The sequence below is a fragment of the Condylostylus longicornis genome, unplaced genomic scaffold, assembly GCF_029603195.1.
Source record: "Condylostylus longicornis isolate FDR11 unplaced genomic scaffold, ASM2960319v2 ptg000030l, whole genome shotgun sequence".
In the NCBI taxonomy this organism is placed as follows: domain Eukaryota; kingdom Metazoa; phylum Arthropoda; class Insecta; order Diptera; family Dolichopodidae; genus Condylostylus; species Condylostylus longicornis.
Genome location: NW_026577999.1, coordinates 904114 through 1048292, shown reverse-complemented (window position 1 = coordinate 1048292; position 144179 = coordinate 904114). Strand labels below are relative to the sequence as shown.

The 144179-nt window shown below is 26.8% G+C and overlaps 1 protein-coding gene across 1 annotated transcript; it reads right to left on the bottom strand.

Moving 5' to 3' along the window:
* Positions 1-33926: 33926 nt before the first annotated feature.
* On the bottom strand, positions 33927-139449 carry LOC129607886 (protein amalgam-like). The gene is made up of 6 exons (XM_055519123.1): positions 139052-139449; positions 99005-99374; positions 69503-69684; positions 60292-60502; positions 37841-38098; positions 33927-36047 (listed from the first exon to the last, which is right to left on the bottom strand). The coding sequence occupies exons 2-6, from the start codon at positions 99054-99056 to the stop codon at positions 35761-35763; spliced, it is 990 nt and encodes a 329-aa protein (XP_055375098.1). The 5' UTR covers positions 99057-99374; positions 139052-139449; the 3' UTR covers positions 33927-35760.
* Positions 139450-144179: the final 4730 nt, after the last annotated feature.

Sequence of the window (144179 nt, the reverse complement as noted above, 5' to 3'; positions counted from 1 at the left end):
ATTTCAATCAAATGTTTTAAAAAAACATGTACTATGTCAGGGAGCTGGTTAGAACAGGATTGATTATAATTTGTTCTAAGAATTTCTATTTAATTAAATAAAAATTAACTCGGAAAATTTAAAGTTTCGTGTTACTTGAAAAAAGAAATCTTGAAAAAAATTTATGATACTAAAAATGTTTTCATATTTTTATTTCTGAAGCTTTTGCATAACAAATAATTAAGAAACCATATAAAAATTCAATGAACATTGAAATCGAGGGGATGAAAAAAATTTTCCACTAAAATTTTTCAGAATAATTTTATGAAAATTTTTCCCTTTTTAAAAATTCGAAAGCAAAATAATTTTTTTGATATTCAGGTCGCACCTGAATGTCAATATTAATGAGTACAGATTTTGACAAGGACAATTTTTAAATTATTAAAAGGCAAGAATTTGTAAAAGATACTCTATAGAATCAACATAAATTGAAAACAGTGTCCTTCTAGTTATGTTAGTTAACTATAACAGCTCTTTCTTAAATAACACTTATGCAATTTTATTAACTCAATTTCAATTATTAATTACTCTCGGATAACTATTTCTAACAAAATGTTTCGTTGAAAATATGGAACGGAATAAATTACTTAATTAGTTTTATTTAAATATAAGGAAACCAAATCTGATATCATGAACGTAACAATATTCCACGAATACTTAATTATTCATTTAAAAAAAATATTCAAATAAATTTATCGCATATTTTCAGGAAGAAAACGAAAAGATAACAAAAACGAAAAGGAAAAAAAAAAGTGTCGCGCCGGATATTATGCAACTTAATTTTTTTCCCCATACTTTTTTTTTTTTTTAAATGAATGCATTCATTATCAATGTGGAAATGTTATACAAGCGAAAAATGTAAAAAAGTGCTTATATACGTAGTCTGGTTAAAATTTAATGAATGATAATGAAAGTCGGGAAGTAATTTTTAAAACATTAAAAAGTTTAATAATCGTACTTATTTTGATTAAAGTCTGGTCCTTGTGTAATTTAATAAGGTATTAAATATGTTGAAAAATAAATTAAAAGTTTTATTTTTATTTAAAAAGTTGGTACAATATTTTTTTTTTTAATAAAGATAATAAATAATTTCCAGGAAATTATATACGAAATGTTGTTGTAATTTACGGCTAATTTAAAAATGAATAACGAAAAGTTCGAGAATTTAGCAATTTAAAAAATTTGTTTTTTATTGTACAATTGATTAATTAATTGAGATAATTGAGGATTAACTTGCCTTTAATTAAAATTCATAAAAATTTTGTTTTTTGGGCTTTAAATTGTCGATTTCTGTTTTTCAACAATTGAATTCTTTTCAACGTATGGAAATCATAGTCAACTGTTATAATAATTTAATTCTCAATATACTAGAAAAATTTGCACTGCCATATGAAATGCAAGACCTAATTTTCTGATTAATTTATTGGGCTGTTTTAATACCCCAAAATCTCTCTTCCTTTTTGAATAGTAAGTCTTTCCTATAGTAAACTGTGCTAAGATCTCTTCAACTATCTAACTTGTGAGCAGTAATTTGATATGAAGCAAAAATTTGAAAAAACAGCTTTACCTTCGAATTTTTGAAACATCTATCCGGTATTCTGAACTTTCTCTTTCCACTTATTTGTTTCAACCACTAGCAACTATATCGTTAAATTTCATAAAAGTTCCTCGGTTCCATTAATGTGATATTAGTCTAGTGTCTACCTCATTGTCTAAAGCGTCAACCTCTTCCTCGTTTTTTCTTCTTCTGCATGAGAGTAAGAAATAATAATTAAATAATAGAAACTGGTTTAGTTTTAATTTCACTCTTCTTATATACGAAACAGTTATTGTTTGGTTTTATAATCAATGCAACATTCATTTTTTACAACTATGCATTACTCAGCAACACATTGTATCGTTAGTTTAATAAGAGGTTGCATGTTTTATAAAAAAAAATTCCAATTTTTTTTTTTTCTACAGAAACAAATTGCAATTATTTTTAAATGTTGTTCATATTTTTTACATGAAAAATCGCTTTAACAAATTAAAATTAATTACAACACCGCGAAATATGAAGAAATTGAAAATAAGTTTTAACGCGGCATTTTTACGCCCACTACAATCCTGTTTTTTTTTTTAATTTTCATTTTCTAATTTACAAAATAATTTATGTGTTACCTGTAATAGTGTTTGTTACTCTTGTTTAATTTTAGTAAAACAAATTTTGTAATAAATTATAGAAAAGCACAGGAAGGTTTTGGAAGTTATAATTTATTGGTGTAAAATATGAAAAACAGTAATAATAATAATAACATGCAGGCACAAAGGGTTTTTTTGAATATTTTCATTGAGTCGCCTTCGCCTATGCAATTGTATAAGAAAGTAGTGGTTTTTTCAGAGAATTTTAAATGTTAATTACTAAACAAATTTGATGTTCTCGGTACTTTCGGTTTTCGCAGTTTTCTGTTATTCGGATTTCTTGTAGGTTGACTATAAAAAAAAAATACAAACCTTTATATTGTATTTTTCAGTGCTAGATTTGAATTTCACTTTTTACCTTTTTTTGCATACAATAAGGGGTTGATTATTTTTTGGGATATATCAAGCTTTGCGAGCTCGACCTTTTTCCTGGGCAATTTTACATTTTTGAGCATATAAAGAGAAATAATCAACCAATTTCATTCGTTAAAACAATGAACCTATAAATTTTTTTCCAAAATCAAGACCCAGAAACTACACTAGTGTCCGATTTTGCATATATTGAGCAATATCTACGGCACTGATTGGTGGAATTACTTGAAATTTAAAGTCTGAGCTCTGGTTGTTACCGAAACTCACGAACCTTTCAAGGAATTTCGATAATGTTTAATAGGCATTTTCATAGTCTTCTGCAACCTAATTTATTTGGTCTTTTTCTGGCTTCAAAAAATGCTTATCACTCTCAAAAAAAAATTTCTTTCCATCAGTTCAAACAAAAAATAAAAGATCAAATAATCTTTAATGATTATAATGATAACATAAAAAACGCAACGTGAATAAATTAGATAAATGGTTAATACACGAAATTAAGCGTTTGTTATATTAACCGGTAAATCTTAGTTAGACACTCAGCACAAGTGTCGTCCGGACCTACGACGGGTGCGAGGGGTTGGCCCATGGAGGGGCTAAGTCGCCATTGGGATTGTGCTTCAAGGTGGAAACAGGCCTTGAGGAACGTAATGCTACTGAATGGAATACCGATGAAGAGATGCGGGCGTTGTGGCATCGATTCATCATCCACGATGATCCTGTGTGAGGAGGATTTTGAGATTAGCTCAGAATTCAACTCAAAAGAGGTCAAACAGGAGGAGGTCTTACTTGAGTTATGGGACGGTGGATGGTGGTGACATAACCATCATAAAACCGACTCCGTTTCGCTGTCGGGGGACGGTGGCACTAGCACCAAGACCGTTAGTGAAGTTGGCTTCAGAGGATTAATCCGTTTACGGGGGAGGAGTCAAGGAAACAGGACCAGAACGCGCGTAACAAGCTCCGCAGTGCTAGAAGGAGACTGCAGCGGCTATGGAAGCAGAAAGCGAAAGCGACTCTGAGCTTAAAGGAGATCAGAGAGGTTGCGAAACGCATGATTCCGGAGAGGAGGCCTGGGGTGACTGTTCCGGTTTTATCGGGTTCCGGTGCGCCCGACAGGGCTAGGGAACCGGTTGGATCATGAAAAATGGCAAAGAGTGGAAGAAAGGATCCAAGATGAGCTACTGGAGGTATTTTCTTCTGGCCCAGCACATGAAATCATCTTCAACGGCGGTGGATGGGATGGAGGCTACAAGGTGGTGGCGTGCTCCAACAAGGCTTCCAAGAAGTTCTTGGAGGACACGCTGCCGAAGCTTGATGGCAACTGGGAGGGGGCCAAACTACGGGCTATCGCTAGGGCCGATGTTGTTGAGTCTCGATGAATCGAGAGCTTGGGCTGAGGATTGGACTGTGGTTAGGGTGGAGCCTCGGAAGGAGACTGGGCAACACTTCCTCTGAGCATAAATAGAAAATCGGTGCCTTATATCGAAAACATGGCGGATTGGTAAGGTTCAGCTTGTCCAAGGTGATGCCTAGAATTAATGAGGCGGCCGGTTCGGGAGATGTTGGTAATCCAAGTCAACCTCCATCACACTATGGCCGCCACTGGCAATCTTGTGAGGTACATAAGCGCTAATGGCATCTACATTGTGCTCATTCAGGAAAGGTATTACAAAGTCGGAGTAAGTAGATAGAGATCTTGTATTTTAGCTAGGAAGGAATTAAAACTTTTCGTTTTAGGTAACTTTTGTGACAGCGATACGACTGTGATGAGGTGGGAGAGGAAGAAGAAGGATTTGCCTCTTCTTCTGATCTCATGCTATATGCCCTACGACAGTGAGGCAGATCCGTCGTCGGAAAAATTCAGGGAGGCTATCGAGATATGGAGACACGATGTGCTGGTTGGGTGTGATGCGAATGTGCACCATTCTCTGTGGTGAAGCTCGGATGTTAATAAGCGAGGTGAGTCCTTAGTAGATTTTCTTAGTGGTACTAACCTTTGTGTATGTAATAGGGCTGCGACCCTATTTTCGTCATTCGGAATAAGAGGTGCTAGACCTTACTTTGGCTACTAACTTGGGGACCTTAATAATCAGTAACTGGATGGTATTGGAGAAGTCTTCCCTCTCGGACCATTGCTGAATTCCTTTTAGGATAACTTTGCAACTGAGGTGGGGGCGTCATTTAGGAACCCCCGAACGGAAAATTGGGATAAGTACTCGACGACCCTGGAATGTGCCACAGCCGGGCCGGTACAAGAATTGATAAGAAGGGATAAGTCGATTGACAGTGCTATTGAGTGTCTGAGCGCGGGAGCCTTTGAGGCCAATTGTCCCATTAGCCGTCCTGCAAAGTGTAGGAGACCACCATGGTGGTGTAACGAAATTAGTGAATCCAGGAGGAAGGTAAGGAGGCTACATAATTTCGCAAAGCGGGGTAGCAGCCTATCCATGTGGGATGAATAAAAGAAGGAAGGAGCTGATGAAATTCATTTTCCGGAATTAATTCTTGAGGGAATAGTTAAAGCCAGAGGGTCCCGAGGAAAGGAACGGTGGCCGTACGAGTTTTAACGGGTGGAGAATACGGTGGGCTATTAAGTTTTTGGCCCCTACAAGTCTCTGGGAAGGGGTGGGGTATGGCCTATTATGCTGCCAGGGAAACCGAGAGTTATCATTGATTGGTTGGTGGTAATTTTTCGTAGCTGCTGAGTATATGGAGTATGTTCCTAGAGAATGGAGAGCAGTGGGGACGGTTTTTGTGCCTAAGCCTGGTAGGAATGGTCATGTCAGCGCGAGGGATTTCCGACCAATCAGCTTGTCTTTTGTCAGTCTTTTGTGCTGAGGACCATGGAGAGGTTAGTGGAAAAATATATAAGGAATGAGGAAAGGGAGTCGGGTCTGTCAAATGACCAACATGCCTTCAGAAGAGGGTCATATGTGAAGACGGCGCTGCACGCGGTGGTCAGACAGATGGAGGTGTCTCTGCAGTACAAGGAGTATACTTTGGTCGCTTTCTTAAATGTTGAGGGTGCTTTCAATAATGTGAAGGTTTAGGCTAATGTAGGGGCAATTGACAATGTAGGGGAAGAGGAAGGTATAATCCGATGGATAGAGCAAATGCTTACTGCTAGGCTGATAGTGGCTGAGTGGTGCTTAAGTAAGGTGAGGATGTTTTGGGTGAGAGGCACACCTCAGGAGGCGTTGTGGAAGATTATCTTAGGCTCCCGGGGGATAGTAGGTGCAGTGTTACTGCCTATGCGGATGATGTGGCAATCCTGGTCTCAGGTAAATATCCGGAAGTACTGAGTGCAATAATGCAGGGGGTCTTGATAGACTGGATGGCTCGGAACGGGGATGCGGTCTTTCTGTGAACGCTGGCGGGGACGAATTGAGTTTGGCGGGTACCTGGTCGATACCTGGTCGTGATTGTGGATAGTAAGCAGCTGTGGAGGGAAGACATAGAGAATAGGGTAAGAAGGGCCACGAATGCGTTGTTTGTCTGCAAAGGGGCGGCTGGTAGACGTTGGGGAGTGAATCCTCGGCTGGTCTTCTGGTTGTATGAGTGTGTGGTTAGGCCTATTCTGACGTATGAAGCATTGGTCTGGTGGCCAGCTTTGTTTCGGAATAGGGAGAGGAGGAAGTTGGAAAAGGTGCAGCGTATGGCGTGTGTTGGGGTGACTGGTGCATTGCGCACCACAACCACTTTGGGTTTGGAGGGTATTCTCGACTTGCATCAGGTGAGTGAGCAGGTGAAAGCGTTGGCTGTGAGGAGTGCCTTGAGGCTACAAGCGATAGGCACACTTAAAAACAGGAAATACACACACAGTAGGATTCTGGGAGAATATGGAATGCGGCCTATGGACATCAGGCTTGACTTTGTGGTCCCCTATACTGGAAGGTTAATTTCGGGGTTGGGGTTCTTCAAAAGGAGGATTGCAGAGCGGAGGGGCTATGCATGCATGAGGGATTGTCCATCTATACGGACGGTTCTAAGACCATGGATGGTACGGGGGCGGCGGTTCGGGAGGCACTATGCAATATGTGCAGGGTGACTGTGTACTGGGTTCCCGGTCACAGCGGGATACGGGGTAATGAGATGGCAAATCGTCTTGCGAGGGCAGGGGTGAGTGGGAATGCTGATATTGTGGATAGATCGGTGCGTCTGCCGCTGTGAACGTATCTTGACGTCATTGATGGTGAGCGTGGGAGGAGGACTGGGGTCTTGTGGGCGAAGACTCACACGTGTAGGGTGACCAAAACAATGTGGCCTATCCGGAACAAAAGGAGGACGAGGATGCTGTTGCGGTATGGTAGTGCTAATCTCAGCACACTGGTGGGGGTCCTGACGGGGCATTGCCTTTTGAGGAAAATGGCCAGGAAGCTTGGGGTCGCTACGACGGATGTATGTCGGGATGTGGCGGAGGTGGAGGATGTAGAGCATGTCCTCTGTGCCTGTCCCTTTTTAAATTGGAAGAGAAAACGTGTCTTGGGGGCTTATTTTTATGATGGCTTGGGAACCTATCCGATGTGTTTTTCGCGCGGCTTTAAGGCTTCGCCAGGGAAGTTTGTTGATTTTGATATGGGATCTGGTGGGTGGGATTGCATGGGGGTGTCGATTTTGGGGCTGCCGATGGGCCGTTTTCTGTTGACCTATTGCATGGGCTTCGCGCGGGTGCACGGGTGAAGTCCCCTCTCTTACTACTACTACTACTAAGTGTCATAGCGTAAATGTCATGATAGTAAGTGCCATGACAGTAAGTATCATGACAGTAATTGTCCTGACAGTAAGTGTAATAACAGCAAGTTTCATGACAGTAAATGTCATGATATTAAGTGTCATAACAGTAAGTCTCATGGCAATAAAAAACGCGACAGTGATTTTTTAAAAAGTAAACGTTTTATTATCTGAATGTCTCGACAGTCCATTTATGTCTAGTTAAAATAAGAATAAAGTTGTGCGACTATTATTACCTTATAAATTATCAAATGCAAATAAAAACACTTTTCAATCTTTTTACATACGTACACCTTTTTTGCATTCATAAGGCACTTGCACAAAAAGTTTAATTAATTTGGATACATGCACACATTAGTTTTATTCTACTTGATTTATAAGAATAGAAATGGAAAAAGAACATTTATTCATAATTACCGACATGTTATAAAAGAGGCTATGTGATGGCATCAAATTTTGAATGTCGAGTTTTGATGGGAGTATTACGCCTAGTATTATTAAGTTATTTTCTTAGTTTTCATGAGCTGACCTATATTGACTCCAAAGGAAGTCAGTTATTTCTAACAGGAGATAAAAAATGCCAAGCATAACTACGCGTAATAAAGTGAAATCTGCCTATGTTTTAACAGGCATTATGAAAGCTTAAGGGAAAGCAACTATTTCACTTTATTTTTACAAAAACGCTTTTGGAATAAGGTGCCGCCTGAGACTAAGCATTGCTTATTTATTGGCAATACACCGCAGTACTGAGACCGCTCCTGACTTGTGATGTATGATGCTCAAGTTTGATTTTGTAATCCGTACAGTTCGTGGCAGTTCGCGGTAAACTTTGTGTGCGATCTCGTGATAAACTGACAAGGTATCTAAATAAGGACTAAGGACGGCGTAATAGAGATTCTTCGGGAACTTCTCTGATTGACGAACACGCCAGTAGGATGAGCCGTCAAATGATCTCAGAAGAGGCTATCTTAACGATAAGGATATTGTATGTGCTTTAATTATTATAGTTTATAAATATAATAATCCTTAATTTTAGTGACATAATAGTTTAGGAAATATTTATCAGCCGCCCTTTGTGAATAATTCATTCTTCATTCATTGAATGAAAGTATAGAAAATTTTACCTTTTATGTCTCACAATGTTGTATAGATTATTCTTCATACTCACATTGTTCACAGTTCACATAGGAATTTTTAAGATACAGGCCAATGATAATATTTTTGTATATATTCTATAATTATTATTTTTTAGACTTCATTGATTCTTAAAGGTTATAAGTACCTACATAATATTATTGATAATGCACTTTTCAGTACTTAATGGAATTCATGTGAAAATTTTTTTTTGAAACAAACATACTAAAAAAGCATTCATTTGTGATTAATCACCTTTTCCAAAACAAATAAATCAAAAAACTTTGCAATTATACAGGTTAAATGTACTCTATACGAAATACAAAATTCTAAAATATAAAAAGGATTTGGGTATCATTTGGGGAAAATGCACTTCTATTAAGAATATTATGGCAAAAAACAGAACAAAATACTGAAATAAGATTTTCCATTGTTTCTGTATAATTGACAGTAGAACGAAAATAATTAGGGGACGTCTATTAAAAATATTTTATGTGATATTTCAAAAGAATTGTTGGTATTCAATACAGCCATAATATAATATGAGCAGCTCACTTTATGTACTCATTGAAAGAAACTTTTTGGAACATTAATCTCTAGAATTTGAGGTCTTTAAGAGAATAAAGAAGCAGAATTTTGTATTTGTTTGCATCTATAGTATTTAACTACACTCCATTTAATAATATTAATGAAATTCAATTTAGAAAATAGTCTCTTAGAAAGGTTTTTATGTTAGGTTTAATATTTTTTAGAGGAATTGAAAATTTTTTAATATTTGAGTATAAAGCACACCTGTTTCTACAAAAATTATTTTGAGAAATTTAATAAAATGCATCATATGAAATTATCATATGAAAGGAGAGGGACTATGCAATACAATGAGTTGAAACTCAATGAATTTCTCAATAAAAACTGCAAATACATTGGATTAATGCTGTTGGTGTCAAGCTGATTTGAATAATATTAATGAGAAATTTTATTATTGCAATTGAATTAATTTATTGAAGGTTTGTCTGTGCGTTTTTTTTATAAGAAGGTAAAGTATTAAGGTACTTTAACGGCTTAGTTTTGTTTACTCGTATGTCATACATTTATTTTAGTAAGCAAAGTACTAGAAAGTATTCCGAATTGAGAACAGTTTTTAAACTTTTTCAATAAACTAAATAAATTATTTGAAAAATGTTGTAGTTTTTATATCAAATTACAGGGTTAATTTCTTCACTATATAACACTCTCATTTCTTCTTTTTTTCTTGAATCTCTATTTATTCGTACCCGAATACATAGCAGAGAACTTTAAAAAAATTTTGACGTGACTGAAGTAAAACAAGAGTAACGTGTTTTGCAAATTCTTTGATACACTGCATGCAATTTGCCATGTTCCGGAATTTAATTGAAAAGCTATCAAATATCAATAAAAAAATGGTTATGATTCCTTGTAATTTTGTAAAATGAATTTTTATCGTTTCCTTAAATTTAAATATTCCAAATATTATCTTATGTGTGTTTGAAACTATAAAAAATGTTAAAAATATTGGATATTCGAAAAACATGATGACTACATAATAACAAAGAACTGTCGATTGGATCTTTATTATTTGCTGATTGCAAAACAGCACATTTCCCTTTCAATTCAAATTAATAAATGATTTTCAATTCGAATTAATAAACTTGGACCAATTCGGTTTTGTTTGAGGCAACGGTTAACTTAAATAAAATCAAAATGATACTTATTTTAGATTTTCTTCATAATAGCAGACATAAGATTTAATACGGTTTCGATAAAAAAATTTCTCAAAAATTTGATCTAATGAAAGACACAGTTTCAATATGAATAAAATTTGAATAAGGGCCGAGCATTCTGGAGAAGTTTAATAAACGGAAAAATGGAGAAAATAAAGCATATGTTTTTTGTTGAAATTTTCCAAGGAATATATAATAAAAATCAACATTCAATTGCATGTTTTAGGTTGACATATTATATAGTATATTTGTCGCCAATATATTATAGAGCAATTATTATAGTGGGAATAAGAATACATTCATGATAGATTTCTTATGTTACAACTGTTTTTTTTATGATTTTTTCATGTTACAAATCCATGTTATTGATAAGAATAAATAAATAAAGTTGGGTCAAACCAATGGTTTGTATTGTAGCACTTTTCCCTTCAACAAGTGAAAATTCTGCTTTTAAATACAGTCTATGTATACCTATCACACTATAAAAATTATTTTCATGCTTTCACTATTACTAGGATTGCATATATTTAGGATGACGCATATATGCAGTCTTTGAAATAAAGCAAAAATTAACATAAAAAGGGGTTAACATAATGCTCGATTTTAAGGGTTAATTGTGTGAGTTAAGAAAAATAATTATATTTTTTAGTGTCACGAAATTTACCGTTAGCTTTTTGCGTTTAAAAAAATTTGGAAAAGCTTGCGGTTTCGGAAATATAGGGTGTCAAAAATTCAAATTTTACGATTTTCAAGAGGTGATAACTTGAGAGGGGGTGGAGATGGAAAAAAAATTTCTTCTAACGAAATGAACTATTTGTTAATGTCTAAAAGCCCCTACAATTTCAAAGTTCTAGAATATAGGATCTAGAAGAAAAACGACATCAAAAATTTGGAAAAAAAGGACTTTAGATAACGGTAAATTTCAACGGCCATTTTGTTTTTCTAAAGTTTAACTATAGTATACCGCGCTAGGGGAAGCAAGCCGCTGCCTTTCTGCGTTTGCAAAATTTCAAAAATACTTATGGTTTCATTGCAACAAATATTTAAAAAAGGCCATTTTTAGGGTTTTGGGGGGGTATAACTTTTAGAGGGGGGGAGATAGGTAAAAATTTTGTTCTACGAAAATAAGTTTCTAGTAAAGATCTATGTATATATAAAATTTCAGCTTTCTATCTTCAAGGGTGTAGAAGTTTTGTAAACAGACACACGGACGGACGGACGGACGGACGGACGGACGGACGGACGGACGGACGGACGGACGGACGGACGGACGGACGGACAGAGTGAAACTAATAAGCACTTTTTTCAAAAAATTTTTTGGAAAAGTGCTAAAAAAGAGAAAACATAGTATGAAAGACGAAAAAAATATTATTCTTACTAACAGTTGTCCTGGCTCATTTGAGATATGTCACTAAGTTCAGTAATGCAATAGTAGCGAATAAATTTGTTTAACTTTAATCATTCTTTTTTGAATTATAATATTTTAGCTTAGCACAATATTCCAATGAATTTTTGACTTTAAGGAACCACATTGGAGTGTATAAGATCCATCATCGTGTTTAATTAAAGTGCCCACAACAAGCATGTCTGAGCATATTCATAACTGTTATAAACGAAATTAAATCTTGTTAGAACACACAACTTTGTACAGTCATAAATTTTTAAAAAATTTGAAAAATGACACTTTAGGAATTTAATGTGCATTTACTCTTCTTATGCAATGTTTTTTCTTCTTTAAATTTAGTGCATGTTTTAAGCAAATAATTTATTTATAAGAAAAGAAACTCAAATATTTTACAACAGAAAAAAAGTAAGAAAAAAAAATCTTTTGTTTCAATTATTTTTATCCTTGCAATATAAAAATACAAAAAAAAGGAATGAATCAATATAAAAAATTAAGCAAAAAAAAAAAGAATAAAAAACTGGCACGAAAATGAACAAATGTATTACAAGAATCAAGATTGTTCTACGACACAACGACAACAGCACTGTGCAATAAAAATGCAATGAAAATGAACAAAAATTTTAAAATTTCGAAACAACAACAGAAATAAGTTGAATACAAAAATAAGAAATAAAACAAAAAAATAATAATAAAATTTTAAAAAATGGCAATTCTTTTACTTCCTAAATACTGAAATTGCCACAACACAAATGAAAAACATAAAAAATAAAAAGGAGAAAAAACACAAAGCGCTTAAGCTTGTTGACAATAACAGTTTTGAAGAAAAATATCCTTGTTATTCATTTTCCTTGAAAAATTGACAAAGCTATGTCGAACGCTATGATGAGCAAATATGGCACGAATAATAATCACGAAAAAAAAATTCTTTAATTCACTACTCTTTTTGATTTTATAGTTGCTTAAGAGTTACCGGATGTTAAAAATCAATATTTATACAAAATATAATTTTTACTGAATTCTATATTGGCGACAAGGATTGCCAATCTTCATTACTACAGAGTTCAACATCATTTGTTAGTTATAAGTAGGGATAAATAGGATAATTTAAGCCTTGACTTACTTACGTCAGTTAACGAAACAAAACTTTTTCTCTCACTCTCTCTAATTTGAAAAACTTATTGAAAAATTAAAAAAAAATTGCAATTTTTCTAAATAATAATTTTTTTTATCTTAATTAATTATAATCAACTTTTCCAGGATTCGTTTAGCTAATTGGGTAACTCTACAAGTGTATGCAAAGTGAAAAAATTGTTTGTATTCCAGAGCCAAGAGGAGTTCTAAAATTGTTATTTCAAATAAAGTCCAATATTAAATTATTATTATAGAGGATTATATTCCTAGTAACATGTTATTAAAGTAATTGAAAATAATTTTACTGCCATTCTTGTTACTAATAATTTTACTGCCATAGACTTTGCAGACTGCCATTCTTGCTTTTTTTCAATTAGACTTTGCAGAAGAACCTTTTATTTTCTATTGAAATTCTATTTAAATTTAAAAGCTCTCAATTTCCTTCACAATTTTCGCAAATTTTAATGTTTATTTATTTTTTTTTTAATTTTTCAGAATTACTTGCAAACTGTGCGGAAGGGCTCATCTGGTGCTTATCGTTCAATTTACGGGCGTTCTACTGAAAAATTTGGAATTATTATACAAGAATATTTTCTTTTAAGTGCTTTGGATAAAATATTTAAAATCGAACATCCCCTATACTATTTAAAGCTGCACATACTTTATTGGCCAAATTTTTACTATAGCTGGTGGAAAGTAAAAAAAATCAAACCAATAAAACTAGAATAAAAATATAGGAAAGAAAAAATAAAAAACGTTAAGAAAAAAACATGAATGTTATAGAGAAAAAATTTTCCGTTATTTGTAACCGGCATTATCCTTCCGTATTGAAAGTGTTTTCTTGTTTTTTTTTTTTAATACGAGTATTCTTGGTTTTTCCTTTTATTTTCATTTTTTTTTAAATTTTCTTTAAAGCATGTCAAAAACTGAAAAATTTTTAAACGTAGATTTAATTCTTTTTTTTTTGAGCATAGTAGGAAAATGTTATTTCTTATACAAGCAAGGAGTACAAGGACAAAATTTTATTTATTTAAAATCTCAAATCAATTTTTTTTCTTGATTTTATATGAAAAAAAATTTTTTCTTAAAAAAATTTAAAAATAGCAAAATTTTTTACGTCTGCATTAGATGGGAAGTTTTTGATTTTTTGCTCTCATTTTGTATAAATCAAACAATCTCAATAAAATTGATTTTAAAGTGTTCCATCGGATGGAAATATTTTTGAATATAAATTGAATATTGTGATTGATTGAGAGAATACATTAAATTTAAATGTGATATACGGAAAAGAAAATTTTAAAGGAAGAATCCAAATTTGATATGAACAAATTAAAAGTTTTTTAACTTATTTTACACAATGAATTACACACATACAATATAAATAAGAAATGGGATTTAATGTAGAGAGTTTAATAATATTGGGAAATCTGGAAATAAAGAATGAAGTATAGGCTTTCTAAGTAAAGTGTTATAATAAACTGCAATGTAGGAATGTGAATTGCAATATAGGCAGCCTTATATGAAGGGAGTCACTCCTCTAGTTTTTTGATTTAATTCAATTATTTTAAAGAAAACTTATTGAGGTTTAAGGTTCTGGTTACAGATAAAAAATTTTGGTTCTTAGCCTTAATGTATGAGTTAATGTCCAGACATTTAAATTAAATGAAAAGTATTTATTAAATAAAATTATGCTCATCTACATTTGACTCTTGAATAGCTTCCTTATATTCAAAATCCATAATTTCAATTGAATTAATGCGCACCAATCGGATTGTGTATGATTAATAATGTAATAATGATGTTAGTCAGAATTTTCCCTATAGACTATATACTGCATTTATTAGTATAACCAACGGGAATTATAAACTTAAATGTGAGGACTATTTGTTTTTTTTTAAGGGGGTACCGGAGCCTTCGTGATCCTTCTCATCTCGACCAATAGAATCTTTTGGAATTGGCGATACAATTACATGAGCACTATTTCTAAGCCCCTGGAGAATTTCGGCATTATCTCTATCTGGAGCAATGTACTTGATGTAATGTACTTGAGCCTTACCCGGGCCCCAGCCTCACATTCGCAAAGCAGATACTCTGCAGTCTCATTCTCTTCCAAGTACGCAGCACATCTTTCACCTTGCTCATCCTTTTTCATGATGTGACAATATCCTCAACCACTAGACTCAAGTCTGGACGACTCAGCAACGTAAGCTCTCTCTGCTCCCTGCTCTTGAAATACGCCATTCCTGTGCAACGACTTCACCAGTCATTCATATCCCCTTAAAAAGTAAAATAGGTTTATGAATATTAAGTTTCTGCAACAATAGCATGAAGCAACGCTTTGATTTGCCGTTTCTTTGGTTCCATCTCACAACAATATATTAACTTACATTGGTTTACTGTTGCCAATATGTTTCTATTACAAAATAATTGATTTTATCAAAATCTTGAAATATTTTTATGGCCCAAATAGTAAAACTATAAAATGAAGTAAACTGTTTTTTAATAGCCAAAGGTAATATTGAATTTACTGTAAAATATAATTTTTATATAAAATTTAAAAATTAAAAAAAAAATTACTTGCTTCTTACTAACACACCCAAAAATAAATTTTAGCTTCGAGCCAAATAATTTTCTATAACAATATGAAAAATTTCCTGTAACGTAAAAGAATTTATTTTTAAACAATATGAAAGGGTTGAGTAAAAAAAAAAAATTTTTTCTATCAACACAATTTTCTGATTGCATCGAAATTTTTAAAACAGGAAACAAATAGCATATTTTGTTTTAGTTTCATTATTCCTGGCAATAACCCAAGCACATGCAATATTGTTTCAGTAAAGGAATTGTTTTTCCTTTATAAATTTTCACTTATTCGTATAAGAAATTAACTGATAATTTTGGTAGTTTACAAAGGATACAAGTACAAAATGTTTATATAAAATTATAAGGACATTCAGTGTGTTTCTAATAGGTTATAACTTTTAATTTACTTGCCAAATTTATTGTTTTATTTACTCAACGTGTTTTCTGTACATAATGTAATAGCGGAGTGCCCCCAATAAAAAATTGGGGAGTAAACCAGAAATTTTGTTCTCTAACGAATTGTGGCTATTTAGTAAATTTATCATCGGAGGTTATTAATATTAAGTTTGGAATGCATGATGCAATTTAATTACTTGTGTTTACATTAATCAAAGATAAGACCGAACGGCATTTCAATAAAGTAATGTGTGATGTACTGACCTAATTAACAATAATACAATTGAAAAATTATTAAATTTATTTGTAAAACATGCCAACGAATACACTCAAGTTAAGAACAAAATTTTTATGTTTTAGTTCTTGAGTCATTAATATTATATTTTTTGGAGGTTGCAGAAACTGAAATTAGCATAATGCAGCAATTGATGGGTTTGAGGTACGATCGAATATAATAATTTGCCAAATAATGCTACGTATATTCCCTTTTAGACAATTTTCAATAATAAATGCTCTAATGAAATATAAGACTTTTAGAAAATTTTAATACAATCTCGAGTAATATAAAGTTTTAAATGAAAATTAAAATTTTAAACGACACATATTGGAATGCATTCAAACCGAATTGAAAATTCTGTCACAACACTTCGAAAAATATATTTCAAAAAAGTCTTATTTTTTATTTATGCATACAATGATCGCATTATTGTTAGGTATGTGTCTCCTCTTCTGATGTTTAATATTGTTATCATCATTGCATCATGACGATAAAAATGTATTAACTCAAAAAAATTAGTTTTGAGAAAAATTATGAAAAATTGTTTAAATTAAACAAAAAAAATATACTAGAATACAAAAATAACATTTTGTAAGATTAACAATTTAGCACTCTTTACACAAATAATACTTTCTTAGACAATAATTTTTTTGTCGTTTTAACTTATAATTAATGATTTTGTAAGCTACTTGATGGGCCAAACACTAGCTTTTACAGAAAGTGTCCGTATGTCGAAAAACATGCTTAAAGAGTGATTGATCATGAATATTCTCCTCAAGTTACTTTTTCTATGATCTCATAAATTATGAATAAAGTATTCTCAAAACCTGATCATCCAACTATTGCTAAATATTTTGTGTACGAGCTGAAGAATACATTTTCCGATTATAGTGCATTGTTATATAGAGGGCATTTTCCTGACTACGCTATTCATTTGAAACAGATTACATTGAAAATATCTAAAATCAATAAAAACTATAAAAATTTTTATTCGCTTCAGATTCTTAAAGTGAATCTGGAAATATAAATGGCTAAAATATTTCCAGATTCGCTCTAAAAATTTTGAACTTATCTACTGTTAAAATAGAGTGATTTTTATTATTTGTTTTATATTTAATAAAATAAAATTCTTAAATCTTAATAAACTTAAACTAGAAAATTTTGACATAGTTAAACTACTTTTTATTTTTTTTAAAAAATATTTATAAAATTTAATATTTGATATGTGGTTTACCATATTATTTGTATGACAACAATTTTATTAGATTAAAATTATTCATGTGTGGCTGCATATCTAAATTATGTATAAAATAATTTAATGTATGCGTTTGATATTACAAATTATTGTTGTACAATGGTATTGATGCAATCTATGATGTAGACCATTTACACACAATACTACATACACAAAAATATTGTACACTATTAGAATATTGATATACATACATATATGTAAGTATAGGAATGCTCTTGAAAAAAAGCTATAAATAATAAAAAAAGGAAGAATCTTTTGTATTGCTAATATCTAAAATTCTGTCATAATTTTATCTATAAAGTTGAATGAATTTATAAATTTCCATTCGAAAAAATAAAAAAATATTTGTATGGTTTTTTTTTTTTTTTGAATTTCAATAAAATTCATTGAAGTGTACATCAATATGTTCTAGAATTTGAATAACATCAATAATAATTTTCTTATTAGGTAAAAATCTATTCGGTTTCCATTCTATAAATTTAACTTTTTCTATTAAATTCACAATAAATATTAGAATATTATATTTGATTACTTTATACAAGTTACTGCCATTATTATTTTGTATTGTTATCAAAAAAAAAAAAATATCATTTTATTTATTATTCGAATTTATATTATATTTGATAGTGTCTATTGTTATAAATAAAAAATTATTCAGGAAAATGTCGAATTTGAATAATGCTTCAGAGTACATTTGTATAGAAAAGTGTGTACTTATCTGTATATAAGATATCAAATTAACAAATTGTATAATAATAGTAAAGAAATTTTTATTTGTGTTTGAATAACAAATATTTTTTTTTGTGTGGATATTTAAGTGATTTGACCATTAGAATTAAAATAATAATAAGAGTCCTTGTTATACAATATACTATAATTGGGGAATGAAAAATAATATTAGGATTTTTTTTTTATTACATTGAATATTTTAAGAACTTATCGCTTTATTATTGTGACAATAATAATTTTAAATATTTAAATAAAATAATGCAAATAAAAAAAATTCAGTTTAAACGGAAAATGGAAGGGTTATTTTTAAAATCCTTCCCATTCCCATAAAATTTTTGTTTAAAATTTAATTTTTAATTTAAGAATTTGGACTGCAATTTTAGTAATGGGGAAACCACTTTATCACTAGTAAATTGTATTTTTTTTTTGCATGATTTCTCATGCACTAGTTTCATAGCGTCATAGAGCTTAACTAGGTAGGTGACTAGCCTGCCGTAAGTAAATTGTATAACGCATAGTTTTTAACAAGATAATTCGTATATTGATCAGCTTTGTTGCTATACGATTCAGTGTGTTGTATCATGAGCTCCCTATTTACCATATCTAATGCTTTAATTTTCTTTTGGTCAGTTTTGGTAAAGCATATTGAAAATCTGGTAATAGTGAAGGAATAAGGCTCTTCAAGAGTTTTTTTTCAATTTGTTACTTTTTATTTCGGTCCTTTCATTTCGTTGTGTTGTTCGGCTATTAATAGCAGTTCTGTAGATGTATAAAAATAATGTAGATGTATTAATAAGTAGAATCTTATTTATAATTATTATCAATAGAACGTGTAGTTGCTTATCTTTATTATTAATTTCTAATGAGAATGACTAATGCAAATTCCTTCATACTACCGCAGGACAGATGGATAACGTAATCAAAGAAACGAGTCAAAGTAGAAAAATTAAAAAAAATTTTTTTCTCGAATTCGACTCGAACCAGTAGCGCTTTCTAGGCGGATGCTCTGCCAATTGCTATTGATTTGCTTTTGTGGTTATGTGTTTATGAATAGAAAATTGTATGTATAGCCATCTCACGTAAACAAATACTTGGTAAAATTGTGTATAGATTATTGTAAATACGCATTGCTTTAAAATTACAATTTGGCAGTAATTTCTTCATACCTCTCTAGTTTAGTTTTGGAACATCCACCTACAAAGCGGTATGTCACTGATTCTCCTTTAATTTGTTTAATAGCTCCTTTAATTTGATTACGTTATTCATCTATCAAAATTCAAATTCTTTTTTCTATATTCGAAATGGACTATATACGGTGCATCAAACATTTGACTACACTTTTATTAAAAAAACAAGACATTATTTTTAATTTTAACTTCTAGGTTATTTTAGAAAAAGAAAAAATTGAATTGATCATTTAGCTTACTTAAAATTTTGTGATTTTTTAACATTTCAACTTGAAATCACGAAATAACATTTAAGTAGAATTTTTTTTCAAAAGTCACTACTCTCCATAATATGTAGAAAATTAAAAGATATTTTAATGTTTATCGTGCACAACATCATTACATAATGTTCACAGCTATATTAGTATATAATTGTATATAATGTATATTATTTACCATATACGAAATGTTAGTACATAACATAGTAAATATAGTATATAGAACATCTTAAGTAATTTAAAATTATTACCACTAGAAAATAAAAGTTTTCAAATAGTACTTGAATTTTCGGATGGAAATTTCATCGTTTTGAAAATATTTAAACGTTTCAGGAAATTTTTTCTTTAAAGTATCCTTTAAATAAAAATATATTTTATATCTGTAAAAATTTTATATTACTTACGTTCACATTTTTCGTATTACATCTATTTAGTACATATACCCAATGGATACTTAATGTTCACATCTATAAAATGCATTTTACAAGAATTTCAAAAAAAAAAAAGAAAAATAGAAAATAGTGGATTTTTTTTTCTTTTTTACGTTCAAATATACTGCAGTCAAAATGTTAGAGTCATTAGGTAAAAAGTTAATTTTTTTGAAGCAATTTTTAGTAGAGATTTAAGGGCACTTGTATAAACGAAAATTTTCTAAGATATTTTTTTATGTGGGTAGATATTAAAATTTCCTGATTTTTAATGATAAAAAACTAGGAATTTAAAAATATTATAGGAGAATTTATAGAGAGTGGGACAAGATTTCAACATAGTTCTTTGAAGAGTACTGTATACTGAGGTTCTTAGTACGAGAATAATTTTTTATTTTTAAATAAACTTATATTTCAATTGGGTTTTTGGTATTTCGATATTCCTTTTAAAATTTGGTTAATGCTTCTATGCTAAAATTGCTTGAATTTTGATTTTATCTTTAGCCTGTGATCTATATTTACCATATTTATGAGTAAGTTATGGTACATATGTATGGATGCACGTATAAATGATATTTAAAACAAGGAAAGATTTCAGTTCAAAATTTTTTTTACTTGGAATTCCTGTATTTAAAATATCTTTGAATTCAACCTTTTCCATCTCAATTTTTTTGAAAATTGTTAATAAAAAATGTGTTAAGGGCTCATTACAGTCCTATACAAAGCAATTATATTGTAATTATTTCGTTATAAACGTCTAGTCTTACATTTTTTAAAGAATTTTTCAAGTTTCATAATATTTCACTAATATTGAAAATTTTGTAATTACAGGGACAAATTTTCTAGCATGTTTCCTGCAAGATTTGAAAAAATATTTTTATTGATTTCACCCCACTCACTTGCTGTTGAAGCGCCTGTTAGCAGACTTTTATACCCTATTAACTAAGAAGCTACAATCATATGCGAAGAAAAATAATGATTTACTCAACATTTCTCACCTCTCTCCATAAAGACAAATAAATAACGGTAATTGCTTATCAGTAACCGTTGTTATCTTAAAATTACTTATTTACAGACCCCGAAAAGTATGCAATGAGAATACGTGTTATTATATTAAGAGTACGGTGTGGAAATGTGCTATTGCTAAAACACATTTGTTTGATGCAAACTTATTAACCATGATTGTGTTTTTGTAACTACGATTTTGGTAATTAAAAAATCGCAGTTGAAAACTTTTAAATTATAAAATTTTTAACTTTGTAGATTTTTTAATCACTAAGTAGCTTATTACATTTTGTACCTACAACTACATATATTTTTTTTCTATCTACTTAATATGGTCAATTAATATTAGAAAAACTCTGCTTAATTCAAATTTGAAACTACAAAATACGTTCAACAACTGATGTTAACGACATTAAAACTTTTTCAGATTTAATTATGTAGCATTAAATTTATGAATTTTATGAATTTTAAAAACTTTATATTTTTTAGTAGTTTGTAAAACTTTTTTCTTCAAAATAATGTAGAAACTGTAACAGGAGGACCCGATAATTTTAATTGATTGTTTACAGAAGAAGAGACATTATGTCGCACACTTCTCTAATATCGTCAGATTCAAGAAGAAAAATTTATAGTCTACAATCGATTTAATATAAATAAATTCAACGTTGCCATATTTTGTTGTACGAAAGATTTTCTTAGTGTAATATCCATTAGACACTTAATTTTACATACCCTGATATCGGAAATATAATAAAACTGTATTAATTCAAAATTCAGTTTATAAATAGTAATTGCTGATTTGTGAATCGATACGGTACTCGTATTATTACAATTCCGATATCTGAGATACAAACTATAATAATGTTTCCAAAATTTCATAACAATTATTGATCTCTAATTGATTATAAATTGGAAAGATCATACAAACCCATGATATTGAAAGTAGTATTAAGCAATCAATAAAACAAACAAGTCTTCTAATACTAAATATATTAAATTTTCAGGATATGTGAAGAGCTGTTAAGCATGGGATCCCATATATAATGTGAATTTGTGAGAAATCATCTCATTTTTGAATCTAAAAATTCATTGCATGATAATATATCCTACAAGAGCATTCAACAATAAGTTATATTAAGCAATTTTATAGCTGACATGATTAATGCAATCCGAAATCAGATTAATAAAATCGTAATGCAATGCCGACCTCCAACACACGGAAAATAATTTCAAAAGATAAAAGATTAAGACTGACGTTATTGTTATAATGGTTGGCGATTATTTACTGTATAAAAGTTAGATTTTGTTTTATTTCCAACTCCTGGAATTATAATGAAATTTATTTTTAACCAAATTTGCGAGAAAGAATGACATTTTCGTTATTATACGTATTCGTATAACACACAGGACCACATTATATAAGTATTCTTTAAACACACTTATTCTTACATACCAAAACAAATATTTTAATATTGGTATTGGTACCTATAATAATATCTACATATAATTATAACGAATTGATTTTGATGGATGAATGGCCAAATTTTTTGATGTAAGAAGCTCAATATTTGAAAATAAATACTTGTATCCAGAAAATAAATGAATAAAAAAGGACAACTATTACACTAAATTCTGTTATATTACAAACAACATGAATAAATAAAATTAAATTGATTTTGTATACAAATATACATACATGCATACAATATTGTTTTACTTAAAGGAAGTTGTAATATTAAATGAAATTTCGGAGAAAATGTTAATAATACGTATAACATTATATTAAGTATTAACATAATACATGAGTAGATTCATTTTTGGATTTATAACCATTATAATATTATAATCTTTATATATTAGTATGCAGAAAATGTTATTAAGGATAATCTTATTTTACTTAGATGGGTAGTACATGAATGTATATATACTCGTATGTTCACATTATTATAATATTGGATAATGTATATGAGGAAAGATATATTACTTTTAATCCATCATTTAGATCATATGTTTCAATGAATAATATTGTAAGGTAATTTATTTTAATTTTGCCTACAATTCAATATTTTCTAGATTTATAAGCTTTTCAATTTTTTTTTTTCTTGTTTATTTCAGATGCTGATAATAGTCATTTTATTGGTAGTTTAATAATACGACGAAATTTATGTATATAAAAATAAAATTATAAGTTAATATTTGCCACCATCAGCGTTTATTAAAATTTTTCAATTTCAGAAGTATGTTATAGATAAACATAAGGATTAAGGATCCAAACAAACGGAAAGGCAATAATTGGAGTAGTTGCCTCCATTTTTGACAAGGATATTCAGAAACAGCCTCAATTTTGGATACATTCTTGAGAGCTGGCGGATGTCCGAGAAAAAATTTTCGCCCAAAGTTTGGGAGGAGGGATATGATACCTAAGTCATTCAAACCCATTGCCAGCGGGAAAATCAACACAGACCGCCTTATATCAACTGACGAGTACCGTTAACACAACACTAGAACCAAAAAAAGAGCGGCTCTGCGCGCTTATGGACATGGATCGAGACTTCGACAGCACATCGCATGGTACGAGTACATTGACGGGGGCAGGTATGTAGGAAAAACGATCTCACACTGGGCGTCCAATATGCTGACTACAAGGATATTAGATATTGTGGTGGGGCGAAATATCTTCACGATTCACACGACCAGAGGCTGTCGCAGTGGGTTTTATCCCCATTGCTATAGTATCTTTGTGTGGACAGGTTCTTTGTATTGCATTGTGCAGAGGACTGGCATACACACCCACACTGGCGGTCTTTTCAATTTCGCTAGAGTTAAATGTGAGGGAAGCCTTTGTGAAATAGTGCAGAGGATACGAATATGTTGGTGGTGTTCCTCTGTTGGGTTCAGGCTTATCGAAGTAAATTAAAAAATTTGCATACAATCAGTGATTGCGAAGAAATTGTCGCAATCCAGCGCGAGATAAAAAGAAATTAGTCATTTTTGAATATACAGTATAAAAAGTCTTTGCGTAGTTGGCATACATAGGATGATTTATTAAATTGCTATCACATAGATCTTTCATATTTATGACACTCTTATTAGTTTTAATTCTAACAGTTTTTTCTAACCCAATTTTTCAAATAGTTTCTCAGAAATCCAGCTTTTATACTGACAATAATATTAATGAAAAAAAAATTATAATCTAATGTCGACATACTTAATAAATCGTCAAAATTGAGTCCAATGAATTTAATGTTCCTCTTTTTATAATGGTAATTATTTTCAGGTTCACAGATAAAATTCAAATCAATCTATTTATAGCAAGTATCTTTTTCTCGTTGCGATAATAGTTTCCAAGAATTTCTGCTTCTATAAAATAACTTCTTTTTTTTTATTTATTTCGAAAAAAAAAAAAAGAGAATAGCAATGATGTCCTTATGTTTATGGTTCGTATTTACAAATCCATATTACACATATAACTGATATACATATAACAAAAATTATTATGTTTGTACGATTGCATTTGTTCTTTCCGTTTTATTTTTTTCAGAAATGAATTAGGACAAAAGGATATACAAAAATGACCTGGCATAGTATTGTATAGTATTAAGAGAGGAATGCGACAGTATGAAATACAAATTGTAACTTAGCAACTTGATGACTTGTGATACACAATTTATACGACAAAAATATCTAATGCTCGATATTATAGACTTTTTGAATTTCTTATTATTCTAAGGATTCTTAAAAAAGTTTATCGGATTATTTTTTGTAGTTCATTTACTTTTTATTGTTTCAAATTTTATTATGTGAATACCAATTTTATAAATCAACAAAAAACTAACAGAAAATGGTCAATATGAAAACTAAAAATATGAAACAGTTCTTAGGCATGCCTGTTTATTTTTATTTTCGGATTTAACTTGGATTTTCTGACTGATATGTCAGTGTTCTTTAAAAATGTGCATATACATATATGGAAAAAAAGCCAAGATGAAAAAAACAAACATTATAAATTTCGTTTTTGTTTTATGAGCCATTTTCATTTACAAAACATGTGAAATTTGGTTCTATTATTTGACAGAATCACTGGAAACATACTTAAAATTTAGATCTCTAATTCTTGTTTCGTATAACACCATAAAAGCAGCCATGCTTTCGTGAGAGTATTATAACATTTCGGATGAATTGTTCCCTGTGATTTTATGAATTAAGTTGTACTCTAAGGTTTTGGAAAATCTCTTTTCTCTATTACGTTTTATTGTACCGAAAGACATATGCTTCTCAAAACAATGATAGTTAGAGCTTAGTGCATGTATCTATTTTAAGGAATAAAATGAAAAAAAAATCACAAAATTAAATGGAATTAAAAAATGTATGTATGTATGTACATATTATGTACAATATACTTGTGAGTCAATGGAAAATGTTTTTAGGCATTCAACAGAAAAAAAAACGTCCTTTTTATAATTTCTTGGCAAAATATTTAGGCTTTTTTTTTTGTATCATATACATGATATAACAAAAATTCTTAGAATCCCTAATTCATTCCACAATGTCCTTGCAAAAAAAAAAAAAAATTTTCTTTTATTTTGGAGTTTTTCATTACTATGGCTTTCATTACTATTTCAAGAGAACATTAACCACGAAAAAAAAAAATTAGAGGCAAAAAAAAAAATTGAATTTCATGATTTTCCTATGTTTAAAAAATATTGTGTTTTTTGATTCGGGATGTTTTTCTAAAGGACCAAAATGAAAAATAATATACTTAATAGCACAAAAGAAATGAAACCAAAATAATTGCTTATTCATTTTATTTTATTCTTTAAATTATCGGAATTTACTTGAAATATTTTTTTTTTTTGTTAAAAATTAAAAATTATTGACCTCAAAATTAGGTCAACATTAATAATATTAAGGGTTTCATTTAAATTTATTTTTTATTAAAGAGTTAAAGAATAAGCACATGACAGGGCGCTCTGACTACTCTTACATCTAAATTTCAATTTTTTATGCAATTCTAATTCTAATGAATAGAAAATGTACATTTGTATAAAATATCGAAAATCTTTAAATTGAATTGTCATTTAAGTGATGAATGCGGTGTTGTGAATATAAATGAATTTTGGAACTGAGGATTGGATTTAATAGATCAATAACGATAATTGAGGTAAATTAATATTATTGATTGCCATAATATTGTTATTCACATGATAGTTCCGGAATTGGAATTGTAATTTATAAAGTTTTTGCAACTTAAAGATTTTATTGAGCTTCGTTCTTGGTATGTTTTCAAGGTTATATCAAAAGAAAAATTAAATATTAATTTGAAACATTAATATTGAATAACATATGAGCCTTATATTTGATTGAGAGGGAAATTAATTTTTAATAATATTGTAAAAGTTTTGTAATCAAGAAAAACTTTACCATTAAAATTTTATAAAACACTTGCTATATTTTTGTTCATTTATTAAAAGTAGTGTGAAAATATCCTGTATAAGGATTATTCTTAAGTTATTCTTTAGCTTTATTTAAAGACATTCAATATTTTTTTTTGGAAAATCAATTAATGAACCAATTGAGTTGTGGGAATTGAATATTGCAATGCATGTTTATACGCTTGTCTTCTATTCTCGAGCGAATGCCAATTCAAATTTAACTAATTTATTAAGGACGAACATTTTTCTTAATAATGTTATAGTGTTGTTATACTACAATTACTTGGTTCTACATATTATATTAGTAATTTATTATTTAAATTTAAAATTTTTATCCTAATCAATATCATTGACTACATTTGAATAATTTTATTAACAGGATATTAAAAAAAAAAAATTCAACTTTTTTCTTTCTCATTTATAATTCCAATAAGTTTGAAACAAAATTACCAAGAAATATTTATAAGAAATCGAAAACGTTTCGAACATTTGTCATTAAATTTATTAGACCTACCTACATTGAATTTAATTACAATTTTTGTTTTGACTTAATTTACAACTAAGATAAATGTGTTTTATCATTATTAAGTGTAATAATAATTGAAAATTTCTTAGAGTTAAAATAATTTCTTAAGAAAACCAAAACAATTTTATTAAGGTACTTATTTATTGTATAGGTTCCTATACCCATAAAGTATTTTATTTATTAATATTCCTTAATTGAAAAAGTTTTCCAAGAAGAAATATTTTTAACAACTTATTTGAATATAATAAACGAGGCATAGTTTTCCTACGAAAATGTCCGGATATCCGGATTTTTAATAAAGAAAATTGATGTTATGAATTTCTAATAAAATATTAAGTTTCTCATCATGTTGCAGAAAATATTCAACCTTTTTATGCTCATTTTCTGAACAGGTTCAGTAAAGACAGCATTCTGTAAGATGTGAAAAGCGCTTTCTGCAATAATAAAATTTCTTCGGGCTAATAAGCTCTGGTAGAGTACCATCTGAATTTTAGATGGTAAATCTGTTTTCGGGGACCGGGACACGCCTGTTAATGTATTTGGTGAATAGTTTGAAATAGTCCCGATTCAGAAGTCAAATTTTTTTTCAGATTTAATGTTGGTGAAAAATTTTTAAAAAAATTCTTAAAAACTTTCAATTTGTTTGCAGATCATTTGGCGATCAGCTACTGTACAGCACAAAATTAAGAAACTGATTGTAGTTTCTTTTAGAATCAGCAAATATCCAAAAATAGTTGGGATCTTTCTCCAATTCTAGCTTTAAATGTAGTTTTTATAAAAAATCATAAACATGAGCTTTTAAATGAATCAAACAGATCCACGGAAACAGCAGATCATTCAAGATTTTTGGTTCATACACTATGTTGAAAACGTGTTCACAAATTCGTGAATCGTGAAAAATGAAAAAAACCATTAAAATGCGTCTGAATACATTGCACCATCGAGTGTATTAACAAGTAATATGTTTTAATATTTACGGAAAGGAATAATCATTGTTTTAGATTATATATTATGACTTTGACACTGTTGTCTAAATCCAGTTAATAGTCTTAATTGTAAATTGAAATATCGTTGAACTACACATTCCTCTAACACTTATCGATATCATTCTGTTCTCAGCAGATTTTTCCAAATTCATTTTCAAAATTATTAATCATCTTAATATTTATTCAAACGGTGATGTTCCTTTAAAATTTTATTTTTCTTTTAATTTTTATTTGTACGGATCCACCCTCCTACTTTTCCAAGCAATTATTTTTATTATAAAATATTATTGTAAATGAAAACAAAAAAAAACAGAGAAACGCGTTGGTTATAAATCATCCAAAAATGAAATTTCCTTGTTAATAGAATGTTATTTTGAAACCACCTCTCTGAAAAGAAACTCAAAATTAATTTTAAAAAAATAAAAATATTTACAACCTGTGTAAATCTTTGGCTCTAAGTAGCTCCACTCTTATACTTTACTCAATTAATTGTATTACTCAAGTATTTAAGTAGGTGCGACGACGACGTGTAATTCAATTGTTGAAAAGAAATTCTTGTATTGTTTGTTGTTTCCATTTGTTTTCTTTGTATATAATTTCTTCCGAAGATTCCTTATTTTATGTAGTATAAAAAAAGAGAAAAAAATAACCCGGAAGGAGAAGGAGATTTCTTAAAGTTGAAGTACCTATCTAACTTAAAAAAATCGAAGAAATTACAATATATTTATTGTACTCTCAGTTTTATGGTAGAAAGAGGCAATACCAGAAAAGAATATTAAATAACCGGGCGGGCGTACAGAGATTATTAAGGGTATAATACTTGTGTAAAAAGAAAGTCATTCACGAGCATTTACGCTAATTGAATTTGAAGGTGGTTAGGTTATTTTTTATAGTTAACCTTTAAAATCATTTAGAATGAAAACTCATACTTTAAAAAATATAAAATTAATGTGATTATTTTTCATTTTTTGTTTTGTGTTTTCAAAGGTATTGCCAAACAGTGTTGTTTTTTCGTTCAGTAAAAAAGAATTGCTGTTAACGCTTGGGGTAATATTGGAAACAAGTGTGTGGTGAGTCATAATATTATTCCAATACCAAATTTCTAAACATAATGCTGTAGTTTTTAAGAAAATGACATTATTAGAAAAAAATGCTAACAAAACCAGGATCATTACTTTTCCACTATCTTTCACTTTCTCTGGATTGAACTGCTCAAACAAGAATTACTCTGTCATTTACTCAACATAAAAATTTTCAATATTCTTCTAAAATTTTATCCAGAAATTGTGGCAACTTTCTTATTATTTCAAATATTGGAAAGCTATACAGAAAATATTACGGAACAAGTGTTACAATATTTTGATTATTAAGTGGAAGAATATTCGATGTTTAGCATTATAATTTTGAATCATAATTCTTTAGTACGATAGTTGAGGTAGGGAAAAGAGAAAGCATTAAAAAAAAAACAAACGATGAAGAAGAAGTGAAAATTTCCACTAAATTAATTTGATTTATAATAGGACGAAGAAAGAAAATTTTTTCTTTGATTTTTTTTTTATTTTTCATTTTAGTTGAGTTGCTTCTTTTTGAGTTTGCCTTTTTTGTTATTTTCCACCCTAAATTATTGGTATTTTATATTATACAAAAAGAAAGCATTTTATTTACAAAACCAAAGAATTTCAAAAGGCGATTCAAGGCTGATCATTGCTTCTTCTCGTTTACACCAAAAACTTGAACGTAGAAAGAAGTGAGGCAGTTGACATAAGACAATCAACACAATTGCTTATTCAAGGTTCCTAATATCATTTCTTTAACATAATGTTCTCTGATATAATGGTGCACAACACCCAAACCATGTGAGCTGCATTTTTTCAAACAAAGTCCACACTTTGGATATTTCACAATGCTTTGTCATTGGCGTTTATTCTATCGACAGACAATGGGACTTTCGAAAGGCAACTAGGAAAGAAAATTTCCGCAACTTTCTACCTCCAGTAAACTCTGAAAACTTTGCCTGCCAAATAAAAAAGAGTGTTTTCCAGCCATTTAGAGTTCTTCACAATTTTTTAATTTACATACGTATATAATTGCATTTGCAATCTTATGGGCTATCAGTTTCAAATATCAAATTCTAATTCAATTTTGGTTCCACGTTAATAGACGGCTATTATTTTCCTAGAACAATATTTCAAGGTCTTGTGTCCACTTCATTTATTAAACTAATGTGGAAAGCGTGTTCATTATTTTCCAACAAATTCTTTATAATTTCTTTTATATTTTATTAAATTTTTTATCTTAAGAGAAAAATATTTAATTTTGTTTTTCTTTTAATATTTTCTTTGTTATATTTACTGTTACTTTGTTATATTTACTAAAACGTTTTTCCATGTTAGAGAGAACAAAAAGAAAATTTCTTTAGTTTTTCTTTAAAATTCAATTTCAAGTAATGCAGTAATTTGAAAAGCAGAAAAAATGTGAACTACATATTAATGTAAAAATATCCTTGCACCATATTTCTTTGAAAGGCTGTTTGTTGTGGTTTTATGTTATTTTCGTCATTTCTTTTCTTAATTAACTGGATGTGGGTCTTTGTGTACTTCTACATGTTCTTTAAGAGAGAATATATTTAAAGTTTCTCTCACAAAGCGTAAAAATTTTTGAGTGCACAATGTAATATATGTAAGTATGTATATGATTTTTAATATAACAGAAATAATTGGGACCTAGTTAACTACTATGGGACAAAATTCATGTTGGTCATAAATCACAATTCTATGTTGTTTTTCATTGTATAATTTTGGATATATTTACCAAGTGTTTATACAATTTTGTATATACAAATTAATTAGTTTCGCTCACAAACCTACATAATAACAATGGTTAAGACTTTATCATTTTTTTTTCAATATTGCCAAAACAAATGACCGTAGACTATAATAATATTATGCAATAGTGTCGGAGACGGATCCAATTAAGCTATTCTGGAGTTGCCTAACTGCACAGTCACGCTCGCTTGGGTATCTGTCGTGTTAAGGATCTGGAACTGACTTTGTGCGGCTGCTCTCAGTTATATGCTGTCTACTTCCGCGGTGTGTGCTAAACTTGCATGTCTGTTTGGGAGGGAACGCAAACAGGTGAAACACTGGGTACCGTTTTGCGAACATTTTTCTTCCATACCGTTTAGGGAAGTTCACCTCAGAGTTGCTGTGAGGTGGATAAAAACCGACTTCGTGCCATTGTCAATTTCCTTACTGAGTAAAGTAATTGGCAATATCATCTGCATAAGCTGCTTTTGTGGGGACTGTATTGCAATTCTCTTGGAAATATCTCTAGTTTTGTACTTAAAATGGGTATGCTATTTATAGGGGCTACAATAATTTGCGAATAGTAGAGTTTGCCAACTTACCACCATTGGGTTCCCTTGAAATTTACAATCTGCAATCTCTTACCTTATGCATAAATATTTTAATTTATAGTTATTGTTGCATTAAAAACAAACGGTTGTCCTTCCTTTTCCTATAATTTCCTCCAAATAAGACATATATATGTATGTATTCAGCTACATTTTTTTTTCTCTGTGTAATAAAAATTATTGATTCAGAGATACAGGTTTCTAATTTCTATATACTTATGGTTATAAAAATTATTTCAAAATGATAAGGATTCCATATTTGTTTTTCAATATTAATGGGATCTAATTATTTATGCCTTAATGTGGTCGATGATGGTAGAAATGAAGTGATAATAGTTTTTTGATAAATTTAGCTGTTTACCATATTATATAACAATATAATAGTAGTTAACCGTTATATGTGTGTATATTTAATGTGATTTCTTATGAATGTTTCGCATGAAATTCAACAATTAATTATTGCTTTTTTGTTTAGGGGATTATTTATTCCTGCAATGTTTTAGATAAATTGGCATCTATGTATCTAATTTTTTTTTGAAATTTCAATAAATTCATAGCGGTTCAATGTTGAACGGAATGTGTTATATAATTTTTATTGTTTTGCAAAATTGTGAGTTTATTTAATAAGCCTTAGAATACTGCCACGTACTGTGGTTCTTTAAGTTCTAAATGTTATTGCTTACTGCTTTGTCCATTGATTTGACGATGTACTGAAAATATTCAGTTTAAAAGGCTACCACTGACTTAAAAATTTGTGAATATTTTTTTTTAGATTAATTTTTAATTTTAGACAGAGTACTTCACGTTTAAGCTACATATTTTGTAGTGTAGACCATAATTTATAAATTCTACATTAACCTCCAGTTTAATTCTATATTAACCTCCAAAAGAAATCCTGATAAATTCTCTTTAATTTGCAACAATGTTTTAATCTAAAATACATCTGTAATTATAACAAAAGTTATAATTTCTTAAGTAATAAACCTAGATACATAAAAGTATTCTATAACAACACTGCAGAGAAAAGAAAAAAAAAAATAATACAGGAAAAAAGGAAAGATTCAATTTAATATTTGATTTCAAGCATATAATTTTAATAATCCTTTGATTCCATTTCATTCATTGCCTTTATCCTCTGTTCACTTTCGGAAAATAATTTTCTGTTTCTAGCTAGCTACATTTTTATTTTTCGGTTTTTATTTTTGTAAAATCTTTTTGTTATACAATTCATATATTATTATACAACGGAGTTTATATGAGAGTCATTAAGAGGTTAAAAGCAATTGTTAACAGCAATTGCGAACGAGTGAGCTTTGTATATTAATAGAATGTTATGAAAAACCAATTAAATCCATTTTCATCTTTTGTGTATCCTTTTTAAAAATAGTAAATTTTTTTTTGTATTCTTTTTCATTTTAGAATTGTTTTTTTTTTATTTTTAGATTTTCTTATTGTATAGCTATACACTTTTATTTTTTTAATAACAAAAAAATATACAAAATACTTTAAAGATTTAAAAATACATAAAGAAACAGAATGCTTTTAGCTATTTTAGAATTTTTGAAAATTTTTATTTTTTTCGTTGTTGCTTTGGTTAACTTGTAAGTATTCATAAAACTTCGAATACGTGTATGGGATTGCAATGAGTGAATACGAGTATTATTATTATGGTGGTTAAAAAATTAAAGCAACCACAATTTTAAAAATGGATGAATAAATAAAAAAAATATTGTATCTCAATAATTTTATCATAGAAGGAAGAGAGAATGATGATGATTGTTTTTTCGGAGTTTTAAAAGTGTTTATGACAAATATATATAAAAGATATTGTAGTACATTACTTCATGAACTTGTTAATTTTGAAATTATGAAAAAATTTCAAATTAAAATTTTGATTTAAATTGTTTCCACAATTTTGAATATTATTAGTAGATTGATTGTAGATTCTTAAGGGAACTGAGTGGAGAAGGAGTATCCTTCGGGCCATCGCAGCCATTTGCGACTTATTGTCGACTCCCCACGCCTCCAGCTACAATATCCCCGCTCGAAGTATGAAGCTGGAGACATCACCATGGGAGTTGGACAGCAGTTCTCGAACGCTTAGAAAATCATGTCTAAAAGATTCAGTACCGGACAGTCATAAAGGATGTGCACGACAGTTTCATCTAACGAACCCCTGAAAGCTTGACGTTCTTTTTATTATATTTTTATTATATTTTATTATTATTAATAATTTTTCCAAGCTGATATATTCTGTAAAACATTCGGACATACTTACACTGCCAACTAAAATAATTTTTTTGCACCTTACGTCTAAGTGGTTAAAATTATTGAAAACAGTTCCAAAATTTCATTAAAATTAATTCAGAACGTTGCAGCTGAAGAAACCTTTAAATTTATTAATTGCTTCAATCTTGTACAGCTCAAACTTAAATTTTTACAAATAATAATCCTTTTGTTTTCAATTTATTTTCAATAATTCCGTAATTTTGAAATCCTTTTCACCTGTAAAAAGGAAAAATATCCACTTATATATTTCAAATTGTTTTGTTTTTCTTTCATATCGTAAAAAAAAATGCCTTGTTTTCAATTTTTATTAAATTTATTTTATTTTTTTTAATTACTATTGTATTATCATTATTAATATTATTATATATATTTAAACATATTATACTTCAGAAAATATTTACAAACTTATATTTATACAAATTTTTTTTATTATATAACTACTTATATATTTTCTCCTCTTGTTTTTTCATTTTTAATTACAAAGAACGTAAAATAAACTTAAAAAAATCTTGTATTTTATTTATTTAATTTTATATGATTTTTTTTTTATTTTATTTTAATTTTAATTTATTTTATTAACATTTTTAATTTCATTGTATTTTGAATTTTTTTTTTAATAAAATTTTTTACATTTTCTTTGAAATTATTCATTAAAGTTTTACTCAGTTCACGTTTACTTTTTCTTCTGTCTTATTTTTATTTTTTTTTTTTCAATTGTTTGATTTAAAATTTTTTTAATTATATTTTTAACATTTCTTTTTTCACATGCCGATTGCAGTTTTACTGAAATGCAATTTATTTATAAATTATTTATTATTTTACTGTTGTGTATTACACGCCTGTATATTAAGTGAACGATCTGTTAGCTGCCAACTCTCGATAAGTAGTAAACAATATTGTATCATGTGATGAAAAATTACAATATTTTTTGAGAGTAAATTCTGAGAAAATTAATAATAATGATGCTTAATTTAAATTCAATTCATGTGTATGTGTATGTAGGTAAAATTGATTTAATTTGCTTTTCGCTTTAATATTATTTTTGCTGTAAAAGTTTTTTTAAAAGAGAGGCGACAGTTTACAATTATATAGTACTGTAACATGACTCTTCTCTATTCTCTTTTACAAATTTTAATAAAATTGTTCAAATAAAGCGCAAACAAACTGATTAATTTCAAATTTTCTATGAAAATCTAAAATCTGAAAAAATTAAATTGTATATATAAGTTTCCCGTATAAAAATAGATATGTAATAAACATCTTTAAGGTCTATTGTTCTGATCAAAATATTTTTGTTTTTACTCTGTATAAGTAATTAATCAATACTCACACATTAAAAATTTTTTATTTATGACATAACCTTAAACAAAATATCAAATTTGAAATTTTTTCGGCAAAATACAAAAATATGCATGAAATTCAAACCATTTAATTGAATTTATTACGCCTATTGCATCGAACTGAAATTTGGACAATAAATTATTTTCATAACACAATATCGATTCTCGTCAAATAATTAGGCCTTTGATTTTTATAAATGAGATTTTATAATTTTTTATTGTTGTGGCGCACTCACAACTCAATTTCCCTTAGAACATTTTGAAATTTTTTTAAAAATTTATGAAGGAAAAAAAGTATAGCTACTTTAATATTTTCGCACTTTTTTATCCTATTAAAAAATTATCAAGAAAGTCAAGTATTTTCTATTGAGAGTGACAGATAAAGAGAGAAGAGAAAATGATGAAAAAAGAAATGTTATTCTTCTCTATCATTCGTTCGGTTTCATTTTATTTCTCTGTTTCTGTTTTTTTTTCTCATTTTTATTTACATTTTACAGTTAGTGTAATAAAAGTTTACCTAATTTTATGCACCTATATAAATATTATTTTTTGTTTTTTCTTATTACTGTTATTTAAACAAAAAAAAAAAAAAAACTTTTTTTTTATTTCATTTCTTTTGTTTTGGTATGTAAGTGTATGTACTCTTTTACTTATTACTAGTGTTCTTCATTATTTTTAACTTTAGTTTTTTTTATTTTTAAAATTTTTTTTTTTTATTTATTTTTATTCTTTATGTTTTTTTTAAACCTATTTAAAACCTATGTTTTTTTTTCTTTTCATTTATTTATATTTACCCTTATTTTTCTTTGTCTAAAATTTTTTTATTATTTAAATATTTTTTTTTTTTTTAATTTTATTTCATTTTTTTTCATTTGAAAACAAAAAAATCCCTTTTAATACTGTTAAAATGAAAGTGTACTTTACTATCTGCAAATGATGTCGTTCCTGATATTTTTTGTTGTTTGCTGATTCAATTTTTTTTTCGTATTGTAAAAGTATTTTAATTTTATTGTTGTCAATAGATATACCAGTCGTTGTAATAAATATTGTATAATAGCTAAAATTTTGATTTGTATTAACATGCAGTTTATATAATAGAATCCAAATATCCTTATAATGGTCACAGGAACATGTAATGTTGATGCGTGCTCATGTTGCATTGCTGCTCTATGTTCATTTTTTATGACATGAACAAAAACACTATCTGAATCTGGAAAAAAAACATAATAGAAAACATAAAAATAAGACTTGAAAATTAAAGCTTATATAGAGATGAATGATAACAAAAAATACTAAATTTGAAAATTTAAAATGTTATGATTGTGTTTGTGTGTATAGTAAGGTATTAAGTGTGAAAATAAAAAGATTAAGGGAATCAAGAGTACTGAATGGTAATAGAGATTATTGCCTCAAGGTGAAAGATGTATAAAAATTATTTTACTGAACATACATAGTTCTGATATTTATATGAAGGCACTATGTTACCGGATTTATTTGAGAACGTTTTATTTAAGCACGAATATTAGAAAATTGAAATAGTATTTGTAGATTTTCAAAATTTAAATACTATAAAGGCAATCGTATTATGACGAAAATTATTAGAAAAAAATTTAAATTATTTTTTAGGTTGTGCTAAGATTTAAAAAAAAAATTTCTTATTTATCAATATTAAAAGGTATTGAAAATTGTAGATTTATAAAACCTGGGAAACAATGCAGCGCGACCATATATTAAAATTTATTGCCCCCCCCCCTCGCCTAAGACATAACCTGCAAAACATGCTCGAGACCCACCGTCCTGATGAACTAAAGCAACTTGAAAGGCCCGGAAGACTGCAACTTCATCGCAATGAGAGCCCAGTATTTCCTTTCTTCTACGGTGGAGAGCATCACATTTCCCGAGAAGGCGTACTGACAGGCATACCGATAATTATGACGTAATTCAATAATATTCTTTTTTGGAACTAATAATTATATTTAAGTGAATGTGCTTGCAAACAAACAAAGAAAATTTTGCATAAATTTTTCGGCGGACTTATATGATTTCTTTGTATTTGGTATTGTATTTTATTGCCTAGGAGGGAAATAAAGGTTATATTGCAACATTTATTATGAGGTTTTGAATTAGTAAATCCAAAAACAGAATGTATTATATTATCAGACTACCATGAAATACTTTTACATTGTCTTCCTACTATATATAAAGAACATGAAGACAATATTGTATAAGAGTAATATACGAACCAAATGAAATTTTTTAAACAGAATATAGAATGTTATTTTCGAAATAATGAAAATTCACAGCATATTGAAAAATTTTCATTGTTTATTATAAAATTCGAATTAAAAAATATTTTGGAAATTTTATAATATTTTTCAATTTAATTATTTTTCCGAATGGTAATCTTATAATTCATACAGAATTAAAACTGTTCTAAAAATTTATTTTAAAAAATTTTTTGTTTTTGGTTAAAAAATTCCAATTATGAATGTAAATATTTATTTGTATAAAAATTAAGGTACCGAAATTTAGACGATTATAGACATCTAATAGAAATTATAGGGTGTGGGCATATAATATACATATCCATATTGCTATGTCAATTAAATGTATTTCGCGTGAATGCAACACAAGAAATCAATTTTAAATAACTTTGTAAGGCATTTTGAATATTCTTTAATCAAAAACGATTTCTAGAAAAGCTCTTACAGATTTTAAATGAATAATTTTCTTTAATCCTAAATTTTTAGTGAACTCAAAACAATCTCGCAAAACAGTAGCAACTATTATAGTAAAACTTTCTTAGAAAAAAAATTTAATTTGCACAGTATTTAAATTTCCTATTTTCTTTTTTTTTAGTATCTAGTCCATAATGATATTTTTTGTTAAAATTTCAGCTAGTCATGTAAAAATATTAAATGGGAAAACCAAAATCCTTATACACAATAAATTTTTTCTTCAAAATATTAATTTTAATAGAAATAAATATTTTTTTTAACTTACTTGAATTACTCGGTATACATGTGTAATTTCCTGAATCGGACGGTAGGACATTTGCTATTTCTAATTTACTTTGTTTTGTTAGATATTCTGTTAAAATGCTTATACCACCACGATCTGAATTATTAATTAGTTCACTATCCTTGTACCAATAAATGTATGTGGGTTCATTTGGTGCATGTTGTGCAATACATGTTAAATTAATGTTACTTCCACTTTTAAAATACAATTCGGAATTAGCTAAAATTTTAGCTTTTGAAACTGAAAAATATATATGTAAAAATAATAAAAAATATATATATATATAATATAATATGTATGTAGATTTATAATATTATTTTTTTAATTTATTTTAATCTAGTGTAAAATTTTTTGTATTATTCGTTATTGAGGAAATAGAGATTCAAAATATTTATTATAAACAACATTCAAAAAAATTTTTGTTGAATTTTAACAGATGAAAATAATTATTTTTTTTTGATATTTGATTTTATTTCAACTTATCCTTTATTTAATATTTGTTTTGAATAATTTTCCAGAAAGGAACAATACCTAGAATTTGAATTTCATGTATAACAATAACACTGTAGTTAAATATAATAACAACACTGCAAAAAACTATAATTAAAAATTATGGTATGTTTTCAAAACAATTTCAAAAAATTTTGAAATGTGCTAGTTTATATCTTATTGTCAATTTACTTTCCCCAAATCAAAAAGAATTTCTAAGTCTAGCAAAGGTCTTGTATTCAAATCAGGTTTGAGTTAAAACGTTTGGAGCCGTTTAGAGCCGGAGATGAGGAAGGGTTTACTTTCCATGTAGCAACTCGTGAAGACTTAAATAGCTAGTTATTGATATTTTACTTTATTAAAGCAAAACTGCTCCTACTTCTTACTCCAGAGTTATTACCTATGGAATTTTGATAATGAAATTAACCTTATTCAAAATTTAATTTAGATGAGCATAGCAATAGACATACCTCAATAAAACATCGCTTCTATAATTAAGATCTAAATCTAAATTATGGAAAGAGTGCAATTGATTGCTTACACTATTTGCCTTCACTGCTTATGAATTATAAGCAGTTTAAATTAGGAGAAATTGAAAATTATAGGAACAAAAAGTCGATTTTAAAATAAATTTATGTTGGAAATTTCCCATAAGCACGTAAATATGTTCAAAATGCATAATATGATCATGGCGATTAATTTTTAGAGTAAAAATATTGAAATTAAATCTTGTTGAAAATAAAATGTTTTAAAAATGTAGAGATACAATGGAATTAGAAAAAAAAATTTTTGTTTCGTTTTAATAATATACTTTTATGGTATAATGTGGTTGGTTTTACAAATAAATTTTTAGTTTAACTAACATGCAACCATAAGTTTATAGTTATACAAAATATAAAATTTTCCACAATAATATTGTAAAAAGTAGAAGGTCTTTGATTTAGTAAAACCATAACATCCGAAAATCCTAAAATCTTGTTTAATACTGTTACATGGTATTTTTAGTTTTTTGAAGTTTTATTAGGTATAATGCGAGTTTAAGAATTTGTACAGTTGTAATAAAAATTATAAAATAATATTGTGTTTTACTCGTATTAACAATGAACAGAAAATTTTATGGGTAAACAAGCTTTTTAATTTATAAATATCTTTTTTTAACATTTTTTGAAAAACTATGTAATCCCAATTTCATATTTTTACCGACCGTATTGCGTATACAATAGGTAGGTTACGTGATGGCAACAAATTCTGCATATCAAGTTTTCGGTGGGAACGTACTTCTCCATAGTAAGGAAGTGTAAGTAAACTATTTTTAGCAACCTGTCGGTCTGTCGCTCTGTGTGTGCACGCGTGTATCTCCAGTTCGGCTGAACCGATTTTGATGAAATTTTATATGTAAGTTTGTTTCCACCATGGCACGGATCGATCAATTTTGGTATATATCAGGCCTCGGGAACTGCACTTTTTAGCGGGCCTGTTTTACATTTTTGAACATTTTGAAGAAAATATTCAACCGATTTACTTGAAATTTTATATATAAGCTCAGCTCGACCGTCCGCGAAACCTCTTAATTTTTGGAAGAAATCAGGAGTCAGCAACTAGCCATTTACTACAGGCCAAATATACATTTTTGCGTATATAAAGAGAAATAATCAACCGATTTCATTGAAATTTAATATTTGAATTCCTCATATTAAAATAATGAACATATAAATTTTTTGGAAAGATGCGGCCCGATTTTACATTTTTCACCATATCTACGGAACGAATTATTAGAATTTCTTGAAATTTAATATTTGAGTTCTCGTTGTTACCGAAACTAACTGGCGAGCATTTCAGGGAATTTGGGGAGCACAATTTGAAATTCTAGTAAGAGCCAAATTTACATTTTTCTAGGTATGTTAACTATGAGCTTACTAATGTCCTAAAAATTGGAAAAAAGTATTTAAAAGGCAATTTTATAATATTCTGTAACATTTTCACTTACGTAGAGAACACACATTGCGGTCGGTTATCTACATCAGATTTTTTTTGTTTTAACCCCTAAAGATTTTTTCCGATTATCAAATCTTGGCAGAATTTGTGAATTCCCGATGATCAGGAAAAACTATTAAAATCGCTCTACCACTTCTACTTTAGCCAGAAAACGCGTTTAGAAAATTTGAAAAGATTTTTGCTACAGTCTATTCTTATATACGGGCAAAATCAATGATTACAAAAAACACTTAAAATCGCTCTATCTCTTCTAGTTTAGCCAGAAAGCGCGTTTAAAGTTTTGCAAAAGATTTTTTTAAATATCTCCAAAAATATTTTTGCCACAGCCTATTGTCATATATTGGCAGAATCTGTGGATTCCTAGTGATCACAAAAAACACTTAAAATTGCTCTATCTCCTCTAGTTTAGCCAGAAAATGCGTTTAAAGTTTGGCAAAAGATTTTTTTAAATAACTCCAAAAATATTTTTGCCACAGCCTATTGTCATATATTGGCAGAATCTGTGGATTCCTAGTGATCACAAAAAACCCTTAAAATCGCTCTATCTCTTCTAGTTTAGCAAGAAAACGCGTTAAAAGTTTGGCAAAAGATTTTTTTAAATATCTCCAAAAATATTTTTGCCCAGCCTATTGTCATATATTGGCAGAATCTGTGGATTCCCAGTGATCCCAAAACACACTTGACATCGCTCTATCTCTTCTAGTTTAGCCAGAAAACGCGTTTAAAGTTTTGCAAAAGATTTTTTTAAATATCTCCAAAAATGTTTTTGCTACAGCCTATTATCATATATTGGCAGAATCTGTGGATTCCTAGTGATCACAAAAAACACTTAAAATCGCTCTATCTCTTGTAGTTTAGCCAGAAAACACGTTTAAAATTTTGCAAAAGATTTTTGTAAATATCTTTAAAAATATTTTTGCCACAGCCTATTGTCATATATTGGCAGAATCTGTGAATTCCTAGTGATCACAAAAAACACTTAAAATCGCTCTATCTCTTCTAGTTTAGCCAGAAAATGCGTTTAAAGTTTTGCAAAAGATTTTTTTAAATATCTCCAAAAATATTTTTGCAACAGCGTATTGTCATATATTGGCAGAATCTGTGGATTCCTAGTGATCACAAAAAACACTTAAAATCGCTCTATCTCTTCTAGTTTAGCCAGAAAACGCGTTTAAAGTTTTGCAAAAGTTTTTTTTAAATATCTCCAAAAATATTTTTGCCACAGCCTATTATCATATATTGGCAGAATTTGTGGATTCCCAGTGATCACAAAAAACACTTAAAATCGCTCTATCTCTTCTAATTTAGCCAGAAAATGCGTTTAAAGTTTTGCAAAAATTTTTTTTAAATATCTCCAAAAATATTTTTGCCACAGCCTATTATCATATATTGGCAGAATTTGTGGATTCCCAGTGATCACAAAAAACACTTAAAATCGCTCTATCTCTTCTAATTTAGCCAGAAAATGCGTTTAAAGTTTTGCAAAAGATTTTTTTAAATATCTCCAAAAATATTTTTGCCACAGCCTATTATCATATATTGGCAGAATTTGTGGATTCCCAGTGATCACAAAAAACACTTAAAATCGCTCTATCTCTTCTAGTTTAGCCAGAAAATGCGTTTAAAGTTTTGCAAAAAATTTTTTTAAATATCTCCAAAAATATTTTTGCCACAGTCTATTATTATATATTGGCAGAATCTGTGGATTGCCAGTGATCACAAAAAAACACTTAACATCGCTCTATCTCTTCTAGTTTAGCCAGAAAACGCGTTTAAAGTTTGGCAAAAGATTTTTTAAATAATATCTCCAAAAATATTTTGCCACAGCCTATTATTATATATTGGCAGAATCTGTTGATTCCCAGTGATAACAAAAAACACTTAAAATCGCTCTATCTCTTCTAGTTTAGCCAGAAAACGCGTTTAAAGTTTGGCAAAAGATTTTTTAAATAATATCTCCAAAAATATTTTGCCACAGCCTATTGTTATATATTGGCAGAATCTGTGGATTCCCAGTGATAACAAAAAACACTTAAAATCGCTCTATCTCTTCTAGTTTAGCCAGAAAACGCGTTTCAAGTTTTGAAAAAAATTTTTTTAAGTATCTCCAAAAATATTTTTGCCGCAGCCTATTGTCATATATTGGCAGAATCTGTGGATTCCCAGTGATCACAAAAAACCCTTAAAATCGCTCTATCTCTTGTAGTTTAGCCAGAAAACACGTTTAAAGTTTTGCAAAAGATTTTTTTAAATATCTTCAAAAATATTTTTGCCACAGCCTATTGTCATATATTGGCAGAATCTGTGAATTCCTAGTGATCACAAAAAACACTTAAAATCGCTCTATCTCTTCTAGTTTAGCCAGAAAATGCGTTTAAAGTTTTGCAAAAGATTTTTTTAAATATCTCCAAAAATATTTTTGCCACAGTCTATTATCATATATTGGCAGAATCTGTGGATTCCCAGTGATCACAAAAAACACTTAAAATCGCTCTATCTCTTCTAGTTTAGCCAGAAAATACGTTTAAAGCTTTGCAAAAGATTTTTTCAAATATCTCCAAAAATATTTTTGCAACAGCGTATTATCATATATTGGCAGAATCTGTGGATTCCCAGTGATCACAAAAAACACTTAAAATCGCTCTATCTCTTCTAGTTTAGCCAGAAAACGCGTTTAAAGTTTTGCAAAAGTTTTTTTTAAATATCTCCAAAAATATTTTTGCCACAGCCTATTATCATATATTGGCAGAATTTGTGGATTCCCAGTGATCACAAAAAACACTTAAAATCGCTCTAGTTTAATCTCTTCTAGTTTAGCCAGAAAATGCGTTTAAAATTTTGCAAAAAATTTTTTTAAATATCTCCAAAAATATTTTTGCCACAGTCTATTATTATATATTGGCAGAATCTGTGGATTGCTAGTGATCACAAAAAAACACTTAACATCGCTCTATCTCTTCTAGTTTAGCCAGAAAACGCGTTTAAAGTTTGGCAAAAGATTTTTTAAATAATATCTCCAAAAATATTTTGCCACAGCCTATTATTATATATTGGCAGAATCTGTGGATTCCCAGTGATCACAAAAAACACTTAAAATCGCTCTATCTCTTCTAGTTTAGTCAGAAAACACGTTTAAAGTTTGGCAAAAGATTTTTTAAATAATATCTCCAAAAATATTTTTGCCACAGCCTATTATCATATATTGGCAGAATCTGTGGATTCCCAGTGATCACAAAACACACTTAAAATCGCTCTATCTCTTCTAGTTTAGCCAGAAAACGCGTTTCAAGTTTTGAAAAAGATTTTTTTAAGTATCTCCAAAAATATTTTTGCCACAGCCTATTGTCATATATTGGCAGAGTCTGTGGATTCCCAGTGATCACAAAAAACACTTAAAATCGCTCTATCTCTTGTAGTTTAGCCAGAAAACGTGTTTAAAGTTTTGCAAAAGATTTTTTTAAATATCTCCAAAAATATTTTTGCAACAGCCTATTATCATATATTGGCAGAATCTGTGGATTCCCAGTGATCACAAAAAACACTTAAAATTGCTCTATCTCTTCTAGTTTAGCCAGAAAACGCATTTAAAGTTTGGCAAAATATTTTTTAAATAATATCTCCAAAAATATTTTGCCACAGCCTATTATTATATATTGGCAGAATCTGTAGATTCCCAGCGATCACAAAAAACACTTAAAATCGCTCTATCTCTTCTAGTTTAGCTAGAAAACTAGTTTAAAGTTTGGCAAAAGATTTTTTAAATAATATCTCCAAAAATATTTTGCCACAGCCTATTATTATATATTGGCAGAATCTGTGGATTCCCAGTGATCACAAAAAACACTTAAAATCGCTCTATCTCTTCTAGTTTAGCCAGAAAACGCGTTTAAAGTTTGGCAAAAGATTTTTTAAATAATATCTCCAAAAATATTTTGCCACAGTCTATTATCATATATTGGCAGAATCTGTGGGTTCCCAGTGATCACAAAAAACACTTAAAATCGCTCTATCTCTTCTAGTTTAGCCAGAAAACGCGTTTAAAGTTTGGCAAAAGATTTTTTAAATAATATCTCCAAAAATATTTTTGCCACAGCCTATTATCATATATTGGCAGAAACTGTTGATTCCCAGTGATAACAAAAAACACTTAAAATCGCTCTATCTCTTCCAGTTTAGCCAGAAAACGCGTTTAAAGTTTGGCAAAAGATTTTTTAAATAATATCTCCAAAAATATTTTGCCACAGCCTATTATCATATATTGGCAGAATCTGTGGATTCCCAGTGATCACAAAAAACACTTAAAATCGCTCTATCTCTTCTAGTTCAGCCAGAAAACGCGTTTAAAGTTTGGCAAAAGATTTTTTAACTAATATCTCCAAAAATATTTTTGCCACAGCCTATTACATTTATTGGCAGAATCTGTTGATTCCCAGTGATAACAAAATCACTTAAAATCGCTCTATCTCTTCTAGTTTAGCCAGAAAACGCGTTTAAAGTTTGCCAAAAGATTTTTTAAATAATATCTCCAAAAATATTTTGCCACAGCCTATTGTTATATATTGGCAGAATCTGTGGATTCCCAGTGATAACAAAAAACACTTAAAATCGCTCTATCTCTTCTAGTTTAGCCAGAAAACGCGTTTCAAGTTTTGAAAAAAAATTTTTTAAGTATCTCCAAAAATATTTTTGCCACAGCCTATTGTCATATATTGGCAGAATCTGTGGATTCCCAGTGATAACAAAAAACACTTAAAATCGCTCTATCTCTTCTAGTTTAGCCAGAAAACGCGTTTAAAGTTTGGCAAAAGATTTTTTAAATAATATCTCCAAAAATATTTTTGCCACAGCCTATTATCATATATTGGCAGAAACTGTTGATTCCCAGTGATAACAAAAAACACTTAAAATCGCTCTATCTCTTCCAGTTTAGCCAGAAAACGCGTTTAAAGTTTGGCAAAAGATTTTTTAAATAATATCTCCAAAAATATTTTGCCACAGTCTATTATCATATATTGGCAGAATCTGTGGGTTCCCAGTGATCACAAAAAACACTTAAAATCGCTCTATCTCTTCTAGTTTAGCCAGAAAACGCGTTTAAAGTTTGGCAAAAGATTTTTTAAATAATATCTCCAAAAATATTTTTGCCACAGCCTATTATCATATATTGGCAGAAACTGTTGATTCCCAGTGATAACAAAAAACACTTAAAATCGCTCTATCTCTTCCAGTTTAGCCAGAAAACGCGTTTAAAGTTTGGCAAAAGATTTTTTAAATAATATCTCCAAAAATATTTTGCCACAGCCTATTACATTTATTGGCAGAATCTGTTGATTCCCAGTGATAACAAAATCACTTAAAATCGCTCTATCTCTTCTAGTTTAGCCAGAAAACGCGTTTAAAGTTTGCCAAAAGATTTTTTAAATAATATCTCCAAAAATATTTTGCCACAGCCTATTATTATATATTGGCAGAATCTGTAGATTCCCAGCGATCACAAAAAACACTTAAAATCGCTCTATCTCTTCTAGTTTAGCCAGAAAACGCGTTTAAAGTTTGGCAAAAGATTTTTTAAATAATATCTCCAAAAATATTTTTGCCACAGCCTATTATCATATATTGGCAGAAACTGTTGATTCCCAGTGATAACAAAAAACACTTAAAATCGCTCTATCTCTTCCAGTTTAGCCAGAAAACGCGTTTAAAGTTTGGCAAAAGATTTTTTAAATAATATCTCCAAAAATATTTTGCCACAGTCTATTATCATATATTGGCAGAATCTGTGGGTTCCCAGTGATCACAAAAAACACTTAAAATCGCTCTATCTCTTCTAGTTTAGCCAGAAAACGCGTTTAAAGTTTGGCAAAAGATTTTTTAAATAATATCTCCAAAAATATTTTTGCCACAGCCTATTATCATATATTGGCAGAAACTGTTGATTCCCAGTGATAACAAAAAACACTTAAAATCGCTCTATCTCTTCCAGTTTAGCCAGAAAACGCGTTTAAAGTTTGGCAAAAGATTTTTTAAATAATATCTCCAAAAATATTTTGCCACAGTCTATTATCATATATTGGCAGAATCTGTGGGTTCCCAGTGATCACAAAAAACACTTAAAATCGCTCTATCTCTTCTAGTTTAGCCAGAAAACGCGTTTAAAGTTTGGCAAAAGATTTTTTAAATAATATCTCCAAAAATATTTTTGCCACAGCCTATTGTTATATATTGGCAGAATCTGTGGATTCCCAGTGATAACAAAAAACACTTAAAATCGCTCTATCTCTTCTAGTTTAGCCAGAAAACGCGTTTCAAGTTTTGAAAAAAAATTTTTTAAGTATCTCCAAAAATATTTTTGCCACAGCCTATTGTCATATATTGGCAGAATCTGTGGATTCCCAGTGATAACAAAAAACACTTAAAATCGCTCTATCTCTTCTAGTTTAGCCAGAAAACGCGTTTAAAGTTTGGCAAAAGATTTTTTAAATAATATCTCCAAAAATATTTTTGCCACAGCCTATTATCATATATTGGCAGAAACTGTTGATTCCCAGTGATAACAAAAAACACTTAAAATCGCTCTATCTCTTCTAGTTTAGCCAGAAAACGCGTTTAAAGTTTGGCAAAAGATTTTTTAAATAATATCTCCAAAAATATTTTTGCCACAGCCTATTATCATATATTGGCAGAAACTGTTGATTCCCAGTGATCACAAAAAACACTTAAAATCGCTCTATCTCTTCTAGTTTAGCCAGAAAACGCGTTTAAAGTTTGGCAAAAGATTTTTTAAATAATATCTCCAAAAATATTTTTGCCACAGCCTATTATCATATATTGGCAGAAACTGTTGATTCCCAGTGATAACAAAAAACACTTAAAATCGCTCTATCTCTTCTAGTTTAGCCAGAAAACGCGTTTAAAGTTTGGCAAAAGATTTTTTAAATAATATCTCCAAAAATATTTTTGCCACAGCCTATTATCATATATTGGCAGAAACTGTTGATTCCCAGTGATAACAAAAAACACTTAAAATCGCTCTATCTCTTCCAGTTTAGCCAGAAAACGCGTTTAAAGTTTGGCAAAAGATTTTTTAAATAATATCTCCAAAAATATTTTGCCACAGTCTATTATCATATATTGGCAGAATCTGTGGGTTCCCAGTGATCACAAAAAACACTTAAAATCGCTCTATCTCTTCTAGTTTAGCCAGAAAACGCGTTTAAAGTTTGCCAAAAGATTTTTTAAATAATATCTCCAAAAATATTTTGCCACAGCCTATTGTTATATATTGGCAGAATCTGTGGATTCCCAGTGATAACAAAAAACACTTAAAATCGCTCTATCTCTTCTAGTTTAGCCAGAAAACACGTTAAAAGTTTTGCAAAAGAATTTTTTAAGTATCTCCAAAAATATTTTTGCCACAGCCTATTGTCATATATTGGCAGAATCTGTGGATTCCCAGTGATAACAAAAAACACTTAAAATCGCTCTATCTCTTCTAGTTTAGCCAGAAAACGCGTTTAAAGTTTGGCAAAAGATTTTTTAAATAATATCTCCAAAAATATTTTTGCCACAGCCTATTATCATATATTGGCAGAAACTGTTGATTCCCAGTGATAACAAAAAACACTTAAAATCGCTCTATCTCTTCCAGTTTAGCCAGAAAACGCGTTTAAAGTTTGGCAAAAGATTTTTTAAATAATATCTCCAAAAATATTTTGCCACAGTCTATTATCATATATTGGCAGAATCTGTGGGTTCCCAGTGATCACAAAAAACACTTAAAATCGCTCTATCTCTTCTAGTTTAGCCAGAAAACGCGTTTAAAGTTTGGCAAAAGATTTTTTAAATAATATCTCCAAAAATATTTTTGCCACAGCCTATTATCATATATTGGCAGAAACTGTTGATTCCCAGTGATAACAAAAAACACTTAAAATCGCTCTATCTCTTCTAGTTTAGCCAGAAAACGCGTTTAAAGTTTGGCAAAAGATTTTTTAAATAATATCTCCAAAAATATTTTTGCCACAGCCTATTACATTTATTGGCAGAATCTGTTGATTCCCAGTGATAACAAAATCACTTAAAATCGCTCTATCTCTTCTAGTTTAGCCAGAAAACGCGTTTAAAGTTTGCCAAAAGATTTTTTAAATAATATCTCCAAAAATATTTTGCCACAGCCTATTATTATATATTGGCAGAATCTGTAGATTCCCAGCGATCACAAAAAACACTTAAAATCGCTCTATCTCTTCTAGTTTAGCTAGAAAACTAGTTTAAAGTTTGGCAAAAGATTTTTTAAATAATATCTCCAAAAATATTTTGCCACAGCCTATTATTATATATTGGCAGAATCTGTGGATTCCCAGTGATCACAAAAAACACTTAAAATCGCTCTATCTCTTCTAGTTTAGCCAGAAAACGCGTTTAAAGTTTGGCAAAAGATTTTTTAAATAATATCTCCAAAAATATTTTGCCACAGTCTATTATCATATATTGGCAGAATCTGTGGGTTCCCAGTGATCACAAAAAACACTTAAAATCGCTCTATCTCTTCTAGTTTAGCCAGAAAACGCGTTTAAAGTTTGGCAAAAGATTTTTTAAATAATATCTCCAAAAATATTTTTGCCACAGCCTATTATCATATATTGGCAGAAACTGTTGATTCCCAGTGATAACAAAAAACACTTAAAATCGCTCTATCTCTTCCAGTTTAGCCAGAAAACGCGTTTAAAGTTTGGCAAAAGATTTTTTAAATAATATCTCCAAAAATATTTTGCCACAGCCTATTATCATATATTGGCAGAATCTGTGGATTCCCAGTGATCACAAAAAACACTTAAAATCGCTCTATCTCTTCTAGTTCAGCCAGAAAACGCGTTTAAAGTTTGGCAAAAGATTTTTTAACTAATATCTCCAAAAATATTTTTGCCACAGCCTATTACATTTATTGGCAGAATCTGTTGATTCCCAGTGATAACAAAATCACTTAAAATCGCTCTATCTCTTCTAGTTTAGCCAGAAAACGCGTTTAAAGTTTGCCAAAAGATTTTTTAAATAATATCTCCAAAAATATTTTGCCACAGCCTATTGTTATATATTGGCAGAATCTGTGGATTCCCAGTGATAACAAAAAACACTTAAAATCGCTCTATCTCTTCTAGTTTAGCCAGAAAACGCGTTTCAAGTTTTGAAAAAAAATTTTTTAAGTATCTCCAAAAATATTTTTGCCAAAGCCTATTGTCATATATTGGCAGAATCTGTGGATTCCCAGTGATAACAAAAAACACTTAAAATCGCTCTATCTCTTCTAGTTTAGCCAGAAAACGCGTTTCAAGTTTTGAAAAAGATTTTTTTAAGTATCTCCAAAAATATTTTTGCCACAGCCTATTGTCATATATTGGCAGAATCTGTGGATTCCCAGTGATAACAAAAAATACTTAAAATCGCTCTATCTCTTCTAGTTTAGCCAGAAAACGCGTTTAAAGTTTGGCAAAAGTTTTTTTAAATAATATCTCCAAAAATATTTTGCCACAGCCTATTATCATATATTGACAGAATCTGTGGATTCCTATTGATCACAAAAAACACTTAAAATCGCTCTATCTCTTGTAGTTTATCCAGAAAACATGTTAAAAGTTTTGCAAAAGACTTTTTTAAATATCTCCAAAAATATTCTTGCCACAACCTATTATCATATATTGGCAGAATCTGTGGATTCCCAGTGATCACAAAAAACACTTAAAATCGCTCTATCTCTTCTAGTTTAGCCAGAAAACGCATTTAAAGTTTGGCAAAAGAGTTTTTTAAATATCTCCAAAAATATTTTTGCCACAGCCTATTGTCATATATTGGCAGAATCTGTGGATTCCCAGTGATCACAAAAAACACTTAACATCACTCTATCTCTTCTAGTTTAGCCAGAAAACGCGTTTAAAGTTTTGCAAAAGATTTTTTAAATAATATCTCCAAAAATATTTTTGCCACAGCCTATTATCGTATATTGGCAGAATCTGTGGATTCCCAGTGATCACAAAAAACACTTAAAATCGCTCTATCTCTTCTAGTTTAGCCAGAAAACGAGTTTAAAGTTTGGCAAAAGAATTTTTTAAATATCTCCAAAAATATTTTTGCCACAGCCTATTGTCATATATTGGCAGAATCTGTGGATTCCCAGTGATCCCAAAACACACTTAAAATCGCTCTATCTCTTGTAGTTTAGCCAGAAAACTTGTTTAAAGTTTTGTAAAAGATTTTTTTCTTCAAAAATATTTTTGCCACAGCCTATTGTCATATATTGGCAGAATCTGTGAATTCCTAGTGATCACAAAAAACACTTAAAATCGCTCTATCTCTTCTAGTTTAGCCAGAAAACGCGTTTAAAGTTTGGCAAAAGTTTTTTTAAATAATATCTCCAAAAATATTTTGCCACAGCCTATTATCATATATTGACAGAATCTGTGGATTCCTATTGATCACAAAAAACACTTAAAATCGCTCTATCTCTTGTAGTTTATCCAGAAAACACGTTAAAAGTTTTGCAAAAGACTTTTTTAAATATCTCCAAAAATATTCTTGCCACAACCTATTATCATATATTGGCAGAATCTGTGGATTCCCAGTGATCCCAAAACACACTTAAAATCGCTCTATCTCTTGTAGTTTAGCCAGAAAACTTGTTTAAAGTTTTGCAAAAGATTTTTTTCTTCAAAAATATTTTTGCCACAGCCTATTGTCATATATTGGCAGAATCTGTGAATTCCTAGTGATCACAAAAAACACTTAAAATCGCTCTATCTCTTTTAGTTTAGCCAGAAAATGCGTTTAAAGTTTTGCAAAAGTTTTTTTTAAATATCTCCAAAAATATTTTTGCAACAGCGTATTATCATATATTGGCAGAATCTGTGGATTCCCAGTGATCACAAAAAACACTTAAAATCGCTCTATCTCTTCTAGTTTAGCCAGAAAATGCGTTTAAAGTTTTGCAAAAGTTTTTTTTAAATATCTCCAAAAATATTTTTTGCCACAGCCTATTATCATATATTGGCAGAATCTGTGGATTCCCAGTGATCACAAAAAACACTTAAAATCGCTCTATCTCTTCTAGTTTGGCCAGAAAACGTGTTTAAAGTTTTGCAAAAGATTTTTTTAAATATCTCCAAAAATATTTTTGCCACAGTCTATTATCATATATTGGCAGAGTCTGTGGATTCCCAGTGATCACAAAAAACACTTAAAATCGCTCTATCTCTTCTAGTTTAGCCAGAAAACGCGTTTAAAGTTTGCCAAAAGATTTTTTAAATAATATCTCCAAAAATATTTTGCCACAGCCTATTGTTATATATTGGCAGAATCTGTGGATTCCCAGTGATAACAAAAAACACTTAAAATCGCTCTATCTCTTCTAGTTTAGCCAGAAAACTTGTTTAAAGTTTTGCAAAAGATTTTTTTCTTCAAAAATATTTTTGCCACAGCCTATTGTCATATATTGGCAGAATCTGTGAATTCCTAGTGATCCCAAAACACACTTAAAATCGCTCTATCTCTTGTAGTTTAGCCAGAAAACTTGTTTAAAGTTTTGCAAAAGATTTTTTTCTTCAAAAATATTTTTGCCACAGCCTATTGTCATATATTGGCAGAATCTGTGAATTCCTAGTGATCACAAAAAACACTTAAAATCGCTCTATCTCTTTTAGTTTAGCCAGAAAATGCGTTTAAAGTTTTGCAAAAGATTTTTTTAAATATCTCCAAAAATATTCTTGCCACAACCTATTATCATATATTGGCAGAATCTGTGGATTCCCAGTGATCACAAAAAACACTTAAAATCGCTCTATCTCTTTTAGTTTATCCAGAAAACACGTTAAAAGTTTTGCAAAAGACTTTTTTAAATATCTCCAAAAATATTCTTGCCACAACCTATTATCATATATTGGCAGAATCTGTGGATTCCCAGTGATCCCAAAACACACTTAAAATCGCTCTATCTCTTGTAGTTTAGCCAGAAAACTTGTTTAAAGTTTTGCAAAAGATTTTTTTCTTCAAAAATATTTTTGCCACAGCCTATTGTCATATATTGGCAGAATCTGTGAATTCCTAGTGATCACAAAAAACACTTAAAATCGCTCTATCTCTTTTAGTTTAGCCAGAAAATGCGTTTAAAGTTTTGCAAAAGATTTTTTTAAATATCTCCAAAAATATTCTTGCCACAACCTATTATCATATATTGGCAGAATCTGTGGATTCCCAGTGATCACAAAAAACACTTAAAATCGCTCTATCTCTTCTAGTTTAGCCAGAAAATGCGTTTAAAGTTTTGCAAAAGTTTTTTTTAAATATCTCCAAAAATATTTTTTGCCACAGCCTATTATCATATATTGGCAGAATCTGTGGATTCCCAGTGATCACAAAAAACACTTAAAATCGCTCTATCTCTTCTAGTTTGGCCAGAAAACGTGTTTAAAGTTTTGCAAAAGATTTTTTTAAATATCTCCAAAAATATTTTTGCCACAGTCTATTATCATATATTGGCAGAGTCTGTGGATTCCCAGTGATCACAAAAAACACTTAAAATCGCTCTATCTCTTCTAGTTTAGCCAGAAAACGCGTTTAAAGTTTGCCAAAAGATTTTTTAAATAATATCTCCAAAAATATTTTGCCACAGCCTATTGTTATATATTGGCAGAATCTGTGGATTCCCAGTGATAACAAAAAACACTTAAAATCGCTCTATCTCTTCTAGTTTAGCCAGAAAACGCGTTTCAAGTTTTGAAAAAAATTTTTTTCAGTATCTCCAAAAATATTTTTGCCACAGCCTATTGTCATATATTGGCAGAATCTGTGGATTCCCAGAAATAACAAAAAACACTTAAAATCGCTCTATCTCTTCTAGTTTAGCCAGAAAACGCGTTTCAAGTTTTGAAAAAGATTTTTTTAAGTATCTCCAAAAATATTTTTGCCACAGCCTATTGTCATATATTGGCAGAATCTGTGGATTCCCAGTGATAACAAAAAACACTTAAAATCGCTCTATCTCTTCTAGTTTAGCCAGAAAATGCGTTTAAAGTTTTGCAAAAGTTTTTTTTAACTATATATTTAATAACTATATATTAGTAACTATATAATAACTATATATAATAACTATATATTATTTAACAAAAATCAAAATAAATTATTTAAATAATATGTTTTTATATGCACCCAAATGAATTTCCATACATACATGTATATTAGAAATAAAGGCATGCTAAAACTCATCGATAGGTCATCAAAAATTTTTTGTGAGAATATTTTTACGTATGTAGATAACAATGGATAATGCATTATTCCTCTTATACGACCCACTCTTATAATATTGAATGAAATTTCCGTTCTTATAACATATTCTTACTCATAAAATTATTATTGACATAAAAAACAAATTATACCCTCACTGCACTACACGATATTATAATATAATTATTATGTAAAAACAGTATTATCCTTAAAATTCAAATAGAATATGCTTTACGGTATAAGGATTCGGTAGAAATGTAAACAAAGAATAATATTATATTCAATACCAATAATTACATTTATATATTTATAAAAGTAAAGTATATCGGAATTGAACTAGCTCTAACATTCGATAAACTTAAGAGATATTAAATATTGTTCGTATATGTGTATGTTATGTAAATAAGTATATATGAGTAATGTTACATATAGTATGAATATTCATACATGTTAGATAATATTATGACACTCAAGAATATTATAATAAAGGATGTCAATATTTATATACCTTTAACTTTGTAACCCAATTAAATATAGTGACTCTTATATACATAAGTATATTTTTAATCAATATTCAATACCAAGAAAGAAAAAGAGAAAGAAAAATTTCAAGAAAATTATTATAGAATAAATGAAATTTTAATATGCTTATTATAGAATATGCATATATACCGAACTTGGAATGGTACTAGAACTGTAATTATGTTAAAGGAATTATAATTTTAGCCTTAGCTTTCCTTTAATTCTTAGCAATTAATTAATTATCAAATAAAATATTTAATATGAATATTTAAAACCAATATCCCATTATAGTATTATGCCAAATTCTCGATATTTTTGCTGACAAAAGTAGATTCTTTAGATGATAATAAATTAATGATTAATTTAAGTATCTACTTTTATTTATAGCAAGAACTCAAAAGCTCAAAAAGCAACATATAACTGTAATTTCAGAATTTTTAATGCAATATTAAATTTAAATTTTATTTCATTGAAAAATGTGGGTATTCAATTTCCCTGTGTTAACACACTAATAATATGAAATTAAAGAATTCATTTTTATTTATTATGGACTTGCCTTTTGAATACAAAAACTCCGCTGGACAAAACTAGAAATCCTCATAATGGAAACTTGAACAAAACCAAAAGAAGTTATTTCAATAGATCTATAGACTTAATGGCAGCATAGCAAATTCTTTGGATGAAAAATTTTTGTTTTCTATTGAAATTTTTTTTAAGAAAACTAGTTGTAAAGAAATTTAAATTTTTGATGAGCAACGGTAAATTAAACTTCGAAACGGTATACCTTCAAATTTTGTTATACGAACTTTGCCCCTGTGGATATGCAATTAGAATATATATGTTATATAGGTTATTAAGAATAATTTTGTCTTTGTCAAAACACGTAATATATTTAAAACAACTTTAATCCGGCCCTGTTCAGAGCTTTGAAAAGAATAATACTGGAAAAACAATTTGGTTATAAGGAAGAGTGCTTCAAAATTTAGTGGTCTTTCTATTAAAAGTATAAAATTTATTGTACACAGAAAATAATGTAATTAATATATTAACATTGAAGGACCTGCTCTGTTCTGCATATACGCTGTTATAAAAATTATTTTAAAGAAAAATTATTTTCTTATATAAAAGTATAATTATAATTAAAATTATTTCATTCTATATCAGATGACCTAGTTGATTTGAAATCTTTTAACTCAGTATAAAGCAGATGGGAATTATTATTGAAAAGGAAAATATTTCAATGAATGTTATGAATGTAATAGATATATGTATATGTAAGTACTACCTATAGTTTCTTTTTTTTTTTATAAGTACATGGTCACTTTCATATTATACTCAAAGAAAATTGTTATACATATAAAAAGCTAATAAGTATTTTTTTGTTTATCTGAGATTTTTAACTCAAGAATGTTATAATAAATTATATTTGATGCAATTCTGATTCTTCATATAAGATTTTTATATTAAAGTAACCTTTATAGAATATTATAGAAAATGAGAGTAGCCTTGTAAATCCATAAAAATGTTTAAGTAATATTTTGTATTTATTTTAAAATTTTTATGTATAGCTTTGTAGAATTGTGCATTAATTTTTCCACTAAACATGTTCGTAGGTATAAGTAAAATTAAATTATATTTTTTTATCCAAGGATATTATACATATGTATGTAATGTTGTATATATGTATGAATTATTGAAAATTCTATTCTTGGTAAATTCAAGGAAAAATAATTCAAAAGATCTATACGATTTTTAAATTTTAATCAAATTAAAAATTTTTTTTGCATTTTGTTTTTTTTTTTTTACATTATTTTAAAATTGCATTTACCTTTGTCGCTACTGAGGTTTTTCAATTAAGCAATTACAATAATTGAATTAAAATTAAATAAATAATTTAAATTAAATTTAATTTATTAGATAATTATATTGAAACAGGGATAAATAATAGAGAAATTTCTTTCTTTTCAAGAAATAAGTGAAGCCCAATTTTGATTCTACAATCAAACCTAAATTTCTGAAGTTAATGGTGATATTTTAATTCACAAATTCAAAGAGTAATTAAGTTGTCTATATAGAATTTTATTTCTGTTAAATTGGTTCTTGAATTAAAACGAAGTTAAAGTTCTTAAGAGATCTTTACTTGGTATAATGCTATCGTACTTATTATTGCTATTATTGGTTTACTAATTGAACCTGAGTTTTACTGTGAGAAGCTATTCTTTTTTGTGTTTGAAAAATGCAACTGGTAGGAGTGATAGGTGTTAAATTTTCTCTACTTCACTATGTCAGCACTGTTGGTAATAAAATACTTTGTTTATTATTAAAAAAAGACATGCTAATAAAAATTCTTTTTATAAATGGAGTTTAATACGACTTTTTGTTTTATATTCATTGCGTGAAATTTATAAATAGAATAACATATTATTATAGTATATTTGAGCACCTATGGTGTCTTTAAATAAATATTTTGTATAGAAATTTCAAAGGTAAATCAAAAATATTGCGTGCTTCCAACATTTTATGTACATATACAGTAGTTGACCTCTTAATATGACTTATTTATGTATTATTATGGCAGCCTTGACAATGTTAATGAAATATTTTTGTACTGTCATAATAAATTTTTCGATTTCAAGAAAAAAATTTTGAATATATCTACAGATTTGACTGAAATTATGGAAACATTACTGAATCTCACAAAAAAATTTCTAAAAATTGAAGATTTGCAATAAAAAATTTTGTGCATTACTGATAATTGTTAAATAATTCAACAATTTTAGTTTCGATCTAATTAAAAAGAAAAAAATAGACTCTGATACTTTGTTTGCTTTAAAAGAATTTGAGTATCATAAACGAATATAGCTATTTGTCATTCTGAGCTTAAATTACACAAAATGTTCTTGCCTGAAACAATTGGCACCATATTATAATAATGAGCACTTTGTTCACAATAGTAAATATAACACAAGTACGTATAACATAATTTTCAAAATAATTTGTTCCAGGATTAAAATTTAATTATGGCTCGGTTGGTTAAATATGATTTTACTTGGATGTTGTTTTTAGTGACCACTTAGTTGGAATTTTAATTGTACATATGTGTGCACATATCTACACACAATGCGTGATTGTATTTTTCGAAAACTCCTATTTTTAGATTTTGAAGTAACCTAAACCACACATTGATAACTAAATTATCTGATTTTTGTTTTTAATCAAAAATCTATCTCGAATATTTTTTTAAAAATTAATCAGAAACAGAATAACAAAAAAATACATAATGCAACCACAGTCTATGTTTTGGGGAAACATAAAATTATGGTGATAAAATTTGATGCTATATACAGATACATATAAATATATATAGATTTTGATTTTATAAATTTCTAAATAAATCATAAAAATGAATGATTCCAATAGGCATTCGTAACACAATTTTCACGGTGCTGAGCAAAATCAAAATTTTAAATACTTTTTAATTAAGCATAAAAACAGTATAGGAATATAGATGCTATAGAATAAAATTAGAATTTTACCAAAAATTGATTTTTGTGATTTATTTATTGGGAAATAAAAATAAAATTTATTCGGAAATTAATTTTAATACTATGATTTTTTGAATTTTGAAATTTTTTATTTGAAAATATTTGTTTTGTATTATTGCAGATTGTCGCCTAGTATTATTGATATAGTTTATGAACCGTTGAATAATATTTGTGTGTGTGTATAGAAAAACGTGTTGAATTTTAAATTAACTTCTAGAACAAGATTTCCTTCAAATCTAAATCAATTGCATAACAAAATCTTAAATTTTTATTATTGATGAAGCTTACTGGGGGAGCGATAAGAATTTCATATTTTGATTTAAAAATACTTTTTGTATTATTGCAGATTGTACATGTATTTTAAAAGTAGTATTAAAAATAAGTGATAAAATTAATTTTTCTGTACTCAAAAGTTTCTCTTATTGCCATTGATATAACAAATATTGTATATCATGCCGCTGATAATGTCTCCAAAACACTATGATTAAAAGTAATATTTATCGATTTTGTAAATTTCATATCGGTAAAAATTATGCCATTACACAAATCCTAAATTCAGTTTTTTCCAAATTTTAAATTACAATCCTAACCATATGGGTACGTACAGATTTTATTTTTTTTTCAAATATTTTTATTACTCTATTTTACAATGAAAAATGATTACTTTTAAAAATATTTTATGATAAAAAAATTGTTTTCCTGAATTTTAAACATAATAAATAAATTTATTAAATTTCTATATTACAAAAATATTCAAGGACATTTTTGTACAAAAAAAAAAAATGTCACAACCATAACATCCATTGAATATGCCCATATGTTTTTTATATGAATATTCATTTTATTTCCACTTAATAAATTTGAAAAAAAAAATCATATTTCAATGAACTATTTTTTAAGTAAAAGAGGAATCCAGTCGTAAAAATCAAATAGAAAAGCTAAAATTCCAAAAAAAAACATGCTTGTATTTATATACGTTGGGTATGCATACTTTATACAAAATAATGTCTAATATCAATAAAAAAAAATGTAATGAAAATTGAATATTAGAAAACCACATATCATTTTATTTTATAAATAAATGAATGATTTATGTTTTTAGGTGAAATTTGAAACCTTTCAAAAGTATAAAAAAAAGGACCAAATTATATTTTTCAAATTTTGTGATTTTCAAAATGAAGAACGACACATTGTTAAAGATTATAATCGGGGTATTCGACTTGATTTATGCAAAGGACTTCGCAAAACAAATAAAATTAAAAATTACATAAAATTGCATAACTTTAGGGGCGAATTGAATAACTTCATTATTAATAAGATTATTTATTACTTAGTTTTGAGATATAATGTTCTACTTAGTCACCTGTTTTTCTTAATGTTTTTTATAGCCCTCAATTACTAAAAAAGGCCTTTTCAAATTATTGCTCTTTGCAAAAATCCGACAAATTTGCAAATTGTACGTAAATCTCTACTTATACACAATTAGTCATCATCTAATATTGAAGAATAAATTTAAGCAATTTGCTGCATTTAAATTTTCTATGCAAGTAAATTCTGCATACTAATATTAATTTAAAGCAATTTTACCATAACATATTAATATATATGCACATATAGCTATGTGCTGTCCCATCAGAGGTTCATAATGAAATTCAACAAAAAAAAAAAGAAAAACCATTTTATTCATAAATGCAATTTTTTGTGTTTCTAAAGTATAGAAAAAAATTTATGCAATATTTCTTAAATTACTGTTTAGTAATATGGGCTATGGTATACATAATAAAACCAATCAGGGTTGGAACGGAAGTATTTTTATTACCTTGAACGTTTTTATTATTGAGGTGGTTTGATAAAATTATGATTTGAAAGTGACATCTAGTGTATATTGCATGTTATTTGCTTTATTTGTATTTTGGTATAAAATTTACTCTCACAACTGATTTTGGGAGTCTAAAATAATATTTGACTTTTCCAAAACTACTTAATTTTAACCATAATAAGTAGTTGCAATAATATTTTTATGTTAATCAACGAAATATAATAATAAGAAAAATTAAGACCTTCAGCAAGAGATGTATCTAATTTCTAAAAGAAAGCCCCCACCTTGTTTAAAAGTTCAATGTTTCATTTATTATTCATGTTATGCTGGCAACGCTTTTCAGAATTTTTACTGCATTACCGCAAATTTATTTCTTATTTGAAAACCTTTAAATTTTTACTTGTAAATACATATACATGTATATATTTTATTTTACAAAAACACCAAATGAACAATAATCACAAAAATAAAAAAAAAAGCATTTATAAAAAAAAAATGTTTTTGGTATTCTGACCCAATTGAAGAATTTCTGCATTAAATTCCATATGTAAGTATATTTCATTATGTATAGAGGTACGAATATTATTATATAGATAGATAAGCATAACTGAGTTCATATATACGAGTATTACATATAAATGCATTTTTTTCTCTTTATTAAATATTTTACCCTTTCTCTATTTTAGCCTTATCAATTTAATATTCTATTCTAATGCACATAATATGATAACATATGTATATTTACATAAATATCAAAATGTATATATGTATATATTTTATTACAATAAATTTACCTGCAACATGAAGTTGATACGCTTGACTAATTTTTGGTTCAGTTGATACTTGACATTCATAGATACCAGAATCTCTCGGTTGAACTGAGACAATTTTTAATACCCATTCATCAGTGTCATCTAAGCGTAATGCTTGAAATCGTTGATCATTTGTATATGTCATAACGCCAATTGTTAAAATGTGCAAATCACGTTTACGTATCCAGGATACCTGTAATTTAAATATATATATATATACCGTATAATGCATTCTTTATAATATCTGTTATATATTTACATAAAATATTGTAATATCTGTGGGAATTTAACATAATATTTTTTTTTCAAATAAAAGTATAAAATAAAATTTTTAAAATTCTATTGTACTTCTTATAAATAAAGTTGGTTTTAATATAACAATATAGTTATATAGAATTTCAGTTATGTTTAATTAAATAATATATAAGTAACTGTTATACATTTTCCTTATATTTTATTTCTACAGCTTGGTTATTAAATATTTTCGAATCTCTGTCTATCTGTTTGAATGTATATATAGAAAGTCAGAAAATTTTATTACGAAAATTTATATTAAAAATTTCTAATTTAACAAGTTTTTTTTCTAGTTGAAAAATAGAAAATGTATGATTTAGGTTTGTTACGATTCCAAAGAAAAAAAAATAAAAAAACAACAAGAAAGCTAAAAGCAAAATTGTATGTGAAATAAAGAGAATATAAAATTTTTCGAATTTTGTGCAAAAGGGAAATGACATAAAGAAGGATTTTTATTTAAAAATATGGTATTAAATTAGAAACATAACCGAACTCATATACAAATAAAATAATAGAAATATAGGTAACAAAACATGGTAAGTGATTCGTTCCCTAACAAAATAAAATATGATGTAGCCTGTATTTATGCAATTTTCTATAATTGTTTAGAAATAAAAGAAAGTTAAAAATGTAATTATGGCTTTCTAAACAATTAAAATAATTGTTTAGAAAGCCATAATTACATTTCGATGCTGAGAGTAGACAGAAAATGTTGCAATTTATTTTTTAACGAAAATCGTTATTACTACTGAACAAAACTCCTGCTCGTTGCTTTGATTTTAGTACACAAAAAGTAATTTCTTTGTCGAATAATCGAAAGTTATTGCGCAAATTTGATTTTCTTGTTGTCTTATGATTTACAATAACTTAGATAACTACCAAAATTTGGTGCAAATTTAATGATATTCAAAAAATATAATATTGATTCTTAGAATCTCAATAAAACTTTGTGCAATAATTAATCTGAGTGTGATCTTTTTTCTACGGTATATAAAGCTGCTTCACAACTATAATATAATATAATATATAAAAACTTTGAGAGGAACGCTCAAACGAGAATGTTTTGCCGTACTAAAGGCAGTGTAATTATGAACAAGGGTAAGACAGAATTAAATTTGTAATGGCAACTACAGTTCCTATGTTATTTGTAATTTTGTATTTAATAAATGTACTCATATGATACTTAGTAAGAATAGATTATCTTGGATTATTTTCCAGAAAATTTTATTTTGATATATTTTATAAAATTAAAATACCAATTTTTCAACATAAAATATGAAATATAAAGAAATTAAGAGACTCAATAAAGAAACTAATAAATAAAATATAAGTTAAATATTATTAAATAAGGAATTACATGTCTGAAATATTAAAATAATTGATGCAAAATATTCCATTTCAGATTTTCAAAATTTTATCCTTAAACAAAAAACTCATTCCTTCTTGAAAATGCAAATTTCCTAACTGTTTCAATATATTAAAATTTTTTTTTTATTAATTCCACATATTTTTACCGATATGAAAAACTTACTGATTTTACTCGTATATGGAATATGTGAAGAAACAAACTACAAGAACGAAGAATATTAAAAATTAAACAATTTTTCGCTTTAAGGTAATTTCAATTTGAAAAGGACAATATTTTTATTAAGGGATTGAAATGGAGGATCTTGATCGAATTGAATGAAATTTCATCTCTTAACAAAACTTAAATATTGTACATTGTTCATAGGTATTTGTAATATATTATAGCTTAAATGTTTAACACACTCTTATATTGTATAAATTGTTATATTATATATTTTTGTATAACATTATAGTTTTTGTAGCAAAACATAATAATAATATTGCACACGTACATATGTCTGATATATTATAATAGAAAGAAATGCTAAAGGCATTTTTTTCTTATATATTAAAATCATAAAACATTTGTGTCGATTCATATCCTGCGGTGACATCTATCGTGTATACATTATTATTATTATTTTATAGTTTATTTACTCTTCATGACCTTGTCCTGAATTATTATTAAGTTTTTTATGAAATAATGTTATTTTTTTTCCCGTTTTTATAAGTTAAAAGAGGAAAGAAATTACTTGAGTCAGTATAAAATATTGGAGACATTCGCTCGATTAAAGCCCTTTAAGTAATTAGTAAGCTCTTTAAGTAATTTTTAATGACTGAATGATTTTTACATTAAAGCGGACATTTAAGTATTTAAAAAAGTAAAAATAAACATGCCATTTGTTCATGGCAACCAGCTGGACAACTTCCTCATTTCTTTTCAATATCTCAACTACTATGACAAGTAAAGATTTGAAATTTTCTTCGGTTCGGCAAAGAACACCATTTTGAAACCTTCAGTTCTCTATAGCTGCTATTAAATATACTAATAAAGCCTGCATTCTAACATCACTAATACAGGAATAATACAGAAAATAAAACTAAATAACATTGAGTAAACTACACTCAAATTGCAATTTCAGTGAACAACAGAAGAATGTCCGTCTTAAAGTATTTCAATTTGTTTGGAAATTGAAACACTTCGACCTAGTTTCGAAATATATTGATGAACCAACGAAATGTATTTTAATTTTTCGCACAATGAAAAGTTAGAAATGTTGGATATCAATATTCTTTTATAATGATCTCACAATTGGATTTCATTCAATCTGAATTAATCGGGAGAACTACATAGCAACGTTAATTACTATTTTTTCTAGTTTTAGAATATTAATCTTTAGTAAGTTTAAAATTAAATTTTTTTTCTATAGTTTTATTCATATAAATTCATTTTGCTGAGGGCTCAATATTATAAAAATGATATATAATGTTAGTGACTTTATTCTAAGAATGTGCCTGACAATCTCTTACTGAATTTTTATAGAATTTTATAATGTACGAGTATTATTGTTGTGGTTTCTATTTAATTTTATAATGTAACATGCTGTATATGAACCATATTTAATCAGACGTAGGAGAGTTTATTTGTTTTTAATAAAAATATGGAAACATTATGTAAATATGAAAAATATGTAAGAAAATATTTTTATAAAATAGATTGAAGTATTTTTCAAGTTGTATTTAAACAAGGACATTATTTATATAATTTGAAATTTTCAGAAATTTTCCAATAAATACGAGAAAACGCAAATATGATCAAAGTTTTTTATTTAGGTACTAAAAAATTTTTGGATGAGTAATTGGAGAAATAATTTCTGAATCAAACAAAATAATTTTAAACTAATTAAGTATGGAATTTCATTGAATTTTCACCGACCGCAAAGCTATAATGAGTTTTTATGTGATGGCACCAACTTTCATAAGTGTAATTTTAGGTAGAAATTGCGTTTCCCCATTCTAGGGAAGCGTGTCCACGCTAAGGAATAAAATATTTTCAGTGAGATATCTGTCGGTCTGTCTATCAGTCTGTCTGTGCAGATTAGTATCTCAAATTGGGCTGCAACCATTTTAGTGAAATTTAATATATGAGTTTACTATGAATTTACGGTTTAATCAGTTTTTGGGATATGTCAAATCTCGGAAACTGGACCTTTGCGCATATAAAGAGAAATAATCAACCAAATCCTTTGAAATTTAATTTTTTGAATTTGGAGCGGAACTCGGAAACTGAACTTTTACAAGAAGCGTATTTTACATTTTTTAGCATATCTACAGAGCAGATTGATGGAATTTCTTTAAATTATTATTTTGGTTTCAACGAATTCCAACGAATCGGATAGCAAAAAGCGAAACTTTACTAAGAGCCAACTTTATATTTTTCAAGGTATGTTAACTAAAAGCTTACTACTGTAATTCAAATTTGAAAGAAATGTTTGAGAGGCATTTTCATTATGTTGTGCGACATTTTTATTAAACTAGACAACACAACTTGCGCTCGGTTATGTGTTGACCACATTAAATTTTTTTTAATTATTGCTTAAAATATTATGTAAGCTTGTATTTTAAAGTAAATTTCAATTATCGGGTCGCTAAAAATTTTTCTCAAAAATCGGTGTAAGCTTCTACGATATTCAAATGCATTCCAAATTGCTACTACCATATTCAAAGGCAAATTTGAAATTAGTTTCATTGGAGCTTCTCATAATATTATTAAATTCGTGTAGTATTGGAAGTAGGTCCTTTAAAAAGTCAACTACAACTGAAAATCAATAATTCGTACCATGCAAGTAATCGTATTCATTTAAAATTTTTCAATTATATATATAAATTACAAGAATTCCATAAATATTTGATTTTAAATTCAATTTAAATTTTAAAATAGAAATAAGAAATCTAAAACTGAGAAAGGTAGGATAAATTAGTATGTAACTAAAAACTTAAAGGACAAGAATTCTTGATTAACTCGTAGTAAAATGTACTGCAATACATGATCATTTAAAAGAGAAAAGGATTCATCTTGTATTCGAACGTGTTCCAGTGAATAAAATCAAACAGAAAAAAAAAACAATTTGCAAACTGTTGTTGAACAGTCGAATTTATTGTACTAACAAAATCATTTTTTTAACCGGTTTTTATCTTTGTATAAAGAAAAACCACAATAACATTTTATTTATTTTTTGTTTTCATCTTCCTTTTTTTATAACAACAAATAGGATTAGATTTTGTCCTAGTTTTCTTAATAGAAATAAACAAGTACAGGGAAAAAGTGAAAAACTATCATGGTATGAACAAAACAAGAACAAAAAAACTATATATGCATTTTAAGAATGAAAATGATTTCACACCGTTATGTAAATTTCTATGTTATTATACCCTGTGTTTAATGTAGTTTTGTAAACGTGTTTCCAAGAGAACAATAATCAAGGACTTGTTATGATTATAAAAAACATAAAATGTTATGATAAATTTCTTCCAGGCAATGAATCAAATGAATTGAGGTAAAAATATTAAGTAAACAAGAACAGTTAACTTATGTATATAACTCTATTTTAAATCAAAACGTAGGAAAATATTATGCTTTCTTAATGTCGTTTTGTTGGAGTGAACAGCTTAATGTTCATATTTCATACAATTATAAAGAAGAGTGTTCTAACACTTCTTAAATAATATTTAATAGAGAGGGAATATTAAGTTTTGTATTGAAAGTGTTCGTATAGAAAAATTTAATTTATATTTAAGGTGGTTTTTTTAAATAAAATGCAAGTAAAATTTAGGATTATTTCAAAATATACAGAAAAGGATTTTGTTATAAAACTTTAAAGATTATCGATCTGGGAATAAAGGAAATCAATTAAAAGAAAACAGAATTTTACAAAAGTAAGTTTTAAAGATTGTTCCGCCGCCCAATAATTAGAATGCATAAAAAATTCGTTCAATAATAAATTGGCATAATTGCCGTATAGTTTACGTAGCCTAAATCTAAATTTACATTATATTTTGTAATATTAAAAATATTTATGTATAGATGTCAGTTCTTTGTTCCGTATATTTTTATATTAGCCTGTTATTAGGCTTTACGTTCAGAAAATAAAAAAATTCAAAAAAGCGCTTATTAATTTCCCTCTGTCCATCGATTAATCCGACGACGCGTTCATTTATCTGTCTTTGTGTTCGTCGAACATATTTTAAATCAAAAAATAATTTTAAATTCTGCAAAACCAAGACAGCGGCGAAATGATTCTTCTATAATAAAGTGTTTATTTCTCTTAATTTGATCATCTCACTTCAAAAAGCTCAGCCCAATTTAAAATAGAAAGCTTAAATTTTATTTACAAATCAAAATTATTATGGATAATTTTTTTTTCTAGAAGGAACCTTTTACCTAATTTTTCTCGAAATCGATCTTCCCAATTTCGTTTCGGGAATTTGGATCTTCCCAGAACACTTATATACTGTATGTATACAAGTGTTTAATATTATTTATAAGCACTTCAATATTATTTATTATGGCATTTCTATTAAATTTAAAATTAATTCGATTATTTTTGAACACCAAATAGAGATTTCTTTCAATAAAAATATTTATTACAAGATCCTGACATAAAACAAACTAGAGAACTTATAATTTCTAAATATTTGTGCATTTTATAAAATAATTTTTTTGAAATTATTTTATTTTAAATTAATACTCGTATGAAACCATTTTTCTATTTTATTTACAATTTTATTAAATAAAATAAAGAAAATCATTTAATTATATTTCTTTTTAAATAAAACTAGATTCAGGAATTTTATTTGTTGTAAAATGAGTATTGTAAATATTGTTATAAAAAAATTTTTAAATATAAAAAATAGTTATAAATTTTGTGTGAATACTTTATTTACAAAGATTGTAGAATGAAAAATGATAATTATTGCATGTTATTAATAAAACAGTGTTTCCGAACCTTTTTTTCTAAATCTTTCGAAAAATTGGAATGGATTTTGGTGCCGTATATTCATGAATGCGTTTGTAACATTGTGTTTCATTTAATTACATTTTGACATAATTACTGGTGTTGTTTGTTGTGGCGGCTGCTCTATAAATAATTTTCATTCTAAAGCAGCGGCTATATCGGTCTACTCATCCAATTAAGAACAGGAATTTTGTTAAACGGTGTATTGTATAAATATTGTGGAATATTATACGCCTTTAGTTGTGTGAAGTCAATAATTTGAACTGTTTATAGAAGAATCGGACTGTCATTGCTCCCAACTAACTGTATAGAAAATATTCTTTGTAATAATAAATCATTGCAAGAGACGGCTAGAGTCCGAAAATATACCTTGGGAGTTTAACAGTATTCACCCTCACAATTACGTATCCTAACAGAAAATTGGAAAGTGTTGCCACTGATATCGATAAGCTATCGATTTTTAAATTATATTCTAAACATATTATTTAATATAATTTGTATAAGATAAAAACAAAATCAATAAGAAAATAATAATAATAAAAAAAATATTCCTGTTTCTTGGGTATCATAAAAATATCTGAAAAAATGGTTTATAAATTTTTCTAATTTAGTTTGATTTTCTGTACATGCTATCAGATTAAAATCGACTTATATTTATAAGTATATATTTTTTGTATATATAAAAATAAATTATATATTTTTAAGAATTTTATAAGTTCACATTTGAATATTTATAAATGTACTTGTTTACGTACGTACATAATGTATTAAAAAAAAATCAAAAACAAAAAAACCCTAAATCTATAACAGAAAGAATGGGTAAGGCAAGGATAATCCTTATATTCAAGACATTGAATATATATTTACATATTAAATTTGTAATAAATTATTATTTTATTATTATAGGTTTCATCTATTTTATTTTATTTTTTGTATAAATACTTAATATCAATTATATTACATTAAATATACACGTACACATGTAGCTACATAGTGTATAATGTACGAAAAAATTTTTAAGCAAACATTTTTGTATTTGTATAGTGTTTTATGTGACGCCTTATAATGAAATTATTGATTCAAAGAAATTCTAGTTATATCGTCGCCTGAGCGCAATTTCGATTCATGCGACATATTTTTTGAATTGAGAAAATCACCTTTGAAGTTTAGCAAAATTTTGTTTCAAAACTGTCCGATAGGATGTGTCAAGTTTTTGTTGATTTGTCAGTAGTTTTAATATAGTTTTAAGATTTTGAGTACAAAGTTTCCAATACTTCAAGAATATTTTGGATATAAATCAAAATGTTTCACAGATCGAATTAAAAACGGAAGTCGATCAAAATAACGTCCATATAAAACTTAATGAGATTGTAAAAAAGTGGATTGCATATTTTGAAAGATCAACCTCGAAAACTTGTAAATCACGAAATTGACGTATGGGTTAAAATTACACTCAGGCAAGCGAGAAATAACGGTTCTTTCCTATCTAGAAATTTAATAAATTCGGAATTTTTGTTGGAAATTTGAAAAGCTTACGAATATTGTTCGAAATTACAATAATGTGAAAAATATTAGCGAATACTAATGAAAATGACGGTTATAGTAAATTAATTTGTTAGCTGCTTGAGATAATATACTTGAAAGATTGAACCAATTGAAGTTTGCCTAATTTGTTTTTTGAAAAAATAACTTGTGACAATTCTGCCTTAGCCGAGTTTGCCAAATTATTTTTGGTTGGAATATAATTTTTCCAAAACTCTTCACAACTATGTAAATTTATGATTTGAAGAGGAGACAATGATACTTAAGTTAAATTGAAATTAATAATTTTGCTAGTCAATAGCCGTTCTTTCGAAACCAATAATAGAATTGAAAATGATTTAACAACAAATATTACTTTGTGTATCTAGTAATATAACAAGTAAAGTAAAAATTCCAATCTGATAACATTTTAAGCTCATGAAAAATAATATAATGAACCTTAAATTGAAGGTCAAATATATTTCATTTACAAAATGTTCTTGACTTATTCTCAATTCATTGGAGTTTGTAACAGAATTTCATATAAAGAAAATCTAGAAATGCAGAAATAAAGTATTTTGAACTCTTTACCATTCATAATGATTCTGAGATGTGAAATTTTTTCATTAATAACCTTTGAGAGAAATATAAATATTATATAAATTAAAATAATTTATTGAATACTATACAGGAATTATTCTAAATAAATTTTTGAAAATTGTTTTTATTCCCAATATTCATTCACCTTCATTTATAATATGTCAAAGAATCTATCTAAACTATATGGAAATTTATTTTCAAAGGGGTACCCATGCATATTTTTCGAATAATAAATAATCTTTTATATGTACTACTAATATATTTGAATATTATATACAAAAGCAATTTATATTTTTACACAGCAAGAACCTAGAATATTCCTTCAACTATAATAAAATTACAACTTTTATACTAGTATATAATTATTAAATAATATATACTCCTTTATACTTATATTAATATTTATGTAGACTTACCGATTTATCACCAAGATTTTTAACTTTACAATGAAATTCAGCTATACGACCAACAGCTGCAACAATATCACGTTGAGTTGTATTATCAAAGAATGGTTCTTGATTAATCGAATTAAGCAGAATATCTTCAGAGTTTGTCGGTGTTATTATTGTATTTGTTTTATTTATTTTCATAATGTCTTCTGTAATGAAAATGAAAAGAGAAATAAATTGCATGAAATTAAATTAAAATAATTATAATAAAATATTATCGTAAAGGTTATTTATTAAAAATATTTTGAGAAAATTATTCACCTGTAAAAGATTAATGAAATTTTATATTCTTGATTGTACACACTTGACTATAATATTGTTATTTTGAAAGCACGTATTTTCCATATTAAGTATACCTTTTTACTAAGAAATTTGAATTCAAAGTTAAAAGTAAGTGAAAAAATTCGGGTTTGAAGGACAATAAAATTGTAACAAAAATACCTTTATTTATATTATGTATATAATATAGAGCTTGTAACAATTACAGCAATACTAGATTCAGTTCGCGACACACATATTTTATGGACTGTTATTTTACAGACTCATATTAATGTTGAAAAACTTAATATAAGTTCCGACACAATACTCAAAATTTCGAATAACGAAAGCTAAAATAAGTAGAAGTACAAAGAGCTGTTGTAACAATGAACACCGTTATACGTATAAATAATGCTGTAAAGAATAAGAACAAATTGAATCCGGTTGCTGAAAATTTAGAGGCAAAAGAGGCGGAAGGAATTAAAAACAAATAACTGAGAGAATGAATAAAACTAATTCGAAATTTCTTGACTAAATGGAATGTTACGGCTCGATCGGGATTAATAGGAAGAACAGCTCCGAATTGGACTCAATTTCCAAAAACTATTATTTCACTCCCTGACAATTATAAATTTTTGTCCCATGAGAGGCGAGTACCTTTATTTTAATTTTCTGGGATTATATTTTAATTTTTATGGGATTTTTGTTAAACAGGTTTAATATTCTGTATTACATTTAGTGTTAAGGTAACAGAGACTTAATAGATTTCTAACACAATAGGTACACAATTCATGCATAAAAATTTTCGTATAAAATTTTATAATAAAATTTTCTATTATTCTTCAGACAATTTTGTTCTTTCAAATTTAATTTAATAAAATAAATAAAATCAAAATTTTGATGAAATATAGTAAAAGAAAATACTATGAAAAATAAAAATACTAAAAAATTATCTAGCTATGAACAATATGAAAAAATTGTTTTGGAATTCTCTCAAAAAATTTTATTTACAATTTAAATTTTACACATTAAAAAACTGAAATTTCTTAAAGGTAAATCAAATAAAGGAATCTTTTATTAAAAAATAATCACACAATACACACATACATACGTATTTCTACAAATACATACATATTTTACTTTCAAATACAGTTATTTATATATGTATGTATGTATGTAAAGCAAAGTAAATACAAAATTCATAAAGTCCATATTTCATTTCCCTTGCCATTAGAAATTATTTTCGTTCTTTTCTTATTTTAGAGCCACAAGCAATGATTTTGTCTTAAAGAAGTAAAAATATTATATATATAGAGACAAACAAAATCAAATATGAAAACAAAATGAAAATTTTTAAGGATAAAGAATAAGGATATTAAATTTTTTTTTTTTTTAATAACAAGATAAGAATATTTTTAAAAACTTGTGAAACTACAACAAAACAACATTTTTTTTTTGGTAAATGATGAAAAGTATAAAAAGAAAGATGATATATTACTCACCTGAAGTATAAAGATTAAGGAAAAAAGAAATTGAATAATTGAGAGATACACAGGTATGTACATATATGTACTAATGTAATAATAAGTATATTTTGTAGTTGGAACATAAAGAGAAGCTCTAACAGGTATTATGTTAAATTTTGCTTTGATTCTAGATTCTTAATGATTTTTTAATAAAGTTTTAATAATGTCAAAAATTATTAAAAAAAGAAAACTAAAGCATTAATGCTTTCAAAGAATGTACTAGGTATTAAGGCAAATATTAATCCCTATAGGAATTTTTAATGGTTTGTCCAAGAGGTTCAAGAATTTATTAGAAAACAACTAATAAAAAAATTTTACTTATCATTCAAATTTATATACAAAATGATAAACTTGTTAAAATTAATACGTCAAAAATTTAGTCAAGTATAGGGCAAGCTATAGAGCAAGCTATGTATACATGTTATGTACCATGTATGTCTTCATCAAGTATGAAGACGAATTTTCAATTAAAATACGTAATAATTAACAAGGTGTTTTATTTAATATATAAATTGGAGTCAGCCCGTACAAAAATATATTCCATAATAATCTCCTCAAATAATATTTAGTCGATTTGAAACCAATGGGTCGATATTACCAGCATTTCCTATTGTGATATTGGAAATCAAATTTTCAAGTAACTAGTTTTTAAATTAAAATTTCAAAATTTGCAATATAATCCCGATAATTTTCAATATAAACGAAGTTTCTTTAAAGTTGGAATTCAATCCTTGTTCATTTCGAACAGTTTATCGTAGTTATTAAATTTCTATTTTATAAAAAATCTTTTTAAATAATTTTCACAAGTTTGCACTTATAACAGGATAATTCCTGTATGTAATATGTTCTAATTACTAGTTTCATGGGAAATCTTATAATAATAGGATAAGGTAAGCTTAATATTTAAAAAAAAAAGATAAAACGATGCATTTATGATAAATAATACCATAGGGAATTTGATATTATTGTTTTGTTCACATAAAACAAAAAAAAATTAAAAACATTTTAATAATTTAATTACTAAACAAATTTTAATTAAAAGTTTGATAATAAAGTAAACTATAAATTAAATTAGTGACTCAAATTACAAAATCTTCGAGGGAAATTGTAGTTTTAGAAGTATAAAGTTTTGTTTGTAAAAAGTTTCTTGTACGGAAAAGGAAAATAAAAGATGCACTTATATCATTTTGGCTATCATTTGGTTGGTGCATAAATTTTAATTATGATAGTGTTGCCAACTCTTTCTTGCTCAATTTACCGCCTCTAGTTCAAACATTCTCATTTTTTCCCTTCTAAACCCAATTTTTACCCATATAATTTCCCTTTAAAAATTTTTTAAAGAAACACAATTTTTGGCCTTTTTCCCCTCAAGACTTCCACAAAATGGAAAATTTCCCACGATTTGGTAATATTGCCTCATGATAATATAAAGGGATGTTGAAAGAAGCTAATAATTACGTTGGCATTATTACAAATTGAAGGATTCCATCTGCTATTTCCCTTCACTTTTTTTTCAGTTTTAAAGAATTATATTGTGCCTCTCATTTCGGAGTAATGGCATGAAATTTTTTTCTTATTAAACTTGCGTTTTTGTCTTAAAGTGATTAAATTTGTTTCTCATTAAAGATTATTATCATAATTGTTGTTATCATTCTGAAAAAATATAAGATTTCGAAAATAATCTGTTGTAAGCCTTAAAGACTTTTTATCTTATTTAAATAACAAAAACTTTTGAAAAATATTCCAAAATTTTGATGTTATACAAAATTATATAAGTTATTTAAATGACATAATTTTAATGTATGGATAAAGTTCTAAACAAGATTTTAGTTTAATAAATTTTAATCAATAAAATATTTAATATTTTTGTAAATAATAATATTCTATGTCAACATTATTGTATTTAAGTAGCTAAAAATGGCTTCATAATAATTGAGATAATTGGAATTTTTCCAAAAGCATTTTTCCTTTAAATGGAAGTGAAAGCCTGTAAGTAATTTTATATCTGGTTTCTAAATTTTTTTTTTGTTTCCTTTATTTTTTCTTTTCTTAAGGATATTTTATTTCGGACTTTTCCAAGGACATTCCATTACCCAATTTTATTTTTCAATATTTAAGTTATTTAGATTTTATACGCATAAATTCGAAGTTAATATGAATTGGTATGAAAGAAAAAAAAATTAAGGAACATTAATTTCATTTAACTTTTATTTTAAATTTGTTCATCATAAATATATATATTGGTATACATAGAGATGATATACTATGTACATATTTATTAGAAAGTTTGATTTTCCAAGCCTCCAAAAAGAAATTTACAAAAAAAACGAGAAAAAAATATAGTTGACCTTGTCAACTCTGTGATACCCGTACGAATTTGTTATCCTATGTGCGAATAACTAATGTGCCATAACTAACTATGGGGCAGACTATGACTTTAAGTTGCCGTATTACCATATTAATTTATGCAAAATTTCAGTACTATGTGTTATTCAAAATACTGGTTGTGCCAAACTACTATTGATGTTGTATGGCAGCTACCAGAAAGAGCCAAGAAATTTTAGCGAATTTTATCAAGCACATCGGCCCTACTAATATACTCACTTGTGTGAAATCTCAATATCACAGCTTTTATAGTTTCTGAGATATAGTCAAAAAACTTTTGAAGTTGTATGGCAGGTACCAGAAGGAGCCAAGTAATTTCCACGACTTTTATGAGACACATTGGCCCTACTAATATATTCGCTTGTGTGAAATTTCAATACCATAGCTTTAATAGTTACTGAAATATAGTCAAATAACTTTTGAAGTTGTATGGCAGGTACCAGAAGGAGCCAAGTAATTTCAACTACTTTTACCAGACACATCGGCCCTACTAATATATTCACATGTGTGAAATCTCAATATCACAGCTTTTATAGTTTCTGAGATATAGCCAAATAACTTTTGAAGTTGTATGGCAGGTACCAGAAGGAGCCAAGTAATTTCAACGACTTTTATGGGGCATATTGGCCCTACTAATATATTCGTTTGTGTGAAATTTCAATACCATAACTTTTATAGTTTCTGAGATATAGCCAAATAAATTTTGAAGTTGTATGGCAGCTACCCGAACCGGTACCCCCGATCATGTCCAATTTAAATAGGGTTCTGGCACTTACTACAATAAATCATTTGTGAAAATTTGGTGAAGTTAGCTCAATTAGTTTTTGAGTTATCGTTGGGACGGACGGACGGACGGACGGACGGACGGACGGACGGACGGACGGACGGACGGACGGACGGACGGACGGACAAAGCTAAATCAACTCAGAATTTGACGCTGATCAAAAACATACACTTGAGTCTATATCTAAGACCGTTATTTCTTAACGTTACAAACGGTAAGGCAAATTTAGTATACCCTTCGAACATACGTTCGTACGGGTATAATGAAAGTAAGGAATTTCAAAAAGTCGTAATTTATCTAAAGCTCATTTCATAAATTTTTTTATAACAGACCCTGACTTCAATTGCACAGATATGCCGCCACAAAATGCTTTACTAAAAAGTGTAGGGTGCAATATTTTACATACAGAAAAATCTGCAAAGTGCAAAGCTCAATATAGTTTTTATGTTCGGGTTTCACGATACCCTATTACAATTTGTATCTACATTGTAACGTAATAGTGCCGCTGTTACGTAATAGCATATTTCTGCCCAACCAAAGCCAGGGAAATAAAAAAATATTGAGACTGTGAGATTCACTGCATGGACTAACATTAAAATATGCTTAGAAATTAAATAAATTCGATATAAATATCCTTAGAGTCATCATTTTTTTGTTGAAAAGTGCTAAATATAATATTATAAAAAATGAAAAGTTTAACTTTTAAAAATAAAATTTCGGGGAATGAAGTTTTTGAATATTGATGGTAATAAAATATTTCTTCATCTCTCTCATCCTTACAAAATCTTATTATCTATTTTTTTCAATGTGTTTCCTTTAATTTTTTTTATGTTTAAAATTTAAGGAAATTAATGAAAGAACAAGAAAAAATTATAGGATTTTCTATGTGTTTCAGTACTTTACAAATTTTTACATCCAATTAAATTATTGATTTTATTTAAAAATGACTATTTCATGAATTAAAATAAAATGAAAAAAATGAAGTTAAGGCATTTAAAAATTAAAGAAAACTTAATTCAAAGTATGTATTACATCTATCAATAAGTTTGTCGATGGGGTATTCGAATTCGTTGTTTGAAACAACGCCTTCGGACATTTCTAAATTAGTAATCGTAGTAGGCTGCGTTAATAACATTGAGTACAAGAAGCAGCAGTAGTCTCCAGCGAGCCAGTGACTGAACATTCATTATTTTCTGTTATTTGTAGCGAACTATAGGGCCAGCACAGCAATGAGCATACAGGGTTGTATAAGGAATGATTAGTAATCATCCGATGTCCTGTGAAACGAAAGGCACTCTTAAATATCGAGAAATTCCGATGAAAAGCGTAAGAGTTCCATCGATGAATAAATGTAGCTCAGAGGGGAACTCATGTAGCTGAATGAAGTTGAAGATGAGTGTTGGATCTAAAGAGCTGTATAAACCACTGTTAGGTTAGCAGTAAACATACACAAGTGACACTATATAGTGATTTTCCTGAACTCTGTCTCACTTGTCTGCGGACGGCAATCCAAGGTCCTGTAAAATGACAAATGTAGGTTGGGTTATTTTCATGAATCAACCAAGAACCATTTTGTGACTCAGTAACTATTTGGTAGCTTGATAGCTAACGATTCAGAAGCTGCATAAGTTACGGACAAACCGACAGAAGTCGGAATCCACTTAATATGTGTAATGTTAATAGTAATGTCTATAATTAATATATAATAATGGAGACTCGTTACATACTTCAGGCAATGTGCAACACACAATACGGCACAACACCAATACAGACCATCCTAGATGTGTACACCTGCTTGAATTTCTTACAAAATAATTTGGATATAATTAATTAATAGAGATAACTTTTATGTAAGGAACAATCTAAGAAAAGCCTATCCTTCGAACAATTGGATAAAGTGACCAAAAACCAGTAGCTGTTTGCCAATAAGGAGTAAGTTTAAAAGGAACGTGTCATGGTCGAATGACAAGCTATCACCGATCTTCTTTGAACTTTCTTCTCTGGGAAAAAAAAACTACTATTATAAATTTGGGATACTATAAATATCTTCTCTGGACTTGTCGGTGCTTATTAGTGTTTTTGTCAAATTCTGAATTTTTTAAATTTGAAGCTTATGGGTACATCGCTTAATACAGTAAACTTATACAAATCCGAAAAAATTTATAAACAAATTTATTGTGAAAACTTTCATTTTTATCGTTTAGATTCAATCTTATAATTGTTTCTATAATTGTTATCATTAAGAATTGATTTTTGAAATTAGCACCAATTATTTTCAAGCTTACTTAGCTAAATATTTAATTTGCTTACTTAATTATTATGATTTTCTATACATTATTTTACCAAATAACCTTGCATAAATTTAAAAATTACTTACGATGACTTATTAATAATATTATACTGTTAAATATAGCAATTTCTAAATTCTATATATATTTTCGCATATAGTCATTATTAAATAAAATCAAATTGTAAGGAGAAAAAGAAAATAATCAATATAATTTTTTTATTCTGGAATATTAATATATTTGCTGATATAGTAAGCACAGTAACCAAAAAAAATATAAAAACCATAGGACTGTGCGAAGTTAAGAAAAACTAATCATTTCAAAACAACAAGCGACTGCATTGTATACAGTCGGGAAGATTGCATGTAATAGCACCAGATTTCGTATGTCAAATTTTCAACAGAAATGGTTTTCTATTCGTGATGGAGAAACTCGAAGAAAGTTATTGTGGAAATTTCCCTCTACCCGTTTGTCTATCTATAAACTACTGTATATCAAATTGGGCTGCGCTTCAGACATAGTACTCTCGGAGTATGTCTTGTTTTAGCAGTCAGCCATTGCACCCGTTCTTTTTTTCACTCATTCAGAACGGTTCGTTTTTGAAAACTATCGTTTGCCTTTAATTACATTTCCACTATGTAATTTGTTGAATTCGCGTAACTTCTACTTTTATATGGTATTGTATGACATTATACTGCTCAAACTATGCCATGTTATTAATTTATTTTTTTGCTGAAGTACAAATTTGTTTAATGCCATAAAATTATAATAAAATTTGCTGCCAATACAAATAAATAAATATCGTACGAAAGGAAAATCAAAAAAAAAAAACAAACCAACAAAAAAAAATCCCAATAACAAATATTAACAAAGTTTAATTTTACCACCATCCAATATAATGGGTACATACATATATATATATACTTATAATTTATTGTACATTCATACACAATTATTTTGTTTGTAAATAACTATAAATAAACATATACATACAATATAATATAATAGTATACATGAAACGTATATAATTGATGAAAAGCAGAACTACTCCAAAATAAAATTGAAAATCAAGGAAGCAAATAAAAGGGGCACAATAAATATTATTATGAAAATATTTATAATGAGATCATTGGAAGGGAAATCAAATATCAAATAATAAAAACGTGTACCCAATTTAATTCGAATTAATTTCAATTTAATAATATTTAATTTACTCTTATACTCTGTAAATATATTTTTACTCTGTAAATGAAAGTTGACCTTAAGACATTTACTTTGTAGATAATTTTATTATAATAAATATTTTTTTAATTGTATAAGTATGTTTATCTTTTTAACTATTTTATAATTAAATTCGAAATATTTATTGAAAAGATTAGGATACGCGTGGCTTATTCTTTAAATAAATAAATATAAATTTCAATAAATTTTTAATGCAATTTTTATTTTGATCTTCATCAGAAAATTTCCTCAAAAGAAAATTGATTTATATGAGCCAGAATTAAATCCATTAATTTAAAGGGTTTATATATGGTTCTGGCTGTAGCTCATGTTTTGAACTGATCTTTCCTTGAATCAAATTAAAAATATGATGAAATTTCATTGTAATTTAGAATTTTACGGAACCATTAGATTATAATTTAGAAATTAAACAATTGTGTTAGAATTTGATGGAAACTCAAATCATAGAATGTCACATTAGATCTTACATGGGCCTGTAAAATTTTCCGAAAAGATTCATTAAATTAAATAAAACTTTTTCATATTTTGCCAATATTGTTTTTGCTAATATGATCATTCTAACACAAATCCCTATATCTTAGGGGTCATTAATTTTTTTTTAATTTTACATACCCCATTCTTTTTAAAATGTCAAAATATTTTTTTTTTTTATTTTAAAATCATTAAATTTTACGATTTTTCAAACTATAATCTCTTACATTTATAAATTACCTGTCAGTGCCAAATAATGCAATTTTTAAAAATGAATCTTTAAAGTTTCAACTGAGGAGAAAATTCATAAGTTGAATTAAATTTTTGATAGCATTTGAATCTCTTACAGGACGAATACATGCATACATATAATATAACAGAAAACGAGGAAAAACTTTTAAATATTTCCTTGTAAAAGTTTCATTTCGAAAATATTAAAAAGAAAATGATAAAAACCAAAAGGATTAAATTTCATGTGAATTTTTTTTTAAACATTTTACATGTCAAACTTTTTCTTAAATTTCCTCTTACATAATTGAATATAGTTACGTCATCTTAAATACATATATGAATATTATGTAATGATACCTATAGTGTACCTTATTTGTGGTGCTAAAAATCATTTGATATTTAAAATTGCTCAAAAAAATTTTTGAAGTAATTTTAAAATTCTTTGCTGGGAACGCAATAAAAAGGACAATTTGATTATAACAAATGACGAATTTTGAATACTTGGATTTCACCAGAAATTTAGAGGATATTGTTAATTTTGGAGACCAATTCGTAAAAATCGAAATAATGTTGACTCCTAATGATATTCCTTATCATAATTTTCAATTAATAAATGGCAACACTCCCAATATTTTATTTAATTTTTAAATAAGCATAGACTAGTGAATTAGAAAAATTATTTATGCAATTAGAAAATTATTAATTGTTTTATAAAAATTGAAAATTGGTATGCAAATTCCGCAACTACTTGTATTGCGAAATTTTAAGTTTTCATTAAGGTGTTTTGCGATGCACATTTATAATTGCGATATTAAATAATTTCTAAATTTTTAAATAAATTTATAAAAAAAAATTTCTTTGAAGCAAAAATTAAAAGATGGAGAAAAACGCAAATTTGCATTTTGGATTTCAAGAGATTTTTTTTACATTATTGCATTTCTGAACAGTTTTCCTTTCAGCATTTTTTCATTTTATTAAAGAATTGTGGCAAAAATAGATAAAAGGGATAAACGCTCTTATTTCATATCTAAATTCTTTTTCTGGAATGATAATTATTTTTTAAAAACTTCATAGAAACTGAACAGATGTGACTAGAAAACTCAATAAAGAAATTAAAATTAGTTGTTTACTTTGAATGTGGTTTTTGTTGCGCTTTAAAAACGACTTTGATTTGAAATTTAAAAATCGGCCGCACAAACTATGCAGATAGAAAAGATAAAAAAAAGTGTGGCAGTTTAAAATTCTTTTGATAATTGAAAAGTTATTTAAAAATTTTCAAACAAACCATCAAACAAAAAAAATTTTTTTTTTTAATATTGTGAAGTTTTCAATCAATTGAATTTCTAACTTTTTTAATAAAATTTTTTAAAAACTTTTGGAGTTAAAATATAGAGATTCTTATTATATTTGAAATTAAACTTTAGAAACCGCAAATTTTATTTAAATTTCAATTAGTTATTCAATTAAATGGCTTTTTTAACTATTATAAACTAAATGCTGCAGAGGAGAATGATGGCATAGGCAAAAAAATGGAGCCATTGTAGAAATGTTAATAAAAATTTATTTAATTTCTTCTCAATCTCCTTTCTCTGGATTCGAACCAGTAACCTTATGATTTCTATGGAATCCCTCGTTCCAGCCCGAATTTGATAGTAAGGTACGTAATGGGGTACACTGAATAATCGGATATTAAATTCTCGTTTCGTTTGCAAGTTCACCGCAATTTGTTGCAGAAGCAGATTGTCGCAATTGGAGAGTAATAGAGTTTGAGATCTCCACGTTCTTAGAGAATGGTCTTAGATTATAGGAACCGTGTTTTAACGTGATGGTCGAACAGTTAGAGATAAACTGGGTTCAACTGTAAAACAGACAATTTTGCGAGACCTGGAACAATACTCATAGGACTCTTTTTGAAAAGGAGAACCTGAGCATGCCTTTAAGTACTCACATGCTTGGCTGGTTTCTGAGAAATTTTGAGTAGTTCTAATCAGGGTTATACAATGGGCCTAAAAATATTAAGTGTAGTCTTCGGAGGACGCGTCAATCTTACCTAATCCTTATATCAGAATTAATTTTAGTTTTTATGCAATATAATTTACCGTAATAAAATACCGTAAATTTACCATTTCAACTGAAATAATCCACAATTATTTTCTATACGAATTTAATTTTTATATTTTATTCACAAACTTTATTATGGCTTTACTAACAATGTTAAAGTATACCATTACTTTGGTAGTAAGTCAAATTAACATATAAAATTGTAATTAAATGATAAAAAAGAATACTAACAAAATATCTCATTCTTTTTTTAAATAAAACTCGTTTTTTATTTCTCTATTTATAGCAAAAGGTATAAAATTGCATAAAAAATGAAATAGAAGGAAAAATGTACAATAAAATAAACACACAAATGATATTTTCTATTTTAACTATTTTATTTTTAACATAAGATGCAGAAATCCTTATCCTTGGGAAAATATATTATGAATTTTTATGTACATAATACCAAAGTACTTACATATTTTCTTTATACTTTACTATAATAATATGAAATAAAATTTATTCCTATACAAATAGTAAAATAAGTAGATTTTATGCTTTGCTTTAACAACTTCCCCGAAAGGATAATAAAAGAAGTTAGTGTAATGATGATGTTAGTGCTAATGAACTACTGTAAAAGTTAAATACTTGTAATATTGTAGAATAGATAGTATGAATGTATATATAATATAGGCTTGTAAACATATGAAATTTTTTATAAAATAAAAAAACAAATCTAATATCTTAGAATTAGAAAAGAAGAGAAAAAGAGGATTATGTTTGTTATACAATAAATACCATATTAAAAATTCATTTTTCAAATAACTGGTTAGAAAAAGCGTATACAGGTAATAAAAAATTTTTTATATAATTTATAAGAAATTTATGCTGTCTCATTGGAAATTTTTCTATTATTAATTTGTCATGTCTTCGACCCTGGGTTAATATGTACGCTTTCTCGTGTTAACACCTTATGACGTATTTTAATATAATTATAACAGATAAATTGAAATATATTAATGTTAAATTATAACTAGTTAAAATAAATAATTTTTTTCTACAATAGAATCAACTCACTAAAATATAAAAATTACATGCCCCTAAAGATATGCAATTTTCGAAAAAATATTTTTTCTAATTAATAAAATAAAAATTGGAAAATAATTGTTTTGAATCTGAATAAAATTTACAACTTTCAAAAACTTACAACAAAATAGAAATAATCTAATTTTCTGCTTAATTGGTAACTTTTATATTCAAACCTATAGAACATTCAAAAAGTTATCACAATCTGTAAACGTGATTAATAAACTGTATGGGAGAAATTTAAGAAGTTTAGCAACTATTGATTTTAGCTTTAATATTTTATATTGTTTAATTTAAAAATGTAATCAAAATAAGAGTACCCAAAGGTAAAGAAAATTCAATTTCGATGAAATTTTAATGAAAACAGATTCTTGTTTTGTTCCATAAATTACAAATAAATTGTTAAATTCGAATATTCAAAACACCTCCACATTCAATATCATATGATATACTAAGATAAATTGAAATTCAGTACAATATTATTATTGTAAGCGAAATAAATTCAGTTTATTAGAGAAGTACCTCATAGTATTCATACCAGAATTGCATAAAACCTACTAATGTTATTAGTATTCTAAATATGGAACACTTTAATTATTAACTTACAATATCCTTTCTGTAGGAGCGAAAAATGTAGTTCACCTTACTTATCATGCACTCGTTCTTTAATTTTGAGCTCTTCAATCAATTTAATTTTAATTTAATTATCAGCACTAACGTCAAGACTAAACACAAAATGAGGAGCTTTTGTTCGGTTTTTCATAACTATGATTCGACTGTAAATTTGTTAACTTCAAAATTAAAATTATATTATTATTACGATGTTGATGGTAACGTGATTGTTATAAAAATTGTCTCATTTTTATTTTTAAAATCCATTAAAATGAAAATATACACAAAAAAACATAATATGGAAAAAAAAGGTAAGATTTCTAGAAAACAAAAAAATAAAAAAGAAAAAAATATCAGCGAAAAATAGCTATATACATACGCCTCTTGAAATGCGTGGGACTGTACCATCATACTTCATATATACTTATAAATACATATAAATCCAAAGAGAAACAAGAACTACGTCATCAGAGTATTAAAGAACTTTTTACATAACAACGGAAAACAAAACACTAAAGGGGAAAAAAACAAACAAATAAAAAATTGCTACATAACAATAACAATAAAATGCCTTTAAAAATATAAGAAAGACTTTTAAATTGTATATTTTGTCTTAAGAAAGACAAGAAAACAAAAAAAAAAAAAAAGGACACAAATGTATAAGACACAAGATAATAAGAAACAACACAAAACAAAAAGGTAAGACGTGTCAAAACCAATTTTCATTAAGACTAACATTAACTACCTTTCTTTAATTATTACAACACTTATACGTGCACAACTTTTACCTGCTGTGTGTTTACTTATACCGTATGCTTAACCTATACTGCCGTGGCACGAGAACATATTAACGCTAAGCTTAATCTATGTGTGGGAAGTATGAGGAGTGATAAGAAGATTTTACCTTTAAATCTTTATTCCTCGAACATGTCGTTATTTTCATCGTCGCTCATATACGACTTTAATAGAATATTTTTATTTTTTTAGGCATTTTCACAAAGAAGGTATAGGTGAATTTATTTTATTTTCTAAGGTTGGTCCTATATCAGAAAACAATGAAAAGTAGAAATTGAGTTGTTGTGTAGAACTTCTTTATCTTTTTATTTTTCGTTTATTTTCTAAATTAAAAAATTTTAATTTATTTTTTTTCTTCGTTCCTCTTATTCAAAGACTAATATAAACTGAAAAAGGAAGAATAATAAAAATAAGACGTCAAGGAAAACGATAATTACTAAAATTTTATTTTTTATTTAACATTCTCTTTTCTCACACATTAATCAAATTATAATAAAAATATCGAATGGCAGGTATTTAAGGCATTTATTAAAAAAATTTGGAAAATTTCAAATATACTGTGTTTTTTGTGAGTGCCAATAAATGAGTGATAAAATTTAATTAATATTATAGTGTAATTTTGTAATAAATGCGGTCATGATCCAGTGGCGGATTTACCACATATGCAAAGTAAGCATTTGTAATAAGGGCTGGAAAATAGGGGCGTCATTGAAAGTTTTACGTTTTTTTCAAAAATTTCTCTTTCTTTTTGATTACAGTGAATGGAAGGGGGAGAAGACGCACTTTAATTAATAAGGTCTTTTAATGACCGAACTGTGTGTAGGAATCAGAACCAGGCCTAGTCATGAGATATTAATTTTTCTGTTCAAATTTAATAAAAGCTGATGAATTGAAATTTTCCGTTGCACAGTTATTTATTTTGAGAAAAAAATATGAGAAAATTGAAATACTCGTATTTCAATTTTATTCATTAATAAAGTTGGGTCAAACCAATGGTTTGTATAGTAGCACTTTTCCCTTCAACAATATTAGTGAAAATACTGCTTTAAATACAGTCTATGTATACCTATCACACTATTAAAATTATTTTCATTCATATACAAAACTATTTCTAGGATTGAAAATATTTAGGATGATGCATTCATGCAGTCTTTGAAATAAAGCAAAAATTAATATAAAAAGGGGTTAACATAATGGTCGATTTTAAGGGTTAATTGTGTGAGTTAAGAAAAATAATTATATTTTTCAATGTCATGGAATTTACCGCTACCTTTTTATGTTTATAGTAATTTGAAAACGTTTGCGGTTTCGGAAATATAAGGCGCCAAAAATTAAACTTTTACAAATTTCAAGAGGCGATAACTTGAGAGGGGTTGGAGATGGAAAAAAATTCTTCTAACGAAATGAACTATTTGTTAATGTCTATAAGCCCCTAAAATTTCAAGCTTCTACAGACTGGGGTCTAGAAGAAAAACAAAATCAAAAATTGGGAAAAAAAAAGACTTTAGATAACGGTAAATTTGAACGGCCATTTTGTTTTTCTAAAGTTTAACTATAGTATACCGCGCTAGGGTATACTATAAATTTCAAAAATGCTTATGGTTTCATTGCAACAAATAGTTAAAAAAGGCCATTTTTAAGGTTTTGGGGGGGTATAACTTCTATAGGGGGGGAGATAGGTAAAAATTTTGTTCTACGGAAATAAGTTTCTAGTAAAGATCTATGTACATACAAAATTTCAGCTTTCTATCTTCAAGGGTGTAGAAGTTTTGTAAGCAGACAGACGGACGGACGGACGGTCAGAGTGAAACTAATAAGCACTTTTTTTTCAAAATTTTTTTGGAAAAGTGCTAAAAAATGGCGGCTACTTATCGCATGATAAATGAAAATCGTTTAGACAATACAAAATTTCTAATGAATTTTAAAAAAATTTAAAATTTATATTTTAATTTAGATTGCTAAAATTGGGACCTGAGCTGAAAATTATAACAAACAGTTGCGAATTTTATGCTCATTAAAATTTATTTTTTTGCTAAGATTGTTGAATAAAACTTATCGATGAAAACTTTTAATAGAACTAGAGCGATTGTCAATCATTGAGTCTGCATGTCGTATTTTACATTACAATTTTTATTTTTAATATTTTTATGTCTTATTTGTTTCCAAAGAAAGGTAAATTTTAATTTAAATATTGTTCTTTTATTTTAGCATTATATGATGTACCCTAGTCGCAATATAACAGTTATATTATTGATTTAGTAAAAAATCTTAATGATATGGGAATAGCCGTGTTTTCTTATATTTTATTTTCGTTTATTTAAAAAAAAACTTTGAACTACATAATATTCTCAATGGAAAATACCGTCTAGACACTTAAAGTTGAAGAGCGTTTCTTGTACATATTTACAAATATAACAGTTTTTTTTTTAAAAGTTTTCATATTTTAATATGAAATTAAGTCTTTAATTGAAAATTAAATATGAATTCGAAATGAAAATAAATTTTTTTCATTATAAAATTTAAAAGTTTTTGAAAAATCGAAAACGAATTCTCGGAAAAATCAATAGGTTGAGATAAAAAATGCACGTCAATCAATCAAAAAATTTTATTCAAACAAAAATAATATGACGTATGTCTGTATATTGTTATGCACAATATACACAGTTTTATACTATCCTTATATTTTGACAGTAACCATGTGTGTTTTGGAAGTAGAGATTTCTTCACACTACTAACTTAATCCCATATGACGAGAAAATTACAAATTTTCTGATCGAACTGGTCTGGAATACGCAACCTGCCAAGGTACAGGCTAGATGTTTTGTTTTATATATATAAGTGAAGAAGAACTTTCATCTTAAATTTTGGAAAAAAAAAGTTGTTAAACATAATTAGAATTTATTGAAGGTTTTCTTATAATTTTGTAATGTTGCTGCAAAAATAATATTAATAATATTCTTGACAATTTAATAATCATTGAATGTGGACAAGTCTAGTAAAGTTTAAATGGAGTCAAAAGCCATTGACAAATGCCATATCCAGAATTCATCAAGCAAGCAAAATTATCCATTATACCATACTAATATTTATTTTACTCTACATATTGCCTCCAGATTCTACTATCATAGACACTTCCAAGTCAGTTGACGTCTATGATTTTAATATTCTTATCTATATAATCCGATATTTTTTTAATATGCGTACAATCTAACGCAACAATCACTGTGGGGAATTTTAAAAACGTTCTTGCCACTTTCCTTTTGCAAAATATTTTTCAACATAATTAAAAAAAACAATTGTGTTTTCGAATATAACACAATAGAATTCAATAACAACTCATCCTTTTTATTAAAATCATAATAATTTGCACAATAATTAAACAAAACAATCAAATTACAGGTAAATTAATACCGCTAATAATGATATGGGGTGAAAATACATAAATAATTATTTTAATATAACGTACCGAAAGTCTACAAACTCAACATGGTGTTTACCTTCATACCTAATAACATAATTATGTTGGTACATAATATCATGTATAGTGTGTATACTTGTAATTAAAAATTAGTGGAATGAGAGAAGTCACTATTGTATGTTCACTTGTATTGAAAAATATGTTTGTCTACAACTACAACATAGTGTGTAACATATGGTGTGTATATGACAGATTTTATGTAGGGTAAAATACTCAATAGAATGATTAATTTTATTTTTACAATTTTAAATTATTAATCATTAATAATTTACAAGCTGTAATTTACAGTATATTTTATTGTGCATTTGAAGTTTCTGTGAAATTTATAAAATTTTTTTATGTTAATAGTATTATGTTCAATATGCTGTAAATTTAACACTTCATTCAACCTATAAACTCAATGAGAGAGTGGTCCGATTGGTAAGTGGGAGGGTGAAATAATTTATAAGAAACTGAGTATGAAATAAATCTTTAAAGTTATAAAAAGTTAAATATGTTTCATATTTCCAATCATAAGAATAAATACGAGCAAATAATATCAGGTATGAATGAAGCTAATTCGAGTGAACATGAAATACTAACGAAAATAATACGAGTGAACATAAAATACGAAAGAATGTAATACGAGCGAATATAAAAAACGGGGAAATATTAAATCTCAGTTTGCATCTAATTTGTGTATTAAAGTAACCCACTAGTAGCGATAGAAAAATGGGTTATATTTACAAATCTTATTATTGAAATTTGAATGCCAGTAATACAAGCTGTTAAGGAAACATATTTTATATAAAGTACGGTGTTGGTTTTTAATGTCAGTTCAAATTTTACTGCTTTACATAACTTAAAATGACTCATTGTTTTCTTCTCCTGTGTACGACATCATGCAATAGCCCAAGTGTAGTATGGGGCTATTGCATGATATCTTAATAGAGTTATACTTCCAATTTCCTTAGTCATTGGGCTATCTAGGAGAATTACTTTACATGCTGTGGATTTTTCTTTAAGGTTTGGACCCGGAAGCTTTTAGTTTAATTTGAGCCACTACCATTGCTCAGATTAAACAAGTTGTAATGTACAAAATTAAAAAGTTTTTTTTGAAAATTGCAATTAATATTTTTGTTTTTACAATGGAAAAAAATTTCTTTTCGCAGTGATGAAGAAGTTTTTTTTGAATATTGATTGGCTTAGATGGTCATGAAAAAGTTTAGCTTCTTATTTCATCGAAAATGGTATGCATCCCATCAGCATTTTTGCCAATATTTCGTAAAAGAAAATAAACACAAATTTAATAAACATGTTAGGTCACTACTGTTATATAATATTGTTATCTATATGTACAAATAAGTGACCAATATTTTATGACCTTAATCAGAATTTTACAATTTTTAAGGACCTAAATTTCTTGTTATTTTAAAATATTAATATGATTACATATTATATATTTTCTTTAATTACATTGAAAATATTTTTCCAAAACATTATTTTTAATAATGATTCGGGAGGTATAGGCACCTATACATTACATGTATATACTAATGCCATAATGAAAATGGTAAACTTCTCTAAAACTATTCAAATTTTAAATATTAATTACATTAATTCCACCTTTTTAACTCTTTAAAAACATTCTTAAGTATGCATAATAGATATGTTATGTATGTATGTATAACGCACTATAGGAAATTAAATACAAAGGTTTGTTGGCCAAATTCCAAGAATTAACAAAACTGAAAAACAAATACCAAAAGTGGTAAGGTAAAAAGTTTTTGTTTTTTATTTTAAATGAAATTTCTTGTAGGTTACTTAAATTTAATTATATTTTTCAATTTTAATTAAAATAAAATTAAAATTATTATATTATGCTTATACTACATGCCTAATGTATTATATTGTATACTAGAATATATTATTCTATATTTTTTACACATTATACTCGTATTATATAAAATAGAAAAAAGAAAAATTCTTTTTTCTCTAATTTAATTAAATTTTAATCATCCGGAAAGAATAAAATTTGGGACGACAATAATAATATTATAATAATGTGATTGTTTGTTTGTATGTTTGTTTGTTTTAACATTTATATCAATTTAAGTTTTTATAAAATACGAAATGTAAGGTAATTATAATGTTGCCTATAACCATCCAAATACCCTATTAAAAAATGTATATACATAATTTTATGTTATTCATTGGAGCTTGCAAACAGGGTGTTCAGTTTTGATTAATAAGGAATAATAACGAATTTTTGGTGTTCATTGAGAAATTCTCCCAACTTCAAACAATGTTTATATTTTATTAAGACAATGTCAAAATATTAATTACAATCCTTTATGTTATACATTAGTTCTTAATGCACGTCTCAGAATCGTAAGCCGATTTTATCATAATTATAATTTTACAGTATTTTGTAAATTGCCATCAACAATAAATTAATGACATCTTCTAAACTCAGATAAAAATTGGAATTTTTAATTAAATTTCAAAATATAAAGTTACACTATCCTTTCTGCTTACAAGTCAAATAGTAATCCCTTATTTAGGTAAGATATTCTGCCGAATTCATGCAGGCTTTATTCTTTTAGACCTTAAATAATTTTTAAAATTTCTATGTCGATGTACAATTTGACCCAAGGACATATCATTTCAAGAGTGTTTATAAATATTTTAAATGATGATCATTACTTTGAAATCGTCCCGTTTCTATTTAAAATTAGAAATATTTTCCTGCTCTAAATTTCAAAAACGTGAACACTTTGAACCTTATTTCCGTATAAAAACACTCTGTACAATAGTTCTATTCTATACAAATGTATCGCTCATACAATTATGTATATGTAGGTACTTATTTAATAAAATGATTGTATAATCGTATGTAAATATGTATATAGTTTGGTGTTCAACGTTTACATATCATGAGAAAACATTATTTTATGGCGTACGAACGAAATAATATGGGTAAACAACAATGCTATAAATTTTCAAGTTATTTTTTTCTTTCTTAATTTTTTATTTTCATTATTATTATAAGTTTTTTTTTTATTTCGGTTTTAATTATCCTTTTATGAATATTTTTGTGTTGAAAAAAAAAAAAAAATTCTTGTTTGTTTTTCATGGTTTTGTTCTCATGATAATCATTTTCACACATGTAGAGTATGTGTGTGCGTGTGTGTATGATACTGTATTTAATAACTTCAAGGTAAAATACCTTTAAGGTTTTTCTAACTCATTTTTACATCATTATTATCATCATTTCGTATATACAAGTACCTATGTATGTATACAATAACATTTTCTCTTTAGTTATCACACATCTCACTAAGAATAAAATTGTAGAATTGGTGACAGTATATGAATCCAAGGATTTTAAGTCCCATTTTAATTATGTTCTTACAAATTTAATAACAAAGATAATAGAATAGAATCTACTTTTAGGCGAAACTACTTTAAATTTTTTTATTTTAGATAAAAACTTTGATATTGTTAAAATGGTAGTTCTTTTCTAGCTTGGAAGTACGAACACTAAATTTGAATTGATTGGACTAAATTAACATTCTTTAGATTCTGAATATTATGAATCCATTGGAAAAGAATTTTTATCATTAATGTTTTCATGAAAAATTCTGTCTACTGTTGTCTCATTAAGTAAATTGATTTCTTAATTTTTTGTTGTTGATTAAGTTTTTGTAACCAAGTCCAATTATCACAGATTTTTGATTGACTTTCGTTCAGTCAAAATAAAATTAGTGCTCTCACAACATTTTCACGATAATTTAATTTTGAATTAACACGGATACGTACTTAATATATGTATAATAGAATAACGGAAATAAAACAAATTTTATTTTACAGCCAATTTTTTAGAAAATTGCGAAGTTCTTTAAACATTTGTCAATTGCGAATATTAACTCTCAACTAATTTTCGAACTTAAAAAATCTATGAGATTTGATTGTGAGAAATTTTCAGTTGAAAATTGTGAGAAATTTTCCATTGCACCGAGATGTCAAAAAGACAGCACCCTCTCTAAAAAAAATTTGATATAAGACAAAAGAAACATTTATTTTAATATCGTAGACAAACCTTTCCGTTCGACAGTATGTTAACATAATATTTGTATAGGCATTTTTTATACAAAAAAGTTTGCCTAAAAACTGGTAAAATAAAAATGTCGGTTTATTTTATTTTTGACATTTTAAAAATATAGGAATCATGGTTATTTTAAAAATTTACAGTCAAAAACAAAAAACAAAGGAACCCAAACATTTCTACATACAGAATAAAATGTCATAAAAGATTTCCTTTTTTTCTACATCTCGTTTCATGATTTTTCTAATTTTTTTTTAATAATTTTTTTTCATTAAACAACTTAGAAAACATCAGTATATATTTTTTTTAATTCTAATGCCATTATACCCAGATTAAGAAATTTTTCGTACGTATTTGTAAGTTAAAATAGATTTGAAAGATGTAGTAGCTGTTGGGCAAATATTAAATGACCGGTGACTTTAAGTTTGACTTAAGAAGAGGCACTTCTGTGACGGAAAAGGCCCATATGATTCGGCCACGGTTGTCTTATATATATATGGTTCAAAATTCGACAGAAAGATTGATGCGTCAGAGTTGAGTGAAAATGTTAGCGGCTGGATGGCCCTTTAGCTCTACACCTCAAATTTTTAGCCTCAAATAATAATAGATTTGTTTTTTTTGATGCAATATCAACACTGATAGGAGAGACAATGTAATATTAACACTGACAGGAGAGTGTTGATATTTCATTAAGTACTCGAGGCATTGTCTAGACACAACATCTTAAGGCTAATGTGGATGTCCGTGAATAGTAGAACAAAATAGCTGATGAGCTTGCTCGTAAAAAGTAGTGAGCTATATTGGTTCATCTAAAAGTATATTCGGAATGCCAAAGACCAGTGTTCGATGTCAGGGCTTGAAAGGCCAGGAATTACTGATTACAGAGTGCCTTCATGTTCTACCTAAAAAAGATAACCAAGGTCGAAAATAAGCTATACCGCCTTTGTCTTGATGAAGACGAGATAGAAGGGCATTTATTGTGTTTGACGACGGAGTACGGATATAAGAGATGCTTTGTGATGCAAATTGACAAAGCCTACAATTATTGCCATTTGAAATCAACTCTCTTTAGTAACAAGTCCTTCATTTTCCTCATATTTATGTTAATTTTTATAAAATAACATTTTTGGAGGTAGGTATTTGTTTTTATTTAGAAAAAATAAGAAAATAAAGGAAATAACATTAGATTTTTATTGAAGAAACATGAAAATGAACAGAGAAATAAAAACTCGTATACAACCAAAACTACACAACAACAACAACAATGAGAAAAAAAAATTTTATTTCAAATTTTTCCTTTTTGTATTTTTCAAGAAGGAAAAGTTTATTTTTATTGTTTTGTTTATATTTTTGTATTCTTGTACAATGTGTGGTAAGAGTGATTCTACATTGAAATGAATAAACGCAAAAAAAAAATTGAATTTATATAATCCAAAAAAAAAAAAGAAAAATAAAAAAAATTAAATTTTATTTTTTTACTCTTGTTAATTTTCTCAAAATTTATATTAAGAGTAAAAACAAAAACAAGAGAAAAAAAAAATGGAAAAATTGGAAAATATGATGATTTTGCAGAGTATAGAAACAAACATGTTATATAACAGTACAACAAAGTCCCTATTATCAAATGATGTGCTAATCGTCATGTAAACTTTTTTGTTTTTAGTAAGTAAAAACAATTAGGAAACAAAAATTGAGAATTATTTTCTTTTGTTTTATTTCTAAGTTTTTTTAGTTTTGTTTAGCCAATAAATCCGTTTAATTGTCTAGTAAATGTTCTTTAAAAAAATAACTTGGATATTTTTTTTTCTATATTAAGATTAAAGTAGATATTCTTATGAATGTTAAGGATAACTGACTTTTGTGGGCAGGATAAGCTCAAAAATTTAATTTGATTCTGCCGCGGTTATCTCATATATTTATGGTTCAAAATTCGACAGAAGGATTGATGCGTCAGAGTTGAATGAAAGTGTTAGCGGCGGAATGGACCTTAAGCTCTCTCTATACATTTAATTTAAAATACAATATTAATAAATACTTCGACTCTAATGTAAGAAGATATTGGAGTGGAAACATGTGAAGTAAAAACGATAATAAACTGGCTAAAATCCGCAAACAAAATATAGTAGTATGAAATAAAATTCTAAACTGTAAAACTTAAGCTATAACGAGCAATCTCTTACTTAATTACTCATTAGTAATCTATAACGAGCGAACTCTTACTAAGTAGAACCGGTATGAACTGTTTCCTTTAGTTGCATTTTTAATCGGGTCAGACCAGATGGAATTTTTCAAAAACTGCCTTAGGTCTTTATAAATTTTGATTCGCTTCAAAAACTGCCTTAGGTCTTTATAAATTTTGATTCGCTAAGAACATAAAAGACCAAAATTTTCACTTTCTCATCATAGAAGCCTATCCAGAGAACGTTTAAGAGGAAACTAGAAAATCTTTTATAAAAAAAGTACGAATTATTTTTTTTCTGTTCAAATAGTTGCAATATTTAAAATCCATACATTTCTATATTAAAAATTTTATTATTACCAAGAACCATAGAATTTCAAAATTAATTTAGTTACAATTTCATATTGTATACGAGTACATTATGGCTCAAGGAAATTTGAGCAAAATATTTGAATTGAATTTTGACCATAAGAAAATTTTTGTGTATACAACTAGTATAAGAAATTTTATTCGGAATTTTTATTAAATAGAATCTTTTGTTTCATAATATTACAAAAATAATCATTTTTATCTCATCTTAGCAAAAATATTTTTTAACATAATTTTATTTCGTAAAAAAAAAAAAAAAATATTGTCAAGGAAACTAATTTTTTTGTTTTTTTTTTTTTTTTGTGTATAAACCATTTCCAGTTTTTATTGAAATTTTCTAATATAGAAATTATGAATGAAATATGGATCGAGATAACTTTAAATTATATATGAAAATGTCCTTGAGCTGTAAAATCAAATATAATAGATTTATAGACCTTGAAAAATATAACTAGAGATATGAAAAATAAAACAAGCATACATTGAGAGACATGATTGGTAAAAGAGTAACATAGAGTGATAGAAAAACAAATTACTAAAGAAAAACAAATAGGAAAAAAAAATGATGACAGTAATTTTTTACTATTGTTTGAAAATATGGTGGAAACCTTACAAATTATATTGTATAATTTTTATTCTTTCGTTGATTGTCATTTTTATGATAATTGATTGACATCTCATTGGGATACCAAATTCTTGTATATTTTTTTCTTTATTTTCTTTGTCTCTGTCCGGCTTTTGTTTTGGAAATAATTTTTTTAAAATAATTTTTCGAAAATACTTATTCAGTGTTACATTTTAATTTACAGTTATAAGAATAATTGATTTAAAAATGAGAAATTGAATTCTTTTCAGTGCTTTTAAAAAAAAAATGAAAAAAAGTTTGCTCATTATCTTAATTATATTCGTCCGTCCGTCAGGCTTGGCTATTTACCGTTCAGTTATCAAAATTCTTATTCTGAAACAACTTTTTCTTCCCCCCCCCCCCCTTCACAAATTATAAAACTTAAATATGGAAAAATATATAAATTTTTTTTAGGGAAAAAGTACAAATTTTAGAGCTAACATATTACTGTTTACAGAGATTTTGAGCTAGACTTCAATACCCAGCTACTGTTTCTTTAAAAATATAATTTTTATTCAAGTGTTTTTAAGTATTTAGTAATTAATTGTGCATCTAGGTTAACTGCCGGTCTAATGAAATTTTCATTCTACTTGTGCGGAAAAAAAATTCCCCACTCCCTAAAAGTATGCAATTCAATTCGGTTCTCTAAGTAATTTATTAGAATTTTTTAAATTTATAACTAATAGCAAAAATTGTTTGCATTTAATATTAATTAACAAATCTCCAAAACATTTAATGGAAAGAGAAAATAACTGCTATCTTAATTTTAAACATTATCATTGATGTTATTTTTAAATTGAATTCGAAAGTACGGGAATGGTAACATAATGATGCATTAGTGATAAATAATTGTAGTGTAAGGTAGCCAAGATTTCTACAAAAATCTTATATAACCTACATTAAACCTATAAAGAATCCAGAGTAACCTTAATCAAAATTATTTTAAAAGTTTCAATTATTTTATTTTTATTTTAATTGTTATAATTTTAAAGAAGACGTACCAATTTTATAATTATTATGAAGAAATGGTAATAAAATCCTTATTAAAACGGAAATTCTTTCTATACTTTTACAGCACAAAATCAAATAATTTCTTCTCTCTTTCTCTCCCCCTGGTTCACTTTTTATTCTTTCTTCAAAAATTTTCTTATTCTCTTTTTTTTCATATTTTCTTGATTTTTGAAAAATAAAGAGAATATTTTATATATTTCAGATTTTCCTTCATTTTATAATTGAGATTAAAAAAACAGATAATAATTACTCATCCCAAGGATATTCCTACTGTACCATAACATTGTAAAATAGAAGGACCGAAGGAAAGAGAAATGTAAAAAATATGGAATCATTTAATATTTCGTTTTTTTTTTCTTATTTTTGTTCGAGGAGATCCTCTGTTTCTATGAATAATGGCTATTTGTACTGTTATATACCAATATACATATATATATATATATACGTATACTCGTATAGAAGTATATTGAAAACAAGAGTGTATAAATATCAAGGTTGTATCTACTATAATTAATCATAGTCAGTTCTGCTAAAATGTTGTGAATCTGCGTAAAGTTAACTGTATCCCTATAAGTATGCAAAATATTAGAATTCTTGTATACTATATAAATCATGCGTATAATTTTTTTTTTATATAGCTATTTGTATATTATTGTGTACATTATGTGCTGTCATAATTTAAAATTTTAAGTAATTGCTGTTGGGTTGTTTTGAAATTTCTTTGATTGATAATTATTGCCGTTTAGAGATATTGCGGAGGGGATTGGATAGAAAAAAAAAATTTTTTTTTTTTTTTTGTTATTATTTTCCCATTTGATTTCATGATTTCATAAATTCCTATACACTTATAAGCATTATTATTATATGTATATAGAACGTATACATAAAATATTAATATTTATCAATATATCAAAAGTTTTCTATATTAGAAAATAATTTACGATATAATAAAAAAATGATTATTCGCAGATGATACCCAGATATTTACTTAAATTATTTAATACATTATAGTTATTATTGTATAAACTACTGAATAATGAAGATTTATCAACATATATATATGTATGTAGCTGGTTACGTATTGTGTCAATAAATCAATTTAATTTCACTATGTTTAATATCGTATAATGTTTTTACTCGATATTTACTTGATTTATTTATTTAATTTTAGAAAATTTATTGATATTTGTTCTAAATACTTAACTGTCGCTTTCTTATCTGATTACCATTACAGAAAATAAATAGGAAAATGATGATTATCAAAGAGAAATTTATTTTTTAATTCTATAGCTATATTAAATTTATTTTCAATAATAAAGTAATTACTTACAACGTCTTTTTATAATATCTTCAAGTACGTATATAAATCGCACGATTCTACTATTAAATTTCGTAGAAAAGGAATAGCTCAATTTTATATTTCAATTACAAATATATTGCAATACAATATTCTTATAAAATTTAAAGTTCTTTATACACTGTATATACTAAGTATTATAAAAAATTTAATGAACATATTAAGTTACACCATTAAAATATGTATATATATATATATATTTATTTAAAAAAATTAAATAATTTGAAAATAAAAATTTGGTTTATTGCTCGTTAAATTGAAGTTAATGTTGAAAATTTCCATAAAATTTAACAAAATTGTGTATGGTATGTGTACTCATTTGAATATTATAAGTATACAAATATCCTTGATGTTAGCAAATCATTGATTATATTCTATACCATCTATGTAATTTAAAAATGAAATTTTCGTTTTTTTAAATTTTCTCCGACATTAAGATTCTTGAAACTCTTTAAATAAAGCATACAATTTGCATATTATATGACTTTAAAATGTAGGTTAGCTCTAGATTTTCAAAGATAAATTAATATCGTATATTTGCAATTATTGCTTAAAATAAAAGTTTAGCTTTAAAAGGCAAGAATCAAATTAATTTCGACGAATAATGGCATTCCACATAGAATTTTAGAATAACCTTTAAATTGTGATTTTCCATATTTCGTTCTTAAAAATCAATTTCCACTTTTATATAAAATTGAAATAAGGATATGAATTTTTTTTTTCTTTTTCTTTCGCGTCCTTTAAATTTTCATTTTGTTTTGTTTCCTGTTCGACATAATGAATTTTTTTTTTGTTTTTCTTATTTGCCCTTACATATATAGTGGGTATTATTGATCTTTTGTTATACATAAAAATATCTAAAGTATTTTATTAAATAGAGTCACCATGATGTTATGACCTTGTTAATTTCTACATGGAAAACCTATCAGTTGCCATTTTTTGTTTTTTGTTTTTTATTTTGTTTCTTTTTTTTTCATTATATATTGTACCTCATCATTAATTTATAACAATACAATGAAAATTTCTATTTTGATATCATAATGCATACATTATTATTGTAGAGAGGTTCATGTATCCTTGTACTTTTTATACATTGTCTTCGAACATTTTTTTCGAGATTTTTACATTACATTTAATAGAATGAGGTTCTATAATTAGAAATTTTATATTATATTTATAATATATTAATACCATATAATATATAGGATTATAACACGTACAATATAAAGTATATAAGTAATATAATTGCGCCCTAAATAATTGTAAGTGTAATGAATATTATTTCTATAAAATAAAATATTTAAAAGATGTTACACTTGTTCGCATTTTAATATCGTACATGTATCAGGTATTGGTATAGGGTAGGTATGTAGGTGCATGTAAAAAAAAATTAATTTAACACAAATAATTACTTATTTATTATATAGAATATTATGTATATACTAAATACTTGTTCAAAATATATTAATATATTATTTTATATCAATATAGGGTACATGCTTTTATATAGGTATTTGATTAAGTATTCAGTAATCAATAATGGAAGTGGAATGTAAAAAGTTTATCAAGGAGGGAAAAAAAATGGTTTAAGTTGAAAGCAATTGTATGTAATTATACTAAGTAATTAATTGTTTCAATTATTGAGTATTGTATATATAATTGCGGTACTGTGTCGAAAGTCAAGCGTTATAAGAACATTCTTATGTATAGGAATTAATTTTTAGATATGAAACGAGCGAGTGATAGTTATTTTTGTTTCAATACTGTATTTTATACGTGCTACGATTGGTATTATTATTTGGGTCTATAAGTTTTTATAATTGACGTACTTTTAGGAATCATAAACAACTTAAGATTTTGCTCAATAAATTTATAAAAATAGATGAAAAGTGATACTTGTCACTTCCACAGATCAGCGACTTCAACGGCTATGGGTTCAGTGTCTCATTTACAGAAGTCAATTTGGGATGAGCACATCAATAGCTCTGAATCTAAAGAGTCGAATAAGTAAAGATGAACTATTGTCTTAGGAACAAATGCTTTTAATTTTTAATGTATCGTTACTCTATGACGAAAGTGGTAGAGTTATACTGGAGGCTAAAAATGACTGTTGGAGCACGAGATAAACATAGGTTTATACTCTAATTTTTACATTTAAAAGCTCATAATAATTGATTAATATGACGAGCGAGCAGACAAAATTTAATTAGTTGGGTGTATCAGACTGAAAATGGATTGTCAATTATTTAAATTGATTAAAAATATTTTCCAATTTATTCATTTTACATAATAAAATATATACATAATAAAATATATACATAATAATATATAAAATTTATATAGGTTAGGGTGTCGCGGCTCCCCGAAGGATACATATAGGCCAACTATATGTACGTAAAACAATATAGAGATTGTAGATTGATTATTTATTTTTTGTTCTTGCACCTCTCAGTTCTTTACAAGACTTAAATATGCTACAAATACAGTTTTTATTGCAGTCAATTAATTATTATTTAATTTGTCAACTAAGACTCAAAATCTTTACATAATCAACAATGTTATACATATTATATAATACATACATAAAATATATAGAAGCCAAATATAAAAAATTTAAGATTTTCTCTGTTCTATATACTTACCACTATTAATAATTTTAAATAATCCAAACAGCATAAGGATTATTGAGTTCATTCCGAAAATTAATTCTAATATTTTTAATCTTCATATAATAAAATTTAATATTTTTCAGTTTCATTTTATAACATCTATTTTCATTTGTAATTTATATTTTTAGTTTTTTTAATTTTTATTTTAAATTTTTTATTTTTTTTTCCAAATAAATTTTATAAAAATTTTTTTCTTTTCAATTTTTTTTTCGAATAAAATTTTAATTGAAATTTAATTTGAGTTTAATAACATTTATTTCACTTTTTAGTTTGGTTTTCTTTGGTTTTTTTTTCAAAACTTAATTTTTCAAAGCCCTCAATTTATCGGGTTGGTCTTTATAATCTGAAAATAGGAAAAATAAATTGAAAAATTAATTAAAAATCTCATAAATTGTCGATAATTTTTAAAGCTTTTGAAAATTATTCAAATTATTATAATTATTTTGAAAATTGTAATAAAATTTTTAAATATTTTAAAGAATGTAAATTACAGTTATCATAATCGGTAATAATTTCAAACAATCATTGTGAAGATTCGTCTTTGGAACATCTTTGGATTTGTGAATTATACAAGCCGAAATAAACTCATTCTCTCTTGAATTTAATATTTCTAGCTGAAATTCTTAACGTGAATTTAATCTTTTCCGTCTTGAACTCTACATTTAAATAGTATTACGATAGATCTGTGATGATATTATGTTAGTAGCTGAAGATGTCTTATTTAAACTGCTAATTTACTTCAGAAATACCTGCTGTACAAATATCATGCTGTTTTTTTAGAAAACCACAGACTTAATTAAAAACTTCATGGCATCCTTATCAGCATAAGTGGGTTATTTTTCAATTTTATAATAAAGACACTAAAAAAAAGAATAAAAAAGTTGTGGTTTGAGGGGTGCTAAAAGTCATTTGTCACGTACATTTTATCTATATAATTTTCTAGTCTTTTCCACTTGTTTATTTTACTTTTTTCTTGTTTTTGTTTAATAAAACTACAAATTGACATTTATTTTGTAATTCTCTAACAGTAAGGTTTCAAATCTCATATCATATGAAAAATTATTCTTACAATTTTATTGTATATTTTATTTTATATTGATTTTTTTTTCAAAATGGTTGTAGGTATACCTATGTATGTATATAGATTTGTCCATGTCCTTTTTTTTTTTTAAAAATGACACTCATTTGTCAATGAATCCCCAGGAAATTCTTCTATTTCAATTTAATATAATGTGTTTGTATAAATATATAGAGAGAAAAGAACACGCCATAACATTACCATTAAAATAAAATTTTCATGTTTATCCCATGTACGAAAAAGTTGTGCTTTTCTTCTTTCGGAGGAGTAAACTCACACAAATTGGAAATAGAAAGAAAAAATGGAAAACATATGGAAATATTTTTCACAATTTTTCACATATTGGAAGTCAAAAACAAAAAAAAAAAGTTTTTTTTTTTCGTAGAAAATAGTAATGTGTAAAAATTATGTACATATTGATGAAGAACTTCAATATGGTAAAAAAATTGACAATTTACAATTTTATCTTATTGACAATGGTCAATCAATGAGCAAAATGGTTTGAGTAGCGCAAAATCGAAGCGTTACCTTCAAGCCGTGAGTTCTGAAAATGGCTGTGGTAAAAACATGATTAAAATCAGGACGGATTCTGTGGACCTCACGCCAACTTTGCATTCCTGAATAGGAATATTAGCCTGATGCTTAAAGCCAGCTAATGACAGAGGATGCAAGGCTCCAATGATTTCTACTGCGCCGTCATTGGAGAAGTATTGCAGTGTAACGAACATATTTGCTATTGTGCCATCAGTAACACTTGTAGTTTTCCGCAGATCAGCGACTTTAACGGCTTTGACTTCAATGCCATTTACAGACGTTAATTTGGGATCAGCACATCAACAACTATGAGGCTACAGTGTCGAATAAATGGAGATGAACTATGGTCCTAGGACCAAATGTTCTTAAATATGTACTCGTTAGGTTCAAATAACTGAAGGAGTGGTTAAAACGCTTTGTTGCTAGAAGAACCGCAAAAGGACTAGAACAAGTTCAAAGTGAAGATTAAAACGAGACACAAAGCCCCCATGGCAGGCTAAGAATATACACAGCACGGAGAGCTTGTTGAGGGCAGGACATATAACACCCAAAGGGTACACCGGGGGCCTGACTCCGGGCTATGGAAAATTATTAGAAATTAAGCAGTTGGGACCGAGACCCCATTAAGGATATCGGTCGATCCTCTGCCGATCGACTAATTGCGGGAGTTGTACAACACGATCAGCTATTGCTTTAGACAGAGTGATACCATCAACGTGGGGAGAATAATTTAAAGAATAATTCAAGAAAACAATTGTTAAGGATCTGGTTGTATTAGAATTTTGCTTGAAAAGTATATTACTTAAGTTATAGTTTAAGATCTTAATTCTGATGAATTCTTTTCTGATTCTTATTCGGATGTTTACAATACCTCCAAACATTTAAATATTAAAAAATTAAATAAAGTCATAAATGTTAACTTCCACTGAATTAGATTACATGAGCTTTATTGGTAGAAATACTTGGTACATTTACCTTACAAATTTCGAAAATAGATCTCCTTATGTTCGTCTTTCATCCTGACTTAATATAGAGAATATTAATATATCTAACACGAGAAACTACGCAAAAAAAAAACTTAATATTTTACGTCTAGAAAATAAAGTAGTATTTAAATAAATAAGATATGCAGGACACAATAATAAAAATTCTTGATTTTCTTTCTCTTTTCTTCAAAAAATATTTTCTTTTTTATTGGTTCTCTTATATTTCCATAATATTCCTTTGTTTCCTTTGGCATATTATAAGTAAAACATAAAGAATTTCGAATACATTCCATATAAGTATATTACGACTGCAATATTCCTCAACACAAACCAAAAAAAAAATAGCTAAAGGGTGAGTTAGAATTTATATTCCAAAAATTAAAGAAGTCATTTTCATATGAGCAACAAAATTACTCATCAATTTTGAATTTTTATTAAGTAAAATGTCATGAATTTTAATTAGAAAATAAATGTCCGAAAAAACACAATATCTACCATTATAAACATAAATTTTATTTTTAATCATGAAATATACCCATACATACATATATATATATATATATAAATATAATATAAAAGTATAATAAAATAATACATTAAATTTAATACAATGTTCACAGTATTGTATACATATGTATCTATACATATGTAGTTATAAAATGAGTAAATAATGAAGATGAAAATTTATCTTGTGTGCTATGGTAAAGCATTCTTTGCAATAAAATTTTAAATTAGCAGACAAGAGACATAATAACACCAGTTGGGTTATTGAATGTTAAATGAATTATTGTATGGAAATTAATTTTAATTACTGCAGACTTACGGGATAATTTAAAAAGAAAAATTGTATAATGGTCACTACTGAATTCTAATATCAAAATTATTCTAAGAGCATTTGCTCAGGATTTTTATCTTAAAATTTAAATCTAATTAAAGTAATTTGTTTTTAAAAAGTTTTGAAAAAATGGTGTTTGAGATAAGCTGCATGAAAGTATTAGTACCATAAAAAATTCTGAATGTTTGTGATTCGACCCCACAAGGAGACTGTTTTATAGCTAACAATCTAATGATTTTATTGCCGGAGGTTACATCAGTAAGCTTTGTTCTTCAGAGACTACAGAACTATAGAATTTATGTATATCACAGAAGGGACCACTGCAGTTTTGAATCGACTTCAATTAATATGTTCAGAAAATATTGTTTTTTTCTTAAAGAAGATAAAGAACTGATGGATTCTGATTGTCACGTATTCCTGCTTTTCAAGAAAATTGTTTGATAAAACAAAAATTAAAAAGACAGAAGTACTGAGTGCTAAAATTTTTGATTATTTTATTTTGAATATTTCTTTAATTGCATTTGGAGCTTCTTTTTAAGAGTTTATTTTTAATTCTAAATTTCATTACAACAAAAGTTTTTACATATTCTAGTATAAGCAAATTAACATTGTAAATTACTATCGAAAATCTTTTCTAATTGTACGTGACAAAGTATTTATTATTTTGAAGTAATCAAAATTTCAAAGTAGGTACCTTCTCATAATATTACAAATTCATGGCTTTTGTCTAATTGCTATGGTCCATATTTCGTAAGACTGTTCTGATTCGAATTTATTATGATTCAAACCTACCTTTAAATTTTTCTAAAACAAAACCAAAAATATTCTTATTTTATTAAAAACTACTTTTAAAAATATTGAAATTTCCCTACCAGTTAAAAGACTTGATCTTTACACACGTACGTGTACGTTTAAACTGACCCGAACTGATATTCTCATAAAACAATTTCCCACAAAAAAGAAATGATTTCAAAATCCTTTAAAAGTACCCAATATAAATTGATTGCATCATTACTCAAAAGAAAAAATCAATAAGCGTATTTAATCTTTTCCGTAAACCCGAATTTTTTATTTCTTGCATAAAAAATATACAATCTTACATTATTTTTGAGACTACGAGTACTTTAGAATTTTTCTCTAAATATACAAAAAATAACCCAGCTGTGCGCATAATGTAAAAAAGTAAATCAAAAAAATTCAAATTGCATTAAATTGAAGCATTTTGGAGGAAAAAAGAAAAATTTTTAAAATTTTTCTTAATTTTCTTAATATAAGACTTTTAAAGCAAAATTTCAATACGTGCAAAGAGGACGTAGATTAAAACATAAAATAAATTGACGAAGGGTTTTCAATTCAAAATATATGATAAATTTCCTATAAGGACATTCTAAATATTTATTCTAAAAGTATGACACCGTTTACAACGCCTACGTTTAAAACGAACAACGCTGCTAGATGACTTTATATTTTTTGCATAAAACATTATTTCCATATCATAAGTATTTATATTTATGAGTTAGTTGAAGCTCATGTATCAGCTTCTAATAAGATAAAAAGAGAGATAAGAGTTACGAATTACATTTCTAACAATGTTTATTACGAAAATTACATCTTGTCGTGTGCCTGTTACATAACATTACATGAATACGTAAAGATTCAAATTTCAAATGCCCCTCATTTTGCCGAATTTATCTCAGTTTTACTCATTTTATGAATATGTCGAACCAATTTAAATGTTGAAAAATTTAAATTTGTTTCTCCTATACGATATTTTATTGAAATGCTCTTGAAATGAGGCGATCTTACGGCATGTTGTTGCAACTAACATTATTATTCAAATAATTGGATTATTTTTTAGAAAATGTTTTGGCACTCATCTTAGAATATTTGTGTTGCAAAACTTTCTTGTATCGATATTTGATGTATCAAGGTGATCATAGAAAGTTGGAATTGTGGTAAAAATAATATTTATGTCATCATTATTATAATTTAGTACTTGCGTTAAGTCTTAAGGCTATGAAAATTTATGCAAATGGTTGTTTAAAAGTTGAAACATAAAAATTACAGAATTTTTTATTGTGGGAATAAAGATTTGCATGACTTCAGGTAGGCATGATTGATATTGCACATGTTGACATTGGAACAATTTTTACGCCTTTCGGACTAATTTTCTAACAAAATGTTTCAATTTTTCCCAAAAAATGTGCTCACAAATAATTTTATTTTCAGTTAACAAGTAAATTTTTTTAAATTTACGATCAAATTGAATTTAACTTGGCGAGTTTTTTTTTATTAATTTTATTCAAAAATTCTGTACCCTAATTTATTTTTCAGTTAAAAATAAAATTTTCTTAGTAGAATACTCACGTTTCCGCACAGTTCTATAAAGAATCCAAATATATTTTATTCATAATACGTTCATATATGAAAATTGTTATTATTATTATTAATTTGGAGGTACTCAAAATCACACACGCGATATGTTATAGCTTTATTGTTACTTCTTTTTTTGCTTTCGCCAAAAACTGTCTACAACAGATGATCCTTTATGGTTATTGTGATGTTTTTGAAAATAAACAATTTTATAATATGAATTCCAGTGCTTATTTCAAGTAATAACATGATGACATAATATTAAATACATAATGTAAGTATATAGATATGTGCACGCGCGTATCCACAACTTCTTTATAATTCATTCTTATATCGTATACTAGATATTTTGATCATTCCTCAGTTTATACTGTGTATAAGGAGTCTTTATTATATTAAAGACAATTTGTTTTTCCAGGAATATTTTTTAAAAATGTTTTGTTTCCCGTGAAAAATACACTTTTTTTGTGAAACGAAAATTGAATAATTATGGGTGTAGTTATGTGTATACGGACAAGGTTGTATACAAAATATATTTTCCCCGTTTACTTAAATTGTTTATGTAGGTAGGCAATTTTGAGAAAATTAAATAAAATGTTTACCCGAACGGATTAAAAGTAATGTACAAGTGGCAACCGACAATTTCATTAAAATATTTAATTTTATAAATAGGTTAACTTCAAGGTAGACGCGGAATAACGGTATTTTTAACATTATTTTTCGTTTAAATACTTTGTCAAATACTTAAATAATTCGTACACAATAGGTTTATCTCGGGAAGATTGTGCGGAAACCGTGGTTTTTTTTTCTTTCCTTCTTCACTCCTAGGAGGACATCATAGATAGTTATGCCCCAGTTTTTAATATCAAATTACTTCTATTCTATATTTTATCAGAATTATATAATTTTCATAAACACCTGACCGGGATTTGAACCCGAGACCCTTACCTTAAAAGACCGGTGCCATAACCACTACACCAATGGTCAGGTGGAAACCGTGGTTATCACTTATAAAAATTATAGTTTTCGCATTTTTTGTTACAGTTCATCATTGGCTATACGTCGTTACAATTTTTATACTCATATGAACATAAAGCTAAGAAATAACGGTCTTAGATATAGACTCAAGTGTATGTTTTTGATCAACGTCGAATTCAAATTTGATTTAGCTTTGTCTGTCCGTCCTAGCAATAACTCAAAAACTAATTGAGCTAAGTTCACCAAATTTTCACAAATGATTTATTGTAGTAACTGATCGGGATACTGGTTCGGGTAGCTGCCATACAACTTCAGTAGTAGTTTGGCAAACACAGTATTTGAAAAACACAGTACTGAAATTTTGCATAAATTAATATGGTAGTACTGCAACTTAAAGTCGTAGTCTGTGTCATAGTCAGTTATGGCGTATTTATTCGCACATAGCACAACTCCTACGGGTATCACAGAGTTGACAAGGTTATATTTCTTCTCGTTTTATATTAATTATTCTTAATAATGAGAAGAACAGCAGATATTTTCGAATTCCGGCTCAAGTAATTCTGAATAATATTATAACTAAGATGTTGAGAGACTCCATAATATGTCGCAAATATGAATATGTTCGGGATATTCAGGTTTCATATGAGATATAGAATATTATTCACATTGTTCATAACGATTTTCATTGTATAATTTTGCCCATTATCCTGGAATAAAACCATTTTATTTAACACTACGATACTTTTATTTAAACTCTTGCACAAAAACGAATTTATTACATTGAATATTTATGAAATATTTGAAAAACTAAAATTTGAAAACTTTTAAATGATCGTAATATTATGTAAGCAATGAATCTTCATATTAATATGACAGAGCATTAAAAATTTTATTTTTTATTTATATTTTTTATGAAGAATCCTTATCAGCATAAAATACAATACACTATTTTATTCCTTAAGTTTTCGTTATAACAAATAGGTACTTTATATCCGTATATTTACGTATATTTCCATATACCGTAGCATATATTATTATAAATTAATATCGACTTTAAAAATGAGAGACATGTGTATGTTGACAATAAGATAAAAATGGAGAAAGTGATTTCCTTTCATCCTGTCATACAGAAAGGAAAAATTATGTCGCTCTTCCTTTTTTTTTTAGAAATTTTCTTCAATGATTTTTGAGTGTCTTGTTTTCATTTTTTTATTTTATAGAAAAAGTTCACTATAGTACGTATAGCAAAAATCAAAAAAAAAAAAAGGAGATGAGAAAAATTTCTCTTAAAATAATTTTCTACATAAAGAAAAGAGTTTTGATTTTTTTATGAATCCTGATTTTAATATGCAGCTTGTCATACTTTGTAAATTCATTGTATGAGTACGTATATTTCATTAAATAATAATATTTGAGCACGTCATTATGGAACAAAAAAAGAGTGAAAAACAAAATTTTAAAAGAAATTTCATATTAAGCATGTGAGTATTAATGTAATTATTATAAAGAAATAATATTTTGAATTACAAACACACTATGTAGTTCACAATAGTAATTACCAAATTTCGTAGTCGTTGAAGTATATGGTGAAATCGTATCACTTGCCAGATAATTTTTGAAAATAATCAGCACTAACAATGAAAAGAATGAATTACAGGGGTCATTTTCCCTAAACTTCGGTTTCTGACATTAAGAATCAGTATACCACCAATTACTCAAGGACCTAATACATACTCGCATTGTATAAGTTCATAATATTTCATTGCGTTATCTCAAAATTTATGACCCACAACTCGTTTAGATATTGCTCCATCAGAAAACGTTCTGAAATCATGTACTTAAACTTTAGTATTGCAAGTGAGATAAAAAATTTTTGACAACCTGTTTTACGAAATAGTTTTCAACTCATATAGTAATCTTGTCTTTCTATTCCATAAATCATACTATGATAATTTGAATACCCCTTGTACAAAAACATTGTTATACACACTAGCTATCCAAAAAAAGAAAAGTTAAAAGCACTTAATGACTTGCCTTTTTTGTTATTGCGTTTTTGTTTGTTTGTGTTTTTTCTCTTTAAATTATGTACATGCATAAAAATAATATTGCAATTTTTTGTAACTATTCTGTAAGAGAAAGTTTTATACACTGGGTGATATTTTTATGAAAATTATCAAACTAAAATTGTATTGCATTTTTTCAAAGCAAATGCGTATTTTCAAATCATTTCTAATAATGTAAGGGAAAAGGGCTCTGTCCGTTGCTTTCAAAGTCTCCCGTACTCTAATGATTTTCCAAGGAAAACTAATAAACTCGTTCCACTCCTCCTTCTTCCACCTTAAATTTCTAAGTACAATTTTTTGAGGAAATATTCTCAATTCCTTAAAGAAAATCAGTTTTTTTTCGTTCAATCAAAAGCCGTTAGTGGGGGGGGAGGGGTGAGGTTATTGAGAATTTTTTTAGTAATATTTTTTTTTTAATATTCTATCTATTCAGTTGAGTACAAAATTTACGTTTCATCGTGTATAACATTATAAACTTGTTTATTGAATTTAATTCTAGAATGTAGAGTTACACAAGCAAGTCTATATTTCACTATGTAATATATTATAAGAAATTAGACGAGCCAATTTTGTTTTTGCGGTATGGCGACGTTCATTACAGTAGTCCGTTTATCGAACATACGCTGTACTTTAAATACGTTGAATAAATTTAAAAAAAAAATCATACGATAGCATATCAATTTTTATTATGGAATTGAAGAGTAACAAATTATATTTTAACATGATGCAAGAAAAACCAAAAAAGAAAAAAAAAATACAAAATATTTTCACATTTATTTATTTTAATCTTAAAAAATTTACATAATTCTTTGAAAAATTATTCTAGTTACTTGTATTTTATTTATAATATATAGTTTTTTTTTTCGTTCTTGATATTGTTATTATAGTTATTTTATTATTATAATAATACTTTAACTATTTCATATGTTAGTCCTTGATTGGCTCTATCACTATGTCATAAATCTAAAGATTTATTTATTTTTTCAACTTCTTCCTTCGTATACAATAATATTTTGTCCCCATTTTCCATCTATATTTTTTTTTTTTTTTGGTACTACAATGTCTCCTCAATTTAAATATTATTTTACATTTTGTTGTTGAAGCTTTTCAAGAAAATTTGATAATATTATAAAAAAAAAGAAAAATAATAATAATAATTTACCAAAGGATATTTCCATTTCACATATTATATAATCTTGATGTAAAGGGATAAAATTGTGTTATACTAAATTTTTTTTTATTTTTTTCCCTTTTTCATTTTGTTATTGTGATCTTCAATCCTTAAGTAATAAGAAAATATTACGAGGGAGTCAAAAAGAAATAATATCTTTATACATTTAAAATAAGGAAAAGTAAGAGTGTAATTTTTGAAGAGAAAGGACATCGTACCAGAAATTATTGGAAGCTTAACATATCATATTTATTCTTTGAAAATTCAAAAAAAAATTAGGAAAGTATATTATATGGAAAGAGTTGAATAAATTTTCTTCTCAATGTCCTTAAAAAATTTTATGGTATAAAATACACAGTGTACCCAAATATCATTAAATTGGTAAAAGTTGTAAGTTTTCAAGACAGGAAATCTGCATAAGGCAATATTTAACGGAAAATCATTTTGTATTTTATTCTTTAGTAAAATTTAGGAATTAAGTTGGGAATAAGATTGTAATGGTTACCATTTTTTTGAACAGTTTTTTTAAAATTTAAACAGTTCTAATCATCAAATGTTGCAATTTGCCTTTTGTCAATAGCATTTTTCATAAATTCCTAACTTTAAATGAATTTAATAAGTTTCAAGAAATTTATTTTTATAGTTTTATGAAAATTTTTTAGTTTTGAAAGTAATTTTAAGTTGAGAGTACCACTTGCTATTTCAGCATTGAGAGTAAAACTTGTTATTTCAGCGTTCAGAGTACAACTTTCTTTCTCTACGTGAGTACCACTTTCTACTACTTAGAGAAACGAAGTAGTACTCTCAACGCTGCCACTAAGCACTAGGTAAATAGCAGGCTCATTTTATCGATATTCCTGCATGACACACATCTCTCCGTTAAATCTTGCCAAGACCATTGAAGAAGTTCGGAAGTCTACCCATAAGTGTCCCTGAGAGCTCCTCTAATTAATTAGACCGTTATCCCACAAAAAGCGTCTTCTCTATTTTTTCCAATAACCCATATCTCGTCAAAATGCAAACCGTAATACTGAGATTCCCCTTCGCCACTTAAATAAGATTTAAATTTTCAAATTAAGCCGGAGTTACTTTGATATTCCTATAACTTATTTCTGTTCTTTTTAAATTTAAGACTCACTCAACTATGCTACACTAGGTATACGTGTACTCAAATAGATACTTGTATAAATCTTTTAAATAAAAACAATATGAGACCAAGTATTATGGGAAGGAAAGAAGTAAGGGTTGGAAGACTAATATATTATTATTATTTTAAGTATAAAATATAGTTTTTTGTTTATAATACATAAAAAGAAATTTCAAGAGTCAGAAAAAAATTATATTTTATATTTTATTATGTAATCTATTAAAGTATTGAACAACAAAAAAAAAACATATTATTATTATTCTTATAAATTACTTATGTAAATATCATTATGCTTTCTTAATAAAATTTATTATCCTACTTATATAATAATATATGTATAACATTTATATATTTTCAAAGATTAGGTAATGATATTATCTTAATAACATAAGTATATGAGCATTTATTTAGAGGATAATAAATCTTTCCAATTCGCTCATTTTAATTAAAGAATATTATTAATTTTTCAAAAAATTATTTAATATTGCAAGAGTAAGTTTTAAGAGGATTTATGAATTTACATTCAAAAATTAAAGAATTATATAGATATGTTAAAATTAAAGACAACAAGACAAAAAAAAAGAAATACATAATAGTTTTTATAAGTTTAGAAAGCAAACTGAGCACATGAATACGCTGTACATAAATGAAATCGCAACATGACTTAATAAAATTACTACGTATGTCAAAAAGAATCCTTTTGAGCTTCTTTTTGTGAATTTTCCATAGTAAGTTAAATTTATGGAGTAACCCACCCAACGTCTAACCTTAACTTACCCTCAAGGTAGGACATCTGATTATACCTTTAAGACAAACAATGGAAAAGTGCTATGAATATAATAAAAACTTACACTTACTTATGATCGAGTTTCGTCAAGCTTTTGACTCAATTAGAAGGTTGGAAATTGGAAACAAATTGATAAATTGTGTTAAACTAACACTAAATGAGATTAGATGCAAAGTAGCGGTACAGAACAAATTAACGAACGAATTCAAAATAGAAACGGGAGTCAGACAAGGTGATGCTTTATCAACCACTATTTTTAACATAATGCTGCATTATGCAACACATGAGCTGGATCGAGATGGAGACATATTTATAAAATTGGGAATGGTTTGTGCGTATGCAGATGATATTACGATTGTGGCCAGCTCTTTTAATGAAATGGAAATGTTTTTAATATTAGAGAGAAAAGCTGCTTCTGTGGGTCTGATAATCAATGAGTCAAAGACGAAATACATGTTAATGACGCGAAATGATACAAGAAGGTATCCTCAAAACATAACTATTAACAATTACAACTTTGAAGGTGTAAGAAGTTTTACATATCTGGTTGGCTTAATAAATAACAAAAATGTTATGCACATAGCAATTAATGAGAGAATTCAAGCGGCACAAAAATGCTATTCTACATACAAGCGGCTTCTCCAATCCAGGCTAATAGCCAGGTCAATAAAAATTAGAATGTACAAGACGTTAATTCAACCTGTGCTAACATATAACTGCGAAACATGGACCATGACAATAAGTGACGAGGAAAAGTTAAAAATATTTTAAGGAAACCGCTCCAAAAATATTTGTCCCAAAATTAAATGAAAGCTGGGAATATGAAATAAGATCAAATCGGAAGCTAGAAGAACTAATTGATGGCAAAAATATCGTGAAATATATTAAAGGACACAGACTAAGATTGGCAGGACATGTATCTCGAATGCCAGGACATCGAGCGCAGAAAAGAATTCTAGACGCAAGATCATACAACACAAGAGCAAGAGGCAGGCCTAGTTCTAGATGGCTCGATGGTATAGAGACTGATTGTAGAAGAATTGGGGCCTATGACTGGAGGCCTAGAACTATGAAGTTTGGCGGAAAATTGTGAACGAGGTCAAGGCTTACCCGGAGCTCTAGAACCAAAAGATGGTGATGTCAAATAGAATAACACGCGTAACGAAAATTTTCATAAAGTCAAATATTCTCTTCGAGTTCTTGTTCTTTCTGCTCAAAATGGTTTTTAAGTTGTAATATCCACATTCTACATAATGTAATTAAGTTGTTTAGGTAAGCAGACCTTTGAAATTTTAGAAAACCGTTACCATATTTCGGTGGTTTTAATGTTTTTTTAAAGAAAAATAAAATAAAAAGTGGCGCCTGAGCATGCAACTTTTTATTTTATTTTTCTTAAATCCGAATTTCGTTCTACGTTTTGTTTGAGAATATTTACCAGTTCGAAAAGTTAAAAACAAACTTTTATAAAAACGGCAATTCGGGATTACTGTCATTGTTACATTCCTTTAGACCTTACATTTAATAAAATATATATTGTGAGCACATTATGTGCTGTAGAAACTGTAGAAACAGAGCCAAGTGTTTCCTTCAATTTTATCATTTGTACCTTACATTCCTTTCTAAAAGTTCTATACAATGCTGTTATATAGACAATAATAAATGTGAATTGGATTAAAAATGTTTCAATATAATTATGAATCTCTTAAATTATATGCTAAATACCCTTAAATAAATGCTTTTCATTTAAATAATTTACATTAAATAAGCACCTTAATAAAATCCAATATAATTAATTTGCAATCATTTGAAAGAACTGAAATTTCATCATCATCCCAAGTCATTTTAATTATATTATTATTAAGTAAATTTCATTTTCAAAATTTTAATATTTTAGTTCAAGTTTCTAAGAGTACCTATATACAATAATCTCAAATAGTCATAAAATTTAAAATTAAAATTTATTGTATAAAGATAGTAAAAATTACAAAATAATCAACAAAAATGCCAATATACCTAATTTATTTTTATGTTTGTAATAAATATAATAATTTTATTATTTATTAAAAACTACATGCAAACCTACACCAAATATTACCAAATTATTTTAAAGGATAATAAAATTGTGTATAAATTTTGAAATTATTTTATATTTCATATGTATATACATAAAATACGTACGTTACATGCAAGTTGATGTGTTAATTTGTGTATGCAAAATTTTATTTTAAATTACCTATGCCTATGCATAAGCAATCACTATAACACTATTACTGTTGCAGCTCATTCAAAGCTGAGGTAAAACATTAGCAGTATACCTTCATATAGTACATTTGCATATTTTAGTATTAATGTTTATTTTAACTAGATATTTTAAAAAAGAGTAAATTTAATTTATTGCTCAAAAATGTAATGTAAATTTCAGTATTTAAGAGAATTCTACTCTTAAAATTTTATTTCCTTAATCACATCAATTAATTAATGGCATCAAAATGCATTTTTTATAAGTACAAGCACATCCAAATTCTTACCTTGATTTCATAGCTTTCTTCATTTTATTATGAAAATTCTTATAGAGTATTTTTGTATTTAAAGGCAATTAATTCGGAACTATAAAAGTTTCATAAAGATATTTATAAAATATATCATGAGATAATAATGTAAGGAAATTATTTCAACAAGGATTTAATATATAAAATTATTATATCATATGTAAAATCAATGCAATGCTATTATGCTGTGTACTAGGGTATTCGTATTTTTACACTTCTGTAATAGAACAAGGATATTAAATTTAATTATTATTTAATCAAAATGACATAAGCAATATATAGAGTTATTTCCACTATAGAATGGAATCGATTTGAAATGAAAATTTTTCTAAAATTATCGATACCATCATAATGACTAAAGTAATGAATTCATTTTGGTTGAAAGAGCATATTTGTTTTAACAACATGGCAGTGTTGCAATAGTAGTTCATTATATACCAGTAATTACTGAATTTTCTCTCGATTTTCATGTTACATTACCTGGAAATTAAATATAAATTTTTTTTTCACTCAAACTTATTAATATGATAAAACGTGATAGTCTACTTCTATTTTGTTTTTAAACCGAACTTTATATTGCTAGCTTTAATTCTCGTGATTATCGACAACATTATTATTCTGATTCGACCGTCTACATTATTTTTATGCTTTAAGTCATAAAATTAAAAATCTCTTCCGTAAGGAATATGTACATCACTTCAAAGGAATAATTTAATTTATACAAGGTTATTGACCCTTACTACTTGTTTTCTTTAGAATTTAATGTTAAAATCTTCAATAGCTACCTACTTTATATTTCATTCACTTTGAATCTTAATTTTAAATATACAAAAAATTGCATATATTTAGGCACTAAATATTTATTCTTTCTAGTATACGTAGTTTATATTTTGTATAATTATTAAGGAAAAAAAAACAGGAAAACAAAGAAGTGAATTCTTTGGAAAAAAAAAACACAAACAAAATTTTCTTGCCTTGTAACTTTTAATGAAAATTCTTCAGTTTTTAAAGAAAAAAAGAAAAGTTTATAAAATTTTCTTTTTTCTCTCTGAGAAAAAAATTAAGAAATGAAAAGATGGAAAATTTTCGGAAAAAAAAACAAAAAATTAAGAAAATTTTATGCACGTTTTTCTTACATAAGGAAAGCATTTCCGTGATTTAATTATCTTTTATTAACATCTTCTATGATTTTTCAACTAGCTACCATATTTTTTTAACTTAGTCTCGTATCAGTTTTCATAATCTTGTTTGTTTTTTTTTCTGTTTTTTTGAATCTGGTGTAGAAAATTTGTTGAAATTTTCCATTCTATGTTTTAGATATAAAATGAGAGATTGCATTTTAATTCCGAAGCGAAATTTTTCATTCATAATAAAGAGCGAAAAACAGAAACAAAGCAAATTAAAACGAAACTTTGAGTTTTTGTTTTTTGAAATTTAATGTGAGAATTTTTCCATTATTCAGAATTAAATAGGATGAAAAATTACTTTTTCATTAAAAAGTTTTTTATTTCAAATTTAATTTTTTAACTAGTACAATAACCACTCCGAAAAAAAAAAATATTATTTAAATCTAAAAAAATGAATAATAATTGAATTTTCTTCTTTAGTTTAGGGAAAATTTTCTTTTGATATTTTGTTATTCTCCTGATAAACGAATTTGAAGAGCTTAGAAAATTTTTTCAAAAATTTCATTGTGAACGTTAAATAAATAAAGAAGATTAAATTTTTAAGTTTTAATTTAACCTAGATCGTTAACATTTTCATCTTAAATTAAATTAAATTTAAATTTTTTTCACAGAAAATTATAAATTATTAAAATTTAAGTCAGAACGGTATCAGAAAATAAATTATTTCTCATATTCTCTGGCATTGTAATTAAAAATTACGAGATTTCTAGCAAACGAAAGTTTATACTCTATTCTTGATTAAGACGAATTGTACGGCACAGTATTTTGTATTCCGTTTTCGTTCACAGACTAGTGAGCTTTGAATTATGCTTCAATTAAATTATGCATTTCACAAGGAACGCTGTATTCCTTTCAAATCACTAAAATTTTGTCACTATTTCAAATAGTGACAAAATTTTCAAAATAATAGGGAAAAATTAAATGAGATCATTGACCTCCCTATACCTACCCATCTGCTAATCAAAACTTTATTGTTTATTTAAATTTCCCTTGGGTCCTTCAAATTTAGTACAAATTTTCATTTAAATATTTTTCCATTATTATTATTTTTGTGATTTTAAATTTTGTTTGAAAATTTTCAAATTTAATAATGAAATTTAATACGTTCGAATTTGCATTTACACAAAAATGATGTTATTCCAAATTTAATATTAATGTTCTTGTTTCCATTAGGGAATACTAATATCAAATGACATGCTTTTTGTTAATACTGATAAATTTATTAACATTTGTCATATAAAAACAAAAATCCCGACAAAATGAAATCTGAAAAATATTTATTTTTTGTGTAAAGTTCTGATTTGTTAGAAAATTAATGCGGTCAGCTAGATAGCTATTCTCATTTTCGGATTCGTTGTTTCAATTCAAGGTGTATATCAAATATTTTATTTATCAATCAGTGGTGTAACAAGCTTCCTTTTCCAGAAATATTATTCCGGAACAGTTTATACATACCTATTACAGTACATAGTACAAGTAAGTATACAGAAAACAGGTGCCAAAAAATTATGGAAATTTTTTCTTGGTATCCAATTACTATGATTTTATTCAATTATAATATAATTTTTTCGATGTAAAACTTAAATTCAAGGTTACATTTTTTTTTTAATTTTTTTAGATTCTTGTTTTTTTGCTATGGAAATTATTTTTTAATAAGAATTATTTTAATCAGAATATTGAAACTAATTTTTAAATTGAATCGTTATTTTTTTCTACTTAAATATTTCTACTTAATAATTACAATTCATAGAATTTGTTTTTTTAAAAACAAAACTTACTTTAAAATAAGATGTAAAAAATATGTGATGTGGTCAGCACATAACCGATCGCAATGTATATTGTCTAATTTAGGGGAAATGAAAAGTTCGCCATTTTATTGCGGTAATTACTATAGTGTTCAAATATAAAATTCCAGGGAAATTGGTTCATTATTTCTCTTTATAGGCGCAAAAATGTAAAATCGGCCTTCAAAAAGGTCTAGTTCCTGAAGTCTTTTACATCTCAAAAGTTGATCAATCCGTGCCATAGCCAAAATAGACTCACAAATAAAATTACAAGCGAGCACGCGCTGACAGACAGGCCGATATCTCTCTAAAAATAGTGTATTTAGGCTTTTCTACTATAAAAGTGCGTTTCACCGAAGACTCAATATGCAAAATTTATTGCCATCACATAACCTACCTTATTGTATGCAATTCGGTCGGTAAACACATAATTATGTTAAAATAAATTCGAAAGATGAAAACAAAATTAATATTATTAAAATTTTTGGTAAATAATTTTAATTCTAGATATTTTGTGTTAAAACGAAATTTATTTTATGTGAGATTAATTCTTATACATACATTTAACCCAATTAAAAGTCCTTAACTTTAAATATGACACAATATATGGGTCCAATAAATCATTTTTATTGGGGTGTACTTGTTTTGTTTTATGTATGGAAAGACGCATATTCTGGAAAACCAATATTTCCAAATAAATATTAAATTAGTTTTATATTCGTAAATAATAAAATTTTAAAACACACAAATAATTTGATTTAGGAAAGAGCAATCCAAAAACTTACAAGTTATGAAACAGAATTTTAATTTTTATGATTTCCATTTGGTTATTTCTTGTTTCACTAGCATTGACTTTAATTATTTGCTTATGCAATTTGAATTACCTTATAAAATTTAATTGGGTTCTGAATTAAGAACTGAATTTTGTCAACTTAAATTAAGTTTCATTACCTTCCACGAATTAAAATCCAATTTAAATATAAGATACGAAAACATACCATGAAATTCATGATTTTTGATTCTTTGACACTATTCTAAATCCTTGTAAAATAATCTCAATTATTTTAAAAATGCACCCTATAAATGTAAATCACAATAAAGTTGTTTAATGAGACAATCATTGCTTATATACTTGCATAATAATATTTTGTTGGTCAATAAATCACGTCCATTTGCCTTGTTAATCAACATACTTCAAATTATGTCAAAAATGAAAATACAATATGTTCAAAGATCGAAATATCCGACACTATATCCATATATCTAACACGATTGCTATTAAATGAAATTATTTATATATTCTCAGCTGGATCAAAAATCTATTAAAAAACAAAAATATTGTATTTTGTACAATATATGAAATTCTGTTGAGAAATAACTGTTATATTAAGTATGTAAATATATAAAATTTAATACTGTGTGATATATGAACCCAGATATAATCTACTGCATGTATTTACAAAATTTTCTACATTGACAGTCTATATTGTATGTATATAGGAAAAACCTTTAAGACAATTTAAGACAACAATACATCAATCATATGTCAAATTTTATATGGCTTTTCTACTTAAATAAAAATCAAATACGACAATCATGCCTAAAACACGCTCATTCTTCTTTCAATATCTTTTCTATTGTTTTTCTCTTTTACGGTTTATCATTATCCTTCGAGGATATTATTCTTTTATATAAAATGAATGTTTGTGGAGTAAAGGAAAAAACTGTGTTTAGCTACTATATTTTAAAATGAAATTTGTTTTTTTTTTATAATATAATATAAATTTTATTATAAATAAAATGTCTGCAACATGAAAAATTGTTGCTAATGCCTATTTAATTTTTGACAAAAAAAAAAAGGAAATTTTAGTTGGGAAATGCTAAATTTCTCAATTCTGATAACAAAAATCTAAAAAGTAACAAAATTATATGTGAAACAAATTTATTATAGTGTGTATAATGGGCAACCTTTTAAATTTTTTTGGAACAGTCGAAATAAAATGTAGAATCTTGATAAGTAAATAGCAGACTATTACGCTGATAATAACATAGCAGTTTAAACTAGATAGAATTACGATATCAGCTCTACATAAAATATAGTAAGGTTTCAGATATAAGTCAAGGAAAACCAAATCTGCGGTTCGACACTAGGAATTCATAATTTTTGTCAGTCGCCTTATTATCCACCTTGTTTTCAGTTTACTGTTTTATTATCTTTCAATATATTATAGAACAGTTAAATATTATGGTACAAGTGGAGCTCAAATTGGATAAATTTTAAAATAATGCGTAATTGGTTTCAGAAAGGTTATAAAATAATTTTTCATTCGATAATTAACTTAAAAAATCTAAAATATTTTTTAAAAACTGTTATACTTTTTGTTACTACTACGAACGCAAATTGCTATGATCCTACCTAAGTACTCGTATTTCTGATGAACTTCTTTAACAAATTTTGAGAACAATGAAATTGGAATACGTATACACCAGAAACTCTGAAAATTTACAAAAATTAACAACTTATTAAAAAACTTTACTACTGTAAAGCGAACCCGTAAAAAAGTAAATGACACTAAAAATAGAATTGGTAAAATTATTTTTCTATTCTTAATTCAATTCAAAAAAAAAAAAAGCATACGAACAAATAAAAAAAGAGAAGGGTTTTTTTTACAACGAGTAGTAAAAAAATTTTTTATAGTATAGTAAACTGTTTAACTTAAGTACTTGTATATGTTCCGTTATGTCCCGTTTACGCCGTTATCATTTATACAACATAAAAAAAAAATTGACTGCGTATTTTCATATTTGTGTGGTTTTTTGTGTCTACTATAGTATAAAATTGTTATCCTTTCATTACGGTTTTATCCAGTTTTCGTCTTTTTTCTTCTCCTCTATTATTTGCATTTTACTCTTGTAATCTTTTCATCTTTTTTGTGTTGTTGAAGAGCAAGCTAGACTGAATATCATAATATTGTTATACAAAATAAATAAAACAAAAAAAAATTCCGTTAAAGAAAACCATTGAAAAATTTCAAAGTATAAAATTGCGTAACATTTGAAAGAATTTTGATAAGTTATAATGTAATAATAAAAAAAAAATGGTAATAAAGGGTAGTCAGAGGCACAGAATAGAAGTGAAATAATTCTTTTGTTTTAGTTCAATAACCTATACCAGAAGGAGAGTTCAATAACCTACATAATATTCTACTAATAATAGAGTTAATAATGTTAATGTGAACATGGTGACAACCGCCCTAAACATCACCCAAATTGTAGTAACCTAAGTTAAGTCAATCCCCGGTTTATTGAAGCATTCTAATAAGTAATCGTGATTATTGTTGTTGTTATAGTTAGGTAAATGTGCAAAGTACATATACGTTGCATTATGTCACGTGACCTCACGTTGCGTCACGTTACGCCACTTCACGTCACGTCAAGTTACACATAGCTTTAGATGCAGCTATTCGTAACATAACGTAACGGTCCAATAAAATTTTGCAATAAGTACTTAAGAAATGGTAAAATAGCTCAATTTTATAGCTAGGTAAGGTTAATTTGTATTGACAATACCCCTCCATTTCTGCAAATACGAAAAACGTTTAACGAAAATCGAATTACATAGAAAGGGTTCTGGTTTAGAAATTGTGACTGGTTTTATGAATAAATTGTTATTGGCATTTTAGTAGGCTGAAATCTCACATTATATCATTCCGGAGCTATTCTCCCACATCATTTCATTCGCGATCGGTACGTAATCCGTCAACAAAATCGTCTGGTAACGCTACTTTTTCGCTAGGATAACAAAAATAAAATTATTTTTTAAGAAATTGTATAATAGATAAAAGATATCTTGTTTTTTTTTGTAATATAACTAAAAACTCTTTAATAAAGTTGTGGTATAAAATGGCGGATATTATTATAACATAAAATTGAAGACAAAAAGAAAACAAATAAACTTTAGTACAAAAAAAAAATATATATTTTATAATTTAAGAAGATGTCACTTAAAAAAATGTAAAAATATCAAAGGATAGAAAAGGATATAGAAAATAATGTGGCATTATTCTATTCGCATCGTAAATGCTATAAATTTAATCATATTCAAAAACGTCTTTTAATCTTTTCACCCAAAAAAAAAATTTGCTATTGAACAAACATAATTTTTTTTATCCTTGTTCATTTGTACGCTTCTATATTCAATTTATTACTAAATAGCTCTTACAAAATAGATTGTTTTGTTTAATGAGGATTATAAAAAGTAATTGTAACGAGCAAATCGTATACATTAAAATTATTGGAATTAAATTTCTAATTTGATTGACCTTCCATTTGCAAAGATGGCCGTAAGCCGATTATTGTGAATGAAAATAAAAATATTCAATTTATAATTTTTATAATATTTTAATGTTAACAATGAAAATATTACGATCAAGATGAGTGGAATATTGTAATCGTAAAATAAAGTGAAATTGGTATAATTAAATTTTGTTATTGGTCGTATAACAATTGACTTAATAAAAACAAAAGAAAAAAAAATGAATAAAATATAAAAAATTATGACACTCTTGAATTGTGCAGTTGAAGCGACGGCTCTTTTTGTTGGGGTAAAATTCTTTTTTCAATTAAAATCTGCAATAAGATAAAAAATATTCATATTACAGCCAAAAATAATTGATTAGTTTTAATATTCTTGGCTTATATATTCTCTTGCTATCAGGTTATTCTTGCTATTTCATTCATTAACTGGTTTGTTTTTCTTACAGACATTTACAAATTGTTAAACATTCTAAAAAAGTTTGCTTCCAAGTCATAATCCCGTGTCATGTGGCAAAGATGAATAGAATACAGGAGTCTTGTATTATGATATTCTGCATTTTTCAGCCTTTATTAAATTATATTGGCGAAAATAAAAGTACTTAAGATGCTGCAGTTCTAAAAGGATTCAGAGTTGCTACAGTTTAAAACGTAGAGAGTGACTACGTAAAAACAAAATGAAGGTAATTTTAGAAAATGTTTTTCCAAACAGTTTCTTAATGAAAGTAGGAAAAATACCGATACGCTCTTTCAGAGTGAAAAGTCACATATGTTTTTGAGGAACAATAACAAAATATTAATCATCTCTTCCTTTTATTTTATTGGTCTATAATTTTATTAGTTGTATAAATACGTGCATTGCCTCCCGGAATATAAATTTAATTTAATACACGTGCATAATTTCAACTTACCTTTCAAACCGGAATTTCTAATTTATTACAACAATTTCAAGTGGCGTCTTTTTCACAAGGGAGAAATTAACGAAATTAAATTTTTCTTATTGCATTTAATTTTGAAATGCATCTGAGGCTCATGCCTAGTTGATTGTCTGCTTTCTAAGTGATTTCAAGCATAAATTCTCGGTTCTAAATGTTTAATGTGTAATAAGAAAATTTACTATAAAATTATTTTAAATCATGGAAACAATAAACTTTGTTTAAAAGTATATATAAGATGTAGAATTCAGTAGAATTGCACTCGTTCGAAGATGACTCCACATTCGGTTGATATTGAAAATCCATTGTGTTCATAAATACACTAAATGTTTAATCAGACAAAGCTCGTATAAGACATCAATTAGGATGAACTTACACTTATTTATTTCACCAAATATCTATAGTAAAACTTTAATTTCACGTGCTCTTGCTATTAATAATTCAGTTTAATCAGCCATTGAGAATTTCAAAGAATATTAATGAATTAAAATTATTTTATAAAAAGAAAATCGAAAGTCATGCCTCACTACCGTATACTATTGAAAAATTTATTCAATTTAAAATTGCTATATCTTCAAGAACCATTCTTCTATATCTGGTATATGTACATATAGATCACAAAATTTAAGGACAATTAAGAGGAAATTTAAATACATTTCTACTATCTACGTTGTATTTAGACTAGAGAGCAAGTATGTGACTTCCTACAGGATATATAAGTATGTGTACTTAATTTTTTAACATCTATATTTTTTGGGAAAAATTCAAAGCATGAAAAAACGTCACGTAATTGTGTCGAGTACAAAAAATATATTGACATTAATTTCTTTTATTGAAAGCAACAAGCTTTTCATCCAAAAAAACAAAAAAAAAAATTCACCAAAGTTAGGTAGTCAGGTAGCAATAACATCGATTCCGGAACTTTTATGTTTCTGGAAATGTTCTATATAGCATAAAAATTTCAAAAAATAGAATTGTGAGTATTGTATTTCATAAATGAAAGAGAATACAACAACAAAAATTGAAAAAATTATTTTTACCGATATTCGATAAAATTAAAAGTTTATTGATACTTAAATTTCGTGAATTTTATTAAAAAAACACAATTTGTTTCTCGCACATTAGAAAAATTCGAAAAAAAACTACGATGTCTATTGCTTTCCTCCTAAAAGTATGCAATAACTGTGAGAAATTTTGGTGTATTTTTGCCGACCGCATTGCATACAGTAAGGAAGGTAATTTTTAATAACAATAATTTGAGCAAAAAGATATTCTTACCAGTTCATTCAAAATGTGCTACTTTATAAACTGTTCATTTGGTCTGAATTTATTTATTTTAATTTGCAAGCCTAAGTACAGGCTGTTCAAAAAATTTCATTTAATTTTTGATAGCTTTGTGAATTATTGAATGTTCTAATACGTTCTTTATAAAATCTTGGTCATAAATAAATAAAAAGATTTTCTTTAAAATCCAGTTAAAAGAGATAGTTAACATTATTATTGGAAGTTATTTGCGATAATTAATTCTAGTATATTATTGTATCACTTTTGGCGCAAGTTTTGCAGAAAAATATCCAAAGTAATTGTGTTTGCAAAATGACAAAATTATGCGAAAACTAAAATTGACTGTTAGGACTTCATTGAATAATTTTAATACTCGTACCCCTGTAAATTTTCAATTTTAAATCTCAATAAATTTTTTTAATAAACTTTTAATTTATATTCGTTTGACATTTAATTTATAGACGTATGACATGTTCACATATTTTTCTTAAAAAAATTTCAAAATCTCTTTTACTATACCAAAATGAAATTTGAGAAATTTTAATACAATGATTTTATTTTTCTTTTCTTATCTGTAAGAACGAATATTGGAAGGGTATTATAAATTTAACAGCTAAGATATAAACATTTGAGATATAGATTTAAATATGTTAATATTTTTGGTCAGGATCCATAAAGTTACAAATATTTAATTTTCGTATTCAAATGAATAAACTATCTGGACCATTATATCAAAATTCCATTAAAATTTTATTCCAGTTGTATAAGATCTAACAAGAGGTGGTAAATAATATTGTCATGATAAACCTATAATGGCAATGTGTATGTATGTGCAAAATTGGTCGTACAAAAAATTATTTCATAGGACAATTAAATTGTTAGCAATGTTTTCTTTTGTTTTACTGTCGCAATAGCTTTTAAAAAAACCATTTGTGCCAGCATCACAGAGTTGACAAATTCAACTCTTTTTTTTCTCGTTTCATTTTTTAATATATGACAAAGTATTAAAATTTTTTTTTTGTTATAATTAATTTTAAATAATCCCGTATGAGTATCATATTACAAATTATACAAGAAAATCATTCATTAAGGTTTTCCCAACATTAGAATATAAAAAGGAAAATGAACTCAAACAAAAAAACAAATGAAAAAGGCAAATGAACCATAAATCTTTATTGAAAAGAAAAAATATAGATTACATGAATTGTATTTTGAATTTAGACCTATATAAAATTAATAAAAAAATATTCTTTAGCATTATTTCGAAGCTACCTACCTAATTTTGTTAAAATAAAATTACAAAACGAAAATAAAACCTCCTATTTGAATAATCATGTTACAAGTCATACAGAATTCCATTTCATCTAAAAAACAAAGAAATATGAAGAGAAAATTCTAGACTTATTTTGTTGCCTAAAGCGTTGCCATTCAAAAAAGATAAAAATTAAGGAAAAAATATGAGCAAAGGAAAAAAAAAAACAAAAAAACTTTCTTACACACAAAATCTAATTTTAAAGCTTAAGGATTTTTCTTCCGTAAATTTTTCTTCCACACTTAAATTTTAAAGAAAATAAAGAATTTTCCTTGTAATTAATTTGATTTTCACTTGTAAATAAAATTTCAAAGATCTTTCAAATATAATAAACACAATATGAGCTACATACATACATACTTACATAAAAAATTTTCTATTTTCCAAAGACTTTTTCTTTTCTTAAGGAAATTTTAATAAATTTCATTTTGTAACAAAAAATTTACATATAAAAATTTTTTTTTAAAGTCATTTTTAGTAAGAAAAAAAATTAGACTTTTTTTTTCTCAAATTTAAAAACTTTATTTTCGAAAAATTTGAAAAATTGAAAAGCATAAAAACTTTTTTTTTTGCATCCTCATGCATGATAATCAAGAAAAAAAAATAACTTGTATGTTGAATGATTAAAGCCGGATGATTCTGGTAAATTCTTACATTGACCCACTTTAATTTTAATGCATGTGTGTGTATTTGTGTATTTAAGTGTGAAGAAACAAAAGTTTTCATATGTAGATACATGCTTAAAGTTAGTGATATAATTAAAGTTTTAAAAGAATGGCATATTAAAGTTGCATTTTCTTGTTTCGAACAAAAAACAAAAAGAAAATTTTCAACTTGCAGTGGGTACGTCACTCAGTCACTAAAATTTACAAAAATTACTCTCGACATATGAGAAACTAAAATTCTTTATTATTTTTAAAATTAAGTGGTGGTGTCCCTCTCCTTATAAGTGTTATGTTTTTGGAATTTTTTTGTCAAATATGACCAACATTTTAGAGATTAATTAAATAGAAAAGAATTCCATTTTATTCATATTTTTCTCAGTAACTTAAAAGGGGAAGACCTGCAAAATATTGTATGAAAAACTAATTCCAGGAAAATTTTATTCTGCCAAAATCCCAATGGATTTTTCGTAAATATTTTTTGAAAAAAGCGAATTTGCAATATTTTTGTTAGTTTTCCGAAAAAAAAACGGTATTATTGCTTGTATTGAAAACTTATTAAACTATCTGAACGAAGATGTGGCCAAAGCTAGACTTGCGTCGCACAAGGAAGTTAATTTCTCTCAGACGGAAAGATATCAGTGCTGTAGTATGAGTTTTGCCGGGCCATTGTCTAATTGGCAAACATACAAAGAAAATGGGCCGATCCAGAAACGATCTCCCTAGAAACTGCTTTGACAAAGAGAAAGAAGAAAACTTGTATGCTCATATCTCACGCTATTGAACTCCAAACAGAGATGTCTTGCTGCGAACTTAGCCAATGTGAAAGCTAGGGGTTTCAACCGGTTTTTCAGCAGCTCGGCCTGGCTGGAATAAAAGGTAGAAAAGAAGAGATCCGGCGGTACAATAACGACTCCGACAACCTAACCTAACCTAGCCTATTAAACTATACTAATTTCAAAAATAGACTCATAATTCCCTCTCATTTGACAAGTCTCCACAAAAGTCGGCTCACGTAGCTGTCATTGTTAATTATTATTTTTATGTGTTAATATTATTGCATCGAACGACAATACTGTGTACATTACTGTGAGAAGACGGAAGATATTGCCGAAAAACACTATAAGATCCGACTGTATTGCAATTCTTAACAAAATATTCAATATAGTCCGTCACTTTTTTATAGAACATACATATATCATGTCCACCCTGTGAGTTATAAAAATGAAAAACAATTGGACAATATAGATGGACTGAATTTTGGCAACTAGTATAATTTGTGATCTACATTACTATGAAGTATGTGTCAAGAAAAATATTAGAAAATTTTTAAATAAAATATTTCATATGATTATGTAATTTAATATTTATACATAACCTATATTTTATTTTCAAAAAAAAAAAGTTATTAAAAACAACGTTCTTTTTTATTCATAATTTTTTTTAGATTAAAAGTTGCGATTATTATTTAAATATTAACAAAAGTTAAACGACAAAACAAAAATTGTGACTTTTTCTGAAAAAATCTCAAACACAATGTCAAATGCAACACAAAAAAAACAACAAATTTTTTCCACAATAGATGAAATCGAACACAGTTTGACGTCACATTGAGGCACGTCATATTCAGGCGCAAACATACACAATAACAACTAAGAGAAAACAAAAAAGAACGCTATACCACTGATAAGCAAAAAAACATCATTCTGAAGTTTACAAAGACATTTTTTAAAATTTTATTTATTTTTAATACCCTGGACATTATATAGGATTATGTTTATGAGTATAACATACAAAACTGCTTAAAATTATTGTAACACTAAAGTACAAATGCATGAGCCTATGAGATTTTTCGAAATTAAAAAAATTGCTGAGGAATCTAATAATTTAGTTAAAATTATTTAAAATCGGCAACAATGTGACTGACACTTTTATCAAGTATTTTCATACTCTTAAACCAATATAGATGAATTTTGTAATGACACTTGAAAAATAACACGATATTTACTGTTACAATCATAACAATAATTATCTCAACGTGATAAATATTTTTAAAATTTAAATAATTAATTTTGTATTACAATCGAAACGCTTTTTTTTTCATGATTAATTCTTACCCTTGGTAATGGTTTCATTTATTTTTCTCAAAAAATTGTCCAGTTAAATTAGAAACAAGAACATTGAAAAAGCGAAAAAAAATATAATAGAAGGTCATGAAACCCTCCTCACAATCACGACATTTTCATTATAGGCATACTTTGAAATTTTAAAGAATTACTTAGCTAAAATATTTTAATTGGAATTTATTGCTACATATTAAAAAAAAGGATATCAAATGGGGCGAAAAGAGGAAATTTAGTGTTAAAAATCCAATGTTGTCAAAAACGAAAACAAAATCAAGAAAATAGGATGTAAAGTACAAAGGAAACAGAGAAACCGAACAAATCTGATTTATTATTAATGGTTTTCTCTTATATTCTTTTAAAAACCTCTCGCAAACTTTATGAGTGACATAATAGACGTCTTTTATAAAATTGCGTTTTGCCTCTTTTTCAAATATTGCCATTTAATTATTATAATGGAAAATTTTAGTGAAAAAATACAAAGATCCGTTTTAAAATTTTTTTTTTTTCAAATGTATAGAAAAATAATTATAATTCATAGAATGATTTTTTCATCATTTAACATTCATTTTGCGGCATTCACTCAAAAAAATTTTTTATCTCAAGGCTATTTTTAATAATTATTATACAAGCATTAATGTGACTTGCTTGTGTATTGTGTTGCATGTATATCTAATCTATGATACTACAAAGTGTTTTTATTTTTTTTCTCTGTTCATTGCATATTTATAGGATAATATACAATTTTTATCATGTTCATGAAATAAGCGATGTGATAATTAAATGATATGCTAATTAAATATTTGTATATACACACATACATATTGTTTATTATGTGTGTATATACTTAAGCTTTTATTTCAAATGGTTGTCAGTGTCAGTCAAAATAATTTTATTATTTCACATCCTGTCACATGGTGATTCTGATGATTTAATTAAGTCCATATACTATAATAATAATGAAATAATTAAATAATAAATCACATGTAATTACTTTATATTTGTATAGTATAACAAATTTGTAACAAAAAAAAAATTATAAAAAATATTTTGAATAATTTTTTAATAAATCATTCTCTAATTTTTTTCTCACGACGAAATTGAATTTTTTATAGTAAAATTTTTAAATCCGAAAACTTTTGTTATTAATTTAAATGGCGATTATGTTGCAATAGATTAGTAAATTTTTTAGCAGTTTTTGATTTTAAGCGATCTTATTGTTTCAATCAAGTTTGTGTTACATTATGATTTCTCATTAGTGTATGGAGGATAGTTAAGACTATTTTTCGGGCACTTACTTCCGACGTGGTAGCATCAAATCTAATTATGAAATGAGTTGATGTCCCCGGGGCTTTGGTTAAGTACAACAGTTTGACGCTAATATGGGACGCGAGAGTATCAAGAAATTGAAGGAAACGAGAGAGCTGATGAGTTAGCTCGTAAGGGGGTGGCGATATCATTTTTCAAGCGTGAGCCTTGCTGTGGAGTGCGGACGACAGCGATACTTCAAGCCCTTAAAGACGACCGAAATGATGGCACCTAGTAATGGTTCGTTCCAAGAAGTTTATGAAGCGAGAGAAGGAGCTGATCTCACTGTGTAGTCCAAACTTGAGACTGGTGAATAGAGTGCTCACTGAACATTGTCTCTGCATGATTTACCTGAAAAAAAATGGGCAAGGTTAAAAGTCAATATTAACTGTGCCGTCTCTGCTCTTAACAGGATAAGGTAAAGTATTTTCTGTAATAGTTTGAAAATGTGTCCCGATTAATGCTAGGCGGGACTTTCTGAATCAAATTAAGAATTCAAACTAGAAGAGCCTTTTTGTATTAGTGACATTTTCTTATAAAACACTATTGCTACTCACTCCAGGGTATAGATATGTGTGGAATTGTAATGACAGGGCAATAATAAATGTCCCGCAAATTTCTAACAATTAGGCAACCAAATGTTAAGTCATAAAGTTTGTGTAAAATATGTTATTTTAGAAAAATACATAGACTATCTGTTATATGTATGTAGTATATAAAATTGTTTTTTAATAAAAAAAAAATTAAAACATTATTTAAATCAAAACTTTTACAAATTTATAAGTAGGTCGTTCCATATTTTGATTTTATTTACATACGCACTAGAGACAGGTTACAATCAAAGAAAGATTGTCAAAGATTTTAAAATATAATTTCAAATAATTTTATCAAAGGATAATAATTATGATTATCTCAAGTTATTATAAAAGGAAATGAAGGTAATTATACATTTAATAGGAAAATATACTATAGGCTTTATACAAAGACAAGGTCAATGAAAATAAAAAATTTTTAAGAACTTTTTCATTTTATTTTTCTGTGGCATATGCTACACAAAACTTGATTACAAAGAACTCAGTGATGTTATAATATTTTATAAATATTGTCAAATGAAATTTTAAATTTTAAAATAATAAAAAAAAAATAATTAATTATTATTGCAATTGCATATGCTATAAAGTATACTTATTCTTTTTAACATTTCAAGTATGTTGATATCAAAAAATTTTACTACATTTTGTTTTTTTAAGGATTTCGAGAACAAAAAGAAAATTTTGTATGATTTTCAAGTTGAAAGTCAAGGATTCTTTTCCGTTTTTTATTTTTCCTTTTAAAAATATTATCCTTGGCTATAATTTTTTTATAGCATTATAATTTAAGAATAATACTCAGAAGTAGTTTTTAACTAGTTTTATAAATTAAAATTATTATCTAACTTTCAAGAGCTAGTTTTTTACTACAAGTTGACTATGTTGATGTGTTCGTATAACAGTTTTATATATGAGTGAATGAAATATAAAAAAATTCTAAATAACAAGTTTTAAAAAACAAGAATGCAGATGTGTGTGGTTTATTAAGACAGTGTTCATAAAAATTTCTTAAGAATCTTAAAACAAATCACAAAAATTGTTTATAAATTTTATTGAAAAACTTTTAAATTAAAAGCTCATAAAAATAGTTAAAATATTTTTCACATATATACAGGGTGTTTCGCATAAGGTGGCAAAAATTTCAAGAATAATTGTTTGATCAATTTTTAGCAAAACATTGTATGAGTGGCTACAGCCTGTAGAGCTAGGAAAGGAGTATATATAAGAAAATAAATCGTCTGTAAAATAGCCCAATGATGTTTACTCCATTTCGGATGTCTATATCGGATCCGAAGTTATGAGTATTTATTAGAGGCATGAAAATCTGGTATCTTTTTTTCAACAGTACAGTAGCTCGAAAACGAGTATACCTTTTCAAAGAAAATACAATTTATTTTTACTGAATATTAACAGAAAGAAATAAAATGAAGCAACCTTTTCTATATAACGATCAAAATGAATCAATTTTCAAAATTAAGAGAAAAAAAAAATATCTATGATTTTTCATTTCTCTTGTGCCCTTTTAAATTCAATATTACATTAAAATCATCATTATAAAATTCAATGTGGTCAAGTTATAAGAGTTTGAAATATGGACGCGATTTTAAATATTTTACATAATGTATATATAGACACAGTATACACATTAAACGGCAATATAAATATTATTGTATAAAGCAATAAATCAGTGTTTCATAAACATTTATCTCTATTATGTAAATTATAGTACACCTTCTATAACATACCATCATGTCATTGTTAAAATCGTGATTAAACCTGTAATTTTGTAGTCTACTTAGTTGATAGTATTTTATTCTGATCAGAAATCGGTTCATTATTAAATCACGTGGTTTACCAATCCAAATTAGCGGCTTTTTTACATTTGCTGTCCTAAATTACATTTTATTAATTGAGATTTTTCCAACATTTTTCTGCAGATTTCAAATATATTTTGCGTTTTATAGGAAACCATTCTTGAAAAAATAAATAAATACCCTTAACATTGTTAACATTTGAAACTTGCTACTGTTCCCTATTATATTGTGATTTTTTATTAAAAAAATAAAGTTTGCGAAACACTGCTATCCAATTAAAATTTGTGTATTTTTGTGGTTTCCTTTTGAAATTTATATGGTTTATTGAATACAAGAATAAATTTTATCAATTTAATGCTTCAAAAACATCTTTTAATTATTCTAGCAATATTCACAAGCCTATATGCAATGACATTATATTAAGAGGTTGACATTTTATAAATATTATCATATTAACCACAGAGGGATATTATGCAAATTTTCAATATGGACGCTATTATATACCATATAAAGTTATATATGTATATTATGTATATTATAGTAATTGTATTTGAGTTAATGAAGTAAAGGAAGTAATTAACTTTTATTATACAAATTAAGATTACAGGAAAAAAAATAAAAATAAAATAAATATGCACAGAAATTTTGTATTTCAAGAATTATTTTATCACGTATTCGATATTTTGATATACGGGAAACCGCGAAATATTTTTTAATTTAACCTATCTGTTATAGATTACCATTAAATTTAAAAAATATTTTTTAACATCGATATTACTTTTATTACATTTGTTATACAATAATTTATGGAATTGAAGGAAATGGTTATTTGGTTAACCGTACTGATCGAAAATCATATTGGATATCAAAACTTTTAATAGCTTACCATCATTAATAAAATTTCAATAAAGTCACTTGAAAGGGCAGAAAGAAATTAGTAATGATTGTGGGATTTGAAAAATTCAAAACTGTATTTATTATGATATTGCAAGTGTGGGTAACTATAGTTGTCTGCGAAAAATAATATGTCAAATATCACATGACCCGGGAAGGAACTAAAACAAAAACAGATACTCACACTTTGAGATGATAAGGGAATATCATCGGTATATTAAGGAGTGACTAAAGTGGAGCCGTAAAAGAAAGCTATAAATTGGTTAACTGTGAGCCGATAAGAAAAATTGGAGCGTTGCATTTGAGGTATAGTATGTTACATATATATTTGAAAGAATATTTTTATATTTTTTAACATTTGGTAATCTTTGTAGATTGTAGATTTGTACAACAATGCACCGCGATCTTATATAAAGATCCGTCGTGCGCACCCACTCCCTTCTGTGCGCGGCATATTCTATAACAGATGCTCGAGATCCATCCTCCTGACAACCGTAAGCAACTTGTGAGATCCGGAATACCGCAACTCTGCCACCTTAAGAGCAAAGACCCCAGTTTTTCTCTTCTCCTATGAGCAAGAACTTTACACTCTCCACGAAGGTGTATTTCGGTTTCCCTATCCTTCCCAAATAATTAGGAAAAACATTTTCCATGCTCAGCCAACTGAGGTATCGCTTAAGTCTGCCGCGACTCGACAAGACCCCGGTGAGAATTCTCACCTGATTCTTGCCCATATGTTTAATTCTTTTAAATCAATTCTTGTCATAATCTCACAGGAGCTCCTTGCCTACCATAGTCGTAAGACTCCTCTGACCGCTTTCTTTCTCATTCCTTTCTTAGTTCCCAAAATCCCAACGAATAGTATGTGATCCGATTCAGCAGAAGGATTCCGGCCCAAGAAGAGGTGTGCTTGCTCCCATTCTCCACAATGCATCATCGTCGCACTGGTAGTCCATATACTATTTCTTGTAATATTATGTTAAAAGCGTAAATATTGATCTCATAACATTGAAACTGCCTATGTATCATCAGACCGGGGTCTGATATGTTCGACACCCTAAAGGGGAAATAAAACACGTAATAGAAAAAAATTGACTAACATTTCTGTTTTTTAAAATTTAGTGCTTTTTTTCAGCTTTTAATGGCACCTCTGTTATGTGGCACTCGTTGCAAATGCTAATGCGGTGCTGTGTACCATACGCTTTGAAACTTTAATACCTTTGAAACTTAGATCATTTTCATTTTCTAATATTTATCTTTTGAAATTAAAATTACAATTTATTAATGTACAAAATTCGGTTACAAAAATATTGCTACCTACATGCATACTTTGAGGCGTAAGCATTTTATATAAATTTAAACTTCTTTTGAATTTCTTTCCTTTAAAAATTCTCTTTTATTGTATAAAGAAATAGAATGAAAGCTAAAAGGAATAAAAAGGGAAAATATACAATTAAATATTAAGTATAATATTTATTAGTTATAACCTTTTTTTAAACCAGCATATTATCCTTTTTCTTTTATTTAAAATTAGAGTAAGAAATAGTATTCCTTTGTTTTCTAGTTCATTTGAACTCAAACAATCACGAAATATTTCATACAAAAAAGGAATTAATAAGAAGAATTGTACTTTTATTCATTTAAATGGCATAGAAACTATAGAGCTATTGATTTACTATGGGAAAATATTATTTAAACAAAAAATGGAAAAAAAGAGAAATGATTTTCTTAATTAAAAAAATAGAAAATTTATTTATTGCCCTAGATTCTGAAGAAAATATCATCCAACTTAACCTATTTTAAATAAAATGAAGTACCGCAATAAAAAAGTTTCTTAATAAATTGATAATTTTTAATAATGTTTGCATTATATAAAGGACCATGGATGAAAATAGTTGTTGAAAGTTGTAGTAATCTCTTATTTGGCTTATAACAAAAAGGGGAATCCATAAAGAATATTGATTTATACATGTTAAGTGCAAAATTGTGTGGGATTTTCTAGGAATTTATGAATAATTTTAAACTCCCAAAGAATATTAAAACTGTAAATAACAAAATATAAATGCTCCCCTAACTAAATCATTTACGAATATCTATTCAATAAATTATTAAGTAGTTGGTGAGATTCAAACTTCTATAAATGCTAGATCCCAATGATTATCAATTAAAGAATTTCTTGCTTTAATTAAATTCATTTTGTTGAGGATTTTTTGTAAAGTAGTTCATGGAGTTTCTAATAATGCCTCTTATAGAAATTTATTCTAGGTATACTTATTTTAGAAGAGCAATTTTTATTTAATTCAAATTAAAAATCCTGCGAAATTTGAATTTTTTTTAATTACTTAGCTATTCCGACTTTATTTCTTTCCAACTCCGAAACATTATGAACATTTTTAAATATGTGGAGCTTGGTAAATGAAGTAAAAAAATTATCCCTTTTAATTGAAAATATTCAAAATTCTAAACTGATTGCAAAATTGCACGGTGATTATGCATGACGCATTTCATGCAACTTATTCATATTTCATTCTTTGGTATTCTTATAGATTATAAAAACATTTGACTTTTAATATTTTCCATTGTTTCGGAATTTTATTAAATTTAGCTGTAAAACTATACGAAATTTTCTACAAATTGAATTTTCATTAAAATTTCCATAATATTATTTAGACATTCCAATTTTTTCTTCTTCTTTTTATTACGATGTATTAGACTTGAATTCTTTGAAACTTTTTTGAAAATTTTTGCATCAAATATAAGTAAAAGTTTTTAATAGAATTTTAAAATTTAATTAAATTACATGGTGCTAATAGTGACATAAAATTAAAAGCAAATACCAGAAACATTTTACAAAAACTAGAAATATTTTGATACAACTTTATAATTTACATACACACATACCATATACAATATGTACATATTATACAAAGGAGTTTTGTGGTGTGAGAATAAAATCTCCTTTTTGTGATGTTAAAATTTAACAATGTGAGTCTTAAATGAATTTATTGAAATTTCAAAATAAGTGTACACTTATATGGTCTTAAGACAGAAAAAGAAAATTTTCTACATAAATGCATTTCGATTCTGATTTATATTACAAACTTATTTAATATTATTCTGACGATTACAGATGGCCTGCATCAACGAAAACATGTGAAATAGAAGAAATTGGGAATTTTTCTAAAAATTTTATTAATTGAGTTTTCAATTTTTCTGTTCACATATACCGAAATTGTATTTCTGAATATCAATCTCTAAAATTAGAATCCATAAACCCTCGAACATGTTTCTATTGCAAAAAAACTCCTCTATTTCTATATTCTAGCGAATCTCCCGATTTTGAATAAATTAATTTTACTTTGCCAAGTCATTTATACATCGAAATTATTATTCTAACTAGTAAAACTTTCATTATTTGAGAATAAAAAATTTTGATCCTGTTTAATAAAAAACGATCTAAGTAATAATGGTTTCAGTAACTGCCATAAGGCTTAGCACATGATTTGTATGTAAAACCGAATCCAATTTTACGCCAATCATCCAAAGAAATCTTATTACTCATACAATTTCTGGAATTATCCTTTCAACCTGCACAGCACAGTATATTTCTATAACAATATTATTCATAATTTTATAATTAATTTTTGTGAACTGCAATTTCATTTTAAAACCAGTTCGAATAATTTTAGAAGATTGTTTAACATCTAAAATAATTAGACCTCATTAAAATTTTGACAAAATTTTCTGGCAACATTTTCAAAAAATTACTTTCAATTCTTAATAAATATTATTTTAGAGTAAAATGGGTGTAAGATTTATTCGGGAAAATTTATTTTTGTACAATGACTTAAATAATGACAATGTCTAAATTTTAATGAATTCTTGGTAAAAACTACATAAACCTTACATTACCTAAATAAAAAAAAAAAATTCCATTGAAAATAAAAATGTTGCCAAAAGGAAAATTTTATGAAGCTGTATGCAAATATCACAGAAAACTAAATGCGGTAAAGTAAATTTAGTGGAAGAAAAATTTGTGAAAAATTTTTCATTTTATAAATTTCAAAAATTTTTTTTAATAAAAAATTATATTGAAGTATTATAAATTTTTTTTATGCATATTCACTCATGCAATTTATATTTTAATTAATTTTAGCTTAAAGCGCCAAACACAGTAATTATATTGTGAGAATTTATACAAACTCTTTGAATTCAAGCTCTTAATTAAAATGTATAACTGATTATTTTCCGTGTAATACTTGTTTATGTGTAATATGTTTCAATTGGTTTATTTATAAGTAACTCATTTAGACTCTTAAAATTCAGGGTAAACGGAGGTATGGGATCGGAATCAAGAAAACTAAGTGTTAAAGTAGAAATCGGCATTTTAATCGAATTCAAATTTAGGTAACAATTGAGGTTGAGGTCGGAAGTGAAAAATTTTTATTATTGACATCGTAGATTTTAGATGATAAGTTTGATTAGCCCTAAAATGGCCAAGCTTTTATTGGAGATCTACGGCAGGCTTGTCACCTATACCTAGTTAACTCTATGACGCTATGGAACTAAGGCATGACTTCATGCACTACCCCTATACTCCTCCTAAGAGTGAAAAAGGAAAAAAAAAATGGTATTTGAGATTAATTAGACAATTATGTTAGCATAATAATAGCAATCAAATTTATGTAACCATGACAAATTATTACTATGGATATAAAAAATTCATTACAACACTACAGTCTCATATACAGCATTTTATACTTTACGTACAATGAAATTAGTACAATAAACATTATATAGAATAAAAATAAGAATAATATGACGCCTTCATTGGCAACATGAAAATTTCATATTTTCGTGAATTGCATAATTGCTATGAAAAATCCTAATTATTCTGACATACTGACACATCAGTTCAATCTTATTCGTTCATAAATTTGATTTTATTAAACGCAGAACGAAATATTATTCCAACAAAGTTACAAAACGAATTTTGATGGCTATAAGCCAAGCATTTAAAAATAATTTCCTTCTACAATTTAAATTTTTGTATTTAAAATTTTCAAATGTAATATTTTTTCCTGATAATTAGAGAGGAAATATAAAAATAACTCTTAATTTAATTTCAATATCTATATAGATAATTCAATACTAGTTACATATTATTGTGTATATGTTTATATATTATATATCAGTATGTTTGGTGTTAGTTATAATTGTAAAATACAGAAAAAAAATATAAAATAAAATATTATAATATGAAAATATCATTTAACCTCAATTCGCAATTTCAAATTTCAATCAATGTATATCCTGTACTTCAATCAAATTTAATTAAATTCAAACTGAAAATAATTAGAAAAATGCTGTAAAGATTTAGAAAAAAATGGAAACAAAAATAATTTTAAAGGTAAAAAAAAAATTATGAAATTCTGTGGGAAAAATAAGTGGAATTTATATTAAAAATTGATTTTCGCTAAATTTAATATCAATAGTCTTATGCTATATTAAAAATAATAAAGAAGAAGAAGAAAAAAATAAAAACAAAAATGTGAAGAATTTTCCCTAATGATCTAGATTTTAATTTTGAAATCAGAATAAATGAAAATTAATGAAAATTTAGGTATATGTAGGCGTATACAGTGCGAGTATGAATTACAAAAAGCTTTTCAATGAAATTTTAAAAATACAACAATATTTTCTCATATAATCAAATTATGTAGGTAACTGAACCTCTTAAAATTTAATATATTTATATTTTTGACAGGTTTTTAAAACAGTTTTGGGTTATAATTCTTTGAATTTAATGATTTAATTGGAAATTTGCCTATATACATTTGAGTTCTAATTTAAGATTCAAATGTGATATGAAGTGGTAAGAGTGGGAAACTGTAAAGAAATTACTTAACATTCGGAAAGGAGGGGGGGGGTGGGGGTGTAGCAAACTATTATTTATGTAATTTCTCTCTTTCTGAAACATGATTACTTAGATAACATTCTGATAAAGTTAATATAATATTAAAAAAATCTTATTGAAATCAATCCATATTATAAATATTTACAGCTTTTAGATTACTATATAGTTCATTTACTAAGAGAAATTTCAATTCCTTGCAATATTATTAAACAAATTTTTTACAGAAAACATTCTTTTAAAAACGTGCAATTGCCGAATGAATGCAAGTAGTCATAGTTTGATTTGAAAGCCGAAACAGTGTATAATCCAGTTTTAAAATAGGCGAAAATCCATGAAAATAAAAAGAGCAATTGAGATCAAACTAAAGTCTAGTCAAAAATTTAATAAATAAATTTCCCTTAAAAATCGAATTCTATATAATTTATTTGAATCTTAAATTACAATATATTGTGTTATTTGAGTTAAAGGAATGGGTGCCCGGAAATTTAAAGTTTTATAAATTTCATAGGAATAATAATTATGAAGAGAAGGAGGTAGAAAAAAATATTATTCCAGTAGTTTATCTTATATCTGTATTAACCATTAAAATTTGATACTCATACGGGTTGGCACATAAGAGAAAAATTACTTAAAGAATGGCTGAAAACCGGTTTTGCGTAGTCACTCACTTCAAAATCGGTTTTGACAATCTGATACATTAGCTCTTATTCTGTATTATTTTTATCATCCCACGTTTGAAGAATGAACAAATTGTCGTTCTGTCAAACAACATAAGTTTGGAAATTCATTTTTACGATTTTGAAAACTTTTCCAATACAAATAATGTTCTCACGAATATAAACTTGAACTTCGTTTCAGCTTGCTCCCTCGAAATATGTCAAAGTTCTTGAAAATATTCTTCGCCTATTTTGGAGTATAACCTGACAGAATGAAACGAATAAAGTCAATAATGCAAATATGGTAAAATGCAATGCGGGAATATTTTTTCTAAAATATTTCAATTTTAGATCAAAATTTAATTATAGTGTTGGATTTTTTAAAAAAACTTAATCCCTAATAAAATTAAATATTAAAATAATAAATTTTTTTTTAATACGTATTATTAGAGATTAGAAAAAAAACGCAAGAACAATAAAATTTAACAGGCAAAACTGTTTTACATTATTCAATATGAAAAATACTTTATAGATAGGTACATAGCCTGAAGGTTGTTTATTATCCGCACAATGTTTACAACACAACTATAATCTATGAGAACATAAAACGAATAAGTGCCTAAGTATATGCAATATTATCATAATGTATATAAATAATAATATTGTGCTTAAAATATATTTATAAAAAAACGTTTTTATTAAAAAGCAATTATAATTTATTTTTATATTTTATATTTACCTTTATATTTTTTATATGTACTATTGGATTTATGTATATGTACATTTATATACATAATACATAATATAAATAAAATATGGAAAAAAAATGCTTAAATTTTATTTATAAATATGCAAATTTTTTTATTTTATTTGCGATCCCTGTTGTGGCTGGTACAACAAATCCTTGAGTTTTTTTTCTGTTGTGTTTTTTTTTTTTGTATTTATTTCGAATTTTATACACTTTGTAGTGTTGTATATGAGAATATAGTATGTATATAGGTTTTTATTATCTTAATTTTCATATATTTTATTTATGTATTTATTTATATGAATTTATATTTTAAATGATTTATAATATTATTGTAAATATTTAGAAAATTTAAAAATAAAAGAAGGATTTTGTTTTGTTGTATTATTATAAGTGTTGTTTTATTGGTGTATTTATTATGTATTTGTTATGTTATTTAATTAATCATTATTATAAACTATAATAATTCTCTAAATTATTTTAATATTATAATTATATAAAATTCATGTATATATTTGAATATTTATAAGAATAATTTTTAGACTCACATTTATTATTATACAAATTTGTATTACACTTAAATTTAATTATAATATAGTTACGTATTTATTTATTATTAGTACAGTTGTTATAATTTATAATTAAACACTATAATTATTATATTTTGTAATTATATTCAAGTTTTTGAAATAACTTCATTTTTTATTTAAATTTATTTTTTTATATTGAAGTTGGAAATAAATAATTATTGTTATTATTATTTATGTAAAAATATATATAGAATAAATTTTGTATAATGATTAATTGATTATAAATCATTCATTATTTTTGAATTTATATAACATTTAATTTCTAAATCCAACAATTCATGTAAAAATAGTATAGGAAAATAAAGGAAGAATTAAATAATAACTAATAAGAATAAACTGTTATATGTATAAAAATTAATTACAATAAAAATATGGGAAATTTATTGTAAATATTTAGATAAATATTTTTTTGTACATTATAATAAAAAAATATAAAATTTTTTAAAGTACGAATTCTCTTGTATTACAATTTTAATTTTAATTCTCCATAATTTTGTTGTTGTTCAAAATTATTTAATTACAAAAATTTTTTAAATTATATTTTTCAAATCGATTGTATTTTTAAAGTGGTGGAATGTGTTTCTTTAATATTTAATTAATGATTATAAAATTATAATAACTTTAAATTTTTATGAATTCAATAGAAAGAAAAAAATTACCTTTTAAAATTATGTCAACATTAAAATGATAACACATACATAAATATTATGTTATCAATAATATTTTAATTGTTTGAGATGCTATACCTAATAATTACATAAATATTTAATTAATTATACTTTTATTAATATTTCAGAATTATTCAGAAACTTACAAAAATGTTTATATTTTTGATGTTTAATTGATTAATTTAGAAAATTTAACCATTGTGAATTTTATTAAATTTTTTATTTAATTATTTTGTGATCTTTATCAATTCTTTTACAATTTAATTTAACCGGAAAATTAATATTTTTTATCTAATTTGTATAACAGTTTTTTAGCAAGAGTTTGTATCGATTAAGTTTTCTTTAGCGCAGTTTTGGTCTTATAATTTCCAATTCTATTATTCTTATATTACAATTTTCCAAATTTTCTCTTGCACGTTTATCTTGAAATATTTTATTAATAATTCTTCTCAATATTCTTTAAAAAAAAAAATATTGAATTCGTTCTGTCCTTCACATTAATAATTCACATTTCGTATAATAAAGTTGTTGAGTTGAAATCACTTGGAAATTTGATTTTGAATTTTATAATTATAAAACTATGCACTCAATTCAATATTTTTATTATTACTCGACCGGCATACACAAAATTATTACAAAATTCATTTATTCGGTTTTTACAACTTACTCAAACAATTTCAATGTGCAACTTTCACTTTAAAATCCTTTTAATTACACAGAAAGGACTTATTTTAAAATTATGTTAATTAAATTCCAACAATAATCAAAAAATTTTTATATTTTTTTTTGCAAATTTTTGGAACAGAAAATGTTCATAAACCTGCTGAACTACTATCAGATTTCGTTTTAATTTAAAATATTTTATTTTATTAATTTTTTCATATTTATTTCGAAATTTTTTAACTTTCAAGAACAAAACCTTATGTTTAAATTATTTAAATTTTTTTTCGTAAATTTTTTCCGAAATTTTTTCTACTATTTTTTTAAAATATTTTTCCTTTTTTTTCTTATTAATTACCGTAAATATGATTGATATGGTCAACCTTTTAGTATGACGGTTTCAAAACAACTGAAATAAACTTGAGGTAACATGAGGATATTTTTTCGTTTTGTTTTGCTTTGTTTTGTTTTCTTTTGAAAGAAAAAAATCATTTTTCTACTCTGAAAATTTTATGAAAATTTTTTCCAATTTTTGTTTATTTTTCATTATTGTTGTGTTCGCTGTTAGACAATATTGTACCTCCGATATTACTTTATTCATTAGTGCCGTGTATCCTTAATACAGAAAATACATTTTTCTTTTTGTTTTTTAAATAGAATATTGTTTTCGGATATAGACAAAAATTTTCTATATTTTTTTTTTTGTTTTCATTTTTTATTTTTATTATAATTTGGAAAAATTTTTCCAATATTCTCATTTTTATTTCAAATATTATAAATTTTTCAGACAAAATATTTAACGAATTTCCTACTAAAGCGTCTGTAAAAAATTAAAAATAAAATGTCTTGCGCAGGATTTTTTCTAAATTTTTTTATATTTTGTTCAAATGTTTGTATTAAAAATAAAATATCTGCAAAACATTAACAAAAATTTCACTTTGTTATTACTTTTTCGTTAAAAAAAAAAATTTTTGTTTTTCTGTTGTGAAAGGTTATGTAAAAAATTTTCCATATTGTATACACAATAATTTTTTGGTTTTGTAATAAGAATTTGAACGTAACCTACTTTTAATATTCTTCACACTACTTAAAAAATCCTATTAACCTTATAAACATTTCTGTATAGAAGAGCAATAATGTTGCTAACCTAATAATGAAAATGCTGAGTAAATAAAATTGTGTAATGTGTACATGTAATTTTTGTTTACTGTATAGATACTTGTGTATATATGTAATATGTATATATTTCTAAGAAGGAAAAAACAAACAGAAATAAGAATTTGAAATCGATAAAGAGATTTTAACTTGAAATTAAAGAGTATAAAATTTTAAGAGAATTGAGAGTAACAAAATAAAAGAGAATATTTTTTATAGCATCTTTATTGATAAGAATTTATTCGAAAACAATTTTTTATTGAGAATTTAATTTAAATTTTAAATTTTTAGAATAAATTTTGAATTAAATAACTAATATAAGAATTGCTAAGAATTGATTTTTCATCAAGATGAAAATATTGAAATTAAATTATTATGTATAAAATGATTATAACGAGCATATTAGTTATATTGAGTATTTGAGTTATTAACAATAATAATACAACATGTTGCATGATACATTTTAATAATATTATACGACATACAATATTTTGCAGCTTGTTATTTGTACCCTATACAATTTTTAAATAATTAATTGATTTTACATAATTTTTTCATTATAGTATTGATGTTATTAAGAAGAAATTGATATTAAAAATTTGTTCATATGAATGTGTCTGTACACTAATTACTCTCATAACAGTTATATATCTGTGGCTGGGAATTAATTATACTCTATGATAAGCCGCAATTTTAAAAATTTAATTTTTTAACTTAAACAAATCAAATTTTGTATGTATGTTATGTTACTGAAACAAGAATTCTTTTTATAACTTCCTCTTCCATTTTTAACTGAATTAGCTATGATACCCTATGACGAACATGCCCATTTCACATAAAATATTATTTTTAACAAAATATTTCAATAAATTCAACCATATTTAAATTATTTTATATACTATCATAATATTTTAATATAATTTTTACCAATTATACCATTTCACGTTTAATATGCCACAACTTTAGTTTTAACGATAACACTCGAAACAATATTATTATTATTATAATTTCATAAATTTTCAAATAAAATTTATCACTTAAAACAATAGAATTCAACAGGCATTTTAAAATAATATTCATATTATATGGTAAATACTTTACATTCTATAAAGGCTTGAATTTTATTGTATTTTTGTTATATTTTCCACATAACTACTATATTGTTATAAAAACAAAATCTATACAAAATCATCATGAAATTTTTGATAATTTTCCAATAAACAAATATTGAATTAAAATCATTTTCATTAAAATAAATATTATCTGTTTTTATAATTTCAAAATTGTGGCATGTAAATAATTTTCTTTTTGCAATGCACACAAAAACAAAAAAATTAACCAAAAAATTTTTTTTTTTTTATTAAAAATTTTTTATATTATTCAAAACCAATGGAAAAACACGAATATTAATTGCAATATTTCGCTATTTTAATTAATTTATTGAAATATATTTGGAATTTAATGCATAAAATCAGTGAGCCTATAACTTTAAGTTTTAAATGAACACCATATTTAAAAGTAATTTTTTAGTTTACTTCTTATACAAAATGTAAAATGTTTAAATATCACAATATCCTGCCAGTAGATTATTCTAAAAATATTCCACATACAACAGCTATCTGTTGACCTGAAATTCTAATCAATTTTGTTAACAAGAAGCGGAAACATGCTTTTATAAAAAAAAAATCGATCTTTGGTTTTTATTCATAACCGCTTCTGTACACTTGCAATACACTGGTTTTTGGTGCTTTTCTTCAATAATAATTCTGAGAATTTTATTTATTTTCACATATAAATTTAAAATAATATTTTCAAATCAATTGTTTTATTGTTTTTTCTGCTGTTAATTAAATATTTCCACTGAATACTGAAATTTTCTCTACGCAATAACAAAATTTCCTATATTTCACTTATTGTGAATTGAAAGTATTGTTTTCATTCTGTTTAAATTTCTGAAAATAGAAAATTATCAAATTAAAAATTTATAGAATTAATTAGTGAAACCAAAAATTTCAATGTGTATTTACTTACATAATATTATGTTAC

Coding starts and splice junctions, on each gene's coding strand:
- LOC129607886 (XM_055519123.1), bottom strand. CDS start 99,056: ATGAACTCAATAATCCTTATGCTGTTTGGATTATTTAAAATTATTAAT. Junction 60,503..69,502: donor AAAATCTTGGTGATAAATCG/GTAAGTCTACAT, acceptor TTTAAATTACAG/GTATCCTGGATACGTAAACG. Junction 36,048..37,840: donor ATGTATACCGAGTAATTCAA/GTAAGTTAAAAA, acceptor TTTTTTTTCCAG/ATTCAGATAGTGTTTTTGTT.